This window comes from Lutjanus erythropterus, chromosome 1, assembly GCF_056507025.1.
Source record: "Lutjanus erythropterus isolate fLutEry1 chromosome 1, fLutEry1.hap2, whole genome shotgun sequence".
In the NCBI taxonomy this organism is placed as follows: domain Eukaryota; kingdom Metazoa; phylum Chordata; class Actinopteri; order Lutjaniformes; family Lutjanidae; genus Lutjanus; species Lutjanus erythropterus.
Window position 1 is genome coordinate 4,225,953 of NC_139317.1, and position 123,820 is coordinate 4,349,772.

The following is a 123,820-nucleotide window of genomic DNA, read 5'->3' on the forward strand; positions in this document are numbered from 1 at the left end:
AAAACAAAACAAAACAAAACAAAACAAAACAAAAAAATATATTTAATGACTGATCTTTAATTGATTTTTCATTAAGAATTTAACCAGTTAAAAATGTATTCATGGATATTTAATCAATAGTCGTGGCAGTAACTGCACCTCATCTAGCTTTGTTTTGTCTGCTGGAGACATTTGCTGAATAAGGAAATGAGAGAAAAAAAATACAAAAAAAAACCCAAAAAAAAAACAAGCCAATCAAAATGAGGGGGAAAAAAGCATTTGTTTTGTATCAAATCAATTATTAATGATTAATTAATTGTTAGTGTTTTAACTATTGGTAAAGCAAAACACAGAAACTTTTGAGCCCTAGTCTGGAGAGGTGATGGTGACATCATCGATTAAAAGTAACTAATACTCTGAGTAGTTTTTTTGACAAATACTTTGTACTTTTACTTAAGTATTTTTCTAGCACTAGTACTTTTACTTGTAATTGAGTAATATTTTAGCAAAGTAATAGTACTTGTACTTGAATACAGATTTTCAGTATTCTTTCCACCACTGGCAGCGATACAGTTTTCTTATTTTATGCATTTAAACTGGCAAAGACCTCTGAATTTATATTTACCACCAGTCAAATTAGAGTTGCTGTTTTCACCCAAAAGGAGGGAGGGGGCAAGATGAAGGGGCAAACAACTTGGATGGGTTGCTCTCATCCATGTGCAGACTGTTGTCCTGGCTTATTAAATTTATTTGTTTAATGAAACAAGTCCCAGATGAACTCAACTAGTTCCCCTCCACTTTTCAAAATCAAACATAACTGTGCTGATTGTGAAAAAATGTGATGTAAAAATTGCCTGTTAACATGGATCCCTCTCTGTCCACCAGTGTTTGCTGTGCCACTGTGGGTGCAACCAGAAGATGGCGCTGTTTCTTCATAAATATTCACTGAAACCTGGATTAGTGCCTGTCGCCTGGTGGCTCTGGTCCTACTGGTTTTCACCCCTCTTGTCTGACCAGACTATCACCAGGGGAATCAGGTGAGAGGATAGAAAACTAGCAGGACTGTGGAAAACAGTCAAAGCATCATGTACCAGGAGTTTTTTTTTTCTTTTTTCTTTTTTTTTTTAACTCAGTTATCCTCCTGTGTTATGAGTAAGACGAGCAGTGGTACACAGTTTCACACCTTTTGCTGTAGAATTTGAATCTTACGTCAGTCCTTAAAAGTCCAGGGCCCCGTTTCCCAGAGCCTTCGTAGCACTACGTGCATCGTAAGTTGTATTTTAAGGTCGCCCTTAAGGTTGTCCCAACTCTGGGAAACAGCCTGTAACCCTAAGGGAGACCTTAAAATACAACTTACGATGCACGTAGTGCTACGAAGGCTCTGGGAAACGGGGCCCTGATCTGTAGATTTGCAGAAACTTTTCTCTTGTGTTGCTACAACTGGTTTTGTTTAAAGTGGTGCTGAGGAGACTTTCCTCTCTGTCTTACAGTATCAACCAAAACTTCCAAATATTTTATGCTTACTTAGAAAGTAATGACTGATAATGAAAGTAATGCCTGTTATACTATTTCTGATCTCACTGCCTACTTGTGGATATAGCAACAGTTTGAGACAAAGAACATAATCTTACTATCAGGTTTCAGTCACATCACGCAGAGCTGGTCCAGTCGTCTTGGGACTGCAGATGTTCTGACTTTTTTTGAGCCTTAAAGACATCGAATCGAAGATCAGAAATAATGTAAATTGAACTGCTACAGTTCCATGACAGCTCAATTAGCTTCAACAGTTTGAAAGATCTGGAAAAAAGACGATGTAATATATGTTTTAAATAATGTGTTTTTCAAAATGGCTTGTCAAATAAATGCCAACGTTAAGCCTCTCTTTAATGTCACATGACGTGTCAGTGATTATGACAACAGCCTTTAAAAAGAAGTGACAAATCTGTTTTGAAAAAAAAAAGAAATAGCAGTCTCCACTTTGACATTTTATAAAAGCATTTGTCATATTAAAGTGGCGTTGATCATCACTTCCCGCAGTCTGAGTTATAAAATGTTCTTATGTGTCACTGGATATAATCATTAACAGTTTGAGTGTGTTTTTTATTTGTTGCATGTACCGTTTCAGTCTGTCTTTGTTCAGTGTTTGTTCTCATGAAGCCTTCATGTTGTTCCAGTCTGACATGAGCGATGTTTTATCAGTGATCATTAGGAGATTAAAGCTGGTCACTATTGACCTTTCAGCCTGGACTAATTTCCTTACTGAGACATTAGTCTAGTTTGATTGTCAACCACATTACATCGGTCCACCAGTAAAGAGACAAAACCTCTGTGACTAATGTGAGTCATTAAAACAACTCTAATAACAGCTGCTCTCCAGCATTAATTATTTAGGAACTCTGATTAGTTTTGGATTCTTGTTGGACGGCAGCGTCTTCTGCTTTTATGTTGAAGTGAAAAAAATACAAAGAAAACAGCTAATTTTCTATGGTTTGTTGAATATTTTAATTTTTATCACATTTTTTTTTGCAAAACAAAGGATGAAAAAGTTGATTCTAGTTCTTAGTTTTTACATCTTTTAATCTGAAAATAATTAAAACTCAGAGGGGACAAAATCCTCTCATTCCAAACAGCCTCCACTCGCCTGGTTTCAGATTTTCTACCAGATTGTTGGAACTTGGCTGAAGGATTCCCTTCCATTTAGCATTAAGAGCACTACTGTTAAGTGATCAGGTGTGGCTCGTAGTTCATCGCTGCTGGATGGAGTTGAAGTCAGGGCTGTGCAGGCCAGTCAAGTTCTTCAGAATAGGAAAACTATTTCATTATGGCTGACTTTGTGCACTGTGGCATTGTGATATTACAGCAGAAAAGGGTCTTACACTAAGTTGAAAGAACACCTATAAGTAAGATAGGTAAGATAATAGGTAAGATAGACATAAGTAAGAATTTTAGTTTCAAACATTCACAAATTAACTAACATCCACAGAATGTGAGGAAATAAAGGCTTTGATATTCTGTCAAAGACATCTTGAGTTATCCAGTGAGCATGCTTGCACGTGCCACTCGGCATGCTAACCAGCTAGCCCCGACCCGTCCTGTAGGGCCACTGTGGTGTCCAGTATGCCCTCAGTCCTACATGCATACGTCCTACCAAAAGCAGCCACTGCAAAATTACAAACCATTCAGAATGCTGCTGCCAGGGTTTTAACAAAAACTAAGACTAGACATCATATAACTCCTGTTTTATGCAAATTACACTGCTGCATGCAGCCGTGATGCTGCTTTTAACCATTATGTTCCTAAAAAATTGGAACACTTTGCTTTTAAACATTAGACTTGCTGATCAGTAGACAGTTTCAAACAACAACTCAAAACATATCTTTTTAACATGGCTTATAACCAGCTATAGACCTTGTGTATGTACTTGGATTTAAAAATTTGTTTTGTGAGTGATTTTTGTTTTTGTTGCTGCTTTACTTTGAGCCGCGTTCAGTGCATGAAAGCCGCTGTATAGTTAAAGTTCGTTTACTCATTCATTCATGAGAGGAAGTAATGCTGTCCTGAGGACAAGAAAGAAAGTAATAGAAATAGACAAAAAACAAGTTTGATGCTGAACTTGCAACTTTTCCTCTGGACCGGTGAGTAAACAGCTGTTAATGCTCATGTTGGCAACTCAGCAATGAAGCTTATAAGCTTATAAAGACACCTAATTGTACAACATTATTGTCATTTTAGGAGTGAGGCCACTCGGCCTTTGGAGTTGTCAATTCTTTGATATCACAAAGACCAAATCCCCAGACAACACAGCCGTCAAATAGCACAATAAGTTTTAGTCTGTTAACTCAAGGGTTGAGGATGATTTGATTTTCATTCTAATTTTTTCTAATTTGTTAATGCTAAGTAGTAACTTGTCAGTCCCCAACCATTCATGCATAACAATGAGTTCATTTCAAAAGTTCACTTTGTTTGTTTGAACATGTTGAACATGTTTTATCAAAAGGCTCCTGCTGTTTTGTAACTGCTTTTCCTCAGGTGTTATTGTCAGTGTTTTATTTATTTCACTCACCGTGATGCATTTGTTACTGTTGCTCAGGGAACAATACAGTATGATTTACTATCGTCTCACACACTCACACACCCCCTTACACACCACATGCTCACATTTTCTGCTTTTAAATTGACATTATCAGTGTTGTTTATTTTCGTTACTATAAAACATATTTTGTTATTATTAATTTGCCATCACTTGTATTATTTTTTTTATTGTTCTGTATTTTCAGGTTCTTAATAACTTTGCGAAAAAAAATTATTAAGGTGGAGGCTGTTTTTTTGCCTACCTGTATATTATTTGTCATCTTTGCCTTTTTTGTCCATATATATTTTTTTAATTGTGCAAAATAAAAATAAAAATAATTCAGTATCTGACAAAAGTCAGTAGTGTCTAACAACCGTACTGAAAGCAAAACGGCAGAGGAGAACTTGTGATTTTTTGAGGGGTTTGAGGTCAAACTGAAGGGACTCGGTGGCCAAGGCTGTCATGGACCAAATGAAATTCCTGCCCTGATTGTCATTGATTTGAAGTCTAAAAATGGTCACTGTGAATATGATAAGTGCCTCCTTTGATTCCTCCCATCAACAATTACACTCACCTTTCCCACTTTGAAAAGCATTGTGCAGTTGACTGAGTCACAGGCAGCTCAGTCGGCCTGATTACAGCTGAACATCTGCACTCGTGGACGTGTCAGAGCTCCGGAGGACGAAATGTGAGCTGACACTGAACCAGAGACGGCTGCTAGGTTTGATTTTCATTCACAGTTACTGAATGTAATAAAGAACATGTCCACCCATGAACACTGGACGCTCCAACATAGAGAAAGAAAACAAAAACGCACAAGTTTCCTACTAAACTACAGAAAAACTATGCCGTGTCAGAGGGCGTTTGGAACAATCAATCCTGTGGATCAGTGTATTTGGGTGAACTGTCGTGCTTCACAGGTTTCGTCTGGCGACCCAGAAAATTCAGGTACCTGGGTGGAGGAAATGGGAAGAGTTTTCTGCAGCACTGATCCCCAGACTCCCCTCCTGACCTCCAAATCTGCCCCTCCGCCCCCGGCCTGCCCTCCTCTGAGGGAACATGACGATGCATCCGTTAACAGTTTTCCTCAAGCAATTGAACCTCTCAGGATCATTACAAGCAGAAACACCTTTCAGGGAGCCGTTTCGAAGGAGGAACAAGTTAAAAGCATGAGTGGAAAGTTAACTTCCTCCTAAATCTTTCAAAGTGTTTCCATTATTAGAATTCAGACGTGAGCGTCAGCACATTTTATATGTTGAGATTACAGTTTGAAGAGGGGCGCTTTGTCACATAAAGAACTCAGGAGGGTTTATACCTTTACTCATCAGTTAACAGCCGTGGGAAGGAGCATTCAGTAAGGACACATTTGACATTTTGATAATTATTATCTACACGAACGTAAAGAATTAGGTAAACCTGTGCACACAAGAATTGTTATATAAACGTCAGAGTGAGGACAGCTGGTCAAATCCCTGCTTTCAACACCACCAGTATTAAATGTGTAACGTATCGTACAAAGGATGCTGTGGATGCTGGGATGGAGTAGCATCTTATTTTAAAAACTAGAGATTATGAATATCCGCTGAGGATCAAGCTAAGTATCCTAAGTTATTTATTAGAATTAACCCTGATAAAGTCAGGTAGATCCATATTTTAGTGGTTTTAGGGAATGTACTGGTGCAGCAAAATCCCCTTGTGGTATAAAGTTTCAAACAGTTTCAGCAAACTTAAGTAGCAGCAACAGGAATCTTCACTAGCACTCTAGTCCATACTTACAAATCTTGAGACCTTAAAAATAGGGAGGATTTTGATACCAAAGAGTTTCAGAGACTTTGTTTCCTGCATTCTGGTGACTTCTACAGAATAAAGTAAAACAATAAATTCACACCAACAGTATTAATTTTAGAATCATTTGTTCCTCTTGTGTTAAGTTGTGTTAATATCTGGCATGAACTAATAATCAACAGTTTTATTTCATTCATTTATTTTTGTCCCTGCCCCTCTGTGGCAGATTTTACAAAATGCATGCCCCTTTCCTTTAAAACCTTTATTTAAGAGTCAGGAATTCTTCTTGGATCTGGTTTGGTGAAGCTGTATTGTACACGCTGAAGTATCAGGTTGTGATAGTGAAAAAAAAAAAGTGAAAATCTGACAGAAATCGTGAGAAATACAGAAGAATTGTGATCCTGGGAGGAAATAGGGAGAGGGAAATGAGAAAGAAGAGAACATCCTTTATTAGTCCCTCTTGGGGGAAATTCATTTTATTTCACTCCATTCTTAATTACTTTATGCACACAGACTTGTATACACACATGCGGTTTGGTGGGAGAGGTGGTAGAGTGATGGATGCCACCCAGAAATAGACACCCTGAGAGTTGGGGGTTCGGTGTCTTTCTCAAGGGCGCCTCGACAGAACCCGGGAGGTGAACTGGCACCTGTCCAGCTACCAGTCCACTCTGTACTGTTGTTGGTCTGGGATGAACTTGAACCACCTGCAAATCCAGCAACACACTTTGTAACGTCCATGTTGTTTCAACATTACAACTCTTAAATTTATGAACACACCAAAGTAGGATGAACGACCTCTCAACATGGGAAATAGGAACATCCGAGGAGCACTTGAATGCAGCATAAGATTGTAGAAGTCATGGAGCGAGCCTGTCTTTCATGCTAACCATAACCCTAACTTTAACCAAGTGTTTTGTTGCCAAACCCTAACCATACTAATTATACCATAATTATTCCAACCATACACAGTCAGTCATGTCATTAAACCCTGTTTTTATACATCATCAAATAACAAATTAAAATCAAACTGATCAGAAAAATGAACAATTGAGCAAACATCAGCATGATAAGACCTTTCTAAGATGACAGAAACCACTTGTACTTTGATGTTTTAGATTCGCTCGTCTGTTAACATGGAGGAGCAGGATTTATGACCTATACTGCAGCCAGCCACCAGAAAAACTTTGCACAGACACGTTAGAATTGTCAAAGTCGGACATTTCAGGGGAAAAACACCTTTGAGTGGAGGGTATCTCTAAGGTATAGTCTCATTAACGACTTGGTTAGATTAAGGGAAAGATCCTGGTTTATGTTGCCATGTTTACAATGACAAACATGTGGTTAAGGTTATGGAACTGGTGGGTGTAATCAAAAGAAACCAACTGTGATCTTCAACAAGGTTTGAAATTGATTGATTCACTGTAAGTGCAGAATTGGTCCAATATCAGTGTTGTTGTCCAGCAGTATTGAAGGACCTTGTACACCTCAATTTTGCTTCTTTTTATAGTCCAGATAAAACCCGTGACCAACTGCGACACCCCTGTCTTTTTCTGCATCAGAAGAACAAATTGGATTGAGCTTCGACGTCAGGATGAAAAGCTTTTTTCTACCTTTTCTGGCTGAAAGTCTCCGTTGACTCTGTGATCAGAGGAGGAGAAACTTGCCCTGCAGGGTGGCCTTGAGTGGAGACTTAGTGATACAGTGACATATAGGAGGACTTACATGCTAACAAATTAGTTGCCTTAATGGTTAAATATGTTCATAGACTTTTAAGATTTAGATTTACATATCAGAAAATCCTTATATAAAGAGTTCTTAAAGGCACGGCAAGGATGCAAGATTGTAAACATAATTATTTCAAGAGTGAAGAAACTACTCATCCCATAAACCATTGCAACTGATTGTGCGTCTTCTTAAAATTAACTTTCATTATTATAATAATGTTTATACTGCTAGTAAGTGTTTTAATATGTTGTATATAAATTATATTCACTGTTGCATAATTACATTATAAGTATGATTCATGTTAGCTAATGTTAGCTACATGGCTAGCCAGACAGTGAAACAAAAAAAACAGTGAGCTTCACCAATCAGAGAATATAGACAAAAGAGTATATACGTATAAGTTACCTTGGATGGTTACAGCGTTATTACCAATAATATAAATCCTATATTCAGAATATTTGGGGGATTATATTATATATGATATTATATATATTTGAGGTTTTCACTTCCAGAGCCTCACTGCTGAGCTCTGTGGTTTACTGTGTTGTAGTGAAACTATAACCACAGTTTGGAGCTGTTTCGCCAAACACAATCTGACTTTCTTTGTGTTGGTGCCCCAAAACATGCAGTGCCCTTTATATTTTTTCACTCCTCAGTCAGCTGGAATCTGCCCCTGACTGCAGCAAAGTGAAAACTCAAACCACTGGAGGTCAGACAAATAATGGATAAAATGAATGTATGGTAAGCAGCTACAACTTGGTAAAGGAGAGGCTGGAGTTTTAAAGCATAGTGAAGATTTATATGACATCTGTGCCAAAATTTGTTTCCCTTGTGAAAACATGTTTCCCCTCATTTAACAAAACAAAATAACTCATTTCACTGTCAGTGAGCTGTCTTCACGCTGCCGCCTGTCTCTGCCTGTAAAACAAAATCATCTAAAACTTCTCACAGAATTACAAAGAAATCAGCTTTTGAACGTGCATCACTGAGCTGCCTCATTTTACATCCACTGGCTCCATTGATTCAGGAGTGACGCTGTCAGGCTGCGCATTTGTCATTTTGTCATTTATTAAATGTGTTTCTGTCACAGCAGCTTTACTTTAAGCAGGAAAACACCAACACACACCGTGAGAGGGGCAGGTAGAGGTCTAACAAACTACTTATTGTTTGCAGTTGTGTGTCTTCTGTTCTTAATAGAAAGTGTATTTTTGCATCTTAAAACATCAAACTCATTTTTTAACATTTTGTGAGACCAGATGCAGACAGGTCTCCTGTGCAGGGGTGGAGGTAACTAATTACGAATATTCAAATTACTGTAATTAAGTAGTTTTTTGGGGTACATTTTTCAAGTCTGTACTTTTACACGTACTTAAGTATGCATTACAAGATGTAATCTACTTAGTTACTTTTAAACCCATAGTTGAGTACTGAGTACAATTTGAATTGATATCCAAACCTTTCATCTGCATTTTAGCAGCCAATCAGGTGATTGGATCACAAACAGGCCAACGAAACAAAACAAAAGGCTGCAGCAACACACATGTGGAGCATTAATCAATGAATTGCAGTTAATGTAAAAATGTATTCATGATCATTTATATTATATTTTGACACTGTTTTGTTTGCTGGAGCCATTTGTTGAATAAGGAAAATTAAATCTGGACTTAAAATGAAAAAAAAAATGACATAAAATTGAGGAAAAAAACATGCTTTGTATCTTATAAATTACTAATGATTAATTGATCATTAGCCTTTTCAACTATCAGTTCAGGAAAATGTATAAAATTTGCAACCCTAGTTTGGAGAGGTGACTGTCACATCAACAGTTAAAAGTAACTAATAATCTGAGTAGTTTTTGAGGTAAATACTTTGTACTTTTACTTTTATGTTTCTAGCACCAGTACTTTTACTTGTAATTGAGTAATATTTTACCTTGTACTTGAGTACAGATTTTCAGTCTCTTTCCACCACTGGTCCTGTGGAGGTTGGTTTGTTTGTTTGTTTGTTTGTTTCTTTTTCTTTTGAATTATGCTTTTTATAGTTTCCATAAAGCTACAATAAGGAAGTTTTATCTGGTTATAAAACAGTCAAACTGTATTTATTATTTTGTTCTTGGGTACTGAAGGAACACAAGGTTTGTCATTGTTATTGACATTTATTAACACTCAGTGCACTTTTGTAATCTTGAGCCTTTTTACTTACAGAGCAATTTTATTCTCAGCAGTACAAGAGGTATGAACTTGACAGTTACCGATGTCCCCGGACTGCTGCTCCTCCTCTCCATGAACTTTTGCCAGAAAGTCACCACTCAGGAGCAGCAAAATAACATGTGCATTATAATGACCAGGCATGCAGTCAAATCTCCAGCGTAGTCCAGATGGTATCAAACCATCGTCTGTAGCCTTCCAGATATGAAGCATCTGCTCGACCAGTGTACTCCAGGCGTCGTCATCAGATGTAACCCCTAAATTGCTTTCCCACACTGGTTTCAATCCTCCAGTGCTTACGCTATATTTGCATACAAGGTATCTATAAATTGAGCGTGCTAAAAGAGGCAAGCTGTAATTGTCTTGTTTGTCTGTATACGATTGTCTGGAATCACTTTTTCTGACAGTTTCTGAGGCTTCTGTTTTCTGCAGATTAAAACTGACCTCTAAAGATCTTAAAGGATTTCAAACTGCTCTCCTAGTAGAGGCAGCCAATATTTCAGATTCTTGTGGAGGTTTCTATACTCGATACTCATCAAGCTGATCCCCTGTTGCTCCTTTCCTCTTATGTCACACCCTTTGCCTCCTCTCCACATCCCTCTGTCTTCACATGCATTTGTCCCTAACACTGTAGTGTAGTGTAGAGCTGAACCACATTTTGTTCCTCATAGTTGGTTCTCATGTTCTGTCAGACACTAATTGGTTACTCGTCCTTGAACACACAGCTGCCTCTTCGGAGGAACAACTTCTGATAACGCGAGCGCATCCTGACCCCCCCGATGAGCACTTCATATTCATCCTGTCCCAGGCTCTTTTGTTTCTTTACCCTATAAGACAGAGGTACATTCTTGACTCATTATTGGTTCTTTTTACGCTCTGCGTGACTTTGTACTATTAAAACACCACAAAGTCAGTCTTGGTCATCGTGCCTGTCTTCATTTTCAGATTTTCCACCACAAGCCTTAAGACTCTGCCTCATGTAAACTTCTTCTGTTATCAGTTCATGTCGTCCTCTGCTTCTTTCTCCTTATATAGTTTTTTAGCAATAAGCGTCCTGTAAGAAGTGTAAACCTGCCCCTGCACCCTTTGTACATGATGTCCCCAAAGAAATTAAACAAGTCTTTCTTATTATCGCTCGCGCTCATTTTGCTTCTTGTTTGTTTGTTTGCCTTCTTCAACTCTCGGTGGGATTTCACGTCTGCAGTCCTGCTTGTTGTGAGGTTTTCCCTCAAAGTTTTTCTCAGGTCATTCAGCTCCATGTTCTGTCTGCTTTAACCCACACTGAGGTGATCATCTTAGCTTTGTTTCCCTTTCGGTTAAACCCCTCCTCGCTGTATGAACATCTGGATCAGAAACATCTTATTACTAAATGCATCATTATTTGCAGTCATCTCATCAAGTCCAGTGAATCCTCCTGTTACTGTTGTCACAAATTTTTAACCTCGTGATCCTTTAAAGACAAATTAGTTTATGTTTTTGGCCTGATGGTGGCAGCAGAACAACCTTAAAACTTTGACGTGTAGTGGAGAACGTTTATACTGATCATGTCTGTGCTGGTAAACCAAAGTTTTTTCTTTTTCTTTTTCTTTATATTCTATTAAAAGTCTATTGTTCTGTCCCACAGTCTAGTAGCTGGCAGTACAGCACCATGGGAGTTGTCATGCAGGAAAAGACCCCAAATGAACTCTGAAAACGAAAATGATTGCATTTGTATAGGAAGGATTCTACCACAAATGTTTTGATCCATAAAGAGTTGACCGCTGTAACTATCATCACTATGCAGTTTCCACTGTAATATCAATTGATAAAGTTGTGATGGTGAACATGTGTATTTACACATCCAGATATGGTGCAGCGTTACCATTCATTCTTCTTTCTGTTTTCGTAACAATAAAATTCAAATATGCACTCCCCACCAACTCCTAGTCAACTTTACTGCTGCGATAAAAGTGAACCAAAAGAGTGAAGGTGCTTGAAAACAAAAATGAACCAAAAATGTCCACAGAGTTACATTTGTTACACAACCTTTCTCAATACAATTTTCGTTCATCATTTGATGTTTGTAGCTGCATCACAGAATTCAAGCTGCCACAACTGACTCATTGTCTTCAACATATGTGTTACTGTAGTGTCAGAGGGAGGTTTCCAATATATAAAACATTTGCTCAGTTATATAGGATGATCTTTGACAGAAATTTAAGATACAGTAGTGAAGTCTTTGAGAAATTGTTGAAAAAGATCTTTCTTTCTGTCATAAAATCTTTTCACACCCTTGTAAATTTCTATGCTTGTCGGTGTTAAACATCTTAAAGATGATGCTCGGTGAAAACAGTCAGTCTGTGCCACTATTTCCAGCCCGTTTGGATCTTTTCTTCCATGTGACCTCCCTTGTCACTTCGAGTTGCCACGTTATGGCTGTGAAAAGCCTGGAATAGTTCAGACATTATTGATTTTTTCTTTCCCCCATGTTGAGTAGCAGGCAATGACTTTGTATCTTCCTCTGACAATGACAGAAACTTCAGATTGGAATTGATTTAAGTCCCAGTGGAGCTCAGGTACATTAAAATGCTACGAAGATTTAATGATTCATCTGTTTGTTATGTAACATGACATTATTGTGCCTGTTGTCTAGCAGTCATTGTACAATCAGTGTAAAATGATCCCGAATAAAGCTTCAGCTTCTGATGTCTCCAAACTATCAGTGACAGTGCTAAAGAATAGTTACAGTGACAATTATAAATTAATTAGTGGTTAATTTTTCTGGTTGGTTGTTGATTGGCAGGGTCATGAGCCCAACCTGAACTCTTCGATTTGTCTTGTTTAACAAACAACAAAATTCTTGCAATGATATAAAACAGAAAAGCAGAAACTCCTCACATTAGAGGAGCTGCAACCAACAAATGTTTGCATCTTTGCTCTATGCACAGCAATGCCAGTCTTTTGTCCAGACCAAAATATATCAGATGGGCTGCCATGAAATTTTGTACAGATTCATGATCCAGAGGAGATGAATCCCACAGACGTTGACTTTGTATCTTTAGGCTTTTGCTGAAATATCTCAACAACATTTGTATGAATTGCCATGAAGTTTTGTGTGTTTTGTGTGTGTACTGCTGCTCTTCATGTCTCTTACCTGGTACGTGAAGTTGGTGTTATATCTGCCTCTGCTCCTTGCTTTGCAGCAGTTTTGACTCATCTCTTTACAGCAGATCACAGTGATGCTACTCCACTGTGACCTTTGCATAAGGTCTGCACCTCGGCTGCCTGGTTTTCACGTGTATGGAAGTTTGCATTACCTTCAATTTAATCTAGTTTCCAATCAGTATTTGTTTGTGTTTTTATGCAGTTTGTATTCAGTGGCACTCCAGTGTCTGTACTGTGGGTCAGCTGTCCTCCAGCTTCTCTCTCCTGGTGCACCTGCTGTTTTGTTTCTACGTTCTGTCTCTTTAGGTACGGTGTCAACACCAAACTACTGCCTCTAGACCTAATGTTTCGACAGTGGGCTTGTTATCCCGACACCAGTTGTACAGGTCTGTCTCTACAAGTTCTACATCTACAGTATTTTCCCAAGGATGGTTTTCTCCCCACATTACTACATTAAAATGTTGGTTTGTTTATTAATTGGGTTGACACACTGTAGTACAGACAGCCCTGCAGAATGAACTGAAATTGTCCCTGTATAATACAATAACGTGTTTTGCCTTTTCTTTTGGTTCCCGTAAGACTGTAAAATCAGATTATTACAATAATGATATTCCCATCAGCCTCAGTTGTACTTTGATTTTAGTCCTAATTAGCAAATGTTAACTCTGCTCAGATGCTTAGCGAGCACGGCAAATATTATACTTGCTAAATATCGGCATGTTTGCATTGCTGTTCTTCACTTCACTCGAAGTGCACTGAACTGAAGTACAGCCTCAGGGAGCTGCGAGTACAGCTGTAGAGTCTTAGTGCGGTTGCAGGATTAAAGAATTAAGCCATTAACAGTTGAATTTTGACTTTGTCAACACCAGTTGACAAGATGATCTAAACCTCCAACCACTGAGAGGACCATGAGTGGACAAAACTGTTTTCTATCGCTTGACTAAGTGGTTAATCAACTAATCATTTTACCACTAAAGAAGCTTTCACACCGCCATGTTTTAAACCAGCCTGACAGCCACCTACCTGCAAGCAAAGTGTTTTTAAAAGCGGCTGCTGCTGCAGTCTGAGGCTGCGATGACTGGCAAGTGTTTTAGTAAATGTCATAGCGTTAGTACAACCTACCCAGGAGTCAGTCTTACATATAATATGTAAAAGAAGGGAGTGGGATGAATGGGGGAGTCCTCTAGTGTACACACAAGGTACAAGGAGCTAAATACTTTAGTACTATAAGACCATAAGTGAGATTACTAAAGATTTCCACAAATTTGGTGGAAATGTTGTCCCAGGCCCAGTTTTTCTTAGAGTTGTCCTCACATGTGGCTTGAACAGTGTTGGCTATTCAGACACCAGCATCATCAGCTCCTCCATGAGCTCTTCTTCCTGATCTGTGATGCCTGCTATTTCTGCAGTGCCTGCCCTCTTCTATTTGATTGGCAAACACCAGTAATTGCCAAAGGGTGAGTACAGTGAACTCTGATTGGCAGACCAAAATCTGTGTGGGCAGCAACTAGGGCTGGGTATCTTTTAAAAATGTTCTCTATCAGTAATCCAGTCAATACCTTGGCTTTGATACCAGTTCCTCCATTAAAAAATCCATTTTAACAAAAAGAAAATTACATTATGGTACAATTACTTTATATGAAGATGCTGTTCAAAGACCTGCTGAAGGAACTGTTTGAACTTTGAGCACTTTACTCAACTTGAATAAAATTAAGAAACTGATTGAATATCTGTGCTGTAACTGTCAAAACTCCTTAGATATTGTAATTTCATAGTGAATGGTGAGACATTTTTGGATACTCATTAGTACTGATGCAATTTGACTGGAAACATAAAACTATCGAAGTTTGGTACTGAGTCATAGCAGCCGCTACTTCTTACCCCATACAGCTGTAATCCCCTGCCATCGCCCCCCTCACTGAAATGACTTGAGGCACAGAGTCACCATGCACCAGTGTAAAGAGGCCCTAAGGCTCTTAAAAATGTTTGAAAGTAAAACTAGACATAAATGCAACCACACATATCATCACTGATAAAATCAATAGTCATTCATTTAAGATAAACACAAAAACTTTGTCCTCTGTCATTGTCTTTGTTACAGAATAGATTACGTGAGTTCTGTTTGTGTGTATTTGTGCATAATACTGCATGAGTGTGTGTTTCTGCACGTGTCTTTGCATATGCGAAAACAAACACGCAGACACACACGAGCAGAGAAGCAGCAGACATGAGGGAAATTCTTATCATTGCTGCAAAACTGTCACCGGACTGTTTCTCTACACTGCAATTACAGACCAGAGAACAGTGTGCATTATTTAAGGACAAATGTAAGCCGTGTAGGCAGACAGAAGCAGAAAAGGTCCCGAACCCACAACCCTTAATTACCTCACAGTGACGCACAAGAGCGCCTCTGAAGGATGCTGGGCTGACAGAGTGAACTTGTCCAAGTGTATGTTATTTACCGATCCAGTGAACTGCGGCTTTGTCCTGAGGGTTCAAAAGGAAAGGGTGGAGTAAGGTACTTTTCCATATGAATAGTTTATTATTCAGTGCAATGTCATTATTATTCTTCCTCTTTGATATTCTGCTCTTTAATATTCCTTTCTTTCTGTTCATAAAAGTTGAAATATTAATCCCAGTGAGGGAAGATCAAAGCTGCTCCATCATTCCTTTAATAGCACGCTTGAAATGTTCTGCAACATGACAGACAGTTTAAAACGGACTTCTGCAGCCCACGCTCAAAACATCTTGTGTATTCAGTGTACCGGGCAGCTGTTAAGGGGCTTAGCATTATGATTTAATGGTAGGAAGGGACAGGTTTTTGCATTAATCATCTCCTCCACCCACGCAGGTTTGAAACAGATGCTTTTCCCCCCTACGTGTTAATGATGCAGATAGTGTCACATAATCCAAGAGATTTTAAAGAGGGTGTATAAAAAGAAAAAGAATATATGTGACAGATCAAGTGAAGGGATTCATTGTGACAGGAGGCAATCAGCAGCTGCTTGAGCGCATAAATTGTGCCAGAGGGGTTCTGCAAAGCTGGTTAAGAGCAAATAAAGAGAGAGTGAGGGGAATAAAAAGAGGTGAGAAAATTTGTTGGGGCATGTTTTGGGGTCTAAAATTAAGATGTAATTTTGGGATGACCTGGACCGCGTGGACTAGGACGTTAGAAGCCTGACGTGGTCTTCCAGTCAGGTCTAATTGGATGGGTCTTCAAGGTCATTGATACAGAAAATCCTTGCTCACTGCAGCTTGTCCGTCAGTCAGTAAATCAGTCGTGTAATTATGACCGTGGAGTGAATGGAGGAGCTGTCTCCTGCTGCGTTAAACACACCTTGCCACACCTGGACGCACTGCTGATTGACTCTTGGGGAGCATCTTGAGGATGCTCTGATTTATCTGCAATCATCATCAACTTCACGGGCAGCACAGAGTGTCTCCCAGATCAACAAGTGATGCCTCTAATCAATACAGAAACCTACTTAGGTCTGACTGGAGGGTTTCTCTGAACTGATCTTCTATTGCTGTGCTTTAATTAGATGGTAAAATAAAGCCATAATGACTCCAGGGGTCATTTAAAACCTTCAACATCTAATTTCTTGGCCAAGCTCTAAACACAACACCACAGAATAAAACATGTCAGCATTAAGTTGCAATTGCAAGCTTGTTAGCCAACAGTTGGCTTCTTACACATCCATCAGACACACAGCAATGTTATAACCATCATTCAGAGTCGTGTTTCTGGCCACTAGGTGAGTTCAGCAGTTTTTCCTCTTCTAGCTCTGTTTTGTTCTCCACCAACTCCTGATGGAAAATTCTGGCTCTTTCACTGCTAAATCTGTTTGGTGTTACACAGGTAGCATACTGTTGATTTCTGGAGATTTTTCCTTTTTTTGAAAAAGAAAAACAGCCCTGGGAGAGCGCTGAGAGTGTGCAAAACTAATGAGATTCCAATTAGTCTTAGTTGTTTCTTGTGTTTAGTGCTACTTAACAAAAATTAACATGCTAACACACTAAAACAAAGATGGTGAACATGGTAAACATCACACTTGCTTAACATCAGCATGTTATGCGTCAGCATGCATGTTGCCGTAGTGAGCATGTTCACACACTGTGCTAAAGTGCAGCCTCATCAAGCTGCTGACGCCTGACCTGCTAGCAAAGGGTCATGCAACTGTTTTTTCGTTTTCTACAATAGTATACAAAGCAAGAAAGTCTATAAGCACAGAGGACCAGTGTCTGTGTCCCATGTGAAAGCAAATATTAACTTGTTTTAATGTAGCCTACATCCATTAGGCCATCCTCCTCATATCGCCCACATACAACAAAATAACCAAAATGCATCCCCCTTGTTAACCTGCCATCCTCCATCCTCTAGCAGCAGAGAGAAGTCAGGGGCAGAGGGGTTGTTTAATTGAAAATGTTAGTCTAGTCTGCCTGACTCATTGATCCTTTATCTGACTGATATTTGTGACAGTTCTGAGAATCCGTGGCCCCGACCATGGCTCTGAAATATCACCAGCCCCAACTGTGCTATACTGATAAAGCCATGGTGCTGTCTGTGGTGAAATAGCATACAGATTTGCAACTGCAACTTTGTCCCATCCTTCTGCTCCTCTGTCAATTTTGTCCTGGAGCTATAATATTATCCAAACTATTCAGCCACATGTTTATTTTTGTTTGTTTGGTGTTATTTTTGTTTTTCAGTTACTTGACGATGGATCTACACACCACAAAAGTTAATAGGAAGGATTGGCGCATCACCTGCGTGCAAATTTGGACTTTGGCGTATGCACTACACGCTATTTAAAAATGTAAAGTCATGTTATTGGTATGCAGTTTAAAGAAACCTGTTTGAATTTTCACATTCTTTTCAAGCCAAAACACATCCTTATTAATGACCTGGAAATGTCATTAGTTTACAACTCCTTTATAAAAAGTGCTTTATTAGAAAGTGATGCTGATAAACTTTGCTGAGTGAAAGTGAAGTGTCACAGTAGCAAAACTACAATGCAACCTTTGTCATAAAGTGTTTATGTTGCAATGTGCATCTTAAATGTCAAACTACTACAGTACTTTCCTCTGGGAACAGTTTTCTGAATGAAGATTAACTTAATTAACTTATTGTGACCAAACCTCCATGTTGTTCGGATTGACAGGGAGGATCCCTTGAAAGACGACAGTTACACTGATGACTCACTCGGTCATGAAATTAGATGTGACAGCCACCGGTGGAGTCAAACTCAAAGAGCCGCTTCATCTTTTAAAATTTAAATCACACTTTCCTGACACTAGTACAGTAATGATGCTCATTAATCATGGTTTTATTTCGCATCGATGACTTGCGAGACTCTAGATACAGCAATTAGTGATGAGTCACCACTAGAATTAACACCCGACCCCAGCGCTTCTTGCTGCAAGAGCCTGCTGGTACGCCATCTGATGACCAATCAAAAAGCAGCACTGGGAAGAAATACTGGTGTGTGTGTGTGTGTGTGTGTGTGTGTGTGTGTGTGTGTGTGTGTGTGTGTGAGGGAGAGATACAGAATAGCTCTGACGTGATCCTCTTATGTCACCGCATCTTATTTCTTTCCTTCCTGCCCTCCTACTCAAAAAGCTCCATTTGAGGTGTTTTCCGGAAAGGAGACGCTCTTTGCTAACAAGGCAGCTCAGCGCCGGTCGTATTGGTGCGTGTAATTAAGGCTGCAGAGAGATACCTCCCTGAATGGAGATTCCCCTCTGCATCAGTCTGCCCTCTCTTTTCTTTATGTTCCTTTACTCTCTGCTCTTACCTTGACATGCAACTCCCAATTTACCCAAAACAAAATCTCAAACTGCTTTAAGGAAATGAAAACAGAAGTAGACAGGGAAGTAATTATGCCTTATGGGATGTACTGCTGCAACATAACAGAGGAAGACATATTATATAATCAGCATTCACTCCTATAAGAAAGAAAATAAATACTCAAACTGGACTTGAAAAGCCCCTCCAGTCATTCTGTCACCTCTACCTCAACAAATTGCTGCGGTGATGGAAAAACCTCTTGATACCACCTAAACTTATGTTTACATTTTTTTCTTTATTTCAGGAGAAAAGAGCTGTGGACAGACCAGAGGAAAACAAGCAGGCTATTTTTATCTACTGAAAAGTTGACGTTTTGGAGAGATGAGACCCTGATGCAAGGTTTTTATCTGATACCAGAGAAATGGTGCGATGATATCAGAAACCAAGCTGGAAAAAAATAAATAAAGAGGTCATGGGAGTCCAGCATTTTATATTCAACATGGCAAAAGCATGCACATGGTTGACACACTAACACAGACTCACACACGTGCACACACACTTTGATTAGATGCCTCTTGAACTAATTGCTATATTGGAAACAGAGAACTCATTAAAATTGGTGTCAATTAATCTACCGAGTGTAATAAATTTACAGGGCAGGGACACAGAGGTCAGTGTTTAAACTGATTAACCCAGTGGAGAATCCACAAAGTCTAATTCCCCAAAGATTAAAAGGAAAAGCATGAATAAATGAGTGAGGAAACATAACAAATGCAGAAGTTTGTGTGTATGGAGTAAATTCAGGGTGCATGGACTGTACGTCTCCATGTGCACCTTCTGTTTTTGTTCATGTATGTGCAGCAGTGCAACGTGCAAAAAGGCTGGGTGAAGGTGAATATAGATCAGGTGGTGCGATTATTAAATATTCTCTCAGCCAGCATCATAGCTCTCACAGCTGTTACAATCACAGTTAAATGTGATAATGAGCAAATGGTAAACTTTGCACTGGAACATGTTTAAGTGCATAAAACATGATTTACTTTTGGTATTAGCCCTGGTGACCCGGCATCTTCTTCATAAGGGTTAGGTAGAGGACTGTATGGTTATACTGTAGCAGCCTGGTATTGCTGGAGGATAGGCGAGGCACGGAAAGGAAAGGAAAGGAAAGGAAAGGAAAGGAAAGGAAAGGAAAGGAAAGGAAATACATGCTGTATTCACTAAACCAGTAGTTCCAAAACGTTTTCTAGCATGCCCCAGATTCAGAAGCTGAAAAAGTCCCCCAGTCTGGTGTGCAGAGGTCATCTATAAACTTAAATCATATTAATTTTACTTTGTTTCACTCCATATTTCTACCGTGGTCATCCAGGCCTCCTCTGCAGTGATGATGCCCCACAGTTTGGGAACTTATGCACTGGACTGTTTTCAGCTACTTCCAGTTGTGTTCCACCATAAACTGTTCATCAGGGACCACGATCGGATGCTAAGTTCGGCTCATGAAAAACAGACATGAAACAAAATGTACTTACAGAAAAAAAAAGAACAGCTTTAGACTCTTTAAAATGTCTTTTAGAAATGCTGATCAATTTTTAGCTGACCAAAAAGTAAGAATTAACTCTCATAAATTGAAAACACATTGTGGACAAAACCAAAAAACAAGTTCAGAGCAATTATAAATGTGCATAGAGCCATGATATGCATTTCTACACTTCTATGATTGACAGGTCCATGTGGTAGCATCATTCACAAGGTAGCCCCACCCTTATACATCTGCTTTATCTTCTGTTTTCCTCAAAATGGGACAAACATTTACAAAATGAACATCATGCTGCATTGAAAAAGACTTGAAACTAACCATTGACACCATAAACTCATTAGGAAACTCATTTTTCTTATAGACTTCTATATAATCAGACTTTTTGCCAGAAGTTGTATCATCCCCTGCTGACAGTAACAAAAATGCAAACTTAAGGCACTTCAGCTCTAACTTCACTTTTCAGACACAGAAACTTCTATTATACAGTCTGTGACTGTGTGATTGCAAAGCATCTTTCTTCATTTCAAGTTGAACAAAAGCACAGTGGACAGGCTGAAAGCAAGCTTTTTTTTTACCTCCTGAAAAGTTGATATTTTGGAGATATGAGACCCTGAGATTTTTATCTGTTACCAGAGAAATGGTGAGACATCAGCAGGAACCAGGCTGGAAAAAAATAGGGGTTAGATAAAGAAGAGGTCTTTGAGGCATTTTATATTCAACATAGTAAAAGCATCCACATGGTCGGTGTTTAGACTGATTAACCCAGTGAAAACCTGAATAAATGAGTGGAGAAACAGCAAATGCAAAAGTTTGTGTCACTGCACTGCAACATGCAAGAGGGCTGGGTGAAGGTGAAAATAGATCAGCAGACGTGATTATTGAATATTATCTGTCAGTCTCATAGCTGTGAAACAGCTGTGCCAACCACAGTTAAATGTGATAATGAGCAAATGGAAAGGTGTACCTCTGCATTTGCACAGCAGTGTGTTTCAGTGTATGAAACATGAGCTACTTTTGCTATGAGCCCCAGTAACCAGACGTCTCCCTCATAAAAAAGCAGAATATATAACCAAGTCCAGTCAAATCACATTTTGCTTGTACAGCCCAATATCACAAATCACAATTTGCCTCAGGGGGCTTTGCAATCTGTACAGTGTATGACACACCTTGTCCTGTAGACCTTCAAAGAAGTAAGGAACCCCCCCCCCCCCCCCGTTAAAAAAACAAACAAAAACCTTTTAACAGGGAAATGAGCCTCAGGAATCTTTCTCCTAGGACCTGAAGAGCAAAATCACATTTCATACAGAATGGGGGTCCAAGAGGACATTGAATGTCTGTATAATTATACTGTAGCAGCCTGGTGTTGTTTTCAGGTGATCTAATTAAGATTTAATGAACATAATAAATGGCTTTGCCTCATCGCACTACGCTCTGGTACAGCAGGCTGTGTGTTCAACTGTTGCTGAAAAGGAATGGCATGCTGGATTCACTAGACCAAAGATCTCAGAACTTTTGCTGGTATGCCCCTTCAGAAGCCAGTACAACTTCTTTCCCCTTTATAAATCATATTCATTTAACTTTTTCTGGCTCCATGCCCTCCCAGGCGGGGCCCTCCTTGCATTAATGGGAACCACTGAACCAAACTGTTTTCAACTATTCCCCGTTATATTCCAGGATAATCTGTTCATCAGAGACCACACTTGGATGCTAAGTTTGGCTAATGAAAAACATGCTCAAAACAAAATGCACTTAGAGGTAAAAATGAAGAGCCAACTCCTGAGAGTGTCTTTTAGTACAAAGAAACACTGAACAATTTTTAGGGGACCAAAATGTTACAATTAACTTTCATGAATTGAAAACACAGTGAAAGGGTGAAACTTCCAAGACAAAAACAGACACAACCAGAAACCAAGTGCCTTGATGGGCATTTCTACGCCTCTGTGTGACAATTAACAATCTTTACTGCATGCAGAATCACCCCTCTGTCCTGTTTGTATAAGACAAAAATGTTGGCAAGGTAAAAAGGAAGATATTCCAGGTAGAGCAACAGAAGAGAGATCCTACTGCCAAGACAGACATGCACAAAAACAACAGAAGTTAAATTACTCTTTGGAGAAGAGGAATACAGGATAAGAAGAAAGTGGATCTGGTGAGACATCATGCAGGTGTCATCAGTAAGTGACATGAATTTCTCCGGTGGATGTGTGCACCTCTCAGCTCAATTTTATGTCGCTTCCCAACATGCGTGTTATTGCTGTTTTTGGTTCCTGCTGTTTTCTGTCAACAGTTGCCTAAATTTTTACCGTCAGCAGAGCAACAGGTGGGCTGCACCTGCTGTCAGGAGATAACTGAATCTGGTCCTTCACAGAGGCGCGGTGAATATCCAAGTGGGAGAACCCAACAAATATCAATTCAGCTATCAGGGGTCATGAAATCAATGTTTGTGTTAAGCTACTTTGCTGTCGGCCACATCACTGGAGGTTTTATCTCTTGTAGACATTTTGGCTGCACTATTTCAACCTTTCCTCATGTTCAGCGACTTAATATAAATGATCACATCACAATACTAGGACTGTCTGGGTGTGTTTCCTGAAGTTAGTGGATCGGCGGGTTCAACTGGAAAAGTCTTTTGCAGATATTCTGCTGCATCCTCATAGAGGTTTGAAGTTGATACTCTGGTGTCCCTGGGTTGTTTCTTGGGTTGCAGATTTTGTGCATTTTTCTTACCTGATTCAAAATCCTTCTGATGGATTAATCAATTTCACCATCAAGATACTTTCCCCCCTCATTTTAGTTGTTTTTTTTTCTAATTTCTTTCTCTTTTTTCATTTTAAATGTAGGTTTCCTTATTCAATAAATGCCTCTGACAGATAAAACAATGTCAGATGAGGCACAAGTGCTGCCCAGTCCATCCAGGAAGTTGTGATTTTGCAAACGCAACAATTGACGCTAAAATAAACCAATCTACGTGACCTTGCAATTTTGTCCAATCACCACAATTTTCAGCAAAGTTTGCCAATCATTGTAGCTCCCCTCAAGTTGCACCAATCATAGCAGCTCCCCACACAAACATCATACATGTATGTGTCAATGAACCGACTTCATGTTTTATTTTTTACTATTTTCTGCATTTTTTTTAAACTTTTGTCATGGGTACTGAAGAAAACAAGGTTTGTCAGTGTTATTGACTTTTATCAGTGCTCTGTGCACTTTCGTAATCTTGAGCCTTGTTGGTAAGATTACTTAGAACACTCAGAACAGAGCAATTTTATTTTCACCGGAACAAATTGCCTTCGATTTTCAAAGTGATGACAAGAGTTTTTAACTTGTTATGAAACAGTCTCATATTTACAACTTTTTTGTGGTGTATCTGACCCAATGCTGGACATAAGGGTCAAAGTTCCAGGATTCTGTTTTTACAAACACAGACATCAGTCAGCACTTCATGAAGGACCTGAGTTTGAAATCTCTTCTGTGGTTTCCTTCCTCAGTCTAATGGCATTTTAGGTAACATGAAAACTTTATACTTTTGCCACATATCCTCTGCTTGGTCCAGCACAAAAACTCTTTGAGATATGCACATTTTTTCCTCCAATTAAATGGAAGCAGTAGGTTTAAATGTGAATGGCATACTTTTTCCCCATTTTTGTTTTGTTAGAAAATTGTAAAGTCTGCACAGGTATAAAAGAGGACTCTTGTTCCTCTATGTGTCTTCCTGAATGTTAATAAGACCTGAATGAATCATATTTCCTCAGGATATTGAGACAGTCAGATGGGCAGACTCAATGGACAGCAGTGTCCAATTATGTCTCATTAAGATCTGACTGTCTGGGTATTTTTCTGATAATTATCCTCATTGGTTTCAAGTCAGAATAGATAAACTAATCAATAAACTCCAATTCTGGTATCAAAACTGCAAACTCTTGGCCCTTCATGAGACATGCTTGAGATCCACTGCCTTAGGAGTAACCACTCCAAATTGTTTTGCTAAAAATAGAAGGAAAGAGACATGGGAAAACATGGTAAAGAGGTGATGAAAGGGAGAGCTTTCAAATCAAAGCAAAGTTTCAAAACTATTAATTCTCCCCAAAATCTTTCCAGTTTTTTTTTAAAGTTCCAAGAATAAGTAGTTTTATATTGACAATGGAAAAATAAATTGCTCCGTATTACCATGAATGGGGTCGCTCACAGTAATTGACCCTTAGAACGTATCTTTTAAGTCATTTGCTGCCTTCAAATGGAACTCGTGAGCTCATGGTTACGGAATAGGAAGATGTGTACTCAATATGCTTGGTGGTTAAGTCGTGAGGACACTGCTGCTAGGCAACAGAAACATGGACACCAAAACTGGCAGCATCCTGAGGCAATTGAGGGTAAAAATTGGGCAAGCTGGCGTGATGATAATGAAAAGATGAGGCCGTATATCAACATGTACCTCAGACATAAAATAACGAGGAAACCTATTTAAGACTACAATATATGAAAAGTAGAGCAAGGCGTTCATTCTCATTCCCAGGTCGTCAAATATTGACACTTTGGGTTGGTGATTCAGACTTATCAAAAACAATCAACCTGACGGCATGGGAATGAGACTCAACTATCTTTCTCCAAAATTGCTTATTCCACCTTTAAAAAGTTACCATCCACCGAAAGTTGAACTTCCATGGCCTGCACCAATTCTGAAAACATCAGCAAACTTTCAAGTGTGAACCAACGGTCACCCTCTGGTTTATGGAATACTGTTTTGAAATCTTGTGTCTGACATAGTAGGGTTTGCCATCTTAGTTTTTTGCAACCAGAGCATGTGTAGTACACAGAGCATGGTTACTATGAGATCGGTTTTTCTCGTATTACAACTAAACAAAAGTCAGTAAAATATGTTTATAAAATCATTTGAAGTGAGATATGGACAATGTAGTAACAGAATCCTGATCCAGATCTGAGTTTTGTGAGCTGTGTGTTGCTGCTTTATCATCTATTTCAGTGGTTCCTGAAAGGTGCGCTGAGGCACACTGATGTGCCGTGAGGGAAGTCCAGGTTTGCCTTGGGATTTTGTGACCATCACATATATTATTAATGGAATATACAACTACAGAAAAATTCATTTTTAATTTACTCTATCAGTACTTTGTATGCACCAATTCTATACCCTTACAAAAAAGTGAACCCCAGGTTTTGCAGTTTGTACAGTTGCACGATGGGTGAATTATTAAGACTTTTACACGTGAAAGGCCCTGATTGAAACCCCACCCACACTCTGGGACCCCTGCACCTGATTGGTTAGTACTCATTGCCACTGTTGGGTGGGTTGGTTATACAGTCTAATACAGGTGTGCTACATTTGTGTGAAATCAAATTTTACTCTAAATGGACCAGAATTTACTAAATGAACATTATGTTGTATTGAAGACTTAACATAAATATAAAGACATAAACTCATGAGATAACTATTCACAGGTCATAAATCAAGTAAGAAGCGAGGTCAATTTGCCATAAGACTCCATACAATTTTTATTCCTTTTGCTGCCCCCTGCTGGCCATCAGTAAGAATGCAGGTTTAAGACACTTCTGCATCACCTCACTTTTCAGAACTGGACGCTCCGTCCATTCTTTAATATACAGTCCATGCAAACACATCACAACTCCTGGACTCGGTAAACACGACCCCATTTGAAGGCAGCAACTGAGAGTGAAGCATTTGTTAAAGACAGAGGAGTTGATGGAGACCAAAACAGAGCTAAAAGGAGTGTAAATACTGGACTTACATTCATCAGGCCAACAAACACACAACTTCTGCTGTGTTTGCTGGATGCATAAATATGGAGCTGTTTGCTAAAATATTTGCCATCACATCTTTTTAAGGCAATAGTAGCTCAATGTTACAGCTTGTTGTGCTGCCCCCAAGTGGCCAAAAAATCAGTGAACACAGGTTTTCAATTTATTTTAAGAACTTGCTCTTCTGAGGTTTCTGTGATCAAGGTGTATATTTCACATTACATTAAGTGTTGAATCAGCCAACTCTAAATGTAATTCGTTCTGCTAAATACTTGTTATTCATGCTTCAGAGTACACAATCTGAGAGCAGACTGAGCTAAATCACCTAATATCCCCAACATTACACCAAAACCACCCGGGAAACAAATCAGACCAGGGTCGAGTGTCTCCAGCTGAACCGTGAGTCTGCGGCAGATGACTGTCAGGGATGCGGCACAAACAGTAATGAACCCGTGGTTGTGAATGAAATCGCCTGGTTGTTGTGAATGAAATGATAAATTGGCGTCTCAGTCATTAAAAGTGTGGAGAGAGAAACATGAGTCATGCAGCCCGGAGCACAATCAAAGCTTCCTGCTCCTCCGTCTCCGTCTCTGCTGATGGACCCAAAGCAGGCGGCTCTGAAACAAGCGATCAATGCAGTGCACCCGAATAACTCAAGCACAGGATTAAGAATACAATACATGCAGCAACAGCAGGCAGGAGTGCACATTGTGCGTAAACACTCATTCTTTGCATCGTTATTGTAGGCTAAGTGATTGCATAACACATAGAATGGTATCATATTGTGGCTGTGGGTGCAGAACATACGTAAGTGCATATGGAAAGGCCTTTTGTTGCAGCTGATCACATTATTTCATAATAAAGTCTAAGATTTTGCTCAGCATTATAAATATAGAGCAACTTCTTTTCACTGTGTCTGTATTTGGAAAGAAGACCAGCAGTCAAAGTTGAGGGAAATTATCTTAAATTGCCATGATGCTGCATTCATGTTTCTTAATGTGTTTATCTTACTGCAGTTCTTGGTATGAGAATATTATGCATATTAATATTATAATATATTATAATAACATCAAAATTAAGCACTTGGATAAAGGTTAAAAGTAGTACTCTGTTTGTTACAGTGTTACATTTTGGAAGTTATTTTTTTTACTTTATAATAAAAAGAAATTTTGGGTAGAATAAATATAAGTAAGTGCCTGTTTATGAGTCTTAAGAAATCATTAATAATCTTGCAGAAGGTGCAGATGTTATTAACTGTTAAATGAAGTAAAATGTTAATGGAGTTTGGCGGGCAAGTTGGCAGACAGGTAGCCACTAAACTTCAACTTGAACTAAACTTCAAAGTCTGTATTTTCAGAGCAGTGGGCTTTTCTGTTCAGGATAACGGGCTGAACTTTACAGTGACAGATGACTGACTGTTATTATCAGTTACAGAGCAGGACTCATCATTGTTCGACACTGTCAAAAATGCTGCATTCGTCTTGTGCTCATGTAGTTTTAGTGTCTCTGCAGCCTGCAGGCTACAGGTCTTCACTGGTCCTCCCAAACCCCAGGACCTTGGATCCGCACTGGTTTAGACCTGCAAGGATGTTCCCGTTCTATTTCTGTGAGTCCCAGCCATTATGTGTTTTACATTACGTGTTATGTTAATATTTTATTAAAGGATTCATATAATAATTCATATTCTCTTTAATATTATATGTATGTGTATATATATATATATATATATATATATATATATATATATATATATATATATATATATATATATATATATATATATATATATATGTATATATATTCTCTCTATACATCCTAATGCATTTAGGAACAGCTTGGACATATTCTACTGACTCTACCTTTGGCATTACTAACGTAATTATGTTTAACATTATGGATTCGAGGAGACTCAGCAGCTCATGGTGGAAGTGCTGTGCGTGTTTTGTAACTTGGAACATTTAAAAACTGCATGAAAACTGCAGAGGTGATAATCGTCTCATTAGCAGCCGACAATGAACAAGTCACTGTTAAAGTTCAAAAAGGAAAACAGTTGATGTTACCTTTGATGTGCAAGATACCACTAAACTGTACAGCTGATTCTACACGAGTCACGTTTGTCGTCAGCAAGTGGATTTAATGCAGCGTTTCTCAATCCTACCCTGCATGTTTTAGATATTTCCCTGCTCCAACACACCTGATTCAAATAAACACTTCGTTATCAGGCTTCTGCAGAAGCTTGATGACAAGCTGATCATTTGATCAGGTGCGTTTGAGCAGGGAAACAGTTAAAACACTGCAGGGCAGTGGGCACCAAGGACCAGGGCTGGGAAAGGCTGATTTAACAAGTGGATCAACCAGGCTGTTTCAATCAGCAGGAGAGGAATAACAGAAAACCTTGAAGTATTTCCCAACTTTGTTGATGAGGAGGACTGATTGTATGTGTCACAGCCTGCACAGCACAGAAGGCTGCCAACGTTACGTTAGGTAAGACACAAAAGTTTTGACAACAGTCAGGTGTGAAGTTTGTGCTGATCAGGTCTGTGTCTCCTACCTGGTTCAGGTTCTACTTTTGTTGGTTCTGCAACAGTCTGGGTTCCAGCTTGATTGGGTTCTCGGCAGTACATTTCTGTTTTGAATGTGACCTGCAGTACCCATTTTTGAACGCTAGGGTTTTACATATTTTCCCTTTAATTATGCTGCTGTTCGAGTTTTATAGCACAGATGCAAATAATTAGATTTTAATTATTCGGCATAATGCTTTCTGCTTGTAGCTGGTGCTGATAAGAGCATTGTTTACACGTTGCCATGACAACACTAGAAGTCATATGTAGTTTTCTTATGCTGTTGTAAAAGATTTTGTTTACTTTATGAGTTTAAGTTATTGTTATGTTGTCTTTGTTAAATTCATCATGATGAATACATTTTTCTTTGTAAATGACAGCTGGTCTACCAGGCGAACATGGTAATAATTACTGATAAATATAAATATCCTATTTCACTACTGTTATACTTGAGTTTATGAGGAAATGAGACAAAGTATGTTTATTGTCATTTTTGAGCTTTGTGCTTGAAACTGTTTTTTGTTTATCTTATAGTTTTGTGCAGATCTCCACCAAGCAACACAAAAAGAATATTTGGATTAAACCCTGTAATTTAATTAACTTTTTTTGTCATTAACAGATTATTATTACATTTATTTTGTCATTTTATTGCATGTAACTAGTTACATGCTTGTAGTCACTCCTCAGCACTGCTAGAATTCTATTAGACATTTTTGTGATATTTTGTCCTAATTAGTGTGTAAATTTGTGAGTTATAGCCAAAAATGTGTTTTGTGAGGTGACAGTGACCTTTGACCTTTGACCACCAAAATCTACTCAGTTTATCTTTGAGTCCAAGTGGACGCCTGTACCAGATTTGAAGAAATCCCTCCCCCAGGCGTTCTTGAGATATTGTGTTCATACAAGAATTGGACGGATATGAGGTCACAGTGACCTTTGTCCCTCGTCCACCGAAATCTAATTAGTTCATTCTTGAGTCCAAGTATTTGATGACAAGTTTGATGACATTCCCTCGAGGCGTTCTTGAGATATTATGTTCACAAGAATGAGATGATCCAGAAACATGATGGCCACAGCTGCTTCCAGTGTGGAGCTATTAAAAAAAAGGGTTTTCAAGGTTTTGAAAAATCCTGAATCACAGAGGTCCTTCAGCATACAGTCATGAATGTGCACAAAAATAATTAGGCGGATAGTATAATATATTAGATTAGCTCTGGACAAGCTTTAGGTCTGGTTTTCCTGCACGCTCACGTAAGCAATTGCATGATCTCCTCCAGGTTTATGCCTGGCAGAGATAATAAGTTATTTTCACCTATTTTTTGTGATCCAGCTTACAAATGTTTGTTGCTAATGAGATGAACTGCTGCACAAATTACTTGAGTGATTTAACAAATCAAAGTTTCCCTTCTAATGATAGAGTGGTTAGAGCCGGTAATCAAAGATCAGTTTATCTTTTCATCCACAGTTGTCAGAAGAAAGGTGACTTCTGAGGGTCAAAACAACTTTCCAACTGACAAACACTGATTGAAAAACTGAAGAAAGAATAACATGGGCGTTTAACTCCAGTGCTTCTTGGTTCTCTTGATCATTTACAGCAGGAAGGACTGACTGAGTCACCATGTTTCAATGCAGGAAAGGCTGCAAATGCCATCCAAGGTAATAATGGAAAAAAGTAATATACTGCAAGTTACTGCTGATCCATATGGAATACTAAATGAAGCAATATTCTCAGGCTCACTGGGTGACTGAAGGACATCACTGCTGTTAGTTGAAGTGAAACTGATTCCTTGAGGCTGAAATTTTCAATCAGGTGTTTGTTATGACTAAAAATATAATCTCATGTAGGCACCAAACTGCAATCAGCTGATTGTCTTAATGCCTATCAAACTTCATAGAAACTGGTGACCTCATCAGTTTAAAGTCCTCCAATCCCCGCCCAGTAACAAGTAATCCATTACTTTGTCAGTAATGACCCCCCCTTGCTGCGCTGCTGTTGTTGTTGTTGTTGACTTTTTGAGGCATATTTTGCCCAGCAACTTTTACGGGATGACTCACCCGAGGCGGCTGTTACGCATGACAAAAAGAAAAAAAAAATCAAAGGATAAGGTGGAGCGAGCAGATGGCAGGAGTCAGATAAAAAGGTGTTTGGCGCGGGAGGAGCGACTATTTGAGACGGGAAACGGGCCACATGATGCAGCGCACCGGGACCATGCGGAGCTCCAGGCTGCTCAGCGGGGCGCTGCTCTGCGCGCTGCTGCTGCTGCTCTCCAGCGCTGCCGGAGCCGAAGTGTTGGACACCGAGTCCGAGGAGGAGCTGAGCCCCAGAGCCCTGCGGGACTTCTACCCGAAAGGTCCGAACCTGACTAGCGAGAAACAGCTGGTAAGCTTCACATCTGCACTTCTTCTTTTCGGCACTGCGCGCAAAAAGACGATGCAACTTGAAATCTTTTTGCAAAAAACGAAAAACGCAAAAATATATATTTTTATCATCTCATCAAATTAAATAGTATTTTGTATTTAATATTGTGCATGTGTCATTGAAATTCAGTTTGTAGTTTTTCTTCTAATGTTTTTCTATGCCATCAACCTGCAGGGACAGCAGATTTATGGCTAAATCTGGCACATTTGCATGATTCACTTAAGTGCTCGTGTTAATTAGTATTCATTGACCCTTCTTAAATAAAATAAACATAAACATGTCTGTCGCCACCTTAAAATAAACCAAACTCCATTGAGAAAAGCATGCGATTAAGATTTTCCACTGTCATATAACTTCTGTCCTGTGCAGATAATATTCCTGACACTTTATAATCAATTTGTGTCTTTGTATCAAAATTACAATAATTATATATAACTATATTAAATAATATGTATTTTATATACACAATCCTTTTGCATTTTCGTTAATTACCTACTCACATGACAATATTTTTGTTTGCTCGCCTTAAAATAACAAATGCGCATTCATTACGCACTGTTTTTTGTATTTCCTGCAGCTTGGAGCTCTCCAAGAAGTTCTTGAAAAGCTGCAGGCAAAGCGGCTGCCTTTATGGGAAAAGAAATTTGGCCAAGTCCCAACGGTATTGTACCTTCTTAAACACACTGTATTGATTGATGCGTGTTGTCGGAGCAGGGAGAAATGACTGTCAAACCTGTGGTGTTGTTGCCTCTCCCTCAGTGTGACGTCGGGGAGCAGTGCGCCGTGAGAAAAGGCGCGCGGATCGGGAAGATGTGCGACTGTCCCCGAGGAGCTTTCTGCAACTTTTTCCTGCTGAAGTGCTTATGAGCCTGAGCCGGACCTGAATGTAGCGTCGAGATGAGATGGAGAGGGAAAAAAACAAAAAACAAACTGTCACTCGATTCCTTTGTAATTACTGTCATATTTTTTTATGATAGCCTACAGCTGAGGAGCAGAAGGTGACTGCCCAGAGATAAGAACTACAGTAGTTCTATGATGAAATATATATTTTAGAAGTATCACAGAAAACTATAAGTCTCTGTAAGGAAATTATGGTGATGAGTTCCTGTAAATAATCAGAACCACTTTATGTCTGTAGAAGAACCACAGGGTCATTATTGTGATGTAATAGGAGCTAAGATATTACCCACAATGCACAATAAACCCCCTCCCAAGGACCATACACACGCTGTAAAGCAATATTAAGGGAATATTATAGTGATTCTTCTGGGCAAATCCAAAACCTGTGTTTTAAACTTGAACTATTTTGTTTCAGATGAATGTTTGTGTATGACTCATGGTAACAATAATAATAATAAACTGTGGATCATCTTGTTTTGTAAAGCAGTGGACTGGCCGTTTCTTCTTTTCAAACTGCTCCATCACACGGGCCACTGAGCTTGGAGTCAGTTATATAACACATGTTTTGATTTTTTTTTTTCATGTTAAGGACAATATTTGAGGAATGATGACGTGGATGTGACTGCCATCTGTGGCGTCATACCACCCGGGGGGGTGGGGGGGGTGGGTCAGGCTGCTCCATTGATAATAATAGGGCAGGGTGGGTGGGGAGTGGGGTGAGAGGGATTAAAATGAAACCTAATCCAGCTGCAGAGGAAGTAGTTATGAACCACAGAGTGACTGTCACGTCTCAATCAACATCTCAATCACGCTGAGCCTCCCATTCACTGTCAGTGGAGCAGCGTCAGACTGTTGCTGACGTTATGTCGCAAATAAAATCAGATTCAGAGTGACCTGAATCTAAATATTCATGGAACCTGTACAGGTGTTCTCAAGTTTGAGCTTTGATTTAAACATATTTCAGCTACAACTCTACACTCTTATAAGGGTGCATGTGCAGAGTTTGAGACTAGAAGACTGTTTCCACATTTATCAGGAGAAAGTTTCTATAGGCTCACCTTAAAACTGAGTTTAAGTAGTATTTCAGTCCTTTACTTGAGTAGGAGTACTAATACCACACTGTAAATACTCCAAAACAGGGGTTTCATCCATTAAACATGTTCAGGTCCGAGGATAATTTCTGTCAGTGTGCACATACGTTTGATTCTTCAGAGGATGAAAAACTTTGCCTACGCAGGTTCTAAGTTCTGCGGTTTTTCAGATTGGGGTCTGGGGACCAACAGGGGTCTTTGAGTGGGATGGAGGGGGTCTCCAGCAAAAGGAGGAATAAAATATCTTTGTCGTACATTTTTTTTAGAAGTTGGAACAACAAGGGAGGAAAAAAGTGACTCTGGTTTGATCATTTTGTAACCTTGGTTGTCACTGTTCTGTTTTCCAGTTCTTCTGAGCGGTGGAAGTGAACTACGACTTTTATTATTCCTTGCATCTATTGTGAGGGAACCCCTCATCTTTAAATCTCAAATTAATGTAAAATTGACAGCACCTGACTTACAGGCACTGACTTTGTTTTGTTTAATGCACCAGAAATGAAGGATTAATCAAGAAAAGCCATGGACCAAAGGAAAAGCAAACTTTTGGAAGAGACACAGGAAGAGGACAGGAAAACTAAACACTGGCTCGAGATATGTCCTTTTGCATTTTCCATGAGTTTCCTTTACGTTCCCTCTAATAATATTTTTTCTGGATTCTTTTTTTCCATCATATTCCATAATGCTGCACTCATCTTGTATCCACTCTTCCTCTCTGCTACCTGTCAGCAGTCGTCAATAATGCAGAAGAGACAACTACGAAATGTTGACAGTCCATCTTTGCTCGGCTCTGTGTGTGTGTTTGTTTATACACTTGGGACGTGTGTGTGTTACCATTTGGGAAATCAACACGGACCTAAAGGCAGACTGTAGATTCTGCTGACAATCTAACTGACCTCACTGTTTTCCCTGTTTGTCCTGTTATTACCTGGAACAGCATCATTAATATTTCCCTGACAGGTGGAGGGACTCTCTCAGCATTTCAGAGAAACTCTACCTCGGAGGTTTCTCTCTTGTGTTATGATCACTCATTGGAAATTATTCCTTAGAAAGCCTGACATCATTTCAAGTGATCATGTGTAAAATTGTAAAACCTCCTGGCTGTGGCTCAGGAGGCAGAGCAGTTTGATCTCCCGCTCCTCCTGTCCTCATGCCCAAGTGTCCTCGTAGAAGACACTGAACCTCAAATTGCTCCTGACATTCCTGTCTCCTCAGGCCGCCACATTGCGCTGTAGTACAAACAAGCATTGTGGCGCCATGGATGGCAATATCAGTCCATCAGTCAGTCGTCCACTTCGGTCCAGACTGATCTGCAGGTCGCCCTCATGCTGGGAAAACAGCTCTGACCCAGTGAGGTCTGGACTCCTCAGACGTCTGAAGGTGTCATGTGGTCTCTGGCATCAAGACGTCAGCAGCAGATACCTTTAAGTTCTGCAAGTTGCGAGGTAGAGCCTTGGACTTGTTATTCCCACAATCAGATTGAGATCTGGAGAATTTTGAGAACAAGTCAACACCTTGTCAACACCAGACCACCTTCGTCCATCACTCGGTAGTCCAGTTTTGACACTCATGTACCCATTGTAGAAGCTTTCAGTGGTAGACAGCATGGACACTTTGGGCAGTCTGTTGTCACACAGACTCATACACAGCAAACTGGACAGCAGTTCTTCTGTGACACTGGACCACACTGGTTAGCCTTTGCTCCACATGAGCATCCATGACCCTACTGTCAGTTCACCAGTTGTCCGTCCTTAGAGATTTTTTGGCAGGTACTAACTCCTGACCCAGTCATCACATCATCTTGGAAAAACTCATGGCTGATCAGTGTGTGTGAACAACTGTGGGATGGATTGGCATGAAATTTTGCACTCTCATTCATGACCGTGTGAGGATGAATCTTACTGACTTTGGTGATCGCCTGATTTTTCCTCTGGTGCCACCAGCAGGTCAAAATTTTCACGTATCCAGCAAAATATCTTAACATCTACTCTATGGACTGGCTCAATTTTTAACAGATATTTGTGGTTCACAGATGATGAATCTTAAAGTAACGATGTAAAAGTTTTCTGTTTAACTCTCTTTAGCAGCACTAGTGGCAGTAAGCTGAAATTGCAGGCATGTTTTTGGACTTTACTACCCAGAGATCATCATCTGTAGTCATCAACTTTTTCTTTGTTCTTTCAGACAGCCATTATCCAGAAAACAAAAGCTCACTGTGCCGAAGGCCCATTGTTCCAAAAATACACACTTTCCCTGGAGTTTTTTTGTCCTTGAAATACAGTGTGTGAGATTTACAAGGACTTACTGGCAGAATGTGGCAGATTTGGAACAAAATAGTCATAAATATGTTTCTATTAGAGTATAGTCACCTGAAATTAAGAATCATTGTGTTTGGCATTGTGTCCTCCATGTTTCGATAACAGTCCAGAGAGGACAAACCAAACACTGGATCCAGAAACAGTCTTTTGCATTTTGCATGAGTTTTGCCACCATTATATTCTCAAACATGCTTGGAATGGGAGAGTGAAGTGACATGTTTGCAATCTGCAAGCTCACCAAATCCTACACACTGGTCCTTTAATATCTTGGTGCATTTTTACATGAAAACATCAGGTGACCTTTGTCAATTAGATTTAGGCAACAAAACGTCTTGGTTATGTTTTGGAAAAGATCATGCTTTGGGTTAAAATAAGTATGTGAGTTATGTCAGGTAGGTTATGTACATACATTTTGAAGCCTGGGCCTTTGGGGCACTTGAACTTTTCACTTTTTGGGGATAACAGGTTGTCATGACACCCAAATGCAAAAGACTTTTAAGAACACTAAAATTATCTGTGTGTGTGTTTGTTCCATCCAGCAGTTTCATGTTGTGGATTATAATGTTCATCGTTGCCTCAAAGGAATCCATCTCTTGATTCTTTGATTCTTTGAGAATATTTGTAACCTGTATCACCTCACATCAAGGGCTGAAAAATGAAGACAAAATCAAAGTGCCAAAAACTGTAGTTCCTCGAGAGGTGGTCTTTAGTTTCCTCTTGAACTATCTAGAGTGGCGATGAATTCCATCTGACCACGGCTCTGTACGTCACCATCTTCTGCATCATACTTGTTATCGCTTTTGGTAGAATGAACCGACACAACATGCTGCTTTATTCTGAGCTACTTCTACTTTTTTTAACGTTTTCATTGGGGCACTAGAACAAATCACAAAACAGTAATCAAGCTGTGACATCTGATGGCATAACTTTTAATATTCTCTGTACAACTGACACATCCCTACCCGTCTAATCTGGTACAAAAACAGTTTTGGTTTCTGCAACTAAATTCTCTTATCATGACAACTGAACAGGGCTGAATTTGTATATAACTCACCCATTTAGATTATATTAAAGATTAAAGTTATGCATGATGAAGGGTGTGGCTGCTCGTAGTGACGTGTCAAGTAAAATGAAGAAATCCTTTTTAAACATTTTTGTTATTTGTATGTAAAAACTTCACTCAAATCTTGGTCATTTTTGCATGTTTTAAATTCACCTGTGGGACTGAATGCTTACATGTATGTTAAGAAAAAACATTTTGTCTTGTGACACTTTTAAGAACCTCTGGACAGCCAGACACATTCATGGTGGTCAGGCTGACAATGAGACAGTTTATCTTACTTCCTGAACAGCAATAGCTCCTCCAGACAGCGAGGGTTTGCTATTGATTCCTGAGGGAATTACCTCCAATTCCAATAGAGATTGCATGTGTGGATAAGAGCTTTATTTTTTTTTTTTTCAAAGGATGAGACAGTTCAAACCTGCAGCAAGAGCCCATCGGGTGAAACATTTGTTTGCCAGTGATAATTTGACAGAGGAGTAAAGAATGACAGATAGAGATGCTGACGGAAACACTGAGAAAGAGACGGAGAGAAAGAGGCAGAGGATGATTGAGCGTGTGATGGATGGGGATACAGAGCAGGTGACAAATGATACAGTCTGAAATAGAGATTGCTCTCTGAGAACCACATTGTTGGGCGTAAACCGCTCAATACATCAACACCAGACGATGCTTAAGGCAGTGACGTTGATTTACAACATGTGAACACTGTCTGAACACACAGAACTGATTTACTTTGTTACATAAACACATGTAACTTTGTGTAATAGTATGGATATGACTTTATCTATTATCACTGCTCCTGAAAGAGAAAACAAATGACTAAGATGAAAACCATAAATCTGACGTCTGCAGTTTGATTCCAGTCAGGAACATTTGTTGAACGTCATACCTCTTTCTTTCTCTCTGTTACTGCTTCTCTCATTGTTTCTCTCCAATAAATGGAAAATAGTGAAAATATAATATGAAATATTATATATTAAAGTGAGTCTAGTCTCCTGCGTGGATCCTTCTGTTCCGTGGAAAACAATGAGCGTTCCTTAATGCACAAGAGCGTATCAACCAACACCACAAAGACCCACAAAGACCATAAATTACCACCAAGCGCCCAAAAGAACCAAATTACCACAAAGCAGAACAAAACTCTCTAAAAAAAATCGAGCACCACAAAGAATCAGAATAAAGGACAAGCAACACAAAAAAGTACAAAAGGTGCCATTACAGTGTAACAATGAAAAAGCTGAGAAAAGTCAAAATTTCAAGGCAACAGAATGCAAAAGATTTTTGAGCTTTGAGCCAAACTCAACTTAACTTCTTAAATTTCGAAAAAGTTTTACCAACTACTGATATTTTGTTGATATGATTACATTTTCTTCTCTAGATAAACGTAAACCTTTAAATTGTAGAAACTCAAAATATTGTAAAGATAAAAAAAAGAGTAATTCCATTGAAGTGAAAATGTTAAAATGTTAATATTTTGAATTAAAACTATTTAATTTTTCAGGCACTAAAAAAAGACAAAGGTTTGCAACTCACAGTGACCAATTTTTTATATTTTTTTGTAGTTTCTAAGACTCAAAGATTCAAATTTATCTAAAGAAGAAAAGTAAATTATCTCAACTAAAGACTACAGGTCAGCAAAGCTTGAGAGTTTGAGTTGGGCTCAAAACTCAAAAATCTATTGTAGTGCCTTGAAATTTTAAGTCATTTCAACTATTTAATTTTAAGTCGTCTCAACACAATGTACCACAAAATGTGCTGCAAAGATACCAAATAACATAAAGGGCAACAAAGATCCCTAAAACTCAGAATTTACCAGCACAACAAAACACATCAGCAAAGAACTATAGGACTATAAAGTGCACTAAGTAACAACAAACTGTCATGAAAGTTCAAGCTCCAGGAAAAAGTACTTTAAAGAACCAGCATGTACCACAAAAGTATTCTGCAAAGTACCAAAAAGAAAACATTAGGTGTCACAAAATACCACAAGGTTCAATAAGGTTTAAAACACATCACATGCATACAAAGTATCATAACGGACCATAAAAAAACAGCAAGACTCCCACCAAAAAAGTTAAGGAAAATAAGCAACTATGACACTGTAAAAAATAAAAAGTTAAGAAAACTCAAAATGTCAAAGCACCGAACTGCAATAGATTTTTTAATTTTGATAAAGTTTTTTACCAACTACTGATCTTTTGCTGAGATAATTGACTTTTCTTCTATAAATTAAATATAACGCTTTGAATTTTAGAAACTCAAAACATTGCATTTAAAAAATATTGAGTAAATTCACTGAAGTGAAAGTAAATGTTAAAATGTTTAAATATTCAATTAAAAGTATTTAATTTTTCAGGCACTAAAAAAAAACAAAAAAAAAAACAACAAAAAAACAAATCCGGTTCACAGCTCACTGTGACCATTTTAATTTTTTTTTGTTTGTTTCTAAAACTCAAAAAATCAAGATTATCTAAAGAAGAAAAATATCTCAACCAAAGATTAGAAGTCAGCAAAACTTTGAGAGAGTTTATTTAAAAAAGTAAGAGTTTGGCTCAAAACTCAAAAACATATTGTAGTCCATCGCCTTGAAATTTTACGTCATTTCAACTTTTTTTTTAACAATGCACAAAATACCACAAGTTATCACAAAAAAGCAGTAGATTGCAACAAAAGAACCATAAAGTACCGAGCTAAACACTACACCAGTGTACTTTTGTCTTCTGTCAAGTACAAAGATGACAATTACAGCAAGAGCAAACTACCAAAAATACAACAAAATCAACCATTATGTACCAACATGTTGGTGTTGTTGTAGTACTTTTAGGCGTTTTATTCCTCTTTGGTAGGCCTTCTAAAGAGTTCATACTTCCTCTCTGTAGTAGTGATTATTATGAGCCTATAATAAGGTCATCCAGTCACTCTACTACCATCTAAGGAATATTGCTTTGATACGATCAATGCTGACTTTTCATGACACCTGAGATATTATTCACACTTTTATCTCCTCACGCTTGTAATATTGTAATGGCCTTTTACCGGGTATAAATCAGAAATTAATTAATAGGCTCTAAATTGTACAGAACGAGGCAGTAAGACTCCTAACAAAAAACCAAGGAAGTGGAATACATTACTCTAAATTTAATGACCTTATATTGACTTCAAGATTTTAGTTATTACTTTTAAAGCCCTTCATGGCCCTGGAATATTTATCTGAACTGTTGTCGTCCCGCCACCCAGCACAGGAACCTGCTGACTGCACCCACCTCACGCTTTAAAGAGAACCGAATACTTCCTGTTAGAACTCCTCGGCTGTGGAACAACCTGTCTGAGGAACTCTTTCTTTTAATTTCATTTCTTAACTTTTGATTTACACCGTACTTTATTTTTGATGTTGCACGCCTTATATACTTGAAGTTTCATTTGCATAAACTGTTTTTATATTTTATTCTTGGTATTTTATATATAGTTTTTAATCTTCCGCTGCTTTTAAGTTTTATTTCTCTTTTTTTCCCTCATGCCTGCTTATTTACTTTATTCCTGTCTTTGACACGATTAAAGCACTTTATTTGAAAAGTGGTGCATATATATATAAACTTTCTTATCATTATCATTACTTTACCCGGGTGGTCCGGCTCTGTCTGAAAGTTAAAGTTGCAGTCATCACTAAAGATGTTGCAATGACCCTGCAGATGTGTAGTAGCGTGCACACAAACACCTATACACACACACACACACACACACACACACACACACACACACACACACACACACACACACACACACACACAAACACACACACACACACACGTCATTCTAAATTTTCAAAATCACATATAAGCACTGCTGCCCTCTAGAGGTGAGACCAACTATAAGAAACAGAAAAGTATATCATTATATTGTGAAAATACACAAATGCCAAAAACAGTGGTGGAAAACTACTAACCACTTACTCAGGAACTTTGTTTTAGCATAATTTTGAGGTTATTGTTCTTTATTTATGACTTGTATGACTTGTTTTACTCATCACCATCAAAAGGAGGAACAGAATATTTAAAGTTTTGCACATTTATCAGACGTTCGAACTGCAGAAGAAGAAAGTGGGGTGGTCATTTTTATTGTAATTTATACTGATTCCAGTTTGATCATTGATTGACTATGAAGACTTAATTATCTCCAAATACTATAGAAAGAAAAAAAACATACACAGAGGTGAATCTCTAAGATAAAATCCTCCTAAACTGGGGGTCCATGGTTTGATCTACGTCTATCATGGGAATCCATGACATGAAAAAGTTTGGGAACTCCTGCACAAATGCATCAATAATTATAACCCACTCATATTTATTATTCTGGGCCTTTCTGCTCAATGACCATTTTTACTTTTCTGTACTTTATATATTATTTGATGTTAATTTTACTTAAGTAAGATGTTGAAAGCATGACTTTTACTTGTAACAGTATTTCTATACTGTGGTATTGCTACTTTCACTTGAGTAAAAGGTCAGAAAACTCATTTCACCACTGTTTAACCTGAACTTTAACCTTTAGTTGGCGCATGCTTTGTACAATTCTCAGATATCAGATTTATCCAGGACTTTGAAATAAGGATGAGCTCCTCTGGAATACATAAATGTGACATGTCCACCTGCTACGACGGCTTGCGGAGCAGCTTATTTTAAGCATCCTCCATGCTGAAGATCGTATCGGTGGCCGAGTTCAGATTGTCTAATGAAGTGAAAAATGTCACAGTGCGCTCATGTGAATTCAGTCCGGTCAAGTGTGTTGATGAGGCCGAGGGCTTCCTGCTGACATAAACAATAGCTCAGTTTTTAACTGTGGGAGGGCAGGTCAAGCATGAGTGTCACTCAAATCGCTGAGAGATTATAATTATTTGATCGGCAGCACTGCAAGGCTCGATTTACCCATCACTAATGAGGGACTGGGTCATCCAGTTCAGTTCTGTATAAACATGTCAGTTACTGCTAATGAGAAGCAGAAGGTACGGAAGATCATTTCTGCCCAAAAAAGATCCCTTTAATCTTAATATTGAGAAACTTTCTCCAATTAACGACAAAATAATGACTTCATATATCAAAATAATGGCTTTGTATTGCAAAGTAGTCAATATTTCTGAAAATAATAAATTATAATATCTAAATAATGACTTAGTATATTAAAATAAGGACTTCATATCACAAAATAGTGAGAATATTTCTCAAAATAACTACCTAGTATATCAAAATGATGACCCAGTATTGCAAAATAATGACTTTGTATTGCTAAATAGTGAATATTTCTCAAAATAACTACCTAGTATATCAAATTAATGATTTAGTATATTAAAATAAGGACTTCGGATCACAAAATAATGAGAATATTTCTCAAAATAATGACTTAGTGCCTAGATTTTCAAACTGTTGGTACACAAGCTCCCTCTAGTGGTACATTAAGGAATATCAGAAATATAACTTTAAAATGAAAATTAATTACAAACATATTACACTATCAAAATACCACAAAATTTGAAATGAAAGCATGAAAGCACTGAAATGTCATTTGAAATAAGTTTTCAGGTATTTTTGTTTCAATATCAGCCTGCTATGTGCTAATGATCATTCTCGTAGTGTGTTCATACGTCACCCATGATTACTGGGAGTTATGAGCTAAACTGTGATGACAACATAGTCTGCGGATGTAAAATGAAGGGACTGAATACAAATGTCTCCAAAACACTGCAACAGCGCCTCCAAATGGGAACTACTACGAAGAGAAGATCAGGAGGTGTATGAGGCATACAAAGTTTGAGAAATATTGACTTAAGTATATCAAAACAATGACTTAGAATAAGTAAAAAATAATGCAGATTGGTAGAAATGGTCTCCCACAGAATACAACACAATTCAGCATTAATTCAGCATTTTTGCATCATTAAGCTCATTAAGATCATTCAGCTGGTGACAGAATGAATTACTTGTTTGATTTCTAAAGGCAGCTACAAATTCACCACATGCGGTTATGAAAATGCTGGATGTTTTTTTCCCTGCAGGTAGAAACCAAATTAACTAAGCTTGGTTAAATTATGTTTATTTAAAAAATATATAGAAACAGGACCACTGGTGTAAACATACAGCAACATGGAACAGTGTGGGCGCTCACACTTCAATGAAACCCTGTTCACCTTCAACCCAGACTGGAAAAAAAACAAAAAACAAAACAAAAATCACACATCACAGCAGAACTTTACCCTCAAACACATCAGAACTGTACACACTGTATCTAACTGTGTTCAAAGGAATTATTTTATTAAGTATGACACCCCGATATTTTCCACATGGTGCGGGTCTCAGTGGCTTTTTAAATCAGTGAGATTAAATAACAAAATAAAAACAAAAGCAGTAGCCTTTAGTACTTCTGTATACAGTATATGGATACTGTAGTTGGCCAAGTATTTGAGAAAAACACAAAAGTACACCTCGACGTCGCCTTAAACACACAGTACACTGTAATAAAAAACTTCAATGCTTATCAGATCACAGCTGAACTCTTGTTTAACACCTTGGGTCAGCAGTGCAAGAACTCAGGCGACTACTACTCAAGTTATTTTTTCTGGCTAAGTGACGAAAAATGAGAATTAAACGTTGTCAACTTCAGCGAGGTTCAGTCCTGCTCTACAACAACTAAACTGTGGATCGTTAGAAATTAGACCACAATTCCAACCTGCTACAGATACAATTCAAGGATTAAGTAGAAAAAAAAAACAAACGCTGATATTCAACAGTCACTTATGTTCGAAAAAAACTGAAATATCAAAATAACGTCTGGAATTATACTGTGGATGAGAGCAGCCATACATCATGTCCCTGTCTTGTGAATGACCACGCCCCCTTTTGGATGAAATAAGCACTGTAAAACACTTCATCACATGTTAGTTAATAATGTTACTGAGGAAAAGAGTCTTAGTGATGGTGTGACTTAAGTTTTTACTGTGAAACCTGCTCGTAGAATGGGGTTTGGTTCAACTGTCTCCAAAAACAGCAAAAGAAAATGTTAGAATGATATAAAAAGTGACGGATGTCTGAAAGGTAGTTGTATGTTTCAGATTCGTCCACTGTGATGTTCTTTCATTTTCTTTCTGTGTAACAATGCCAATCGTGATCTGCAAAGACATACCATAATTGTTCAGGTGACTGGACAAAGGATTTGGGCTCCTAATGGTTAAAAAGGGACACAGTTTCCTTATTTTATGCATTTAAAATGGCAAAGATCAATTACAGTGGTTGTTTTCACCCGTGCAGGGCCTGTGGCATGATGCAGGAGCAAAGTACCTGAATGGGCTGCTGTCATTCTTCACATTCATCTATTTTTGTGTTCTCAGCTGGTATGAACACTGACGACAAGTCCATCGTATTTAGAAAAAGTTACAGTGACTGTATTAGCTTTGAAAGCATCCAGCTGCCAAGATCTGTACCCTGGAAGAGTGTCAGGAAATCAAAACTTTAAGAAGACACATTATTGGTTTGATTTTTTTTCCCCCTGTAAGTGAGCAGCGGGAGTCAAAAACAAAAGGGCTACAAAGTTAAGGTTATCAACTGTGGTTTGGAAGAAAGAAAACAAACTGTAGGCGTGAGAGCAACCAATTACAGAATAAAACCTGTCACGACAAGAATGAACAAAAGGGACCAAATGGCCACAACAATATTTTTCTTTATGTCAGGACAAATAATCACATCAATATAATGCAATAAATTCTCTTATGATACTAAAGGTGGCATTTTGTCCCTCCTTTATTTTAACTCGTACTGTTTTGCTGCCTGGAAGTTGAGGTTTTTGCCAGTTTATGGCTGTTTGACTTTTAAATGCTGCAACCCCACGCACTTTGTTACGCTGTTCTCTGTCTGTAAAACTGAAAGTGTTTGAAAAAGTAGTTAATACAGAATAAGATGCATTGATTGTTGTTTTGGTGATCAGGGAATCAAAACCTTAAAAAGACAAGTTATTGGTTTGTCCATGTGACTTTTGTTTTTCCTTGTAATTGAGCAGCAGGAATCTAAAATAAAAGGAAAAGCAACAAAGTAAGGTTTTATTCTGGTGAAATCACCAGAATAAAACCTGTCATGACAGCAATGAACAAAGAGGAAAAAATTATACGCATTTGTCCTAATCTGACATAACAGCCATAACAATTTTTGTAAATTAATCACATCAATATAATGCGATAAATTCTCCTACAATACTAAAGGTGGTATTGTGTCTTGTTTAATTATAACTCTTCAACTCTTTTGCCCTCTGGAAGTTGAGCTTTTTGCCAGTTTATGGCTATTTGAATTTTAAATGATGGCACGCACTTTGTTACACTGTTCGCTCTCTATAAAAGTCTGTAAAACTGAAAGCGGTTGAAAACGTGGTCAATACAGTATAAGATGCATTCTTGTTGTTTCGGTGATGTGTCCCAGATATTTGTCCAACAGTGTGTCACCTGTATTATAGGTAGGAAACGCATCGTGATAGTTAAAGTTACTCAAAAGTCTAGTTCTGATGTTCAGCTGCACAACAGTCTGGTCCCGACATGGTCACGAAATTCTTCAGTAGCTCCATTAAAGTAAATGTCACTTGTCCATGCTCCCGACAGGCGTCACAGCAGTGCAAACGTCAAAAATTGTCCTCTCTATGAAGAACCATCTTCCAGCTGCTCGTCCTGAAAGGGGTAGCTGAGTGCAGGAGGAAAGCCCTGACTCCGAGGCTGTTCGTCCAACAACATCAAATCCTCCACGTCTTTCCCTTTGAACCTCCGTCTGCAGATCTTTACTGTCACTTTTCGCCCCTGAAAGACTTTTAGGGCCTCTTTGGAAGCCATGGCTTTGGCAGCGGACTCATCGCGCCCGTATCCTGTCCCCATGTAGACAGTCTGACAGCGAATCTCACACACGTGGCCTTCCTTCTGTGTGCGACCTGCGGGGAGGCCTGTAATGTCCTTCAGTGGCACAAACACACAGGCCAGGGTCTGTTTACATGACTCCACGCAGCTGCGAAGTATTTCAAAATGGTCCAAGTTGGGACCGAAGCCCCCCGCCGACACCAACTTCCACGCCACCGCCTTGTACAGGCGGTTGAAGAAGGGCTGGTGCTCTGCTGGAGCCTGTGGAGGAGGTCCTGATTTCTGACCCACGGGCCGCGTCGCTGTCCTCCCAGCGGGTCGACTGTCAAGCTCATTAGGACCGAATTTGGCTCTCTTCACACAGCTGTCAGCATCGCCCTCTGCAAATGATGACACGACAGACAGGACAGTGATGACTTCACAAAGAAACAACATTTAATGAGGAAGCAGCCTGCAGCCTCAGGTGTGGGTGTGGAGAGAAAAAAAAACTGCATGTAAGTAATTACGCTGAAACCCTGCTGTAATAGAAAATAGCTCTGGAGCATGTTGGTGGTCCATAACAAGATACAATGACTTTGTGAGGATACACAGACTCCTTCCCACTATCTCACTCCTACCATCTAAATCCATAGCTTAGAGGTAGTTACATCATTTATGAGGGTTATTCAAAGTACACAGAGTACACAATCCTCTCACACCAAATTAAAACTACAGCTGCAACTAATGATTGTTTCCACAGTCGATCATTTCTCAATAAATTATTTAATTAATTCTGTCACAATCTTGTTGGCTGAAAAACAGTATGTGTGCTCCACGTGTTTGGACCTATTTTTAAGTCATTTCTTTAATGATTATTTTCATTAGCGATCAATCATTACTTTTTTGGTCCATAAAATGGTGAAAAATATTAATCAGCCCAAGCTGATGTCCTCAGATGTCTTGTTTTGTCCACAACCCAAAGATATTCAGTTTACCATCAGGGAAGAGTAAAGAAACCAGAAAATATTCATACTCACAAAGCAGAAAACAGAGAATTTGGGCATTTTCTTTCTTAAAAAATTATTAAAACCGAACGATCGATTATCAAAATAGATGGCAATTAATTTAGTGATCCATTAATAATCGATTAATCAAGAAATCATTGCATCTCTTATCAAAACAGCATGTTTTCACTTCACGTTTCATTGGAATCATTAGATTTCTTATGGCTGAATGGAGAAAAGACAATATGTGGTGTGTAATATATCTATGACAGTAAACTGAATATCTTTGAACTCTGGACAAGCATCAAAATACTATTTTCCCACGCCTGTCTAAAAATGTTTTTCCACATGACCTGACATAAGTGAAAAAGTGATGTGGTTTAACAGGTAAATTTGTCCCGGGGAAAACATCTGAATGTTTACAAACAAAATGCAGTTATCAATTATACAAAAATATTGTTACTATGCACTGTAATGTCATTTATTGTGTTATGAATCATTAGGGACGAACAATATGAAAAGAACTAATTACAATATTTAAGTTATATATTATAGTTTTGTAGGTGATTATTTCTGTCTTCCAGGATTCAAACAGTTTTTCAAGAGAGAAAAAAAACACTTTCAATATGTTAGCATCACACTATATTAAAATATGAGTGATTGTGTCATTAAATTACCAGATTATTTTGAAAAATTTCAAGGAGCACATTCAAATTCATGCATATTCCTAACCTTGAAAACAAGACTATGTACAAGACTATATTTCAGTTTTTGTTGAGGCTATGAAGAGTTTAGTTGACCCTACTTTGCTTGTACTAGCTTGTAGTGGTGCTGGATCACACTGTGTTGGAATGGGTTTCTAATATTTCACAAACAATCATTTAAAGACATGTGGAAACAACATTTAGGAGACACATTTTGCAAACCCACACAGCAATTCAATACAGCTACTGGCCACAATGCTTACTACAATGTCATTCTTCTCTATGTTGCTACCACTCTATGTATTCCTGACAGGTTAAAATTATATGACAATGGTAGTACAAACACTGTCCACTGGTTACTGAACTGCCCCAAACTGTTCCTGGTTCAGCCACATCATACATTAGCTGCAAAAGTAAATACAGCAAAGCTGTGCGATCATGTGACAATAGAAACAATGTATATCATTTCATTTTATGCTCTGATTCTATCTTCTAATATTGACTGACGTTTATTTTGTTGTGTTGATAATCACGCTCTTTACAACAATGTTTCTCATCATTTGGATGATGCTTTGCATTTTTCTGCATGGTACAGAGGCAGGCAGAAAATTTGCATGAGGAAAACACAAACAGACATGGAGGAGAGTGAATGTGACACCAAACAGGGTGTTTCAGAACAGGAGAAAGACTCCGACCAGGAAGGCAAAACGAGAAGCTCCTACCTAAAAGCGGGGCTACTTCTGTCACAGAGACATTGTTTTGGATACAAAAAGTCTGAGACAAACCAGAAAACCGTACATTGCTAATTTTATAATTTGTTGAGTATATATGTGGTCATTTAATATGACTATGAGATTTTGGTCATATCGCACAGCCACAGTCTGCTTTATTAAAAATGTGCATTGTATTACCGTCTGTGGCAGCCCGCTTTCCCTTCCCCATGGCTCCATCAATTGTCGTTTTATGAACTGGGGCATCTTTGACAGCTATCCCTTCACCCATCTCCTTAATCTTGTCCATCACAGCCTGTGGATACCTGAGGAATGAAGGCAACAGAGACAAGTGGAATTATCAGTGATCTCCTTGATCTTTGCTTTCTGGGGTTTATCATGGTGCTCTGTCAGTGTGTCTCACCTGCAGCCGAGGAAAACGTGATTGGCCCATACCGTGGACAGAGAGAGCAGCCTGTCCAGACTGCTGCTGGGCACTCCTGGCTCCACAGTGGGGTAAGCCTCCATGTTCCTCAGGATGAACTCTCTCCGAGCAAACCACTGCTTGCTGGTCTCATGGTAGCCCCTGAAAGTGTCGACCCATTGGGCCAGCTGCGGGTTCTGGCCCAGGTATTCTGAAACTATGTCTTCTCCGCTCCTCTCCCCCGCCATCCCTGCAATAACAAACACAGAAAACACACACTTGTTCAGTTCTTTGTGAGGCACACAAGTTAGCTTGAATCGGGGTAACTGCTCTAAATAAACCTAACAAGTATGTAGACGGCTTGATGTGGCTGTCTTCCTACTAACTAGCCGCATACAATCATTATTTTGTTGCTAACGTGCATGATAGTAGCCAAGTTAAGCTAACCTTACACTGTTTTCCAGAGTGCCATTGACAAACTGACTTTAGCAACTAACGTTAAGTTAAACCAAACGGCTAGCCGAATCACAATAGCACTACTTGATACCAGGCCAATCATTACATCATGCTATCAAGCTTTAGAATAATGCTAGTCGCGTGATAGCCATTGTTTCAATTGTATTAAGTGATTTTTTTAACTAACTAGTAACTACGACATACCAAGCTCTCTCCGTTGCGAGGTGTTGCTAGCTAGCTACATGACCGAATGATGACGACAGACCGACGACGCTGCCTTTTTTTGCGAAAAGAACTACATTTCCCATAATCGTACTGATAGCTACAGGTTGCTATGGGGTGTGAGGTCTAGAGGGGAACCCTTGATTTGCAAAACTATCGCGAGACTTGTATACGTTGTTTATGTATTTCGTATATTGTACAAATCAATTAGGTTTTATCATCTGTCAACATAATAGTTACAGCCCGGGTGGGGTTGGGGGACATAAATACATGGCTACGGATCGAAAAAGATCGTGATTTGGGTTGCACTCTCGCGATATCTTTCGTGGGTCTGGGGTTCTCTTGTTGTAGACACGACCGTTCCTATACTAACTTTCGTTTGCTTTTGTTGACATGCCTCGTAGAGCTCGTTTAAACGACAAACTGTGCCTTGTTATCTTCTTTTAGCACCAGAAACCCAAACAATAGAAACTTTTAATTTTTACACACATTAAATTCAAAGTAAACAATGAGCGAAAACGAGTGAACGTACTAGCTTACAGGAGGCTAGCAACCAGCTCATGTCCCGTGATGCTTTGCGCCATAACGTAGCCAACCTGCGACAGCTCGGGCGGCGGTTTGTTTTGGTCGATGAATGGGAAGCTTGCCGCTACATTTTTCATTTTAATCTATTCGCAGTGAATTAAAATGATTCACGAGCTGCTTCTGGCGTTGAGCGGATACCCGGGGACGATTTTCACCTGGAACAAACGGACAGGTTTGCTGCAGGTAAACCAGAAACACAACGAACAACGCTTCGGAATTAACATCGACGTGTTAGCTAAATGTTTTGTACTCTTGAAAACATGCTTTTTAAACGTATTTTAGGGTTAACTCATTCACATGTTTTAATTGTATTTGCAGCAGTATAGTTTTGCGTTTGAGCTAGGATAAATTAGCTTAAGGAGAGGCCACTTCAGCAATTTCAAGTAATATTATATACATTGCAATATTGTACAAACAGGTTTAAAAGCTAAACCCTAAACTGTGTTCATTTACCTGCCTCTCAAAGTAAAATGTAAGTAATTTTAGTTTGTTCAAATAAAATGTATTGCTCATTTTCTTATTCAGAATAACAAGGGCTAATGAAAATGAGTCAATCGTTGCATTAAAGAATTAGGTTTTATTACAGTTTCTAGCCACATACAGAAGCTAGGACAGCCTGTAGTGACCAGTTGTCCCACTTTCTGTGGGACTGCACAGTATTTTTAACTGTTGTTCCACATATTGAGACAGTGTCCCACATTTTCATTGGCTCTAGTTGTCAAAAGTCAAAGCACAACAGGACAGACACTATTATAAAATCTGTCTTCTGTTCAGTGGCTGTGAAGAAAGCAGGGGAAGCTTTCATCATGTAGCTGTGCTCGATGTCAGGTGGATTGATCAGATTGACCTGTCACTGTTTTTGCTACTCTTCGCTCAGTGGGGAAAATTGCAAGTCACCACCGACTCACAGGCTTTGCAGATTTAAGCAAAATATGATGTAAACCACCACAAAGAAAAGGAAATGCCACAGGTAACCACTTATCTATTGTCTGTCACACAGAAAGTGACGTGACAGCATCATAACCAACAAATAATCTAGGTGGTATCCTGGTAGCTCAGGTGGTAAGACATGGAACAGGTACTGAGGCTGAGTCCTCTGCAGCAGATGTGTGTGTCATCCCCCTTTCCTGACATAACTTAAACTGTCCTATCTAATACAGGCATAAAATGCCCCATAATAATAGTAATAATAATATATGTATATATACATTGCAGTCAACTACTTAGTGAACTTTCTGTATTCTTTTGGCTGACTTTAGGAGACACATAATGGGCTGTAACCTTCCACAATCGCTCATTTGGCTTGTAAAGAACAGGACTATTGATATGTTGATTTACAACAAAGTGAACCATTTGATTTTATGCAAGGCTGGTATTGTACAGGGGTAAACCTGACCAGTCTATAGGCAGAGGAAAGAAAGTGTTTTGGCTCATGCACCTTAGTAACCTTTGTGTATCCAAGGGCCACTGTGTTTCTTTTCAAGCATAAACCACTTTGTTTAATCTTCAGGTGTCCCAGGACCTGCCCTTCCTTCACCCCAGTGAGACCAGTGTCCTCAACCGTCTCTCTAAACTGGGCTCAGATTACATACGCTTCACAGAGTTCATAGAACAACACACTGGCCATGTGCATCCACAAGTGAGTAATATCCCTCAATGCCATATAACCTATTTTAGATATTTAGCTTGTAAAGAAAGCTATTCTGAAATGGCAATTTTAATACATAGTTGTATTTTTAATGTTCATATTTTGCTGCATCTGTGGTATTGTTGCTTCAGGAAACTATACAATGGTTCATTTTATTAAAAAGAACCTTACTCTTCCCTATCTAAGACAGAGTTTCTCTGTTGATCATTAATGCATTTTCCTCAATGATTTGTTCTTCAGGAACATCACACAAACCAGCCCAACCAGACGGGACTACATGGGATTTACTTGCGGGCTTTCTGCACAGGTCTGGACTCCATGCTGCAGCCGTACAGACAGGCCTTGCTGGATCTTGAGCAAGAGGTAAAATGACAACACAGACAACAAGAATAAATGGTGAATCATGTGACGGGATGCTCACTTAATTTGTGTGTGTGTTTCAGTTCCTTGGAGATCCACATCTGACAATATCTCATGTGAATTACAAGCTTGACCAGGTAAAGTGTTAATGAAACTTCTAAAGAGATAATTTTAAGATTTTTTGCCATTTAAAGTATACTAAACAATGAAAAGTCTTTCTATAGTTAAACATGTCTGTTGTCTAACAGCTGTACTTTTTCTTTATTAAGTTCCAGTTGCTGTTTCCCTCTGTGATGGTGGTGGTAGAGACTATAAAATCACAGAAGGTGAGGATTGTTTTATGAAGTAGTTCACGAGGAAATGCAAGTTCAGGGTGGAGCACAGTGCTGCTGATGTTGCACATGATTAGGAAAGGAGAAGTTGTTCAATTAAAAAAAGATTCCAACAGGCCTCCACCTCACCAGAAAACCCTCAATAATACAGAATAAATGGAGGTTGTATGCAACTTCACTGGCTGAATTACAAAACATACCCTTTTTTTTCTTGAAATCCTCCCGTCATCACGAGAGCAGCCCATAAAAACAGCAAGATATGTGTGGATCAAGGACCAAAGTAAAAATTGAAAAAAAACCACAAATTCTTCTTAGATGGAAGCAATGACATGCTATGATATGTCAGTTACTGATGCTTGATTAATTATGACTCTTTACTAAGGTATTTGACAGAAACATGCACTGATTCCCATTTTACTTTGCCAAGTAAATTCAATGCAAACTAAATAAACATGACGTAGAAGTTACTGTGGAAACTCCTTAAAGAAAATGTCCAGAGAATTAGATTTACTAATCTAGAGTAACACCTGGGTAACAGAACTGACAGCTGCTGTATGTTCACTTTGTCTTGTGTGTGCTGCTGTAGATCCATGGCTGTCAGATCCTGGAGACGGTGTACAAGCACAGCTGTGGGGGGCTTCCTCCTGTACGCATGGCCTTAGAAAAGTAAGTCAGCTCTGTATGGCACTATTTGATGTGTTCTCTTGTGATGCATAATTGGTTTAGAGACATGAAGTGTGGGAGCTAAGTTATGTTTCTACATGTTCTTAGCTTGATAAATGAGCGCAGTCTGTATTTTGTTTAATAGGTCGTATATTGAGTGATTTTATTGAATAAGTTATTAGTAATTTGTTAAAAGTCAGCTAAAAATCATTTGATTTAAATCATGTAAGCATGATATTTTCTAAAAGGCAACAATAATTAAGCTTTCTGTTCAAACAGTGAGGTATGCTACTTTTCGCTTTAAGAGAAAAGGGTCTCTTGTGCACATGGAGGTGAACTTTGTCAGTTGAGGCTCAAGCAGCTACTGAGCCACACAGTACTGAGTGGAACTGGACAAAGCTTGAATATAGCATATGCTTGATTCTTGCTTTTTGTAAAATGCACCATTGTGTTGCACTGCAATGCATGTCAAAAAATCCTCTGTGTTGTTTTAGTTTCTGATTAGGCTTTACCGTGTCACACAAAGATACATATATTGTTTTTTTTAAAACACATTCTACAGGATTCTTGCTGTGTGTCATGGTGTGATGTACAAGCAGCTAGCAGCCTGGATGTTGCATGGACTGCTGCTCGACCAGAGCGAGGAGTTTTTTGTGAAGCAGGGCCCCAGTGCAGGAGGAGCTGCAGCCAACCAGGAGGAGGAGGAGGAGGACCTGGGGCTGGGAGGTTTGAGCGGGAAACAGCTCAGAGAGCTTCAGGACCTGGTACAGTCACACACATAAACCCACATCCAACACTAGACAAGAGCTCAGTATGTTTTAAAAAGAATTCTGATTATGTCCTTGTGTGTTCCTGTGCAGAGGCTGATCGAGGAGGAGAACATGTTGGCTCCGTCTCTGCAGCAGTTCTCCCTGCGGACAGAGATGCTTCCCTCTTATATTCCCATCAGAGTGGCTGAGAAGATCCTCTTCGTCGGAGAATCTGTCCAGATGTTTGAAAACCACAACCACAGCCCGTCAAGAGCTGGTAGTCTCTAGTGCTATAATCTAACTGAAGTCTTGTACATGAAATACTTTTTGTCTTTATATGAAAAAGAAGATAAATCACATGATTATTTTGTTGGTTTTAGGCTCCATACTGAAGCACCAGGAGGACATGTTTGCTGCCGAGCTGCACCGACTCAAACAGCAGCCTCTCTTCAGCCTGGTGGATTTTGAAAACTTGATTGATCGCATCAGGAGCACAGTAGCAGAGGTGAGCTCATATTCAAGATTCAATAACTTTATTATTATTACAAATTGCAACTGCACAAACCTCAAATGGCCCATTTGTATTTAAGCCTCACACATATTTCACATATTTATAAAGAATAAAGAATAAAGAAGATAAGAATAAAGTAAAAATATAAAATACCATTGATTAAAAAGCACAGAATAGAAGCAATATCAGTGCAAAATAGAAACATTATACAACTAAAGACAACAGTGATGCAAAAGCATTCAGCAGCAGAAATGCAGTATGTGCTGTGGCGTGATGATGATGGTGTGTTGGGGTCTTGAAAAACATCTAGTTCTTATAGAAGTATTACACATAGTACGTGGTTTAAAGTGACATGTAAGTTAAGATTGCATGTCCTGTCCATCAATCTCGTCAGATTGAGGATATGTCTGAGTTCAATAGTGACAATTTTTCAGTCTATTTGTGTGAAAAGTGGCTGTGTGGGAGGAGCTTAAACAGATTTTGTCTAGCGTGTGTAATGTGTTTTTTATAATGTTCTTAGCCTTCTGGTGATGGCAGCTCAATGCCAGCAGTCTCTTGTGCTGCCAGAGGACTTTTTTGTCATCTTTGATGCAGCTGCTGTACCAGGCTGTCATGCAGTTTCTTAAGATGCTCTCTGCGGTGCCTCTTTAAAAGTTGACAAGCAGCTTTTGGGGGCTGCTACTATTCTTTTTGTCTTTCAACCACGCTCAGTGTTACATAATTAAAATGTGACAATCTTTCTGACCTGCAGCATCTCTGGACGTTGATGGTGGAGGAGTCAGACCTGCTCGAACAGCTGAAGGTTTGTTTTAATCATTTTCTGGCTCTGGATCGTAAATTGTGGAGTACAAATTGAACAGTCAGTGTTGATATTTGTATTTTCTTCCAGATCATTAAGGACTTCTACTTGCTGGGTCGTGGCGAGCTCTACCAGGTCTTTATTGACCTCGCGCAGCAAATGCTGAAGACGCCCCCAACAGCCGTCACAGAGCACGGTAAATTTTAACATGCAAACCTGAAACTTGACTGAGATCTGTGAAGTAGTTTTTCCCCAGACTTTATTGTTCATTACAAAATGCTTGTGCAGGTGTTGCTGTCAACAACAACAGGGTGTATTAGCCAGTGATATTTACAGTTCAGATGCCACAGTGTGTTATAGGTCAGTTGTCATCATGCTACACACTGGGAAACATACATGTAATTTATTCTTGCTCAGGTGAAAAAGAAGCAATAGATCAAAACTACGTAGAAGTGGTGGTGTAGCTTCACCACTGATTTCACCAGACTCCATTTACAGAAACAGCAATTTTATGATTGGAAAACTTCCTTGATTTAAACTAGACAGTAGCCAAATAAAACTCACCTGAACCTTCACATTAAATGTGGAAATATGGGGAGAGGAGCGAGAGGGAAGTCAGACATCAGAAAAGCGGTGGGGAGAAATTGTGTGTAGAGCCAGAATATTTTCACATCTAATGCAGTGAATAAAGGCTTTATTTCCTTGAGTTTTTTGTGAGTTTTATTTTGTTTCTGTAGAGTTTGAATGAAATGTGTGATGACAAAATTACTGCTTCTGTAAATGAAGTCTGGTGGCTTTAATGAGAGCGATGCATCTGTCTGTTTCTGGTTAAACAAAAAGGATCTTACTCTGTAAAAAAAAAAAAAGCTCCATTTCTGTACCGATCATTTTCATAATGCTGTCAGACTCGTACAATAACAACCAGAGCCTGTCAGTGGGGAAAAACAGAATTTTTAGTGTACTTTGTTTGGTTTGCAATTTCCATAAAGATCACATTGCAGCCCATTCCATGGCTGCAGTGCTTTCTCTCAATACTGGACCAATTTCAAAAATTGTTGTCCCCATTAGTTACTTAGGAACAAAAACATGGAAAATAGAGTCCATGCTGAAAAATACCAAAGTTACTTAATGTGGTGAACCCTACTTGAAAACATGCAGCTGGATGATGGAGCAGGTATGTAGGAGTGAGATTTGGGTTTAGCCTTTTTGTGCAGCAGCAGGACTCATGAACTCTTTATGGCGACAGCTGTCATAAGATCTGTATTTTAAATTCATGTGTTCTCTGCTCCACAGATGTAAATGTGGCCTTTCAGCAGGCGGCTCATAAGGTGCTCCTGGACGACGACAACCTCCTCCCTCTGCTGCACCTCACAGTGGACTACCAGGGCAAAGACAGCAAAGGTGAGCTGAATAATATGAACCCCGTGTAGGAGACTGACACAGAAAACCATGTGGCTGTGAATACAAATAGAAAACGTTTTACACTGAGGTGATGCACTCCTTTATTTGGTGTTTAGCGCCATCCAGTGGTTGTAAAATAAACAGCTGCACAATTCATAGAGCAGCTCACATCTTCACAGTAACCAAAGCCATCTCAACTCAACTGGGACTGCAGCTAACAATTATTCCTTATCGTTTAATCTGCAGATTATTTAAAACAATCATTTAGTTTATGAAAATGTTAAAGAAATTGTGTAAGCCCAAAGTGACATCTGCATATTACTTCTAGATTAAGGTTAAGTTTAACGGGCCAGTGAGGTGTGTTGAGTCTAAAGTTCATTCAGAGCTCTCATCCTCCTGATCTCTGTAATTTAGTCCACTTCAGTTATTGTTACAGAGTGTTTAATGAATATTCTGTCTGCTTTCTTCAGAGGCGACAGGCACCAGAGACGGAGCCACGCCTCCCCAAGACACCTCCCCTCGTGAGGTCCCTCCCACCGGCTGGGCGGCTCTCGGTCTCACCTACAAGGTTCAGTGGCCGCTGCACATCCTCTTCACTCCTGCTGTCCTGGAGAAGTGAGAACTCATTTGGCTCCTTATTGTAGCATTTATTATTCACTTGTTTGTTGAAAGCTGGCGAGCATCCTCTCCTCCTCTGCGTTCAGGTACAACGTTGTGTTCAGGTACCTGCTGAGCGTACGGAGGGTGCAGTCACAGCTGCAGCACTGCTGGGCTCTGCAGATGCAGAGGAAACACCTCAAGTCCAGTCAGACAGATGCTGTGAAGTGGAGACTGCGCAACCACATGGCGTTCTTGATCGACAACCTGCAGTATTACTTACAGGTAAATAATAATACAGTGAACGATACAGCAGATGTATAAATTAACCAAACCAGTAAAATAGATTGTGAGTAAACACGGTTTTCAAGATCAATCATAGTCTCAGTCCCAGAAGACGGTCTGGAGGATAAATCCCTGTTGCTCTTTAGAAACATGCAGAATGTCATTTAAGTAAATTTAGCAGTTTTAAATGTATTTCTGGATGAGAAAAATAATTTGCTGCAAGATTATAAAGATTTTTGACCCATTTTCCAAAAGATTGTAGCCACAAGTGACACGTCTACTTACTTGTTTTGTGTGACACGATAAAAAGAAACTTATTTTTATGAATGAATATATAAAATTTTTGAAAACAACAGTATTATAAATCTATAGGTCTAAATAATTCTCTTTCATCAGTGATGCTTGTATACACTTTATTTTAAACAATTACATTTGTGTGTTCAATTTTATTTTGTTGTAAAGGGTTATTATTGTACCAAAACTATTTACAAATGTGCAAAGAGAGTAATGGAATTATATCTTAGTCTGTGTGTGTAATCAGATTTTGAAACATGTAAAAGAACCCCTTAAATGCATACTAAAATTTGTGAATGTGTACAGAGGTCTGCAAATTTAATTTCAGAATCCATATGTGTGTAATCAGATTTTTTAATATTTAAAGAAAATCTCCAAATCTGTATTCAGATTTACAGGAGTACTGAGATTTGTTCATGCACAGATGAATCTTTAATTCTCCAAGTGCTGAAAATACAGAGAAGTCATCAGGTACAACTCAGGCAGACTTCTCAGCTGGCTCTCTTTTCACATGTGACTTTTTCTACACGTGTGCTGTCGCACAGATCTGCAAAGGTGCGTGGAGATTGTTTGTGTACCTCAGTAGCTACACAGCCTAACAACTGGGTGCATCATTTTTCCAGCTTACTTTAGATGAAATCATCCCCTGTTCCTGGAAAATACAGAGATGTGGCATGAATTTGCTGTTTATCAGACCACAAATGAGATAAGAATCAGGTTGGGAAAACAGTAGACTCCTCTCATGATGATTTGTAAGGCACTTTGTAAACTGTATTTTGATATGAATCATTATTAATTACCTCCCTTACGTCTACTGATGTGATATCACTGCAGATGAAGCTTTACAGATGCATGTGATGAATTATTGCACTATGTGCTATAAACACATCACCAGTGCTCTTTATGCTTTGTCCTCTAGTTGATTCAGTAGCACAAAATAGACTGCAGGTTACAGGCTACCACAGTGCTGCACAGGGTAGTAAACAGTAGTTATTTCAGCCGCTGTTACCATGTCTTGTTTGGCAATTATCTTTGGTTTTTAGTGGTGAAAAACTGAAAAATATCTGTGGTAAATCTTTGCAAATAGTCACCGGCTTCATCAGCCCTTTTCCAGTCTTTGTTGTCGCTGCATTTCCTTTTCTTTCTGGTGGTTTCCATCATATTCCACCTAAATCTGCAGAGGTTGTTGTGACTTTGTGATGATTGGCTGTTTTTAACATTTGGGATTGTGAAGGCAGCAAAGACAGCGAAGGCCTAACCTTTAACCTGCACTGGCACCTGCTGTCTTCACAGCCACTGGATTAAAGATGGATTTAAAAAAAAACCTCTTTCCTGCAGTGGTTTGACTTTTGAAAACTAGAACAATCAAAATGTGAGGTATCATCTTAGTGGAACACCGGACAAGAGATAAAAATGCTGCATTAAGTGCACGTTAAGTTGGACACCTGGTCACCTGAGGCACCAGATATGGCTGCACATGTAATACAGTAAAGTGCAGTTTTTATCACATGAACTTAACAGATGATCCCATCGATTGGAGCAGTGTGTTAGCTGACGTGTTTTCTCGTTGTTTGTAGGTGGACGTGCTGGAGTCGCAGTTTTCTCAGCTGCTTCAGCAGATCAACTCCACCAGAGACTTTGAGAGCATCCGACTGGCTCACGACCACTTCCTCAGTAACCTGCTGGCCCAGTCCTTCATCCTGCTGAAGCCGGTAGAAACCACTTCACTGGCTGCTGAAATTCATCCATTATTCTGACTGAAACTCTTTGTTCACTTAGTGAATCCTTCTGTCCCCAGGTGTTCCACTGTCTGAACGAGATCCTCGAGCTGTGTCATAACTTCTGCTCGCTGGTCAGTCAGACTGTGGCGTCACTGGACGAGAGAGGAACCGCTCAGCTGGACATCCTGGTCAAGGTAGAGTAGCTTCTCCCCTTATTTGTCTAATATTGGAAAATTTAAAAATATGTTTTTTAATACTGCCACATTCAATTTTCAGGGCTTCAGACGTCAGTCCTCCTTACTGTTTAAAATCCTTTCGAGTGTGAGGAACCATCAGATAAACTCTGATCTGGCTCAGCTGTTACTGCGACTGGACTACAACAAGTACTACACACAGGCTGGAGGCACCCTGGGCAGGTAGGACTCAGAAAACAACTGTACGAACATGAACATCAATCTTCTTAATTTAAAAATTAATTTAGTGAACTTGAGTGACTCAAAGCATAAAATGTCCAGGCGTGGAAGATCCGTGATACAATGATTGAGATCATTAGAATGCACTCATCAGAGATCAATGTGCTGTAGTTAATCCAAAAAATACATTTTCTTTCTTTTAGTGTTTAAGAAGAACTCAAAGGATTCAGAGACTTGTCCATCTCTGCTAAACTCACCCTGAACAGAAGAAACTCCCATCAGTCACATCCTTTGCTTTTGCCTTAACCAAAATACTGTTACCGTGGCATGTCTGTTAAAATTATCTTTAAAGGGTTAGTTCACCCAAATTGGACAATCATTTTCCTAGCTCACTACACAAGATAGTTTTTTTAATGGCATTTTGTTTGTGACACTTACAGCACTGAAAAATGACTTTTGAAAAAACAAACCAAAAAAAAAAAACCAACAGCAAACTGCTTTTTAGTCCCGCTGACGAGGGTTCATTAAAGGGATAGTTCGGATTATTTGAAGTGGGATTATGATGTATTTATGGACAGTCAGTGTTTTACCTGCAGTACATTAAGGTTGACATGACCACAGTTTGTAGAAACAGAGAGTACCAGCATGAATCAAGCACTGTACTGCTGTGGACAGGGTCAGCAGTATTTCACCACCATTTTAAGTGGATGCTATAATTAGAATATTTTTTATTTGCCATCCCACTTCCTTTTCTGACGGGAAACAACCATTACAAAAGCCAAATATCACTCTCTCCAAAGCCACCAGACTCTTCAAGGCAAAAACAGTCATTTTACCTTGAAGAACAGTTGCTGGTCTACCGCTGCCTCCACCAATTGACTCGCTTGTGTGTATTATTGTGTGACTTTGGTGAATCCGAAAACAGAAGTCGCACACAAACAAGCTGACAGATCAAGGCAGCGGCAGGCCAGCAACCTGTTCTACATCAGTATTACTTCTCCAAACTGGGGGCGTGCCGACCGCCGTAGGTAATACACTGACTAACAATAAGTACCTCATACAACCATACTTCAGATACTCTGAACTTTACCCTAAAGTCTCATCCACAGTAAACAGATAATTGTTGCTGACTGATGTAAAAGTTACAAACTGTGAAATAGATTTTATGAACTCATCTGGCGGGGGTTTGAATGTAACAGATGTTCTTTTGTATGTAGAAGTCCTACACTGCAGGTTTTAAGTCTTAAAGTATTTGCGTTTCCATGGTAACTTACTGTAGGTCATGTAAACCTGATTTATCATTATTATTCTCTGACAGTTATACTGGTTAACCTGCTTTATGACGCATACCCAGGACGCTTTTTCTACAAAGCTGCTGTTGATTTTTTTAAATGTCATTTTTCAATACTGTGAATATTACAGACTTCATTCACTTCCACTGTGTTGGGGTGGAAGCTGAGCACACACACCTAACACGATCTGTAAGGTAAAAGACCAGTAGAATTAAGTGGGAAAATGTTCTTCGTGGTTTGACTCATTGTCCCTGTACATACTGTAAATATTAATATTAACCATATATGTACCATCTTCTGTGGAGAAAATAAACTTAAATCAGTTAAAATGAACAAGGGTCACAATTTATTATCCCATAAAAACAGACAGGATAAAGTTATATACAGCAGAGGCATGCAACAGAACTAATGCTGAACATTTAACATGGTCGAAGGCATTTTGCAACATGAGGAGTCGGATTATGAGGACGAGTAGTCATGGTGATACTGAGGCTTGCTATGGAAACCCACGCGCTCCCCTTTGATGACGCTCTGGATGAGCCACTCAGGAGACACCAGCGGTACTTCCTGTGATGTCACATTCTTCTCTACCAATGGTGGACAGGCACGGTCTGTCACCACAACATCGTACTTGCCAGCAGGAATGTCTGCAAATGGAGAGAAGAAAAAATCAATAACAATGATCCAGCACAATATTTTCTTTTTTTTTTACGATGCACATTATTTAGACGTCAGGTGGTGCAGTCTGTACCTGAACTGTCCTTGTCTGCCTGGAAGTGTCGTACAGAGGAACCTCCTCCCATGGTGATCAGCTGCGCCCAGAGCTCCACGGGCTTCTCAAACACCAGAAGGACCCGCAGAGCCTTGAACGGGCTGCAGCGAGGATGCCTGATAGGAGGAAAGAAAAAAAAGATGGGCTGTGTTAAAATGACATCCAATTTACTATTTAGCACATACAACCCTGTGAGCCGCCACACCAACATGGACCTGGATGCTGCTGAATGGTTGAAGCTAAGCAGGTATGGGCTTGGCTAGTACCTGGATGGGAGACCTCAGGGTAAACTAGGTTGCTGCTGGGAGTGGTGTTGGTGCCAGTAGGGGGCGGTCTTTCCTCTAGTATTAATTAATCCCACTGGCTCAATAATTCCCTCAAACTGATATGTGGTGAGTGTCTGGTGCAAAATGGCTACTGTGCTACACACTGGTGGTGGTTGAGAAAAGTTTCCCCTCTTCACTGTGAAATACTTTGAGTATTTAGCAATGCCAGTTAAAAAACAATGTTCATATAAATTCACAGGCACATGTGAAAAAGTAAGTGGATGCGAGTGGGCAGCAGGTGAGAACAAAAATGTTTTTCAAAATGGAGGAAAAAGAAATGAGAATGATTGCATCTACTGCCAGGATTTTGTTTTAGTGTGAAAAGGGTTCTATTTCTTAAAAAAGTGGAAAAACAGGCGTAGTTAGGAACATATTAAGATGGTGTGATTTATTCTGCTGGACTCCCAAGGTGCAAACTGATATTTATGGAAAAACGGATAGAAAAAAAAAAAACAGGAGAAAAATACTGTTTACAAGATTGCAAAATGTGACAAACTGAGTTCCTTAATAACTCAAATACCTTTTTTTCAGGGGCCATTGTCTATTTTACTTTCACAGACATTATATGAAATGATCAGGACTGTTTTTTTTAATGTTTTTTAGTTTACAACCTAGGGTCCCGTTTCACTAAAGAAAGGGGCTGCTAACACACAGATGAGTGGCCTTGTCATGTTTCACAAATGATTCCTGCTTGCAAATTGAAGATAAATTAAGAGTCTCACAGGGCTCTCATGAGTCGCAAATATGACGTTTGTTTTCATCAGTGAGTCATCGTCAATATGAGCGAAACAGGAAATTATATCATGCTCCTCATTTAGTTTCACTCCCTACTCATCCAACACAGCTGTCCACCCAACAGCAACAACCTGGACACCATGATACGTGTGTGTGTGTGTGTGTGTTTCTTGCCACATATAAAAAGTAAGGAGAAGTAAATTCTGACTACCATCTTTCTTGGATTGAGATGAAGTTGTGGGAAACTGTTTCATAATCATTTTTACTGTGTGACAGACTGAAGACATTCTGATCCAGATGGTCACAGAGTTATCAAACCAGCAGCAAGTGTTGTTCATCAACCTTCTGGGTTTTTACAGATTGACATTTATCTAACCAGAAAAACAAACGCTTCGCTCTGCGCCTGTGCCAGTACAACCCTGGAGACTCTGTACCGAAACGATGAAGAGCTTCGTCTTACCATTCTACTATGGCGTCATCTGGCCCCACACCAGCAGGCAGCAGGTAGTTCCTGTAGTTGAGCAGCTTGTTGTCTTTGCAGCAGTCTCGCACCCAGATGTGCGACACACACGGCACACCGCTGGCCAAACACAGCAGGTACTTTCTTGTACGACAGTGCTGGTCTGCAATCAGCAGACTCTGGTACGCTGCCTTACACTGAAGAGGAAACACACAGAAGAAAACCATGAAGTGATGAGTACAAACCTGCTTTATTTAAACAGTAAACTGTAGCTTAAACAATGAATTTACATATTTATCACCATGGATAAGTACATCATTATGCATAATTATATAATGAAACACTTAACGCTACTGCGAAGAGTTTTGAACTGGTTATGAAACAGTCTCAGTTTATTTCGGCTGCCTCTATATGACCTACATAAAAAAAACAAGACCATCTGAAAGAAGATCAGCTATTTCTATAAAGTTATTCTTCATGCCTGCCACTGGGTCGGATTCGCCTTGAAATAAGTCTGTTTACATTTTCACAGACAAAGTTACAGTGAGAGGTACATTAACCAGTTTAAATAAAGCAGGAGGAGATTTGTCTTTACATAATTTTATTTTTGACAAAATATTTTTTGGTTATTAAGGTGGAAAAATTATCACTGTTGTCCACAGGGGGCTCCAAGATCAACAAAATAAAGTTTTCTTGTGGTAGCTCTACACTAAGAAATAAATCTATGATTATATGATAAAAAGATTAAATAAATTGATAAAATAATTCCACAATTAAATGCTAAATTGTCACCATAAATCAATCAATCATAAATTAAAACATTTAATATATAAATGTTAAATTTATTTATACATTTGCAGATTTATTCATTTGTATATTATTTTTTCATTTAATAACACCTTTATCTATTTATGATTTTGTTAATCTATAGTGTAACTTAATCCATAGTGTAACTTGCTGCAGAGAAGAATAAATGTGTCAAGTTCATCCATTATTTGTTAATTATTTTGTCCCTTAACTGTTGATTTTAGAGCAAAACTGCACACTGACAGCTGAGAAAAATATGAAGTTGGAAGTTCTACAATGTATGAAGTGAAATTACCCTGAAAAATTCAGGGTAATAAACTACTGAAGGCAATAATTATGACAGATATTTTTTTTAAATCATTAATCCCAATTTACTCTGAGTGACTTCACTACAGATTCTTATTATCGTGTGTTTCCAGAAAACTCACCTGTTCTTCATTGAAGTCTGGCAGGATGAAGCCTCCACCTGCCTGCAGCTGGGACTCTGTGTATGATTTGTTATACGGACCTGTCTGCACGTAATCTGTTGAAAGAAAAATTAGAAATAATTATCGATCCTACAACCATTAAAGGAAGCTGGTTGATGTGCATGATAATCCTCATTTTTGTCTTCGTCCGCCTCACCCTCCTCTTCATCGCTGGTGACCTTGTTGGTCAGCCGGTCGCTCTCAGACGACGCCGTGAGCATGAAGGCGAAGCCCATGAAGAGAGATGCATTCTGGGGCAGCGGGCCGTGTGTCTCTGTGACATCACAGGACTGACCGGGGAAATCTGTGCCGCTGCCGGAGGTGTTACACACACCGACCCGCTGACCTGAGTACAGAAATACACACAGGTGTGTTAATGGAGGAAAGTCAGCAAGTGTAGGAAATACATAAAATGACAGTCTGGACTTTAAAAGGTCTGTTCACCCAAATTACACAACATTTTCTCTCTCATTTTTTAAAAAAGCCTGGTGTTTGTGACTTACGGTGACCAAGACAAATTTTGCCAGGATGATCTTTCAAAGTTACTTTTTTCATCTGTGAAATAAGTAAAAAGGAAAGTTTTTTACAGGGAAATTTTTTTCTTTTTTTTTGGTCAGGATAATTTTTTGTGTTTGTGCTCCTGCCAGCAACACAAGGCTGAAGTGATCCACTGCTGAATGTTGTAAATAGGACTGAAAGCACTAATGTTTTCTTTCAGGTGACTTTGAATTTCTTCATGCACTCTAAACCAAGACCCATATATTATGTGTTGGCAAAAGCTATAATCTTAGTGTCATGTCTTTTTTTGCTGCTAAAGGTTCAGTGTAAAATTTACAGGAGTTCATTGACAGAATGTGGCAGAAATGGAATATAATATTCATAAGAATGTTTTTAAGAGTGTATACTCACCAGAAAATAATAATCTTTGTGTTTTTGTTACCTTAGAATGAACTATTTATATCTACAGAGGGAGCTGGTCCTCTTCCACTGAGGCTGTAAAGTTGTACTTTGCATTTTTCATGAGGGTGGGAGGGTGATGCAAAGTGTCAGTGTCTACAAGCTCACCACTAGATGCCACTAAATCCTGCACACTGGTCCTTTTAAAATTCATTTTTAGCCAAAAGAAAGACATGACAGTAATGTCCCATAACTTGCAAACACATGATACATGTACCTTAAGTTTAGAGTGCGTGTAGAAACGAAAACTCTCCCGTAACTCCTCGGTTCCACCAGGCACGACCGTGCTGCGTTATGGCTGCGCCACGTCTGCCAGAGCTGTTTGCAGCCGCTCTACACAATGCTTTTGTTCCATCAGCAGTTCTCCGCTTGGCTCTGCTTCAAATACATGATGAGTCTATTTTTGCTGGATGCTGCATCAAGCTGCACAGAGCAACCAACAGTGGAATCAAGGTATAAGAAAACATGAATGCTTTTAGTCCTGTTGAAAACATGCAGTGGCCAGGCACTTTAGCCCCTTGTGGCCAAAATAAGTATTACAACAAAAAAAATCCTGACAAAGTTGGACATCCACGTCATGTCATTATTGATGATAAATGTAGTCAATTCAAGCAATCAATTCCTCAGTGCTGCTATTTTGACCGTGAAAACAGAGTTTTCCTGCTTACAGAACCATGCAGCAGTGCCTACATGTTCCAGGATGCATTGTGAGCGAGCTGCCAACATCCACGCTGATTCTGCTGTGTTATCACCACCCTAGCCTTTTACTATTGCTGACCCATAAGAGGAGAGTAGAAGTAGTAGTAGTGTAGTTCACTGGATGCAGGAAGAACTACAAATTTTGCATCAGGAGAACTCCACTTTCTCTGCCAATATAGAACATACAAGAACTTTGTTGCTTCAATTCACTGCATTTACCATCAACACTGACTAGAAAGTGAAGAACCTAGAACGATTTTCTTGGCAAAACCGTTTTTTCACCTGTTCCAAAATCATCAACACAGCAGAGAAAACTATTTAGATCAGACTTGGGAAATTGATCTGGTTCTTTCTTCCTACTTTGCCTCGCAGGGCGTCTGTGCTGATGTTTTGAGATTAAGAGTTCCTATCAAAGCTGCTGACTGTGTAGTGAGGAGGAAAGTTTCAGGACAAATATAACCGGTATGGCTGCATGGCTACATAAAATTAGAGGCAAGTGAGAAGATTTTTCTGCAATGTGGCTGAACCGACCTTTTGAGCATCAAATATATACATTAGGTGTATTAACGTGATTCTCAAAGCAAGTACACCTGTGACTTTAGAAAAATATACATTCTCTTCCCTCCACCTGTGGACCAACACCGTGGTGATACTGCTTTATGTTATTAATTACCAAATCAGCCTCAGCAGCAGCTGGGAGACAGCAGCAGAGGATGGACACAGACCACAGAAAGGTCGAAATGTCTTTGTTATGTTCAGTACAAAAATCACACATTACGGACTCCACACCACACAAAGAACAACATCTAAAATTATCACTTCATCAAGTTGGCTGTAATAATATGAATTAGGACAGAAAACAAGATTTAAAAATGTCTCATATAAACAGTTTAAAACAGCAGCTTCTAAAAAACGTTTAAAAAGTGCCATTACATCTGCAAAGTGTATATTGTCAAAGACTAATCTAATTAAAACTTTCAATATGTTATATTTAAGTCCATTCACATGAGAGTAAAACATGTTTAAATTTTAAACTTACAGCTTGATGGATAAAATGACACAGAAGGTTAATGTAATCAGGAAAGAAATGAAAAATAAAATAAAAACATTAATTTAAGGTTCCTTGTGTTAAAAACACCCCCTCCGTCATTGTTTGTGGTCATGATTTTGGTGAGCGCGTCCCCGTACCAGCTCTGGCGCCCGCGCCCCTGCGTCCCCTCTTGGCCGGCGACCTGTTTTCGTCAGAGCTCATCAGCTTCCTCTTGCCGGAGGGGCCGGGGGTTCGGGGGCTGCTGGAGGAGCTGCGGTTGGGGGTGTTCTCACCCCCGGGGGCTCCTCTGCGCCTCCTCTTCCCCTCTACCAGGTTATCTAAGGACAATATCAATAAGTTTGTGTTAAAGTTTATGAGCTGTGATTGATTAAGAAAAGCATTTCAGAGAATAAACGGTAAAAAGAGCGTCTGTCTGTGTCCAGCTGTGGTGGTCTCACCCAGGCTGATGTCGGAGGCCTTGGCAAGGGGGGTGGAGGGCTCGTAGGGCCCGAGGCTGTGCTGCTCCCTCAGTTTGTTTCCCTGCTCCAGAGACAAGATGACCGCCGTCCTGTTGTACCACTGCCTCTGACCGTCCTTCTCCACATGATAGAAAAGATCCTGCCCCTCTGTTTTATGACCCCTGATAACACCTGCACACACACACACACAGACACACAGACACACACAGACACACAGACACACACAGACACACACACACACACACACCAGACAGAAGATTATCAGAACTTCTGATTTGAGACTCAACACAAATATTAGTTCTCTGATATAAACCTTCCATAAAAAATGCATACGTCATACAACCCTGAACTATCCTCTTAAGACCACAACTTAAACAATATGTGACCACTGTTGACTAAAAATCATGGAAAATGTATCTGCAAAAACAAAACTGTATCATTGTGTCACATGATTGTATGTTTTTCTCTTAAAATACTGAACATTACGTGACACTACCAGTTAGTTGAGAGCAAAACTGCAGACCGACAGCTGAGAAGAGCTTCTACAAGTACAATTGAAATGATGCAGAATAATTCAGGGCAATAAAATACTAGAGGAACAGTTACATTATTCATTCTTTAGGCAGTAATCCTATTAGTCTTCAGAAAAATGATGCATACAAATGGACAGCAGAGAAATTGAATATAACAAGTGGTTTGAGATGTTTCCAAAGACACTGGTTTTTCTTTGCAACACAAACACAGCTGTAGATCCAAACAGATACTGCAGATAGATGTTGGGTGGAGTATCACCTCATACCCAGCATCAAAAATTGGATTGCACCCAATATTATCATTTAAAATAACTGATTTAGTTTACCCCGCTATTGATTAGGCAGTGGAGTCATCTTGGTAACCCTGAAAGTTTAAGTCACACCCATCGATACAACTGATGGTCACATATCTTAATATAGTACATTTTCTGGAAGTTCAATGAACAATACCTTTAATAAATAAATCAACTAGATGGAGAAAGTCTGTTTTAATTAATCCAGTGATCTAAAATAAGTATAATACATTGATGCAAAACACCAAATGCAGGTAGATTTTTTGTTTGGTGAGTAAATCTGTGAGGGTTATCCACCACACTGGTGGGTAAATGTTTACAAATGAAATAGTCGGGTAATAAAAAACTATGCTGATAGTCTCTGCTGCGTTTTGGTGTCATTTTCGAGTGCCATGCTTCTGTCCTCTTCTGTCCTCTGCTGTCAGAGTAAGACACACTGTGACAGGGTGCAGGGTGAACAATATCAGAAGAAAATTAGTTACCTATGCTGAAGTACTCGTCCTCCAGCAGAGCCGTGACCTCCGTCTCCAGAGGAATGGGATCACACAGCAGGATGTCCTTCCCCGCCACCTCACACTCGTAGCCGTCATCGAACCTCAGACGGAACCTCCCCTCGCCGGCGTCTTTGATGATGCGTCCCGAGTAGAAGTAGCCGTTTGACGACCACTTGGCCACCACCCGAAGGCCGACGAAGCTGCTCCCGGCCGAGCTCGCCTCCTCCGGCGACGACCTGAGGGAGTCGGAGTGGCTGGGCAGCTCGGCGTCTGTGGGGCTGATGGGATGGCGCGGGGGGAGCATGCGGGTGTAGGGCTCGTCCTCTGAGGAGGAGTGTGGCTGGCCAGGAGCACCGAGCCTCTGCAGTGAGCCAACAACACCTCCCCTTAGGGGGACAAACAGAGAGTCAACATCAGACGAGGATTTAAAGGCTTCTCGTTATAAGAAATCAAATTTTCCTCAACATCTATACATATATTTTTTTATTTATAACTGGTTAAATCTCAGAAAAAATGTCATAATGGGAGCACATTTTAATCTCCTGCCTTGAATATATAATTGTTTAATCCAGTCAGTTTGCAGTTTCTGAAAAGAAGAACCTCGATGCAGCAGGTTTCACAGCTGGTTTTGACAGTCAGTGTGTTTATTGTTTGTGTGTTCAGTCTTCTAGTTCATTCAATAAACATATTTTACAGGGTTACATACAACAGGGTTTATATGAGCAAGTTTAATCTTTTACCATCTTTAAAATTTTAAAATGACTGTAAACTGAATATGTGAGTTCTGTTGGTCAGACTAAACTACTCTATCAAAGAAGTCACCCTGGGCTCAGGGATATTGTAATGGTAGTTTTCATTTACAAGAAAAAAGAATGATTGATTAGAAAACAAAAAATGAATCACTGCTGATTTAAATGATTAGTTGCAGCTCTGAGCGAGAAGATTAGTGAAAAGAGGAAAAGTGAAGTGTTATTAGAGACGGTGTAGGTGGTGCTGGTCGTCACTGTTGCCATGTCCGTGGTTTCTTTGCGTGCGGAGTGAGCCTCAGAGAGGACTCACCTGGACAGGGAGGAGCGGGAAGGGGGCCGGCCCCTTCTAGACCTTCCTCTGGGGCTCAGCGGGACGAAGGCCCGGGACCCCAGGGTGCCGTAGCCTCTGTCCACTGTGACCACTGACCCTGCCCTGTGACCCCTGTGACCCCTCTGTTGATGCCCACCTCCCCTCCTGGGACTGCAGACACACAGAGGGGACGAATGGAGCCAGTCAGGTTGCACAGGCACTGATCTGGGGTCACTCAAAATCAAACACACCCCACTGAACGAGGGGCATCCAGGGACCCCAGATTGATGCCTGTGAGCAACTTGTACCTGAAGCAGGCAGGGATCAGTGAATCACTGAGAAATTAGGGTGTTAGAAAGTCAAAGAAGGTGAAGGAGTGACACAGGAATCAGCATGCAGCTAGTACAGACAGCTAAAGCAGAGATTTACTAACAGGACCGAGGAGAAAGTGAGGATCTGATTGGAGGCGTGGTGGTGGAGGCGGTACCTGATGGATCTGGCCCCTCGGCTGGGCGGCATGATGAAGTCCGGCCTGGTGAGGCCAGTGCTGCTGCTGGTTCCGGAGCTGTGCTGCAGGCTGGAGGCCTTCGATGACAGAGAGCTGATGTCACCGAGGTCACCAGAGGTCACCGAGCTGCTGCCTGTGCGGCACGGAGAGATGTCGCTGTCCAACACCTGGCAGTCCACCACCGGCTCCTCGCTCTCCTGGTGACAGCAGAAAGAAGCACCAACATTTCCAAAGATATTAAATATATAGATTTCCACGGTGCCACTAAACTGCAGAACTGAGAGGTGCTTCTAATATTTAGTCCACCTCGATAAACACGGGGAGGTCAAAGCTTCCAAAATGACCATAAACTTGAATTAACACCTCCTCCTGTTTAAAGGCTCACTCTAAAGCAGAAGACAGTTTGAAGAGGTTAGTTCTGATTATTGGAAGTGGAGTTCTATGACATATTTACCCACAGTCAGTGTGAAGATTTACGCAAGATTTAATAGAACATTAAGCCTAAATTGGCATTAATCTGAATTCCATGTAGAGTGAATAACTGCTGATTTATTCAATCAATCAAGTGAGTGAAGCACATCACTGAACAGCAGAAGACTAAATAAATAAAGAAAGAAAGACATAATAAATAAAGAATGTGTCAGTAACACAATCTCATCACCATTTCAAGGTATGTTTACTTCTCATTTAAATGTTTCCAGGAGAAATATCCTTCAGCAAAATCCATTACAGTATCATGAAACTGAAAATTATGACTGAAACATTGACTAAAATTCTGACTAAACTTACTCAATCATGACTAAAACAAAAGCCTAAAATCTGACATTAACTAAAAACTGTTTTCCGTAAGTTAACATTCTTGTAAAAATGAACACTGTTACGGATAAGTACCCCATACAACCCTGCTGACAAATGACAAATCTGTTGGTTACCTCTGAGACTTTACGATCCACCTCTTTGCCGTCCTCATAGTACACGTCTGTGATGATCCGTGTGATGGTGGTCCGCACTTCCTGGATGGTGCGCACGTGTCTGCGGTGGGACGGACCTGTGGTTCTTCTAAAGGACGGAGACTCTCGTTCACCCTTCAAGACAGAATGCAGGAGTGTCAGCCGGACAGTTTTCACAGACGTGAACATTATTCTCCATGCACACCTGAATCTGCGTACCCTGCCAGCTGGGGAGCGCAGCCCCGGTACGTCGAAGCTGGTCTGCTGGGACACTGTCCGCTGACGGAGCTGAGACACACAGGACAGAGTGATCAGCAGCAGAGACCCCGACACCCCATGTCAGCACTTCACTAATACATTTTCATTTTAAAACGAAAATGATCTCTTCATCCACGCAAGAGTTTTAGGGCTCTTTCAGAAAATGCATATCACAGGTACACTGTGCATTTAAGTAGAGCTCCAACAACTGAACAATTAGTTGTCAACTATTAAACTGATCACTGACTATTTTGATAATAAATTAATCAGTTTGAGTCTTTTTTTGTCACCGAATTTTTACTGGTCTTATCCACCAACCTAAATGGTGGCATAAACGTAGTTATACATGATTAATGCACATTCTGTTACACTGGCCTGACCCATCGTTTGAATCGGAGGCGAGCTTCCCCGTCACCCGATGATGTAAACAGGCTTGTCTGCTTAGGCAGCTGGCTCAAAGCAAAGAAACAGAAGTATATGAGGAGGGAGATCAGCAAGTGCTGATGGAGCTGCAGCTCCACCTGAAACCAGGTAAAAGTAAAAATAAGGTGGAGCCACAGCAGAGAGAGCGAGGCAGAGTGTGTGAATATGGACTTGATATAAAAACTTTTTATGATCCGTCTCTGTAAAGGCCAAACTGACAGATGCTTGTCTCTTCCACAAAACGTTGCGCTGCATTATTTTAAGTCATGATGAAGAGTCCAGACTCTGTCTCTTCTCTTCATCTCCTCTGTGTGTCGGTGTGCAGTTTGCTGTCTGCTGTGGTCTAAAACATTCTCACTGATGTAAACTGTCAGAGTGACACTGATGTAAATGATCCTGCTGCATTATTAAAAAAAACATGCATATCGCACACTGTTTCATCATTATTCACTGAGCTGAATAAAGGTGAGGTTTTTCTCCTCAGAGGAGAATATTTTATTAAAGAAATAAACTATTAACAATTATAATACTAAAGAAATAAATAAATGCATATAAATAGCACCCTTTTCCTAAAATACTGTTGGTTCTGAGGTGTCTCAATTTTAAATCTGAAGCCTGCAGTGAACCATAGAAGCTTCGATTGACTTTTCAATTGACGCTTTTAGTACGTTTTGGCCTTCATGTTGAATTGATCAGGTCAATATGCTCATCTGTGCCTGATGGACTGGTTTGTCATGTTATTATTTCAGCATTTTTTTTAAAATGTCAAATGCAGTGCCTTTGTGGGTTTCTGGGCAATATTTGTCATTGTTTTTGGTTAATGTATTTTATTGAATAAAGTTACATTTGTATCACATTTTAAACATCTGAAAAATATCCTTTTAAGGTACGTTTTGAACCAATAAAAAAAATGTGCAATTAATTTGCGATTAATCACGATTAACTACAGACAGAATACAAAATATTTTAATCAATTAACAGCACTATAAATCATACATTTTATATTCATACATTTTTTTTAAGAAAAAAAGCCAAAATTCTCTGATTCTTAAATGTGAATATTTCCTGGTGTATTTACTTCTCTGTGACAGTAAACTGAATATCTTTTGGTTGTGGACAAAACAAGGAAAGACATTTGAAGACATAATTTTTTGGCTTTGGGAAACCCTGATCGACATTTTATAGATCAAACAAGTACTTGATTAATTGAGAAAATAACAGATTAATCATTAATGAAAACTGTTAGTTACAGCTCTATATGCAGGTAGTAGAAACATAATAAAATACACAATTTAACTGCAGAAAATCTGCTTGTAGAAACAACAAGGTCAGCAATGCCTGTAATTCATTATCCTGTTTTCAAAAGTCTCCAGTTCTGCCTGTCTAAAAGACAATTATGGATTTTTCAAACTAAAATGAGGTCGCCAACGTTTCCAAAAGTCTGGGTGTTCAAAAACATCAGAGTGTGGGCGCTAGACAAGAACGTAGTAAAAGTTAAGCAGACAAGGAAAACCAGAATTTCGAGTTCCCAGACAGAAATTTCAACAGTGCGTTGGTGTTCAAGTTTGCTGTAGTGTAAAACCTTCTCAAATTGTTGTGAACTGTTAATAACTATAGATATGAGTGATCCTGGGACTTCAAATTAAAACATGAATATCATGCACCACTTAGTATGACATCATTATAAAGACTTCAGCGTTCCTGGTAGGAGGAGGATCTGTTCAAATTTAGAAAAAAAACAGAAGAAATTAACATGAACTAGTTCAGTTTTGGAACCGTGAACTTCATTCGAAATTTAAAATTGTGAACTATGAGCATGAACTAGTTCATTTTAATCTCCTCTGAACTAAACTTTGAGCTCTGTTTAAGTGTGAACTTGCACAACACTGTTGATTATTGAATGATTTATACCTTATTTATTGTACTGTATTGCATGAGTGAGTGGCTTTACTATTTTCTACCTGCTGTTCTATGTGAGCTCAACAAGATAAATTCCAATCCATCATCATAAATTATTGAACTGAACTGACCTTGTTGGACGGACTAGAGGGCTGCTGGGAGACCCTCTGTCTGGCGTCTGTGCTGTTTGTTGTGGGCGGCTCTGGAGCTCCTGGTGGTCCTCGCCTGTCCCCCTCGGACTGCTCAGCAGGGCCGGGAGGATCCTGAGGTGTCTCCCGCAGTGCTGCTGACACTTCCTGTAGTGAAGGATCTGATTGGCTGTTAGGCAGGCTGTTGCATCCCAGCAGGGACGCCTGGGAGCTCCTCTGTGGCGAGGCGAACAGCTCCCCTCTGCAAACATGTTAAAAGGTACAAATGTGACAATGCAGATGGAATCTCATGATCAGATATTATAACGAATTTAAACATTTTGCAATATGGTGAGAATCCAAATAACATTTACTGTGATATATTATGATTTATTACCTTTTTCAGCTGTAAATTATGGTCTAAAACATCTGTTTTATCTAATAAAATGAAGTTTTCAGTCTGCTGAATCTCACTTCAATCATTTTTACTTCAGCAAAATGGTAATGTCAAGAAGACTGACTGACATCAAATCAAGTTTAAAATATATAAATAAATCACAATTTTCCTCAGGGGTCTTTACAATCCAGTTGACTGTAACCTCTGCTGACCTTACAAGAAAAAAGCTCCATCTAGTGGACAGAAAAAGCAATTGATTTTGTTATTCTAGTATAAAAAAATGTTGTATTTGCATTTGCAATATCAAGAATTTATATAACCATTAGAATCTCCCCACAACTTAACTTCAGTACCAATAACCATGTGTCAGATATCTAATTTTAAAAAATATCTATTTATAGTGACATGCAAACAGAACAGCAGAGTTCTCTAAACTATTCATCGCAAGAAACAAGTGGATAAAAGAACGAATGCACCTGCAGAAGACATTTTGTCAAACGACCTCACTTTGTCAGAGCGGGAGGACAAAACTACACCTCACTGCTCCTTGAGTCCCAAGAGAGTATGCAAAAAATAACCATCCATCCCTCTGCCAGACTAAAAAAGTAGGTCTCTCTCTCTTTCTTACACACACACACACACACACACACACACACACACACACACACACACACACACACACACACACACACACACACAGGGCAGTAGCCAAAGTCCTATTTCTGTCTACTAAAATACATTACAACAGGGATAAGCTATTCATAATTCCCCCGGTCAAACAGACATGTGAAGCTCCTGCAGGTCAGACAGTGGCGATCTCATCAGAACATAAAGAAAGTGTAACATGGTGGATTTCTAGACTGCAAAGCTTATAAAAGTGGAACAACAGAGGCAGGCTTTTCCCCCGGTGCCTTTCTGTCGTTTATATATGGCTTTCACTCTCACAGGACCAGGTGCATAATGTACATATATATAAACACATATATATCTGGGTGCAACATTTGGCTAAAAAGGAAACGTCTGAAAACAAAGTTTGAAATTTCTGCTCCACTACAAAAGCGAGGGCAGTGAAATTAAAAGAATCACATCTGGCTGCTTGTGATTATATTACACAAATAGATGCACTCCTGGATCACAACAGTGAGTGTGTGCTTACCTGACAGGTGTGATGTCCTCCTCTGTATCCTGCTGTCTGTGCACCTGCCTGACACGGCTGAACACCGACGGGCTGCTGGGACGTAAAAATATCAGTGTCCCATCAGTATCAATCTTTTTTGAAGTGATGGGCATTTCAAGCAAAAATACTAATTTTGCTCTTGAAGGATGGCAGCGAGACACTGTGGCGGCATTTATGAACAGAAACTTATCCTCTAACTTTAAGGCTGTAAGTATCTACAGCTCACGTCACAGTCACAGTGCTGTAGTAAATGCTCTGCTGCACTCACACAGAAAAGTATAAAATATAACTTTAAAACTGAATGATAGTCACATACACTATTTGATTTTTGTATACAATTTAAAGATTATTCAAAAATGTGAAAAGTGTGACTCACCACCAATTTTTACAACCAGAACAAAAATCTTTCAAATTTACACACTAGGACTGTCACTTGCACATGTAGTGAAAAGCCCAGACTGTAGAGCCAGCAGAGTTCAGTCAAGGAAGGACTGGATTTTGATCAGCTTTCTTTTAGCTGATACCGATGCACTAAAACAAAGGGTTCATACACCTTCTTAAGAGTAAAATTCAAGCATTTTCAAGGTAACAAAAACAGAAATTTCCAGACTTTTGAATCACTTACTGTTACTATATATGCAGCTATATCTGCAAGTGGAAATTCCTTCATACCCTCAGCAATAAATGTATATTTTTACTTTGTTTATTTTGCCAGCTGTTCGTTTTAACTCTGATTGTATTTCCTGGCCATGATTATTTAATGCTCGTTAATTTTCCAGAGAAATAGAAAGACGAACAGAGGACTTAACTATCTATGGATGACAAATATGACAATGTGATCATTTCATTTCAAATATTAAAATACCTTTGGTTTACATGAGCATATTGTGTCAATAAAACAGCAGATTATGATGAAAATCAAGCATTTTTCAAGGAGTATATTCAAATTCAAGCATATTTTTGATAAAAACATGACGGTTAAAATTTTGTAAAGTTTCAAGACTTTGTATGAACCCTGTAAAATATGCTTGATACTGAACCTTAAGATCACCTCTGCTTTAAATATTTTTTTTGCCATTTCTCAACTGGAATTTCTTGTTATTCATCAGCCAACATACACACCAATACCGATATAAGCTCCCACTACTAAAACAGCTGCCTTTTTCTTCAGTTAGACCTTAAAATATTAACTTAAATTCTGACTGCTGAGTCAGCTTAGGACACAGCTGAGGACATTTGTAAATATCCTAGTAATTTGGTGTAACTGTGTGCAGTATACAGAGGCTGAGGACCTTAGCTCCCTTTCATTCTCAAGAGACTGAATGGAAAAGACACTTGTGAAAGAATTCAGTTAATGTGGATAAAGAGAGTTCCAGGTTACCTGGTTACAGCCTTGGCAACAGTAGAAACCTTGACCCCAGATCCATCCTCTTCTGATAGCGTCGGCTCTGAGGAAAAAGAAATGTATTACTGAGAGGGTGATGAGTGCATGCAGCATTGCCATGGATACCATCTTTTAACTCCTAGGAGGAAGCCTACGCCCAGGGTTGAGCATGAAAGTGTGAGGGAGGAACAGCTTGTTCTTACTCTGCAGGCTAAAGCGCTCTGAGCTGCCCTCTTCGACGGGGGTCACCAGCTTCATCCTCAAACTGAGCTTGCCATCTCCCTTTTCCGCCGTGTCCTCCCCGCTGTCCCCCGACACGATGGTGCTCGCTGCCATCGCCACATCTGCAGAGACATCACCCACCACGTCTGACTTCTCAGAAAAGGAAGTGATCTCTGCAGAAACACCGTAAAGAAGCCCGGCATCAGATTTTGTTTTGCTACTTGACATTTGGTACAGAAGAAAGAAAGAAGTGCATCTCCAGTTTGTCCGGTGCTTGAACTCACCAATGGGAGTGCTGTGTCTTAGTGTCTGCTTCAGCTGGTTGATTAGAGGGGGCGTGGCACCAACAACAGGACCAATCAGTTCTCCTTCTTTAGGAAGTGTGAAGTGGAAGGAAATCTCTGTTATAGGGAAGCAGAATTACATCAGATTAGATTTATTTCAGTGCATGTTTACAGTTAAAGCCAGATATTCTCAAATCAAAAATGGTATAAAAAGGTATGATGTGTCTCCACATCTCTCTCACATCTCAACAAACCCCCCCAACTTCAAGGAGCTGGATTATACTCCCAAATGGACGCATAGACGGACAGCTGCGGACACCATGGTCACCTATTACTTCTCTTTATAGTACAGACGAAATTTAGGTCATGCAGAAGCGAGAGGGCACTAAATACAGAGATCTCTATATTTCACCTGAGAGGTAGATTATGGAAACCTTAGATCGTAACCGTCAGATTGCCCCTATTTTACCTCCAAACAAAGAGGTTCAGATAAACTACTGAAATTATCATTTATTTTCCTGACTTTATTGGTATGTCACTGTGTTCCCTAATCTCAGGAGCTACTCTGGTGAGTACACTGTTATCATATGTGACAGAAATGACAAAAAAGACCTAAGTTTAATAAAGCAGAAGTATAGAGCAGTGGAAGTGACACTTTTATTGCCACATATGTGCCTTCAGGCGCTGAAATGAATTCTCTGAACCAGCAGTTCCCAACCTTTTCTGCTTGTGCCATTAAATGAAGCAATATCTCTTTACGACCCCCTCGTTACGTCTGTAAGTTTTGAGCAATTCATTAAAAGAGTAATTTTCCCCTCTAAAATGGCTTCATTAAAATCATTTTTCGAGCCCTGAAAGGATGCAACTAGAGTATTTCACAAAAAAAGAAATTAGAGAAATCATAGCATCATTATCTGTTTTTTTCCCCTTAATTTTCAATTATCTTTGGACCCACTTGATTCATTTTTTAGGTTCTGACCCCGAGGTTAGAAACCATTTCTTGTAACTAAGCAGTGATTATCATATGTTATTGCATGGCTTTGTTAAATACTCGATTCTGATTGGTCAATTACAGCATCCTAAGGTCTGTTATTTCTGTATAGTAGAAATAACTGACAGTGACTGAAGGAACAATAAAATCATTGTTAAATCACTAAAATCATTTTAAAATCAATATTTTGTATCAATTTATTGATTCTTTTGGTACATGACCATGTAACAAGCAGGATAGTACACAGTGAGAAATATTTTGTCACATAAATGCGTGCCAAATACTTTTTTGGTAAGTAACCATGGATAAATAACTCACCGCTCACTGGACATTATCCCACTTATTAAATGGTTACTTATCCAAAAAAAAGAACAATATTTTTTTTATTTTACACAAAATATGAATTTTAAAAGATTTTATGGATTTATTTGACAATAACGATCCCTTACTTACTGACTGTGAGATTCAGTGTGTCTGTTCCAGCTTACCTCCCGAGCTGTCACTCAGGCTCTTGTCTTTGAGCCCTTCTGGTTCAGGTCCCACCTTCTCAGTCTGGGAGAGCCTATCAGAAGCCGCGTGCACCTTCTTCGCCTGAGCCTGGGACTCATGGCCGTTAGTGGAGACAGGCACTGTGCCTCTGATTGGCTGGGAGCTGTTGGTCTTTGACTGCGGCGTCACATCTTTCTGATGAACCTGAGAGTCTCTCTCGCTGTCTGTAACAATGATGACGCTGTCCTCTCCTCGATCTTCACTGTCCTCCTCCATGGGCTCTGGAGACAACATCTGGCTCTGGGAGAGGACCAGAGCCATCCCTGATGCCCCGCCTCCCACTGCGCTCTCCTCCTCCTCCATCACCACCTCTTCCTCTTCTGCTTCACTCTTGTCCATCGTGTCTTTGACTGTCTGACTGTCACCAACAGTCTTCTGTGACGATGATTCTACAGACTGACTCTTTACAGTTCCTCCTCCCCCTTTTAGGTCCACAGACGTCTTCACCACGTCCACGGCAGACGTCTGACAGATCATCGACTGAGAGGGCAAACTGCAGGGTGTGGTGTCAGACGGTGTCTCCTGCACACAGCTGTTAACAGTCAGATCAGACGAATCAAACTTTGGTTGAGAGCAGGACACGGCGTCAGAGGGGCTCGCCTCTTTGCTGTCACTCTTTCTGTCTTTTACATTCACATTTTGTACATTCAAAGTAGTCTTTTTGTGCACATCGGACTTTTGCGACAGATTGGGCTCGGACTGTTCGTTCTTGGCACTTTCGCTGCAGTGCTTTGGTGATTCAGCAGAGGTGGACGGTTTGGAACTGGTGGCAGACTGCGACCCCGAAGGGACACCGTTGCTCTCGGCCCTCTGATCGCAGCGTGCGTTCACAGAGTCGCTGGTGTCGACGCCGGGCGGCTCTTCCAGCTCCTCTATCTGCGTGGCCTGGCTGTCCTCCTCAGGGTGTTGGGAGGTCTGCTGAGCCGGACTCTCGGTGTTCGCAGAGAGCTGCAGAGGCAAAGTGAAAGGAGCCGACTCCAGACGTTGAGACTGTGACTCACGAGGCAACGATGCCTCCTTCTTGTCTGACTGCTGCGCTGCCTCCTGGCTCTGAGTTGGAACAAACACGTCCTGAGAATACAGAAAAAACACAGACATGAAATACAGCTGCACATAAGGATTATTTCTGTTATAGATTAATCTGTCGAATTTCATTTACAAATAACTGATTAATTGGTCGTATAAAAATATTAGAAAATCATGAAAAACACTGCTTACAACTTCCCCAAGTTAAATCTTTAAATAAATTGTTTTGTCAGACCAACAGTCCTAAATAAGAAATGATATTGATTTTTACACTGATATAAATCAGTGGTGAAGCAGAAAATTCTTATATTTTGAGAAGCGGTAACCAGCGAATGTTTAGCACTTGTCCTTTATAAATGACTTTATTTATGTATTAGAAAACGGACAGTCCCAGTCCTTGATTATGACTGCCTGAACCACTTTCAAAGCTGCTGTAAAATGAATACACTCATATTTTGTTGCTACAATGAGGGAAAGTGCTGGAGCAACGTCCTTGCTTCTGGCACAGCACAATTGAAACACCTCTGTACCAGCAAAAGACACATTGAACACTATTTCAAAAAGCGCACAATTAATAGCAATATCCAGATGTTAATATTCTATTAAAATGTTTTAGGCTACACAATGATTTTAGAAAAGCTAGGGGTAATTTCTAACAGAAATCTCTGTAAACCTCCTGGAGCTTATTGCTTTATTAATTATCAAACTGGTTGACAATAGAATTATCTTTTGAGCTGTAGCAACTCTATAATAAACCATGACGAAAGTCAAAAAATAAACACATCAGAGCTAAACCAGTAAGCTGACTAAGTTACTGGTTCCCAATCTGAGGGGTCTCAAAGTTTAACAGGGAGTTATGAGGCCTTCTTGATTTCAAGGGGCGTAAGAAAACTTTTATAGAAATAAAAGAAAACTGGAAGAAATTGTTATTTTTACAGTTTACACAGAGTTCAACTTCACAGAGCCTTCACTCTGCTGAACAACCTCGTTCAGCATTAGAGCAGTACACAGTTAAAAACACCAAAGGGGTAACAGAACAATAACCACGCCTTAGGGAGAAAAAAAACAACTCTTAATTAAAAAAACAAAACAAAAAAAACATAGTATCAGACAGAGCATTATCTGACAATATCAGGAAAACTCATCTCTGATCAATAATCACAGGAAGTATTCTGCTCAGCATTCATCCAAATCGCCCGTCTTAAACTTCCTGAAGTTCACAATTTGGTTTGATTGTACAGTTTTGATCATCAGTTGTTCTGTACTGTTATTGTAATAAACTGAATAAAACATGATATGTCCATAAGTATAAAATATGTCACTTATTCAGGGGTTGTCGGTTCACTCAGTGATTGACAACATGTCCATTAAGGAAAAAGGTTGTGAAACACTGGATTAAGCAATTAGTTGATTGACAGATAGCAGAGTTTCTCATTAATTACCTAGACTGTGCGGCCCGCTACAGTCTAATTTGTTCTGCCACAGTTTCATAATGAGCCCAGATAACTTTTACAATTTTTATAATAACTTAAAAGATCTGTAACTTTGTGTCAGCCAGTTATTATTATTTTGCTGTGCTTAGGAAAAAATGTTGATACTGGAGGTCCTGGGAATAAGACTCAGCAATCAACTATTTCTCCTTTACTTTTTGCAAACAGCAACTGATAATTATTCTACCTTGAACTTTAAAATGTACAAAAATTTTCTTACAGGGGAGCATGCCCCTGGAACGCCCCAGAGGGTCTGAAGTTCACACAACACAAATTTCTGTGGGAAAAACTGGATAGTGAAACAAAAATAACTCATTTATCAAGCAAAACTACCAAACATGATCGAATATTTTGCTTGATTAGCTTGATTAGTGTGAGGCTTCTCTGATTTACATCATCACTGACTGGATGTCTTTGGGTTTTTGACTGTTGGTCAGAAAAAAAAACAAGATAATTGAAGACATCAGCTTGGCTTCTTTGAAATTGTAGTAGTTTTGATATTTTACTCAAAAATGAATTGATTAATTTAAATCAGTGATTGGCAAATCAATCATGAGACAAATTGTGTTGCAGCACTAAAACTATCAAATCAAACTAAAAAAAACAAAGTACATACATGAGAGAACTCTGGCTGGGAGGGTAACGAGAGAGTTCGCTCCAACACAAAACCAGGTGAATTCTGGGATACAGGAGTAGAGGCAGATGGGTGTGGCTTAGAGGCGGCCTCCGTGTCCATTGGCTCTTCCTTGTCCCCTGCTCGGTCCTCTGGAGGCAGTGAAGTGTCCATCGGTTCATCAGCACCTGTCAAATCAAATTACTCTTAGCTCTATTTATCAGCTGACTTGCTCTTTAATTTAAATTAAGTCATTAAAAATCGGTGAAGTCATTTACTGTGTTCATTCTCTGTTCCAGTGGGTGAGCTGGGAACGATTAAAGGGGTGTTGGTGTAGTCTGGGGTGGGGGCAACACAGTCAAGAGAGCTCCTAGAAAAAGGGCCAAAGAAAGCAGAATATCAGGTCATCTTCAATGTTTTCTAGCATGTGTGTGGACAGAACAACTTCATACGACAGCGCTGTTGTGACTTACTGGGACAGACTCTCCGGCACCAGTGTTCCCTGTCCAGACAGGTGCAGCAGTCGCAGGGTGTTGGCCGGGGTCGGGGTGGGGTGACCCTGCTGCTCCGGCTCAGACACTGTGCTGTCCACGGCAGCACCTGAGAGGAGAACACAGTCATCATATGAGACAGAGAAAAAGAATGGAGTCGAACTTGCAACTTGTATAAAACTTTTAACCTATCTGACTGACTGTAATATAGTAACCGTTACTATCAGTACAGCATGAAGCTTTATTCTAGTAAAGGTTTGTCTATTTTTGCATGCACAGGCAGTTAAATGCGCATTTTGATTTGAACAGTCTGCAGTCTCCTCTTTTTCATTGAAAGTGAATAAGTACATAAACAAGAAAGAGACAAACAGAAAAAAAATCAACACTGAAAAACATAACAAGCAAAAACCAAAAGTGAGAGAATAATCCACCCACCCAGGATTAGGTAATTTAAACAAATAAAAGGAACATCAGTGTTTTTTTATCATAAGCTGCTCCCAAGGAAGCAAAGAATTTTTCAGAATTATTATTATTTTTACATCACAATGAAACATGTGGCTACCTGGAAGGTAGGAACGCATGTAACAATATTAAGCAGTTCCCCTACCGCATAATTTTGAAAAATACTAAAAAGTGCCAAGGGGGAAAAGGAGAGGGGCTGTAATTCGAGGGTATTACTATTTTTTTAAAACAAATTTCATGATGTAGATTAGTCCTAACTGGTCGACTCTGGCAGCACTGGCCTTGCAAAGTTTCAGATGATTTAAAACAGCAGATTGTTTTTTTATAAATCTGGTAAGAAATGTTACAGTACAGTCATATCATTTAGACTACAGGTTAAAAAACACATTTAAGTGTGCAGTACCAATAACTATAATTACTGCAGTTGCAGTTTACATTCATGTCTGCCCAAAGTGGACTGACGGAGAGTTTTAAAATGTTTTTGTGGAACATTATGACAACACAGTGAAGGTGACCTTTTGCATATAAAATATCATAACCTCATCATTTTATCCTATTAGATATTTGTGTGAAATTCTGTCATAATTAGTGTATGAATTTTTGAGTTGGAGCCAAAAACAAGTTTCATGAGGTTGCAAAGACGTTCACTTTGGACCTCAAAATTCTAATCAGTTCCTCCTTGTATCTAAGTGGATGTTTGTGCCATGAGCAGGCATAAAAACAAAAGGAACGGTCAAAGCTGTCATTCTGGGATTTAAACTGATAAGAAAATGTGATGCAGACTGCTGCTGCAGCAGAGTGAGAATGAGACAGAGTGAGTGCGTGAATGTGGACAGGAGTGTCAATGTGATATAAAAACTTTCTTTGATCATGGAGCCTAACATTACACGACAATTCTGTGGTTTCTCAGTGAGGTGTGTGAACTACACTGCAGACTGGAGTCTCTGTTAACAGTGACAGCCGAGTAATATTATCAACACGATGAAACTCTTCGTAAAATCATTCTAACATTTGATTGTGTGATCGGTTGTAGTTGACTAATGTATTTCAACTTGCCACCATGACAACAAGCCACAAATTTAGATTACACACAGTCAGTACATATGCATAATAATAAATAGGCTGCATGATCCTATAATAGGTAGTTGCTCCCTCAAATTCTGCTACAGTTCCAGCTCCAGCATATTTTTAAAATATACAACAGAGGAGTGATGAAGCAACGACTATAAGAGGTGGTGGTGATGTGCTGAGTGACACTGGGAGTCAACAATAATTGTGCAAAATATTAATCTAGTGTGGAGTTTCCATGTGGGTCACATATGCATTTATTTACCTGTCTTGTCAGTGTCAAACAGGTCCTCCTGTGAGGACAGGATCTCACAGTCCTGCTGGTCCTGCTCACCGGAGGCCTGAGAGTGCAGCAGGGCCTGGACACTCAGCTGCCTGCCCGACTGACCCGGAGACTCCAGTGAGCTGCTGGAGCTCACCTCCGATCTGGAGGAGGAAAAGAAAAAAAAACTCAGACTACAAGACCAGTTTGTGCAGTCTAATGAAAGTATAATTTAAACATCACATGCAGACGTACCTCACTGCTTTGTTGTCCTGACTCTCTGAAGTCCTGGGGCTGATGTTCTGCTCTGCTGCTGATGAAAAGACGGTTTAAGTTAGACCGACTTTTCAAACCATTTGATGTCAGTCTGAATGCTCTGATCAAGTACTAAATAATGTAACTATAAAAAAACGATTACATCCAACTGTAATGATGCTTCCAGTGGGATTAGGAATTTATTTCTGCTCTAAGCCACACACACACTGTACATGCATGCATTTCACCAGCAGGATCACAGTAGACGGTAAGGCATCGATGGATCCCCTGAAGCAGGCAGAAATGTGTTTTAATCCTCTTTATACTTCATCTATGCATCTTGAGCTGATTTAATAGTTGCCCGGGAGTTAAAACACGAGTGTAAAGGCAACCAAAATACAATAGAGCCACAGACTGACAGATTGCACTGACAGATTGAAAGAAATACCAACATAAAGAGCCTTGATAAGGTGTTCCAAGCGGCTAATTTCCCCATCAATTAGAGCTGTAAAGATGAGTATATTGAAAGAAAACTATGAATGAATGTGGTTCCACACTGCTACAGTCAAGTGATTATATGCCAGTTTACTCTGACACAGCCTGCATACAACCTTTTTGTCACTTTCTAGATCAAAATACTGCCAAACCACACTGGTTTTCTTTACTTTCCACCTTACTAGCTCACTAGCATTAGCGCCAGCTGCAGCACTCAACCACTGGCAGGTGGCTGCATAACATCTTACCGAGTTGCTCTACAGTTGCATGCAGGCTCTATGCAGAGCCTACCCCACAGCCTACAGAAGTGGTCTGCATTTATACTTGTGTGATGGTGTGTTTGCATTGCTTTGCAATCACAATGCCAAAGTGCTGGCTGACGGTGGGGTTGCTATGCCACTGTTCAGTTTAGTTTCTTTGTTTACTTCAAACAATGCTGACTGAAATTGAGTGGATGCTGGAGTTTATAAATAACAGTTACTTTGACTGAGATTACTGCAACACAGAAAAGAAAAAAAGATGTCAGAGAATATGATGTTTGACTACTGAACTGCTGATGAATGCAGAAGGATGGGGAATTTTTTCTTCTTGTCTAACCACTAGGACAGATGGACAAGGAAGCGGATCAATGAATTATTGCAGCCTGCATCATCATAACATCTAGTAGCAATTTTTCCCTGTTACAAGTTTTTTGGGGGTAGTTTTTCCTTACTCTTTTGAGGGCCTACAGGACAGGGGGTGCTGCACACAGTACAGATTATGAAGCTTTCTGATTTGTGGCATTGGGCTATACAAATAAACTTTAATTAGTTACATTTCTGGGGAGGTGCACATCAGGCTACAGCATAGACTATGATGTAGAGTATGTGTAGATTCAATGCAAAAATATAAATCCAACTTTTGACGCACAGTTACGCAGCATTGTACATTAATAAAACTAATAATTAGTTTAAAAAAAATAGTATTTCTGTTGCCGACCGATGAGATTAAAAACAGACAAACTAGATGAATAATTGTGTGCATGCCTAGTTTTTACATCACAAGCCTTCAGTACTCCTTGTCATATTTTATCCAGGTCTCTGAACTCTACTGTACAGATGAATACTATTCTTCTAAAAGTTACTCCCTCATTTGCTGTTTAAATGATGGAGGTGGAGCTAATCACCTTACAAGTCACTCAAAAATCTCCCCGAGGCCTTCAGCTGAGATATGGTGACTTTGAAGGCCAGAGTATGAGATTCACACCATTTTCTATAGGCCCCTGTATTGAAACATCATTTGTTTCTCACTCATTTATGCAGGATCTTTTTTTTATTTGACACCCGTCAGTGAATTCAAATTTAATCTCTTAAATTACCAGGGCCAGACTGCAGCCTTTTAACTTTGGAAACTCAAGATGTGCAGGTCGTGTTCTCTGCATCGATTCAAATGAGATTAAAGGCCTGAATAGCAATGAAATACAAAAAGCATCTATAAATAAAAGCCTTAATACCTAATTTTGTGCGTCTCTCGCTGTCTGGCTGAGGCACGATGTCTTCTTCTTCCTCCTGACTGTTCACCACTTCACCACCCAGATCTTGAGTCTGAGAAAGCTCGAGAAAACCAAACTGAGATGTTCCCTCTGAAACACAGACATATAGATGTCATAACAATTCATAAGACATGAGATAATATTTCATTCCTCAACAGTACTAAAACTGGACGTGGAAGTTACCTTCAGACTGCACACAGTGTGTTGTGGAATCAGCTCCAGACTCCATATCTGCGTCCTCTGGGGAACACCTGAAAGAACAGAAAACAAAAGTAAAAACCCGAAGTCAGTGTCTGACCCTGAACATCATCAATCAGCATAAATGTCAGGTCCACACATACTTTTTCTTGTTCGGAGGAGGGCAAATGTTTAGAACCTGACTCTCTTCCTGGAATTCTGAACTGGGGTTGGCCGCCTCAAGAATACCTGAATAAAGAAAACGGCATTGTTTTGTGCTTATTTTTAAACAGGATAAGTGATACAATATATGTAAATGCTTTTCATGTTATTAGAAAAACACTGACCAGGTTCAGCCTGGTTGTTAGTCTGGGAGCTCTCTGATTGGCTGTCGGTCTGGGAGCATCTGCTTCCTAGTGGGGAGGATATCAGTTCCTGGAAAAGGAAAAATCTTCACTAGTTCCACAAAGCAACAAACAGTAAGACACATCAAATTAATTGCAAAAAAGGGAGGACAGAAAATGTGTTGTGATCAATCAGGTTTCCTTTATTATATTGGTGAGCAAAAGAAGAAATTATTTAGATTTAAAAACCGTTAATGAACAGCAAGGTATCCCTGTCAGTTTAACAAACGTGTTAAAGCCATACAGTTAACAACAAATTACAGACATTCACACTGATTTAAGCAGTGTCTGGTTGCTTTGTCTTAGTCACTACACTCCAGCCTGCAACAAGATTTTTTCATGTTGACAGAAAAAAAGATCTAGGGCTACGAGGACTGTCATTTTTTTATGTTCAAAGCTTCTATTGAAGTTTTTCAATGAAGCTTCAAAAGTCTGTTGTACTATTTTATGACATCAACTACCCATAAAAAAGGAATTAAAAAAGAATCCTTGAAAAAAAAAACCTCAGTTTGAATAAAGTGATTTATTACATTAAATGAGTTTTTTTTATTAGAACTGAAATAGATTTTTTTGTTATTGTGGTTTTATAAACGTAATTCATGGTGCTGTTAGACGGCCCCATTAGAACAGGTACATGCCTCCCTTTGTGTGCAGCAAGAGAACACTTTGAAAATATTGTTTTTCAATAGAAGAAATATGGATTGTGGCAGAATATTTTGTTAGATTAAAAACGTGAATTTTGGCAAAGATTCTTTCTTTTTTCCAATAAATTCTGACTCTTTGACTTTATAAACATTCTGGAGTTATTAGAAATGTTCCATGCAGCTACAACTGGAATTGAATTCTATAGATAATATAATGCTAATAATACTGGTGCTGTCTTTATCTGCAATGTTGCAGAAATGCTGAGTTATAACAGAATGACCAGGCACGCAAAAAAAGGCTGCACAGCATTCAAATGGTGATTTAGAATTTGAATGTCAATGTTATGAACCTCTCTGCTTCCTCACTATTACTAAAGAATCTCAGAGACTGGACGTCTGGGTTGAACACTGTCATCTCACAGCAAGATGGTCAGAACAGCATGCCACCTCAGGCCCTCTGTTTATGGAATTAACGTTCTTCCACATCTATGCACAAATTTAGAGGGCAGCTATCTGAGCTCTGCTTTCCAACCAGAGTCCAGATGTTATGGGAATTGGGATCTCTCAGTTTACAATGAATTTGGTTTGTGAATAGTTCTAGATGTGTTAAACTTGTAGTAGACTGCTGATCTGTCAAAGACAAAAATGAAGATGTCTGGAAACTAAGTGTATGCAGCCCTTATGCCTGGGTGGATGGATGGACTGTTGGATGGATGGATGGAAGAAAACAGATATTTTAACAATACTGCGTTCATTTAAATAACATTATGTGTATATTTAGATTGTATTTTCCACAATTTATTAGCAATTTTCTATTTGTGCTCCTCGACTTGCAGTACTTGATCTTTTTTTTTTTTTTTTTTTTTTCCTCTACTTTCTATGTTTTTTGTCAAGCACCAAAATAACAAGGCAAATTCCTCCTATGTGTAAACCTACTTGGCAGTAAATCTGATTCTGGTCCTAATGAGTACTTTTGCTTTCGATATTTTAAGGACATTAGGCTCACAATATTTCAACTTCATGTGATATTTGACTGCGGGAGTTGTGTTTGTGCTGGTGTATTTTAACACAATGCTATCGACATTTCTACTGAAATAATCAATCTCCCACCAACACTACTGCCCGGTGTTGTTGTCTTATTAAAGCACATACAACAGTGGTAAACCTGCCTCATCATCGCTGAAATGTAAACTATAAACCAGCCCTGGATGTTATAAAGATGTAAGATTAGTGTGCAGCTCACCAGGACCGGGCTGCGGGCGGTGGGCTGCAGGCTGGACAGGCGTCGGGCCAGCAGGGCTCGGTAGCTGCTCTCCGGATCGTCCTCCAAAGCGACACTGTCCGGCTGGGAGTCCTCCACAATAAGACACGGGTTCTCGGGCTGAGGCAGGCTGGAGTCCAGTTCACTTCCTCCGGGATCCATGAGGTCAGGCCGAGGACAGGAGACAGGCTGCTGTTAGCTAGCCAAGCAGCAGTGAAACAACAAGGAAGGCAAGAGGGCAGGCATGTGAGTCTGCAGCCAGTTATTGTTACCTAAGGCTAGTCGGTGTTAGCATGTTAGCTAAAGTTAAAGGCTAGAAGCTAGCGCTCCGCCCAACAACAAAGGGTGTTACAGCCCACTGAAGAGTTAGACTGCTCCGAATAAAGCTGTCAGCACACAAACGGAGCCGTTTATCTGCAATTATAAGTTAGTAAGTTAGTAAAGTATTAATTCGCATTCATTTCTTTATCAAGCTACCGGTTATTTTCTACAGAAAACACACTGCTACACACCCACTTCAGCGAAGCTCCGCTTCTCGCGGCAAAACTCATAGAAAGTGATTTCATTGGTCCACTTGACGTGACGTCACGTGAAAGTTCCGTCAAAAGGTAACTGCAGACCCGCGAAAAATCTCGCGAGTGTGATTATTTTGACAAAAAACATGATTTCCCCGAACCCTAGCCCAGTGATTTATGTTCGTAAAACCTACATTAACCTTAACCACAGCGTCGAAACATTTTAAAACGTAATTAATTTGTACAAAATGCACAATGAAGCGACAACGCGTACAAATATCGCGAGAGTTACGCAAATGTTGGATTCCTTTCTAGACAGGACTGTGTCATGCAGCAGGACTCCTTGAGAATTCACTTGATTCATGGTTGTGCCCCTTCCAATTACTTGTTTCAGACAAGATCAGAGAAATTCATTTTGACATTTATCCATGTAACGCAGTACTTTGGAAATTTATTGATACAGATGTTCAGTACACCTTTTGTTGCACTGATCCAGCTACTCTTCATCTGTGTTTTTTGGTTTGACATTGAGAAGTTTGTTTAAAACAAGACAGGGCATTCTGTAGTAATTATGCCTAAAGACATTCTAATATAATAATAAACCTTTGAGTTTCTTAACAGATCTTATTACTGTAATTGGTCAATTTCACATATATAAGGCAAACTTTTCTAAGTCCCTCACAACAGACTTATAGACTTAATATTTTTTTGGTTGAATTTAATTTGTAGCTACATATATACATTGACTCTCATGTCCAGTATGCAGTTTAAGGATGCCATCCCTGTTATTAGTAAGATAAAAATGTCCCGAATTGCAATTACTTTGACTGATATTGCAATTGCAATATGATTGGCAATAGTGAGAACTTTTACATCATTATTCTTATTTCACCTGAAAAACATTCAAAATGATTATGGTCAGATTTTTTTTTTTTTTTTTTTTTTTTTTGGCAAGAATCTGTACTAAATGAAGATGTTTTTTGTAAGTCTGCAGAATCTGATTTGACAGGACACACATTTTGCCTTTGACAAATATTGCACCTCCTTGAAAACTGCAGAAAGCCAAATTGTGATTTCAATAAAATTTTGATTAATTGTGCAACCCTCTGTCAGGCTGTAAGACTCCTCATCTCATCCTCCACACTCCACCATAAGAGTATTCTTTTCTTGTGTAGCATTCAGGGACTACAACTACATCATGTTGTGCAACCTAGTGTTGTACAATGAACAATAAATGAACTTTTAACCTTTACATAACATAGAAATATAAATGCAAGTTCTGTCTGACTATTTGGTGATGTTTGCTGACATTGTTTTTTTTTTTGTTTTTTTTTTTAAAGGTTTAGGTCTTAGGTTCATATATTTTATAATATTTTGCTTTTTTTAAATGATTAAAATACAAGCATTGTCATTATAACACACATTCACTGTAATTTGAAATAAATTAAATACATTGCAAATTGATTACTTTCATCAAGTAATGTCATACAGCTTGTAATCAATCCTTATTTACATGTTGTCCTTTTGCCTCAAAACCATCTTATTGTATATTTATTTATGTATATTTATTGTATATGATTATTGTATGTTTTAAATGATAAAGATGCTTCCGGGTTTGACATGTTAAACCATTGAGTTTTACACTCTGTGCCCTCATGATAAATCATGTGAAAGAGAGAAATCTAGGCCGCCGCGTCCCACAATGGGATCTCAGAGACCTTCAGAGGTCCTTGGTGGGGCTTTCAGGGACTCCAGCAAAAATGAGATATAGGTTAACTTTCACATTCATTTCCCTCAGCTTAGACTCACTGAGTTTGTCTGTGTGATTTTATCCACAGATTTATCTCTCCCTGCTGTCACCTCAGCTCCTCCTGCTATCTGATTGCACATTTTAATCATTACCGAGGCAAGTTTTAGAGAAAAATCTTGGGGTTTTAAGGCAGAATAAATGTGTTTCTGTGCCAATCTTGATGTGAAATACTCGAAAAACAAAAACACTGAATTATCAACTCTCTTATACCCTATTGTGTCCATCTTTCACAGCTAAAGTATCCTGTAGAATGGCATCTTCTTCTCTTCTGATATAAATCTCTATCGGTGCTGCAAGTGACTGGTGATTTAAAAAGATTAAAAATGCAAACAAGCGCAGGTTAGATTAGATGCATTTTGTAATGAGCATTTAATGGTGTGATGCTCACACTTTAGAAGATTAACAGGCGGCCTTTCAAATATTAACATCACTTTGTCATCATCATTTGACAGCCTCAGTTTCCATGGAGACACCATGCACATTTCCTGTAACACCGCAGTCTATGCAAATACAGGCAGATCACAGACAAACTGGCAGAGAAAGTATGAAGCAGCAATCATGATTGGACTGATTGAGGCTGCTGGGAAAAGTGAGTTGCCACACAGTGAGAAACAGAAACCTGCTGAACCTGAGTCACACGGGCGCATGTTGGATCGTGTCCTCAGCTCAGAGCCATTTTCTTTAAGAGTCAAAAAGACCCTGAATAAGAGCCATCATCACCAGTAAAGACCCAGAATTACCCATGAACACATTCTTCAAAGGGCTTTTGAAGAATGTTTTAGGCATCAAATGACATCCATCATAGCCACAATGAAGACACCACAAGAGATTAAATAGAATCAAGCAGCTTATCAGGTCATTTTAGGGCTGCAGCTAAAGATTATTTTCATTATTGATTAATCAGTCGATCATTTTCTTGATTAATTTACTAGTTTGTTCTGTAAAATCTCAGTGAAACAGTCCAAGGTGACATCCTCAAATGCCTTGTTTTGTCCACAACCCAAAGATATTCAGTTTACTGTGACAGAGCAGTGGTTTTTCAACCTGGGGACTGGGACCCCCAAGGGGGTCGTGAGCTCATTTTCTGGGGGTCGCCAGATGGTTCTGGAGACTAAAATAAAGTAACATACTGGGGCAAGCAGCATGGGATGAGAGCCAGGATGTAGCTCTCGGTGAAATCAGCCCCTCAATGACATTCAGCATGAGAGGCGAGCACTCAGAAATATGCAAAATACCTCACTAATGGTTAAAACTATAAACAGCACAAAAATCACTACAACTAACATAAACCACCATGTTCACAGACACAAACACTGACAAAAACTAACATTTGCAGGGCTGTATTTTAGACTGGGGGACTGTTTTTACATTACATTGCCTGTATCACTAATATAATGTCTGTTTGTCAGGGGTGGGGTCACAAACACTACATGCACTTTTCTGGGGAGTCTAAACTCAAAAAAACGTTGCCAACCACTGTCAAAGAGCACTAGAGGAACCAAGAATATTCACATTTCAGAAGCTGAAATCAGACTGATTAATCAATTATCAAAATATTTAGTGATTAATTTGATAGTTGACACACAATAGATTGATTGTCTGATTGCTGCAGCTCTTTACAGACAGACTCTGACTTGATTTAGCGACATTACAGTGATTCTTTTGTGTTCCAGTCCTTTTCTGTTCTGCTCCGAGTCTCTGAAGGTGCATCCTGTCAAATGTCTTATTTTGTCCACAACCCCAAGATATTCAATTTACTGTCAGAGGATTAAAGAAACCAGAACATCTGAGAAGCTGAATTCAGGTTCAAAACGATTAATAGATTACCAAAATAGACGGTGATTAATTTATTAGTTGACAACTAATTGATTAATCCACCAATCTTTGCTGCTCTGTTTGCCACAGACAGTATGCAACTTTATTTAGGAACATTAAAGTGACTTTTCAGCTGCAACTAATAAATTATGATCACTTTCTCGATTGATCGATTAGTTGTTCGATCCGTAAAATGGTGAAAAATGTTGATCTCTTTCCCAAAACCAAGGTGATGTCCTCAAATGTTTTGTTCTGTCCACAACCCAAAGATGTTCAGTTTACTCTCATAGGGGAGTAAAGAAACAAAACTATTCACATTTGTGATGCTGAAAATAGAGAATTGGAATCATTAGAATCATTGACCAAATGATCAAAGGATTATCAATATAGTTGGCCAGTAATTTAATAATTGACAACTAATCGAGCTGCTCCATTCACCACAGACAGATTATAACAGTTCAGCAACATTACAGTGATTTTTTGGAGGGATAGTGGAGTAGGGCTGCAACAAACAGTTATTTTCATTATCAGTTCATTTGTCGATCATTTTCTCGAGTAATCAATTAGTTGTTTGGTCCAAAAAAGTAAGAAAAAACAAAAGTCATAAAAGAGTAATAATGTTCAGTTTACTGTCACAGGGGACTAAAAATAACCCAGAAAATATCCACATTTGTGAGACTGAAATCAGGCAGTTTGGACCTTTTTTCTTAAACAATGATTGAACAGATTTTCAAAATAGTTTGCAATATATTTAATAGCTGGCAGCTAATCGATAAATTGTTGCAGCTCTCCTGAACACAAGGGCTTTTGAAGGATGTTTTAGACATCAAATGACATCCTGTGTGAAATATCACAGCCACAGTGAGAAATTAAACACCATCAAACAGCATGAGGTCATCTGAATTCACTACACAGACTGTAACTTCGCTGAGCAACATTACAGTGATTTTTCAGAGGGGTAAAGAGATTACAATTTTCTCCAGGTTTCTGCAGAATCCATATCTGAATGCATCCCTGTGCAGCCTGTCCTTTTTTGTGTGTTTCAAGCCTTTTCTGCTTCGCTCCAAGTCATTTGAAGGTGTATCCTGCCAGACAGACATGAGCAGCCATGGGCCTGGCCACAGCAGCTCTGGTTTACAGGAAAGCAGCAGCAGCAGCAGGGATGTCACTGACCAGCATTTCAATATGAGAACACTGAGCTGGAGACATCCTGGCTGGGAACAATGCAATAATGAGCACCTGATTCTGCTAAATGAGCAGCTCACACTGACAACACAATGTAAGGAAATATAAGCCAATTTTCAGCCCCACTTGGATGCATTTGTGCATCAGCCTCCCGCAGACATCCTCACCGGTTGGCACCGCAAAGTTCAGCGTCACGTCGTCATTTCTGCAGGTCGGGCTGACACCCACATTAAGAAATGCGCAGCCACTACCCAAAATGTCTAATCTTAGCCACCTCTGCCGGAGCTGACAGACGCACACTGGAAGCATATGCTGCTGCGCGTCCTCATCCCATCAGCACCATTTACTGACATCTCACCGACATGCAAAATAAGACACATAAAGAGCCTTTACCTTAGAAATCAATACGTCAGCTTCTGGGGTTTCCAATTTGTTTCACCGTCCCGTTGGTTGCAATAATAACGCGTCCAACATCGCTCAGTCCTGCCTTGCCTCTGTTTTGCTGAGAGTCAGGGTGTGGAATACACACGCATGGCACGTAAAGATGCAAAGGCATTTTTTAATGTGGATAAGCATGCTCGTCTCCTCTGAAGTCACACAGCTGCTGCACACAGATGATGATCAGGATTACTTTCATCTCGAAAAGCAAAAATAAAGCTTCATTTTTGTTTTTGTTTGTTTTCATTTCATTTTTTGCATTCCACAGTCTACTTCAAAATAACTTTTTAATGTGCCCTCAGTGTTTATATGCGATAGAATAGAGTAATTGGATAGAAATTAATATTCTTTTTTTTTCGCATTTGCAGGCTAATAGATCATACAGTTTTGTCAGTAGTCCCTCCATGTTATTTCTAATGCCACGTTTAAGAAAAGTTATGGTTATGTGAGACAAAGAAATGGTGAATCAAGGTGAACTAGCTAAAAAAGCATTTTGTTGCTTGAACTCCAACAAACCAAGGACTTTAAAATTAAACATATAGTTTGTAAAAATCCAAAACACAATAAAAGAAAACTGCGTTTCTGCCTGTTTTTTTTTTTTTTTTCTAAAAAAAAACTTAGACTGGTTTGCTCCATCAGTTTAATTTTTGATAAATGCTAATCAGAGTTTAGCAAAATTAGGTTTAAAATGAGTAAATCATTTACACAAGGAAAAACTGTCAGTTTAGCAAAGCTGTTTGCTTGTTTACTGAATTTAGAATAATTAATTAAATAATAGTTTGCTAACTAAGTAAAAAGTTTTACAAACATTATATTATTTGCTAGCTAGCTAAAAAAGAAAAATGTTACAAGGTTTAATTGTTAGCTAAAAAGTTAAAGAAATGTCACATTGTTTCTTAATTAGCTGAACAGCTGGTTAGCCTAGTTAGCATACTCAGGATCGCTCAGCAAATAATTATTTTGCTCAGTCAATAAAACTTAAAGCTACTCAAGCACAAGTTTAAAGTTATTAAGCTAGATTATGTTTTAAAGTTTTGGTGCAACAGAATTAAATTTAAGTAACGATTTAATCAAGGGTGAAAAATTAATCCCTGTTGGTGCAACCCAGCTCAGTTACACCTGTTTGCAGAGTGTTGGTCACTTCAAGTTTTTTCTTCTTCTTTTACAAGGCTGAAACATTATTACGTGTGAAAGGAATTTTGGCACTTTTCTGTGGATGTTCAGCCAGCGTTGACAGTAAAAGTAGCCAACTGCAGCAATGAATTTCTCAGTGCTGCTATACTGACCAAGAAAACTGAGTTTTCCTGCTTGTGGAGCCATTCAGGCACTACATGTACCAGGATGCATTGCACGTAAACCTCTAAAGTCCCTAGCCTAGAACTATAACTTTGCCAAAACATAGCATTAGGTGATAAAAATACTCGTCTAGCACATCCACTGGCTAACGACAGATGGTGACTAGAAATGCAAGTTGAAATAACCTGTAGTTCTTCCTTAACACCAACGACATCACTGTGACATCACTGTGACATCACTGGGTGCAGAAAAACAACATATTTTGCAGGAGAACTCAATTTTCTGGGTCAATATAGCAGCACTGAGGATTTTTTTTTCTTTTGCTTCAAATGACTACATTAACCATTGACACTGACTGGACATCCACATGAAAAATGGTGAATTTTCCCTTTAAAACAACATGCACAACGTTTTTCTGGTGACTGTAGTTTAACACTAGAGTAGCCAATATATACTGCATTTGTCTGTTTTTGCTTCTGTCTTTCTAATGTTCACTTTTCAGTTGTTTTCTATCATGTTATCCTCGTTTTCTTTGTTTTGGTATTTAGAATTTCTCATCTTCATATGTTTTTACAACTGAAGTTCAAACTAAAACTCTATCATCTTTAATCTAGAACACTATCCTCACCATTTCTGAAGAAATTTAATTTAATCTGTGGTAAATTGTTTGAAATTCCTTAATAATTTACCTGTAATTGGGCTCTTGAGTTTCAGAATTTATTGGGAATAAAAATGTGCTCTTGTAGCTCAGTTTCCTCCCAGCAGAGGGCAGCAGACACTCTTGAGTGTCTCACGCTGGAGTGCTGACTCACCCCTGGTAACACACATCTTCCTGTGGAGTGATTTACAAGGAGAAGAGCCAAATTAAACCCCACAGTGATCCATCACCGCTGCTGGAGATGTCGCTGCCACACCAGCAGCACCACAGCGTCTGTTTTGGAGCACACCAGCGCTGACGGGGACAGAGGAGGATTATAGACCACTTAGATCCAGGAAATTGCTTAATGGGGAATATAACATCTGCCTCTGCATTATAATGAGATCCAAACAGTTTTCAGAGTATAGTTTTCTTTTTTAAGCTCAGACAGTTTTGAAACAAATCACATACTGTATATTGCCAGTTTAGAGTTTATGTAGCCTAGACCTAGAAAACTAATGTGGTCTGATCAATAAGGGATAATATACAGTGAGCAGGTCATTATTGCCAAATAAACCCCTTCAGGATGGTTCAAGACATGCATCACCTGTCAGGGTATATTTCACATTATTACATGGTCAATTAGCAGTCCAAGGACTGTCATTTCTGTAAAGCAGGCCGTTGCTATGTATAAAAGATCGTTGCTATGAAGAACAGTCAATAATGATTAATTATTGATTTAATTTTTTTGGTAAGTAACCGTGTAATTAGCTTTGCGTCGGGGTCCTGCATCACCCTGTTGGGATTTATTTTGCAATAGTGACCTGCTCACTGAGCATTAACATGTTTATTATACAGTTACTGACCAAAAAAATAATCATTTGACACATAATATTGATTTAAAATCATTTTGTTTGCTCCCCCAGAATCTATTGTCAGAAATGAGTCAATAGCCACAGCCTGTTATACATAGTGACGGTCTGCTATACAGAAATAAAACTCAGAATTGAGTGTTGAACAAAGTTGTAAAAAGTAAGGTATAATGTACAGTGAGCAGGTCATTATTGCAAAATAATGGGTGATGCACAACTTGAACCTTCCTGAAAAGGTTTATTTTGCAATAATGACCTTCTGACTGTACATTATTCTGCTTACTACATGGTTATTTACCAAAAAATCAACAGTTGTTGTGGGTGTCTTTAATTCAAAAATTGAAATGATTTCAGTGATTTAAAAAAATATTTTGTCAGTTTCTCAGAATCTATGATCAGAACTGCGTTCAGTACAATGATATATTCTTCATAGCAACAGCTTGTTTACCATAGCAACAGTCTGTTATACAGAAATAGCAGAACTTAGAATGTTGTGTGTAATAATATAATATATAATATATAATATATAATAAATGCTCCATTTCTCAAGGTTATCAGTGTGTGCTGAAGCTGTTTTAGAGAGATGTTGATGATCATTTTAGAGGATGTAGTTTGTGGTGCTGTTGAACTGTACTGTGTATTAAACCTTTATCTCACTGAGGTTTTTTATAGTATGAATCTATGGTCCTGACCTTGGCTCCAAAATATCAGTATTGCACTGATTGTATAATTGGTGCTGTCCATGGTGCTGAAGTAGCACATGGGCTTGTAATTGTTCCTGTTTTTCCTCAGTCCCACTCTTTTTTTGTCCACTCCATTTATATCAGTGAGGGTAGGCTAAATAACAGAACGGCCACTCTTTATAATACAAGTCAGCTCAACAGCACCACACACTACAGTCTGGAAAATAACCATACAATTGCATCAACACTTGTCTGAATATTAGAACCTCCGCGAGGGAAGAATTTACGTGGTAATTTAAGTAATAAGTTTTATGACACAGAGGAAGAAGGTATATCAGGCAGTGATAGATCGATTAATCGGTTGGTCAATTATCTGGCATTTTGAGATAACTGGCATCGGCATATACTTACAACGTAGATAAACAAACAAAAAAGCTTCATCACTGTGGCTGCTGTGGAAAGATGTTAACTCTGCCCTTAGGTTTAGGCAAGAACCCCAGTATCTGGTTAAGCTTAGGAAGAAATAACATGGTAAGAGATTTGTACAGATGAAACGAGTCTGTGTTTACAGTTTCCCAAGCAAAGTAACAGCGAGTAATGCATTAGCCTGTTAAAATGAAGCAGGACTTTATTTTTGTATATTTAAAGTTTGTGGTAACAACATAGGAAACACTACCACTTTTGTCCACAGGGCCTCTAAAACCAACAAAATATGAAAGTACCAAATCACCCAATGTCTTTTTCTATTTTATTAAGAAATACAAATTCCATTTAAAACAACATGCTCCTGGCTGCCCTGCTCTCTAAATATCAGCATCAGCCACGGAAAAACTGATATCAGTGGAGTATCAGGCTTTGACAACAGATAGAACAGAAAATGCCAGTTAGTAGCATCAGTGTATTGTTGATTTTGGTCATTTCATGGGATTTGTTGGCTGTAACACACAAAATCACAAAATCCATCCTTGGTAATACAAAATAAAACTCACTGGGTTAAAAATTTACCCAGTGTGGGTCAATAAAGCACCAACAAAATACTTTAGCGAGTACAAAAGGGGTGTTTGACCCAGTTTCAGTGTCATGGTGTTACTCAGTGCCACCAAACAGAAGGATTGTTTTGGTCCAGTAAACCAGCAGTTTTGAGACAGTAACACTGACATGGGATCAGAACAATCAGTCAATTTATAACCCAGGGATTTTTAGCGCGTAGTTTTCATTAGATTCACACTGCCTAGGTGTAATGCCAACTTGCAACTTTTGTGTTGCAGAATGAGCTTATTCAAATGTCTCATGAAGCCTAAAATAATGTTTTTCTTTGTTGTCAGTGTTCCTCTGCACAACTGAAGCCTTGTTTTGCTAACGGCGGGAACAAAGAGGTGTCAGTTTAGTAACCAAAGCACATTGCCTGGTACTTGCAGTGGCACTGATATAAATAGAACCTTTGTGTCCCACAAATGTCTTATTTTCAGACCCTTTTGTCTGACTGACTTTACAAAAACAGAACAAGAGGAGGGATACTATAAGTGATACTGATTACACTCAATAACAGATAATCATTTTTAATTATTTGCTTTCAGTGCTCACTATAGTTTTATAAACGTTTGAGCATGGAAGATCATTTTTGACCTTTAAATATTTTCAAATATTGATTTTGGAAAATTTGTCAATAGTTCCTAGTTCTTATGAAATAATATCTTCATCTCCAGTGTCAGTGACATATAGGAAATATGATCAACATAAATTCTCATATCCCTCTTTTCCTTTTGTCCAATCATATGCTGTGACGTCAAATAGCCACATAACCTGCGTTCCAATCAAAAATTCACCATCCAAAGAGCCACGCCCACCGATCCTCCCCGCTCATCCTGCACTGTCATGGTGCTTGCTCCGGATGCAGTTGTCATGGAGATGGAAAAGGGCTCAGCGTCCACTAGTGGCACTGTTACCATGGAAATCCCCACCACAGCAGCTGCCTCAGCGGAGCGAGCAGAGCCGGAGGAGTCTGCTCAGCACCATGGACAGCACCACGCCGGAGCTGCGTTCCAGCACAGAAACTATCGCATGCTGATTGTGATCGGAGAGATTTCCACCAGCCATCACCTCGACGCTGCCAGGAATCAGATCACACAGGGTAAGTCGGCAGAGGAGTGGTCAGAGGACCTGCTGCTGCAGGGAGGAACTGGTCAAAGTGCAGCAGTGTCTGCACTGCAGCTGGAAACATCTGGGTGTTCTGTTCATCTGCTGTTCAATTTATCAAAACTATTAACTACAACTTAGTAAGTTGTAAGTTGCTGTTTCCTGTGAGTTAATTATCCAAACTGTGTTTAGATATCTGCCAATTTTCATTCTGAGGGCAAAGAAGATGTCAGTTACTCGATATTTGTAAAATGTGAAGGATACAATCATTTAAAGTTTCATATTATCAGTGAAGGGATTCACTCTCTTATTAACTGTCCAGTAGTTGAGGTATTCTTATCCTCTACTTAAGTAAAAGTACAAATACCACACTGTAAAAACATTTTATTACAAGTAAATGTCCTGAATTGGAAATGTTTCTCCAGTAAAACTATATGATTATAATCAGGCTGAGCTCATTTTGAAATGTTTTGAGCAGGGCTGCAACTAATATTTATTTTCATTATGGATTCATCTGCTGATTATTTGCTACATGTAGAAATGTTTGTTTTGTCCAACCAACTATTCAAATCTCAACATTATTTAGTTTATTGTTATTTAAGGCTGCTCATCCTCTTCAAATGCTATGTTCATGAAAATGACTTAAAACAGTCAGTCAGTCAGTCGGTCATTAAAGTATTTCATAGATTGACTTATCAATTAATCAACTTGTCATTTCAGCTCTAATTTTATATACAGCTCTAATGGATAGTTTAATCTATAAACATGCATCAAATTTTATAAGCTCTTCTTTTGTATGTAAAATCATAATTGGTATAATACTTAAGTAAAGTACAAGTACCTGAAGTAAATTAACTCAGTTACATTCCACCACTAATAGTGAAACAATATTTATAATATTTTATAAACTCATCTAGAAGTAAAGTATTAAAAAACACACAGCACAAGTACAGCACTTTAAAAGTACTTCAGTATACTAGTAAATATATTTACTGACTTTCCACCTCTGTAGCTGTCAGAAAAAAATCCCCAACCTCTCTTTGAATATTTGCTAAGTTTGATTTTTGGACAAACTACACTAAGTCCTTCAATATTTGTTAAATGTGGGAGGAATGTGTTATGACACTTACTAACAACTTCTGCTTCTTATAATCCTTTTAGCAATTACATAATATCTCCTAATACTGTACAGTCAGTGTTTGGGTTACATGCTGAAAATCTCACCTCAGATCCAGTAAATACTGTCTGCACCCTGCAGTCATACACTCCATCCATCTCCATCTGGGAGAGATTTACAAGGTATTAGCTGAAACTCACAATCACAATTTTCGAGAGCTCAAGCTAACATCTTCGGATTGCTTGATTTGTCCAACCAACAGTCCAAAACCCAAAGACTTTTCATTTACTGTCATGAAATACAAAGAAAAGCAACAAATCTTCGCATTGAAAAAGCTGGAACCAGCCCAGTTAGACATTTATTTAGACAATTGGCAGCTCTTTTAAAAAGTTTTTTTCTTTTCTTTTCAGAGTAAAACTAAGTAGAAAACAGAAGAGTTTTATTTTAAGGCCTCGGTTGTCAGCATGTACATTCATGCTGTTATTTCATCAACAGGTTTGCGTTCCTGGAACGTTGATCTGACTGTTTGCGACCTGAACAAGGAGCTGCAGCTGTTTGAGGCCAGACACACCGCTCAGTTTTCTTCACAGGTCAAAGGTCAGTTCGCTGAATTACTAAACAGGACAGAGACTTGTCAGCAGTTGTTTGTATGACGCATGTCCATGAGTGGTTAGCTCCTTTTGTTGCTTTGAGACAATTGCCAGCTCTGAGTATGGGTGGATTATGAAGCAATGGGCCTCTGGACACGGACATGCAAAAGGGCCCCCGCCTCTTCCACACAGGAGCCAGACCCCCAACCTGAAAGAGACATAAAACAATGTGATGCAGCTGAACCGTATTTTGCAGCTGAATCAGAAATCTAAGAATCTTAGAGTCACAAAAATGACTCAGGGATTTTGTTTGTAGTCATTTTCTGTCTCTTTGTGGTCATTTTGTGGTTGCTTTTTCTGGTTGCTTTGTGGCCACTTTGCATCTCTTTATGGTATTTTTTTCTTTTTTTTTGTAGTCTTTTTGAATCCCTATGGTTGTTTTGTTTCTTTTTGTAGTTATTCTGTGTATATTCATTATGCAGAGGAGTCATTTCTATCTCTGTTGGGTTGCTTTGTGATCATTTTGCATCTCTTTGTTGTCACTTTTGTGTCTTTTTGAGGTCATTTTTTAATCTGTGTGACCATTTTGTGTCTCTGCCTCCTGACCCCTTGGGCCTCCCGGCCTGTGCCCGGTGTGCCCATTCAGTAATCCATCCATGGCTGTGAGTTGTGATGGTATCAGAGTGTAGCTGGAGGGATTTAATGTGTTGCTACCTGCCCATCATCTTATCAGTCGTGTGTGTTACCATGCAGCCAGTCTGCAGCTGTGACTGCAGATCAGATTGCATTCAGTCTGAGATTTCATCCTTTCTTCTCTGCCTCTCTTTGTCCTCTGTCTCCACACATGCATGAGACGTTTCTGGGCGTCTAGAGGCGATGAAGCCTGTATTGATCAGGCTCACATATGCAGACTACATGTCAGAGTGGGAATCAATAAGGGCTGAGTGTGAGAGCGAACACGATCTGCAGGGGGAATATAAGATCAGACCCTGCACGGTGAATGGAGCCGGTGCGAATGTGGATCCGCCTGGGTTGTTACTTCTGCTCTCTGGGTCACTGCTTTATATTTACAAAGGAAACACTTGTGTCACTCGCATTCATAATAACTATTCAGCATTTTACTGGGGTCAAACAATCAGCTCAGAGGACAAGATGCAGTGATTGAATGAATGTAACTGAGCATTCACTGAGCGAGGCTTTAAATAAGAGCAGTTAGATCTTAGTGCACATTTCCCCTCCCACACAGTTCTTTGGCTGGTGGTGTTATGTAAAGAGCAGAAATAAGCACAACTGTTTGTTGACATCACTGCTGTGAGTATGTTTGTAATATAATCACAAATAACAAACAGTATCTAGCCATTTTATAATAAAATCAGTTTGAAAGGTAGACAGCAATGATTTAGTGGTGCACTTCAATAAAACTGAGGGACTACCATGATTAAACTTCAAGTAGCAAAGGCTGAGATATCTTGATTTATAGTCTGTAGTATGAGTTAAGCTCCAAAAACACTGGATCCTACATTTCCCATAATGCAACATGGAACATCATTTTGTTGTACCTTCTCTGCCTGGTGTCTTCAAAATTCTGGGCCTCCCTCCACAGCCATAGAGGACATTACACGTGTGTTTTCACAGGCTGAAAACTGATTATGATACTTTAAATATGAGCTGATGTGTAAGACGCCCATTTAAAGTAAATCATGTCAGGTTTTTAGAGCTTTTTCCCTGAAAACAGCTTCCTGCTGTGGTCAAAACTTGCACTGAGAGCGATGAGAGTGAACAAAAATAGTGAATTTGGACAGCTACACAAGGAGCTCAGCTCACTCTGTAAAGATGAGAGGAACTGCATATTCATGATAATTCTCTGCAGGTTCATCACTACAAGCGACCCCTTTTACAGTGTCACATCATTTTCACATCATCACTATTTAAGAATCTGCCCACCAACACCTCTAAAGCTCATTAATTAACGCATACTTAGCTTGGTGCAGGAGCTGGAAGTGTGGGGAGGCAGTTAGCGTCAACTAAATGAAGAGAAATGTTGCTCTTGGTAGCAGGTTGACCTTGATATTCTCACCCTAACACAGAGCCTCTCACCCTTTTGTAACTGAAGGCCCACACCTCTTAAAAACCATCATAAATGCAAAGAACACACAGCATGAAAAAAAAGGAGTAGAAGGAATGGGCTGTGACAGAATTTCAACACATTCAACACACTGTACTTTCAGCTCAGCATCACAGCCTTCCGATGTGAATCCAAATTTAATGCATTCAGGGTCGTATTTCCTCACCAGAGGCCTTGGGGCTTTTACTGGTGCAGGGGTGTTTCACTTTCTCGTTTCAGTAACGGATCCATTTTGTGTATCTATGAGCTCATTTGCTGGCTAACAGTGGACAAATATGTTTGTCTCTACCTGACAATCTGTCATGATTGGTGTGGTGATATTCAAATGTAACTGCAGAGGACCTCAAGGCTTCTCTAAGTTAATTTAAGACCTTTTTAATCCCACTTGAAAATTAAATTTAATGCCAACTTCATAACTGTATCAGCAAAAGTATTATAGGTATAACTGAAAATCAGCATGAATTCTAGAAAGCAAGATCTTTAAACGCAATACTTTTTAAAATACTTTTAAGATCTTGCAAGTACCCAGAACTGGTCCTTATGAATTTTAATTTGATGCCGCCTTTTTATGTGAATTCTTTTACTAAAATATTAGCGCTGCCTCTGTGGCCCATGAAATTGCAGTCCGAGGGTTGAGAATGGCTGCTGTGATCCTAACCAGTCTCACTCCTCAAGTACAAACCAATCAACCAAATAGTCCGAGGAGGGCGGGGCATGACCTCATTCTCCTGGAGAATCAAATATATTCTCAAAATGTTGAACTATTCCTTTAAACTGGACTGATAGATAGATAGATAGATAGATAGATAGATAGATAGATAGATAGATAGATAGATAGATAGATAGATAGATAGATAGATAGATAGATAGATAGATAGATAGATTTTGTGCTTTATACATTTTTTGGTGCGACTTGGATCGACCCATGCAGCTCTGCATATTTTCACATTACGTCATCGTCTCACTAGTATCATCCACTCAGGATGCACAAAACCACACACACACACACACACACACACACACACACACACACACACACACACACACACACACACACACAGCCTCCTCTGTATCTCACATCTCTGTTAACACCACACACCAACAGGCCAACATGTTTTCCCTGTGAATCACTGCACTTCAGATGGAATATTTAGCAGTTTTATCGCCTTTCTATCATTTTTTAAATGTAGCAACAGTGTCTGTTTTGACTCTTATTGTACTGACTGTATTCTAGCTTTCCTGGCAGCAACTACATGAATAATTCAATGACCTCTATGATATTTTTTTCTGTAAAATAACAAATAGAGCAAACATTTTCTTACTTTTCTTCTGTCTCACCTTTGTCACAGATCAGTCCTGTTTTTCTGCTGTCTGAACCTGCTCCCCTCCCTCTCAGTCACACACTGTTTTTCCCCCCTTTCTTATCTCCGTCTCTCCTCTTCCTGCTGTCTGTATTTCTCTCCCTCCTGATGTGCTGATTTTAACTGAAGCCACAGAAAGAGGCTCGCTGAGTGCGGCTCAGTGCTGCTGGAGACTCAGAGATGGCTGACGGGGAGCATCGTCTGGCTCCAGCCTGAGAGAGCAGACATGCTGAAAGGCAGAATATTTCTCCTGTTGGTGGAGTTAACCCTGCTGCTGCCAGAACTGATTCTAGCAGTACAATGTATTTGTACCTGTTTATACCCTGTAATCCAGACCAATATTCTCTTGACATATAGCGGTTATATTATCATTAACTTCTGTCTGTTTGGTTTTAGAACTTGCCACAGAAATCTGACCAGTTGCAACAAGTAAAAATATAAAAATGTTGTAGGCTTAAAGGAATACTTCACCCAAAAATGAAAATTCAGTCATGATCTACTCACTCTCGTGCTGATTTAGGGTCAGGTTTATCAGTTAGTTAGTTTGTATTATTGTGTGATTTCAGCAAATTGAACTAACCCTTTAAAAGTCAAGTCAAACAACTTGACTTGGCACATGTGATGAACTGTAGACTTAAACTGATGAATTTTTAGGTGTCTGGAGTCTGTTTTTCTGCTGACCCTGTCCACAGCAGCACATTACTTAGCTTCCCACACTGGTGCTCCTGCTATCCCTCCACACTGGGGGACGTGCAGACCGCTATCTTCTGTAGGTAATACACTGACAATAGATTAGTACCTCATGCAATAGGAATTCACCTGAATCTGAATACATTATTTGGGAGAGCACAAATACTCCAATGGAAACAGAGAATATAATATTTCCTCTATTTAATTTAACTTCTGGTATAAACCAAATCTTCAGGGATTCTATCTGAATACAGATACAGAGACAGATAATTTTATTGGTTGAGCAGATGATTATGTTTCTGTGCAACTCTATCATACAACCCCACTTCAAAAAAAAATCTGACCTATCCCTTTAAGTATCATATAAGTGAGAAGCCTGTAACAGGAGTGGGAGATTACTGTAAGAGAAACCTTGTTTCTGCAGAGTGGACAGATTTCTTGCCCATGTACACGTATCTAATGTACTTAACAGGGTTTGTAATGGGGGTTTACATGCATACATTTACATGACAAAGACATTATGAAGGTGAAGTGTTGCTGTGACAGCAGTGTGGGGAGGTAAGAGGAATAATCTGCACTCATGGGACGTCTTTGTATCACGGTAATTCAATTTTAAGTCAAAGTACAACAGAAACGGACAAAGAGTTAAATAGTTTACAAAGCCGAACAGGAGGCTATTTATAAAATTCATGCATGCATGTACTGTAAGAAAAAACTGCAGTATGTGGTCTCTCACTTCAGAGGCGAAAAACAAAACCTCAAAACGCCCAAACACTAAGAAGCTTCAGGCAGCATTGTCATATGTCAGAAATACACTTATGATGTATAGCAAGAAAAAAGAAGGGGTAAGGCTGTATAGAAATGTGTGTTCCTCAGTAACCAGGTTACCCTTATGCAAAGAATCACATGTGAAATGCTACTAAAACATTTTCAGTTTTACTTGGGAATGCAAACTTAAATGTGAAAATGACATCTTGACACACGAACTAAACATCTTATTACATGGCATTTTAATTTACAGGCCTATTTAAACTCAAAGTTAACACATTAAACAGGAAATCACACGAGACAAAAGACACCACGCTTCCAGTTTTACATGTGACTTGGTATAATGCAAAAAATGATTCCTCTGGTTAGTTGTGGGCATGCAAACAAAGTGCAGAAAGCAAGAAAATCATAGCACATTGTTCTTGATCACAGTCAAACCACACAGATCCTATTGATGCTATTGATTACTCTTTGTCTCTTTGTCTTAGACCGTTGAAAACTGTTCACTCTGCATGAAATCTTATCCAGCTACAGACATAAACCCCCACTGCATTGATCTATGCGGGTAAACACAGAGCTGGAAGCTTCACATGAACATGCAGAGATGTGCGCAGCAGCAGCAGCAGGAGCAGCCACCTTAAGCAAACTCCGTACAGTGTGTCCCTCAGGACCACCAACAAACGGCAGGATTGTATTCCAGTAATTTACAGGATTTGTCTAGACAGTTTGTGAATGCTGCAGACAAGCAGGGAGAACATCAACCTGTCCAGATTTTCCCATTTAAATAATTTAATACAATGTAAGAGATAATCCATGCATTGGACTGTTCCAGGAAACTGCATTAGAGCACATACAGAATCCACTCTGAATTACTTCTCACTCATTCAATTATTATATAATGGGTATTGTTATCATGTCATACTGACAATTATTTTCACTTAATTCCTGCCTTCATAGTGTTTTCTTACCAGCAGTAGAAAAAAAACATTCTAACCAAAGACTGCACACCGACAGCAGTGTATGTGCTGTTAACCTGGATGATGGAGAAAGTAGTAAAGCTCAACACCTCTGCAGATTCAACAATGCTTAAAGTGATGCTCACAGCTCATTCTGATGCTAAGCTGGTATGTTTACCATCTTGGTTAAGCATGTTAACTAGGGATGTCGACAGTTAACCATTAATCATTAATCACAGAGAATATTTTTATAATTTGCATGCACACACACTCTGCTAACATCTCCACTAGCTTACAGTCTGAGGGAGAAAATGAAGCTCAGAGTGGGAACATTTGATGTGATGCTACTCTTCAGGTTAGTAGAGGCACTAGCAGTACTACATTTGACCACACTAAGAGCAAGCAGCCAGCTGCCATGTATGAAGATGGCTCGTAGTCAAAGATCACGTTGCCGTTAGCTGGAGGGAGAAAGTGTGATGCATGCCGCTGTTTATGCCGGTGTTATGCTGCCAATCAGAGTTTGAGCTTGTTATACCATTGAGAGTTACTGTGACTAAATGGACTGAGGAGAAGAAGGATGCACTAAAAGTCAAGCTGATAATGGCAGCAAGCTAGTTCTGACCACCAACTGCTGTTCAGCTCTCGTAAACCAAAGCAACATCACAACTACCTGTCACCTCATCAGTAGCTGACAGGGAAACGCAGTCCAGTGTGCTTCTTGCTCAGAGCCTCTCCGTCTGCTGTCTTTGTCTCCGTCTAGCCAGAATATACCCCGTACACTGACAGCGCTGACATTCAGCCTCTCCATTCTCCAGAACTTGTCTGACAACCTCGTCCAGAACCTTACAGGAGCGGTGGAGATATGGAGACAATAGTTGCCTCTTGCATTTCACATCATTTATGTTTTTTCTTAAAAATTTACCGGTTAGTTGCCAGTTATAGAGTGTCATGCAATCGAAAGCAAAATTAACCAAAACTGAACCTAATGCTAACATTTGCTAATTATCACTGAATGCAAAGTGGATGCCATTAGTTTAGAAGATATCATAAATCAAAGGCCATTGGACACATTGAAATTTTGGCCTGCTGATGGCACCAGAGTAAAAGTCAAAGGATCACCAAAGTTATGACAATTCATTCTGAAGAGGAACATGAACGCGTCTGCCAAACATCATGGCAGTCCAATAGCTGTCGAGACATTTAACTCAAAGCTCACAAATGTCAAAGTTGAGGTGGCACTAGAGGAAGAGTCAGAGATACCAAAGTCAGTTGAATTCATTCTTTAGGAGTCATGAGTGCCTGTACAAAATTTCATGACCGTTTTCGAGATAATTGTTGAGATATTTCCATCTGAAAGTGGTCTATTGCTTTCTTTCTTGTACGGTCTGACTCAGGTTAAAACAATTAAGCCTACAGGACGCTGCTGGGAAGAAGCAGGGTCCTGTTTTAATAATTGGAACAGACTCACAAATTCGTTGATACCCGATCCAGAATTTTAGGCAGTATTGGATGCATTAACAGTATTGGTATGAGTATCAGAACAACCTTGTTAATGCATAAAGTTTTGGAGAAACCTGTTTGTGCCTGTAGGGAGGCTGTTTCAAATCAGGATCACAGCGGAGAGAAGTGAGCAGGTACAGTAAAACTTCAGGTTCACTCTGTTAGTCTCTGCTGTGAATGAATTTGAGGTGAAGATTGAAAAACTGCTGTGCAATTTCCCCTGAGTGAACAGTGAGGCCCCCCCCCCTTTGTGTTTTATCTCTAAAAACAGGGAGACTTTGATCCCAGAATGCTTTGTTCTTATTTGACAGCAGCAAGCAAACATACAGGAAAAATAAAAATGTCTTCATGTAAAAATAAAATTGACTATAGAGGGGACATCGAGACATATTTTGGAGTGAGGTCATGAAAATTCACTGAACTCCTGACAGTGAGCAGATGTTGCCTGAGGCACAGACTTCAAACGGGCCAACATCGAGAAACTGCCCCAGACAAAATGGCGGCAGCAAACCTCTCACACTGAACTCTGGTTCTCTGACTCTGTTTTGAAAAGAAGTCTGGTGCTATTTTATATTTTTCTTACTGTCACCAAATCCCTTGAAAAGACCAAAACAAACTAGTTGTCTTCTCTCCTCTGTGTGTGGCACTACCTGAAACCAAGTTCTTACTCCTGAGGAGATAAATCCTTAAAAACGGGTCACAAATATTACGTTAAATATCTGAAAAAAGTTCAGTAGTTAGTAAAACTATCAGACTTTTTTCTTGCAGCTTATTGTACCCTACAAATATAGCATTAATAGAATCAAAATATAATGATTAACGCATTGCATCATCTCATATTTGAATCGTATTGTATTGTATATGACAGGGCTGAATTATAGTATTGAATTGCTTTTAGGATGAAGTTATCATTGAGAATTCAAGAACATCAAGAATCATGATAACAGCAGCACAGAACACACAAACATCAACCAGCCTTATCCTTAAAAGTAAGAACAAAGTAAAAGAGAATGTTGGCCTTTTCAGCTGATTGCAAGAGGCAGTTTAATGATTTGTAGTGCTGTGTTCCTCAGGCTGTGTTTCCAGAATTACATTGGGGTTCTTATTGACGTCAGTGGCTTGAATAAAAATGAGTGAACCGAGACGGTAATCAATTTTTCTCCACCAGGAGACGGGGGAGGAGGTGCCGAGGAAGTGGTCAGGGTAATATCTCAGAAACTGTGGACGTAAAGGCGCCGTGAGAAGCTGTGCGGCCGATAAAGACTCTTATCCCTTCAAAAACATTTCATGAAGCTCTTCCAAGAAATAATAATAAGGCTGTGCTGGTTTCTATACCACATGCGCGCCTGACTGGATCTCAATTAAGCCCACAGGAGGTCACAGTTCAGCTGGTGGGAGATGAGGTGGGATGAGACAACCTTGCTCTATGCAGCTCGCTGACATGCAAAGGTCACATTGGAAAATTGATCAGATCCAGGCAGTAAAAATGTCCATTCAGAAGTGGGCGCTCCCTGAAATCAAAGGTCAGTCCTTTTGAGCCGTCCACCAGTGGCTCTTTTCATACCAGTAACACTCACTCTGGGGTTCAGATATTCACTCCTGATTCCTGTTTACCTTCCAGGAAAACCTCTCACAGCAGCACACACACAAGGTGTTTGCAGGATCAGCCTGCCTGCCTGCCTGTCGTACCGTGGCTCCTCCTCATCTGTGCCTTGAATACTAATACGCTGCTGGTGAAGGAGTGCACAGTCATCATGGCTGACAGGCTCACAGAAAGAAAAAAAAACACCACAAGAAGGCAGGATGGCTTCTGTGATCAAACAGGACCACACGGCTTCCACTTTCAGTACAGAATGAAATCAGATAAAAGGCCTAAATGATTCAGGAATGGCTGGAAATTGAGGATGTTTGATGGACTAGCAATCATTATTTTAGCATTTGTGTTTCTAAATTTGTACGTTCTGTGGATCTTAAAATAGAAAGCTGTCAAGCTCATCAGCAAACAGATGTAGACACAGAACAGACATCGGTTACACCACAGACAGCTCTCTACCCAACTGTCTGCAGAGTCTCCCAATTGTCCATTTATGCTCCTATGTGCCAGAACCCCTTTTTTAAAGGAGAAATGTGTGATAATTACTGCAATTTATCATAAAATGACCGCGATGTGTCATCAGAGATTAAGGAAATATGCCAAGTTAGAAAAAAGGCTACAACGTCCTTCTTTGAAGTTTCTATTTTGAGCCAGAATAGTTATTTTAGTTTGCCTGTTTCATGTTAATTAGACTTAAAATTTATGCCAAATGTTCACTGAGTGTCTGTTCATGAGTCATAAGAAAATAATCATAGTCATTAATAATCTTTCAGAAGGAGTAGATGTTTATAAGAGTTAAATTGGGCAAAACGTTAATAGAGTCTGTCAGGCAGTGAGGCAAGCGACCACTAAACTCCTGTATTATCAGAGCAGTGGACTTTTTTCTTCAGGCTTAACTTTACATTGACAGACAGCTGAGAGTTATAAACAGCTGATCAACTTGCAGAGGAGGATGCTGGGTGGATAACAATGGTGCAATGGTAAATCCACCATCGTGCTGCCAGCGCTTCCGCTCCTGGCACACCAGTTCTTAAAGGTGATGAGAGCCGACTTTCTGATTGGTTTATTGCTTGCTCAGCCTAAACTCTCCTATGCAATAATCAGGGTATTTGGGAGCAGCTGATAGGTGTATCCCACTGTATGCCGCCAGCGCAAGGGGCAGAACAGGGCAGGATACCCCTGCACCACTGGCACATGCCAGCAAAAGTGGAGTTAGACACAAATTAAATCCTTTGCACCTCACGCTTTCCACTTGCACTTTAGATCAGTGTCAGATAGGGCTCTGTGTCTCCAACTCGCTATTTGGATTGCAGTACTCATTTTGGGACATGCAATTATTGTGTATTTGACATCTTTTTCTCACCTTCAGGTGAAATTTAATCTCCCTCCTGGCCACTTTTTTGGTATCTGCACATCAGAAAAATTTGTCAGGCACTCTGCCCCACTTCGACATGATCTCCAAAAATCACAATTTATGACTAAAACCCCTATCTCCAAACATGGATTAAGGATATTAGTGTTGATATATCAGATGAGGTATAGGGGAAAAGGTTGGACAGGATTTAAGTATGTTCTATCAGAGCTAGACTTCAACTCATTCAGTTTAAAGACATCCATCAGCTGCACTTTTCCAAAACCAAGCTGAACAGAATCTTTCCTTCCGTCTCTGCTACCTGTGATAAGTGTAAGTCAGGTGACGGGACGCCGGCCCATCGTTTCAGGTCTTGCTTCAAGCTCAAGACTTTCTGGCGTGACATTTTTCATTTGCACAGCAACAGATACCACAGACAGCTAATCCCTGATCTTGTGTGATATTGGGTCGCTCCAACTGTTCTTTAACGCTTCCTTCTGTATGCCCTCATGTTTGGTATGAGAGGGGGGAATTAGTTTCCCCTCATAACTTTAAAAACCTCACCTCACTCTGTCTTTGTAGGATGGACTATTTCTGAGCCTCAATCCACTTGTGGAAATTTCAGTCATCGTGCAGATTAACATACACATGTCAAAGTTTTCTACCACTGCATTTAAGCGGAATTCATCTTTAAGCCACAGGAATATTTTTCACCAGAGTAAAATGTGTGTTGCAGGAAAATAACACCATCCAGTGTCCCCCCAGACTCGAGGCCGCTGAAGGGCTCAGGCAGCCAAAATGGCAGTGACCTCCCTGGTGGTGGCATATGTGCTGAAGAACAGCCAGTGCCCTCGAGTCTCACAGCCTTCCTGAAGGCCCTGCTCTGCCTCCCTAATGCTAGTGTGTACATACACACACTAATCTGCCTTAACACAGAGACACAGCACAGATAGTAAGAAGATACCCAACAAGAGGGACGAGGCGAGTCAGACAGGGGGGTTAAAGAATTGAGACAGGGTGGGCTGATGTTGTCGGACTGAGACACGTAGGGAAGTGTGATGAGAATAGTGGAGCAGTTAAAGAAAAAAAGACACAGATACCAAGATCAGTGTGATCTCACTGGATGGTATATATAACAGAACAACACTTTTAAGGACATTTAGTTCAGTGCATTCTCTTTTATTATCTCCACCCGGTCTAAGCCTAGAGGAGATCATGCGATTGGTGTGAGTGCATGTGTGCATGTGTAGTGGGCATAGCCTCTGGGCCTGAAAAGGGGAGCCTTAAACCTGCATTCTTTCTAATGGTCAGCAGGTGGCAACACCACTGGTTGCAAATAGAAGTCAGAACATATGTAAGCTTATGGGAATATGAGCCTTCTTCTCACTTGATTTATTACTTCAGTAAACAGTTTCGTTATGAGTTTATGGCCTACAGAGACAGTTTCAAGTCTTCTTCAGATATTGTTCCATTTAGTGTAAAACTGCTGATAAAACATGGTATGCTTTAGGGCGGGGCTACCCTGTGATTGACAAGTTGCTACTGTGGAGTGTCCTCAGGTTGGTGGGACTCCATAAAAAGTTGTTATTTCACCCAGATTGGCTTTGGTTCTGCAGGACGTGGCAGTGCATGCTTTGGCGAGCTCCATGACCATCTCAGCGTGTGCCTTATGCACACAAAACAAGTTGGAATGAGTGCAAAAGAAACTAGTTTAATTTCTAAAGCTTAGAAAATTACTCAGACTTCACTGATTAATACAAACATACAACATGAAATCAGTTTATTTAATGTTTGTAAGCCTTGTAAAGCCCATTTGGGCAAGATATTACATTGATATCAGAAGACAGACCCCACATTTTAGTGTATTTCTGTTGTTGGACATAATTTAGCTCATCATATCAATATAATTTAGCATTACTTAGTTATATTTTCTAGTATAATGTTATGATGGTCAATTTGAAACTTCACCAACAGTAAGGTAAAAGTTATTTGAGAATCTGCAGGGAGGTCTAGTTGTGATTGTAGCCATGCCAGCAGTACAAGGAGCCAAAAGTGTATCTTCATAAACTGAGGATCACAAAAACAAAAAATCATATGTATGTATTGTATGTTTAATCTTGGCATTAAGGCAAAGATTAGGTAAATAAACAATTTTTTATTTTGTGGATTTGCTTATCCAAAAAGTGACAAGACGACCCAGTGAGAGCCATGAGAATATACATCAGGCATGCATCACTTGATGAGATGTAAATCCCCATCCACAGGGGAAATACCAGGATTTTAGGGAGACCCTCAGGTTTTCATTCGGGTCCAGTAGGAACAGAGGCATAGAAATGTGTTTCCTCCCTGGCTCCACCCCCTTGTACAAATACAGTTGCTTCTGGGTCCAAAAAAAAACAAGATTCCAGTGGTAAAAAGTCAAAACACTGTTCTTCTTCCACAGGATGTTGACCTCTTTCCAATTTAAAACTCTCCGTGGTCTTTTTTTAGCTCCCTGAAGACCCTCACAGGTTCCCGGAGGAGCCATGCATGTTGACGTACTCCTTAAGTGTGTTGCGTCAGGATGAAATAGATACAGTATGACACATAGGTAATCAATTCATCCATCACTGTGTGTCCATTAGTGTCTCAGTCCTCAGCATCTCTCCTGCTCACAGCCGACTGTGTCCTGATTGACTGATGAGGTGCAGGGACAGTCTGGCAACATGAGAGATCACATTACCTCCCAGGAGAGGAGGAGGAGGGTGGCAGTAATGGTCTCCATGAATGCAGCTGCTGCCCACACGGTGCAATTAATAAAGGCTCGGTGGACCTCCGCTGCAGACTGATGGCTGGTAAACAAAACCTGCTCGCACCAGGAAGCCTCAGGGGAAATGTAGTCAATAGTGGGCAGTAAAGCTCAGGAGCAATAATTCAATATTATTGTTTATTTTCTTTCACAGGAACCATATTATGAGATGATCATATGGTACTGTCACTTTAATTTGTAATTAGAGTAATAAATTGATTCGTCTGCTCAAACTCTGTTAATGGACACCAGCTTGATTATTTTTTGTGATAGATTTCATGATGAACATTGAAAAAAATATTTTAATTAATGTTGTGATATTGAATTCAACCATTTCATCCAGCCTTGGATATTGAAGACAATGTGTTAGCAAGTACGTTAGTACATAAACTGAGCTCTTATAATCAGGATGACACTTTTTCACTTTTTTTTTTTTTTGATTCTTCATTTTCTTTACCTTTTCTTTCATGGTGTTTCTATATTTGTTGATGCAAATTCAAACAACAGGGGAAAATGCCCCTGGTAGTATGCTCCTACCAAGCTACTTTCAAACTTGTGATTAGCACTGTTCAGTTTTTTGTATCTCATTAACTTGAATCTGAATCCAGTCTACAAACTCCAAGTTTATTGGTTTACTGTTAATTTGTTTTAATCTCCAATCTCCGTATCATTTAAGCACTATGAGCTAAAATGATTGGAGCATTATGACTGTTTTAATCCATTTAGCCCCATTAAATATAATATTACATTGATTAAAGGTATCCTGAGAACTTTTTGGTCACTAGTGGTGCTAAGGGGCAGACTCCCATGTTTGCATCTTGTGCTCTACTAGCATGTATGCAAAGAAGCACCGCCAGTTGTGCAAACCACAGCCTCAAAGCTGAGTACCAGAACCAGCCTGTTACCTGCAATTATCGAGCCCTGTGATTGAACACACATACAAAGCTACTCAGTTGTGCTTTTGGAAAAGTACTTTATCATCTGGTGCAGCAGCTGTCGATGTGTTTCCTCGATGATGATGTGCCTAGCTTGCGGCTATCAGAAGCTAATACTTCTAGCAATTTTCCTTTTACAGTCTCTGAGCCAACCAAATTTCTCCCAAAGTCAAAGTTGGCCCTCGATGATGCTATTCACCACTTGCTATTTTTGTTATCTTTGTCATCTTTAATATACTAGCTATCACCTGGCCTACATTGCTGTCAGACCAGTGATGTCACATTATTTTACTGGACGTGGGGTCAAAAAGTGTGTTGTGGGCTTTCACAACAAACATAATACTGGCAGCTGATTAGCCTTGATAAAAATTAGTGCTAAAAACACTGCACAATCATTTGCATTTCTGATTTCTCCTGAAAAAATGTGTATTTTTTGTTTTCATCCCATGCCTGTCCGCAACTAATCTATTTCTACCCGTGCCTGTGAATTTAGATAAATATATTTTTTATTCATTACACAGATATTTTTGCAGGTTACCCAGCAGGAGTCTGAGGTGCTAGCAAACGCCTTTCTGCTGGTGGTTTCACGCTGTTGTTGCAGTAGCACAGACACATAGCAATTCACCAACAAATGGCATGAAAGAAAACTTCACAATGTTGATGTTTAGCATTTATCATATCAGCATATTAACATTTGCAGATTTGCACTAAATGCAACATACAGTTGAAGCTGATGGCAGGTAATTAGTCATAAATCAATCGAACCAGTCCAGTTTGATTTGATGCATCTCATGCAGTCTTCGCATTGCCTCTTGCTCTCCCTGTAGGCACCTACATCCCATCAGACTCAAACTTTGCTTTATGCTACTTACTCATGTTGTTCTCTCCTGAGCTTTGGATAAAAGCATTTGCTAAGTGAAATTGTAAATTGTAATTGTAAGGTCGACCTCATGGTGGCGCTAGAATCAGAAGATTATCAAAACCGTTCAGATTCATCCTCTGAGAACGATGCAAAACTGTACCACATTTCATCGCAGTCCACCCCAGTGTTGTTGAGATTTTCCGTCTGGAGCCGGGAGCCGTGCCCCTGGTATCACTGAAAAATGCAGCTGATTCAGTTATGGTTCACAGTATCTTATGAATAAAGGGAGTGTTCACGTCACGTGTGACACACAAACCCACACCTAAAAGCTGAGTGGGTGTTCACAGAGTGTGACGGACGTAACAGCAGGCCAAACCTGACAGCCAGAGACAGAGATGAGTGATGGCTGCAACAGAAAAGAGGCTGTCAGGAAGCTGAGCAACAATATTAAAGACCCCTCACACACACACACACACACGCACGCGCGCGTGCGCACACACAGAGATACAAAGGTATGATATTATCCACTGAGCCACATTCCCCTCACGTATACTCACAACAGATCTGCTGGCAGGGAGACAAAGGGGGAAAAAGGGCAGAGCAAACAATCTCCACAGTAATGGAGGCGGATGCATCATGAGTGGGCAGTAATATAATGTTGCTGTGTCAGCAAGTGGAGTTCCTGTGTGTGACAACTGCATTACTACATTATTAACTACACTTACAACTCATCTAATGTCATTTTTTGTTTCCCTCTTCTATAAGCTTTAAAACTTTTTCCCTCACCTGGGGATTTCAGTAACGATGCTGAACAAACAGAAGGGCCGGTTATGAGTTTCTCTGCACACACGCCACACATGCTCGGCTTACGGTAATCTGTTTCTCCATTGATTTCTTTCTGAGCAGGGCTCAAATATACAGCAAATCACAGAGACGTGCTGTGAGAAGCAATACGTGCAGGTCACATCATTGAACAGGAAATTGATTGATATGGTTCAAAGGATAACCTGCGGCGACGACGTGCAATCTGTGTCATTGTCACTTATCTAATGAGTACTTAAAATTTTAATGACACGCCTCAACAACAACAACAAAAAAAAATTCCAGCATTTGTTCTGGGTGCGGTTTAAGAGAACGTGCGCTGATTAATAATTCAGCAGCCATTATTGATCTGTCCCCCGGCTCCTCTGCAGTCAGAGCTGTACATCAAGAAGGAGTGTCCCCAGCTCCAGGGGCTTTCATCTGGACCCGACACACACGTGTGCACATGTGAGAGCATGCACACGAGCACTAAAAGATGTGAAAGAGAAATGAAATGAAATGAAACTGTAAGGTGAGCTGCTTCGTGAAAGAGGAGAGTCTGCAGGGAGGCTCGAAATGTCTTTGGGTGGAGGACAAACAGAGTTACGAGTTCATTAAGTGCATCTACACAATCTACTGCAATCCACTAAAGCAGCACTGCAGTAAAGCCAATCAGTTAGAAGCTTACAAATCTGGTTAGGGAGGTGTTTTGAGGTTGTGGAGATGTAGATTATGTTAAAAGTATTCTGTCCACCTTTACATACAGCACATGATGAGGACAGGACAAGAAATAATTGCTCTACATCTTCATTTAAATTACTCTTTAAATTATCAATAATGTGGTCAATAAAATGTCATAAAACAAGTACAAAGAAAGTCTAAAACCTAAAACTATTCAAGTTACCATGATATAAAAAAGAGAAGGTAAAGCTTGAATTAGTAAAAGTTTTGCATTGTTGCTTGACAAATTACTTAAATGATTAATTCATTACTAAAATTGCTGTTGTTTACTTTTCTGTCAGTTTAATTTTTGTTTCAGCGCTGTCATCCATCCATCAGTCTGTTGATGCTCTGATGTTTTATTTGTAGAAAGCAAGTCTAAATCAGTTTGTCCAAATGGGGGTATTAAAGTTGACTTATGGAGTTTTTGACCACTAGTAGTTCTATGGAGTGAAGTTTTTAAAGACAGATACCATTTTAATCAGCTGCATCAACAGCTGGTGCAAAAGAAACACAACAAAGACAAAGAAGAAAAAGACTGCTGCAATATATAGAGATGGAGTTGAGATACAATATTTATGACCGGATTGTACTGATGTATGAATTCAGATTTTTAAAAAGCAAATAAAAAGCTAAATCATTGCCAGATGACAGCCAGTGGTTCCTAGGTTCCACCTCTTTTATGCTCCACACCAGCTGTTTACCTGCAACCAAAGCTTACTCAAACGTGATTGGTCAATAGAACTCGGGCTTCAAACGAAAACCAGAGTTGATCTCAAAATCTTATCCCTTGCGTACAAATTCTGCATTCACATGCAGATATCTGTTTACAGAGATTAATTTGTTTGTTTGCACCTTTAGAGGTTAAACAAGACTAAGAGTCTCCAGCCACACGAGCAGCTCTGTGCAAAGGCACAGCAGATCTTTGAGCTAAATGCTAAAGCTGATGTATTAATGCTCAAAATGACTCTGCAAAAATACTGATCTTCAGCATATATAATGTTTACTATGTTCATCATCTTAGTTTAGCATGTTAGCATGCAAACAATTGCTAATTACATGTAACTAAAGGAAAATTAATAATAATAATAATAATTATTATTATTATAATAATCTTTATTTATAGAGCCAATGTTACAACAAGCAGATAATTTGAATAATTTTTAGGCAAATTAAATCAATAAAACTGATAAAACCAGCAGGACAGTCAATGAAAATCAAGTAAAATCAGGGAAAGCTCTCTGATAAAAGTAATTTTTAAGAAGTCACTGATTCTGCTGACCTGATTTCCTCAGGCAGCTCGTTCCATAGCTACAGGACCCTGACTGGAAACGCTCTGTCACCTCTAGTGTTCAGACACGCCTGAGGACCTCAGGCTACATGCTGGCTTTTATGTGAGAAGCAGGTCAGATATACAGCATGGAGAGAGAGGGGTTATTAAGAGCCTCAAAAGTCAGGGGTAATGTCTTTGTCAAATCTTAAATAAAAAAATTTGACCAGTAATTGCAGCCACTGAAGTCATTAAAATTCCTTGTGCATGGACTGTAAATATCTCAGATTTCATAGTGATAATTCAACATTTCATGCAAAATTACAAACGTGATCCACATGGTGACACTAGAGGAAAAGCCAGAGGATCGGTAAAGTCAGAATGTTGCAGGTCTGGACCCACGAGGTGGAAAATTTGAGCATCTGCTGGTGGAGTTCTTGGAATAATTTAAGAGGTTGGAGTGGAGTTTAGTTTGCACCAGACCTGCCTGACTTGAGTGATTTTATCATATATTTGTAAGCCATACAGTATTTACACGTTTTGTCTGACCTTGGGTTATTATACTGCACTTGTTCAGTATATTTAGCAGCTCCAGCTCAGTGAGAATACCACCGCTGCTGCTGCTGCTGCTGCTGCTGCCTTGTAGATGACCTGCTACACACAGGTCCCAGAGAATAGAGTCACTGGAGTTGAAAGCACCCAGTCATGGTGGTAATACTTCTTCTCAGAAACACACAGTCTACAAATGCTGAAAAACCATGTGACCTTGACCAGCTGCTCTGTGTGTGTGGGTGTGTGTGTGTGTGTCCGTCCTTCCATCGAGGGTGATGTAGGAAGGAGGAAGGAGCAGAGGAGGGCTGGAATAGCTGAGACATTCAGGGGAAAGACAAACAGCATGTCTGGAGTGAAGGGCGCGGCAGGCCCGGGCATCCGAGCTGCACGGCTAACAGCTGTGTGACATTTAGAGGAGACTGCCGGTCATCTGAGATGATGCTGCGTCAGTGCTGCTTCACCAGAGTGGATATGATGCACTTGGGTTTCACTAACAGGCTTTTTACAGAGGAGGTTAAAATATCACAACAACCGCGAGCATCGCTCTTTTTATAATCAGGGAGGAGACGTGAAGGGTGAAGCTTTTCTTCCTTCACGTTGATAAATGACAGTCTCATTGGATTTAACTTTGCACATGTTTTTCTGCCCAACTTTGTGAGCTATTTCTGTATCAAAGACAATAAATTTCTGTGTGATCCAAAAAAAAGTTTCTTAAGGGACAAAGTGATGACTGTCTAAATGATTTTTGACAGGGATGGTAGGCTAAGTAATAAAATCTATCTCTCTGAAACAGCATCGGTCTCTCTGTAAGTTAAATGTTATGATTCATGGTTTATAGCGGGTCAGGCTGCCAGAGCTAAGAGTCTATTTTAGTTTGCCTCAGTCCCACCCAGCAGCTGCTGTTTGAGTCACAGCTGTTTGAAAAGTCCCCTTCCCAAAACAGACAATCCACTTGTTCCCTACCAAATAATAATATCCAACTTTATTTGTCCAGATAAACTATATTTGAACATCCAGCTCCACAGTAAACTCTGTGGGGTTGATTTACAGAATAAGGTGATAAATGTCAGTATATAATGAAGACTGTTACAGACATGTGTCTGTCAATGAAAAAAAAAAATCCTGTTAGAGAAAAGTCACTTAAAGGACCAGTGTGTAGAATTTAGTGGCATCTGACAGTGAAATTCTGCTATTTTAACATCAGTTTGCAGAGGCCTGAGGGAGGTAATAACTCACTATGAACATCTACTTTATCTGCTTTTGGTTACATTATTGTTTGGTCACATGCAGTACAGATTTTTCAAATTAACTTGCACTTTAAAATAAATCACAGCCAGCCAACGGCAGAGCCGACATGCAGGCAGCATGCAAACAGGTTGAAATAGAAGTGTGTTACAAGAAACATGCTAAATATTAGCCTGTTACTGGGGCTTCAACTAATAACTATATTCATTTCAATCAGTTTGCTATGTCACTGATTCATTGATTCATTATTTAATTTGTAATAAAGGTTTTCAAAGTGGGAGTAGTAGTTTTGGGGAATTTCACTGTTTTTAATGCCTTAGGACAGACATTTTTACACATTTTGTGTCTTTTCAAGTCATGTAAAACAACAATAGTAAGCTACTGAGGCTCAGTTATTTAAGGTCAATGATCCATGGTCCCTTCACTCAGGAACTGAGTGAAACTAAGCAAGTAAACTCAACATTTTTTCAAGCTTTGTCTGAGGGGAGCCCTACAGTCTCAGACTTTGAAATCTGTGGTCTAAAAAATGGATAAAATATTGAAAAATGACCGTCAAATGTCTTCTTACTATCATAGAAGAGGGAGCAAAAAGCAAATATTTATATTTTAGAAGATGGTGGCGGGTAATTTTTGTCATTTTGCTTAAAAATTAATGAAATGATTGATTTTTAAAACTGTTGCAGTTTTAAGTCAGTCTCAGCGCTTTCATCAACCTCAGAGCAGGCAGAGACCTGCTCAGCACCAAACAGCAGACAGACAAAGCCGGCAAGTCAAGTCGATTTCATTTATGTAGCCCGATATCACCAAATCTCAATTTTCCTCAAGGGACTTCACAGTCTGTGCAGCATGTGACATGTTCTGTCCTCAGAGCCTCGATTCAGATAATGAAAAACTCATAAAATCCCTTTAATGGGGAAAAAATGAGGGAAACTGCAAGAGGAGCAACAAAGGAGGGACCCCTCCTGTCCCTCCTCCCTCTGCCCTCTCAGGACGGGCAGACAGAAAACAGATGTTGTGTGTACAGAATCGATTGGAAAAAAAAAAACAACTGGCTGGTGAAGAAAGTGAAGCAAGTGGAGCATCTAGCAGCTAAAGAGTTAAATATGTTTTACAGGTTAAGGGAGAACAAAGATTATTGGACATAACATTCCTCAGGTGGACACGAACACGACTTCAGTGTGATTATAATGTTCTGTCTGCTGGAGGTGTATACAAGCAGTTCATGTTAGCCTTAACAAGGGATGTCAGGCCGGTGTCTGTTTGCTTCCATTAGAGTTCGTCTGCACAAAACAGTAAACAAACATGGTAATTAACGCAGCAAATCCCTTTTTATCTACTTATCTCAGTCTGAAAATAAAACTGCAATAAATCCAAACCATTCAAGCGGGGTGAGGACAAAAACATCGGCTCTGCGTGGAGCGATCAGGACACTGCAACCTTCCTCGAGTAAATACAAGAAACAAACATGAATACAATATTTCCATCATGTTTTCCATCATTCAAGCTTCGACTGGAGTGCTTTTAATTACGTCATCTCCTCTTCTAAAACATCGTACCAGCAACTGTTTAGTTTGATGAACCAACTCCTAGTCTTTTTAACACATGGTTAACATTGTGAAATGGTTGCAGTTTGGTTATATTTAGACGCCAAACCTACTTTGTTAGGTTTAGGAAAATACCATGTTTTGGCACAGTGTCTGATTTAAAAGTGGATTTTAAAATAAGCTATGTTATAAGTCACAAGACGCAGATAACATTAGGTAACTTGAAAACTTTGGATAAAGTTGAACACTGCTGGTGACAAAACGTCGGTATCTGACAACCTGGGAATTAAAACAAAGTGAGTAGAAATGTGCATTTTCTAAAGTTGATTATTTGAAAATTCTGTTCAAATCTGAGCAACATTTAGAAGGAAATCTGACTACGGTGTAGGTCGAGTCAGATCAGCTCTGCTCGGCAAAGACTGAGGACAATCTCCCAGCTTTCTTTGGTATAACTGTGTGGAAACGATTAAAAAAGAAAAAAAACTTCCACTGCTCAACCAGTCAAAAGTCTTAAGGGTGAATTGATATTTGGGTGGTGACATTGTGTGTTTGCTACTGAAGATAACTGGAGCAGAGCATTGTTTCTGGTGAGGCGTGTCCTTCAAGCAACTATTTAACATTTAGAAAACCCCAGACAGTCGGTAGCTAGAAAGACCTCCGACTGCCTGGTATGGTGAGATTACTGTGGAGGAGGCTTTTAGCCACAAGTGTTGAAAAATATGGGCTAATAATCTAATAATCTTTTAGCTAGGCTCCAAAGTGGTGATAGTGGCTGTTATTTGCACATTGCAGAGGATGAAATTTGTCGCTGTTGCACAT

General features: G+C 39.4%; 4 protein-coding genes across 6 annotated transcripts; 2 read left to right on the top strand and 2 right to left on the bottom strand.

Annotated features, from left to right (window-relative positions):
- Positions 1–30,719: 30,719 nt before the first annotated feature.
- Positions 30,720–32,375, top strand: cart3 (cocaine- and amphetamine-regulated transcript 3). Its single transcript, XM_084723251.1, has 3 exons — positions 30,720–30,953; positions 31,570–31,653; positions 31,752–32,375. Exons 1-3 carry the CDS (start codon positions 30,762–30,764, stop codon positions 31,857–31,859), a joined length of 384 nt encoding a protein of 127 aa, XP_084579377.1. The 5' UTR covers positions 30,720–30,761; the 3' UTR covers positions 31,860–32,375.
- Positions 32,376–44,686: 12,311 nt separating this feature from the next.
- Positions 44,687–48,787, bottom strand: cdkn2aip (CDKN2A interacting protein). Of its 2 annotated transcripts, none has more exons than XM_084723263.1 (4): positions 48,718–48,787; positions 48,058–48,307; positions 47,835–47,959; positions 44,687–45,616 (listed from the first exon to the last, which is right to left on the bottom strand). In XM_084723263.1, exons 2-4 carry the CDS (start codon positions 48,303–48,305, stop codon positions 45,027–45,029), a joined length of 963 nt encoding a protein of 320 aa, XP_084579389.1. In that variant the 5' UTR covers positions 48,306–48,307; positions 48,718–48,787; the 3' UTR covers positions 44,687–45,026. The 2 variants fall into 2 exon arrangements, with proteins under 2 accessions (XP_084579389.1, XP_084579397.1); XM_084723271.1 differs by lacking the exon at positions 48,718–48,787 and adding an exon at positions 48,505–48,687.
- Positions 48,788–49,305: 518 nt separating this feature from the next.
- On the top strand, positions 49,306–59,562 carry tubgcp4 (tubulin gamma complex component 4). The gene is made up of 18 exons (XM_084723284.1): positions 49,306–49,503; positions 50,831–50,959; positions 51,209–51,331; positions 51,412–51,465; positions 51,598–51,654; positions 52,247–52,326; positions 52,886–53,087; positions 53,184–53,349; positions 53,453–53,577; positions 54,335–54,385; positions 54,473–54,578; positions 55,676–55,783; positions 56,254–56,398; positions 56,488–56,665; positions 58,537–58,671; positions 58,758–58,874; positions 58,957–59,096; positions 59,297–59,562. The coding sequence occupies exons 1-18, from the start codon at positions 49,423–49,425 to the stop codon at positions 59,301–59,303; spliced, it is 2,004 nt and encodes a 667-aa protein (XP_084579410.1). The 5' UTR covers positions 49,306–49,422; the 3' UTR covers positions 59,304–59,562.
- Positions 59,563–60,708: 1,146 nt separating this feature from the next.
- Positions 60,709–89,351, bottom strand: tp53bp1 (tumor protein p53 binding protein, 1). Of its 2 annotated transcripts, none has more exons than XM_084724488.1 (28): positions 88,828–89,351; positions 86,884–86,971; positions 86,701–86,785; positions 86,543–86,610; positions 86,321–86,449; positions 84,334–84,388; positions 84,082–84,242; positions 82,269–82,395; positions 82,074–82,165; positions 81,799–81,983; positions 78,606–79,737; positions 77,127–77,243; positions 76,824–77,015; positions 76,618–76,684; positions 75,216–75,290; positions 73,666–73,924; positions 71,174–71,242; positions 70,937–71,089; positions 69,984–70,201; positions 69,497–69,667; positions 68,426–68,823; positions 67,097–67,288; positions 66,797–66,976; positions 64,110–64,298; positions 63,914–64,008; positions 62,679–62,875; positions 61,137–61,273; positions 60,709–61,032 (listed from the first exon to the last, which is right to left on the bottom strand). In XM_084724488.1, the coding sequence occupies exons 1-28, from the start codon at positions 89,005–89,007 to the stop codon at positions 60,845–60,847; spliced, it is 5,199 nt and encodes a 1,732-aa protein (XP_084580614.1). In that variant the 5' UTR covers positions 89,008–89,351; the 3' UTR covers positions 60,709–60,844. The 2 variants fall into 2 exon arrangements, with proteins under 2 accessions (XP_084580614.1, XP_084580704.1); XM_084724578.1 differs by having other exon boundaries at positions 84,334–84,391.
- Between the last annotated feature and the right edge of the window lie 34,469 nt (positions 89,352–123,820).

What these genes read in the sequence shown, in the direction of transcription:
- cart3 (XM_084723251.1), top strand. Translation starts at nt 30,762, where the DNA reads ATGATGCAGCGCACCGGGACCATGCGGAGCTCCAGGCTGCTCAGCGGG. An exon ending in TGACTAGCGAGAAACAGCTG is followed by an intron (nt 30,954 to 31,569) that starts GTAAGCTTCACA and finishes TATTTCCTGCAG; the next exon opens with CTTGGAGCTCTCCAAGAAGT. An exon ending in AATTTGGCCAAGTCCCAACG is followed by an intron (nt 31,654 to 31,751) that starts GTATTGTACCTT and finishes CCTCTCCCTCAG; the next exon opens with TGTGACGTCGGGGAGCAGTG.
- cdkn2aip (XM_084723263.1), bottom strand. Translation starts at nt 48,305, where the DNA reads ATGGCGGGGGAGAGGAGCGGAGAAGACATAGTTTCAGAATACCTGGGC. An exon ending in CACGTTTTCCTCGGCTGCAG is followed by an intron (nt 47,960 to 48,057) that starts GTGAGACACACT and finishes TTCATTCCTCAG; the next exon opens with GTATCCACAGGCTGTGATGG. An exon ending in AAAGCGGGCTGCCACAGACG is followed by an intron (nt 45,617 to 47,834) that starts GTAATACAATGC and finishes CATCATTTGCAG; the next exon opens with AGGGCGATGCTGACAGCTGT.
- tubgcp4 (XM_084723284.1), top strand. Translation starts at nt 49,423, where the DNA reads ATGATTCACGAGCTGCTTCTGGCGTTGAGCGGATACCCGGGGACGATT. An exon ending in TGCTGGATCTTGAGCAAGAG is followed by an intron (nt 51,332 to 51,411) that starts GTAAAATGACAA and finishes TGTGTGTTTCAG; the next exon opens with TTCCTTGGAGATCCACATCT. An exon ending in GTACGCATGGCCTTAGAAAA is followed by an intron (nt 52,327 to 52,885) that starts GTAAGTCAGCTC and finishes CACATTCTACAG; the next exon opens with GATTCTTGCTGTGTGTCATG.
- tp53bp1 (XM_084724578.1), bottom strand. Translation starts at nt 89,007, where the DNA reads ATGGATCCCGGAGGAAGTGAACTGGACTCCAGCCTGCCTCAGCCCGAG. An exon ending in TGGAACAGAGAATGAACACA is followed by an intron (nt 81,984 to 82,073) that starts GTAAATGACTTC and finishes TTGATTTGACAG; the next exon opens with GTGCTGATGAACCGATGGAC. An exon ending in CGAGGGGCCAGATCCATCAG is followed by an intron (nt 69,668 to 69,983) that starts GTACCGCCTCCA and finishes GTGTGTCTGCAG; the next exon opens with TCCCAGGAGGGGAGGTGGGC.